Source organism: Mustela erminea, chromosome 18 (genome assembly GCF_009829155.1).
Source record: "Mustela erminea isolate mMusErm1 chromosome 18, mMusErm1.Pri, whole genome shotgun sequence".
NCBI classification, from domain to species: domain Eukaryota; kingdom Metazoa; phylum Chordata; class Mammalia; order Carnivora; family Mustelidae; genus Mustela; species Mustela erminea.
Genome location: NC_045631.1, coordinates 11,859,577 through 12,002,231, shown reverse-complemented (window position 1 = coordinate 12,002,231; position 142,655 = coordinate 11,859,577). Strand labels below are relative to the sequence as shown.

The window sequence follows — 142,655 nt, the reverse complement described above, 5'->3', positions numbered from 1 at the left end:
CAAAGCAATCCAATGAAGAATTTTCAACAGATAGATCTGGAATTACCATAAGTCCTTACGGAAAAAAACAAAACAAAAAACCTCAGTCCCTACCTCATACCATACAGAATTCAAGATTAATTCAAGATGAATCATAGATATAAAAGCTAAAGCCGTAAAGCTTTTAGAAGAAATCAAGAGAACATCTTCAGGATTGGGCGGGGGGGTGGGGCTGGTAAACAAAATTTCTTAGGTCACTGAAAATAACAATAAAACAAAAATTGATGAGACTGTATTGAATAAAAATTTCTGCATTTTGTCAGGCTCCATTAAGAAAATAAATAGGGCACCTGGGTGGCTCAGTGGGTTAGGTCTCTGCCTTCGGCTCAGGTCATGATCTCGGGGTCCTGGGATCAAGCCTCACATCGCATTGGGCTCTCTGCTCAGTGGGGAGACTGCTTCCCCCTCTTTCTCTCTGCCTGCCTATCTGCCTACTTGTGATCTCTCTCTGTCAAATTAATAAATAAAATCTTAAAAAAGAAAATAAATAGGCATGTCACACTAGGAGAAAATATTTGCAAAACATATATCTGAAAAAGGACTAGCACCTAGTTTGGATATATTATTACAAATCCTATAATCAATAATGCAAAGACCAACAACAAAATTTTAAAATAGGCAAAAGATTGGAACAGGTACACCACCAAAGGAGATGTACGAATAGCCAATAAGCAAGTGAAAAACACCGAACACTGTTAGTCATCAGGGAAATGTAAATTAAAACTATAGTATACAGCCATTACATACCATTATGCATTTGTCAGACTGGCTAAAGTTAAAGTGAGTAACATTAAATATTTGTGATGATGTGGGAACAGCTGGAACTCTCACATTATTGAAGGGAATTTGAAATGTGACAAGCATCTATGGCCATACTACCCTGAACTGTCTGATCTCATCTGAAATGTGATGACCACTTTGGAAAAAGGTCTGGAAGTTTCTTGTAAAATTAAACACATACCCACCCCATGATGCAGAGTTCCACTCTCTGATATGAACCAAGAGAAATAAATATATATATCCGTAATATATGAATAAATATATATATCCATATATGTATATATGGATATGTGTATTTATTTTAAGATTGATTTTATTTATTTATTTATTTATTTATTTTTGAGATTTTATTTATTTGACAGAGATCACAAGCAGGCAGAGAGAGAGGAAGGGAAGCAGGCTCCCTGCTGAGCAGAGAGCCCGACGTGGGGCTCGATCCCAGGACCCTGGGATCATGACCTGAGCCGAAGGCAGAGGCTTTAACCCACTGAGCCACCCAGGCGCCCCTAAGATTTTTTTTATTTATTTGACAGAGAGAGACATGGTGAGAGAGGGAACACAAGCAGGGGGAGTGGGAGAGGGAGAAGCAGGCTTCCTGCTGAGGAGGGAGCCTGATGTGGGGCTCAATCCTGGGACCCTGGGATCATGACCTGAGCTGAAGACAGACACTTAATGACTGAGCCACCCAGGCTCCCTGAAAATATATTTTCATGAAAAAACTTGCAAAACAATGTACCCACTTTCTTCATAATAGCCCCAGATTGAAAACAGCCCTAGTAGCCATCAATAGGAGAATGGTTAAATATGGTGAATTCATTCACTGGAATACTACTCACCAATAAAAAGGAATGAATCACATCTCCCCACAACAAAGATGAATCTCAAAAACAGTTTCCTGAGAGAAGGAAGCCTTACACAAAAGGAAGCATAGTATATGAATCCGTTTATATAAAGTTCTAGAATAAGCAAAATAAATCTTTGTTTAAAAAAACTCAGAATAGTGACTGCCTCTGGGTGATTGTAGATGGACATGAAATAGAAAAGGGCATGAGGACACTATGGGTTTATGATAAATTTCAATGTGTTTTGAGTTATTTATACATTTTTGTCAAACCACAGAAGACGTAACTTAATATTTGTGCATTTCATTTTTATAATTTTTCTTTTTTATTATAGTAATGTATATGTAACAAAATTTGCCATTTTAACCATTTTTGAGTGTATAATTCAATGTCATTAGTTGGACTCATAAGGAGCAGCCACACTGCTGTCTGTACCCCAAATGTTTCATCACCCCGCGTGGAAATTCTGTGGCCATTAACCTGAAACTCCCCAACTTCTTATCCCTCCCCACCCCCCGCACCTTTAGTCTACTCTATGTCTGTATGAATTTGCCTATTCTAGATGTTAGGAGCTCAGCCCAGCTGGGGGTAAGAGAGAGAGAAAGCACTCACTGAGTTGTCAGGTGTTGGAGGAGAGCAACAAGCCCAGAACGAAAGAGTTACGTTTTAATCACTTACCATGTGATACAAGAAGAATCTAAAACTGGAGCAGGCTCGGACTCCCCCTGTTCCATCTTCCTCCGTGAAACGATGCACCTGCTGAGGGTCAGGTGGATAGCACAGGTGTAAGGTCATCTTTCTGTGGAGGGAATCCCAACAGAAGGCAGGTTTATGAACCCTGGTCAGAGGATAGATGAGGTAGAGGGCTCAGAGTGGAAAAGGGCTGAGTACTGAATCCCACTGGAGAAAGAGCCCTGGGGTTCCCCCAATCCTCCCATAAAGAAGCCGCACAGCTGGAGATCTTTGCTCCAGGCAACAATGAAGGCACCTGGGCCAAGAAGACACCTGGGCAAGGAGAGCGACCAGCCAGGGGCTAGAGTCCCTGACGGCCACTCTCCTTGGGGACCGAGGTGCACCTGCCAAGCCTGAGCCTGAGCCCTGTGGAGGGGGAAAGCTTCCACCTACCACCCCACTCCCATGCATGCCCATGAGGCCTGATGGGGAAAGCCTTTGTGTTGCCCTGTGGCCAGGCTTGAAAAGTCACACAAAGTTTTCCAACCAGGAACGAGACTCCTCACTAGATATTTCAAATAAGTGCAATCTTACAACATTTGTCCTTTTGTGCCTGGCTTTTTTCACTCCGCCCAATATTTTCATGGTTCATTCACACAGTAGCATGGATCAAAACTTCATTCCTTTTTGCAGCTGAATATTATTCTGTAGTGTGTGGACACACAAGGTTACCCATGCTTCTGCTGATGGACACTTGATTGTTTCTGCTGATTGGTTATTGTGAATAATGCTACTGTGAATACTGGCGTGGAATTATCTGTTTAAATGGTTTTCAGTTCTTTGGGGTATATACTGAGGAGTGGAACTACCGGGTCATGTGCAAATTCTATGTTTAACTTTGCAAGGAACCAGTTAGCTTTTTCTCAGCAGCCGTGCGTGAGCATTACAGTTTCCCTACATCCTTACCAATGTGTAATTTTTCTTTTTAAAAAACTTACAGCCATCCGAATGGATGTAAGATGGTATCGTATTGTGGTTTTGACTACCAATGTTGCCCATTATCTTCTGTGCTGGTTGGTTATTTGCACGTGTACTCAAGTCCTTTGCCAAGGACAAGACAAATTGAGTTGTCTCTTTGATGTCAAGTTGTAGGAGGTCTTTATGTATTCTGGGCATTAAACTCTGATGATGCACATGATTTGCAAATATTTTCTCCCACTGCAAGTTGTCTTTTCATTTAATGGATAGTGTCCTTTGATGCACAAAAGCTTCACATTTTGAAGAGTCCAATTTATCTGTTTATTATTCTGTTGCCTCGGCTTTTGCTGTGATATTGAGGAACCCGCTGCCAAAGGAAGTTCATAAAGATTTCCCCTTATGTTTCCTTCAAGGCATTTTAGCCCTTAAATGTTAGTCTTTGATCCATTTTGAGTAAATTTTTGCACATGGAGTAAAGTAAAAGTCCAGTTTCATTTTGCACATTGAGTATCTAGCTTCCCCAGCACCATGTTAGAAAGAGTATTATTTCTCCATTGACTGGTCTTGGCACCCTCGTTGAAAACCTACTGACTACAGATATGAGATTTAATTCCTGTGCTATCTTATCCCATTGGTCTGTTTTTTTTATCCTTATGCCAGTGCCACACTGTTTGGTTATTCTAGCTTAGTAGTCAGTTTTTAAATGAAGAAATGTGATTCCTCTAATTGTTTTTTGTTTTTCAGGATTGTTTTGGGGGTGCCATGGTGACTCAGTCGGTTAAGCTTCTGACTTGATTTCGGCTCAGGTCATGATCTCAGGGTCATAGGATTGAGCGCCGTGTTGGGCTCCTTGCTCTGTCTGGAGTCTGCTTGTTCCTCTCCCTCTGTTTCTCCTCCCCCTTCCTCCCTCTTTCAAATAGGTAAGTAAGTAAGTAAATAAAATCTTTACAAAAAAAAAAAGAGATTGTTTTGGCTATTTGGACTCCCTTGAGATTCCAGATAAATTTTAGGTTGGGTTTTCTATTCTTGCAAGAAGGGCTGTTGAGATTTTAATAGGGATTTCATTGATTTTGTAGATTGCTTTCCGTAGAATTGACAATACTAAAATTACTGAGTCTTCTATTTCATGAACACAGGATGTCTTTCCATTTATTCTGTTTTCTTTAATTTCTTTCAGCAGTGTTTTGTGGTTTTCAGGAGAAGGATTTTCCTCTGGTAATTATCTACTTGTTTTCTGCATGTCGGAATGGCTAAAATTAACATGTCAGGAAACAACAGATGTTGGCGAGGATGCAGAGAAAGGGGAGCCCTCCTACACTGTTGGTGGGAATGCAAGCTGGTTATCCATCCTGGAAAACAGCATGGAGGTTCCTCAAAAAGTTGAAAATAGAGCTACCCTATAACCCAGCAATTTCATTACTGGGTATTTACCCAAAGATACAGATGTAGTGATCTGAAGGGGTACATGCACCCCAGTGTTTATAGCAGCAATGTCCACAATAGCCAAACTATGGAAAGAGCCCAGATGTCAAATGACAGATGAATAGATAAAGAAGGTTGATATGTATATTATATATGTAATACATGTGTGTGTGTATATACATATATACTTTACATATATACATATATACACCTACATACTCAGCCATCAAAAAAAATGAAATCTTGCCATTTACAATGACAGGGATGGAACTAGAGGGTATTATGCTAAGGGAAATAAATCAATCAGGGAAAGACAATTATCATATGATTTCACTCATATGTGGAATTTAGACACAAAACAAGGGAGCATAGGAGAAGAGAGGGAAAAATAAAACGAGATGAAATCAGGGAGGGAGATGAACCATAAGAGACTCTTAATCATAGGAAACAAACTGAGGGTTGCTGGAGGGGAAGGGGTTGAGGGGATGAGGTAACTGGTGAAGGGCATTAAGGAGGGTACATGATGTAATGAGCACTGGGCGTTATATAAGACTGATGAATCACTGAACTCTGCCTCTGAAACTGATAATGCATTATATGTTAATTAGTTGAATTTAAATAAAAATATAAATAATAAAAAATAAAATAAAAATCCTCTGAATGCAAAAAAAATAGATTCTAATTAATGATATACATGATAAAGTATTTAGAAGAAAGTATATGGTGGCTGAAATTTATTTTTATTTTTATTGATTTATTTTTTTAAAAGATTGTATTTATTTATTTGATAGAGAGAGAGAGATATCACAAGTAGGCAGAGAGGCAGGCGGGGGGGGGACTCCCCGCTGAGCAGAGAGCCCGATGTAGGGCTCAATCCCAGGACCCTGAGATCATGACCCGAGCCGAAGGCAGAGGCTTAACCCACTGAGCCACCCAGGTGCCCCTGAAATTTATTTTTAAAAGCATAACAAAATATATTGGTTTAATGAATGGATAGAGAGATGATGATATATGATAAAACAAGTATATCATTCAGGGTTCAACTAGAGAAGTATAACACATAAGTGATTATACTACGAGATTTATTGCAAATAATTGACTTATCCAATGGGGTAGGGGGAGACTGTCTGGGCAAGCCTGAAGTCCAGGAGGCAGGCCTTTGGGAAGAGCAAGCCAGAACTCATGTGTGTGGGCTAAAGCTTCTTCTCCCAGGGAACCCTCAGTCCTGGTTTTAAGGCCTTTCAATAAACTGAACCAGGTCCACCAAGATTATTCTAATTGATTACCAGATTATTTTGTGTTTAATTACACGTGCAAAATGCCTTCATGGCAACATCAAAACTAATGTTTGATTGAGTATCTAAGAATGGAGTCTAACCAAGAAGACTCAGGAAGAAGATCATTACAAGAACATACTTTCTAGGGGCGCCTGGGCGGCTCAGTCGTTAAGCGTCTGCCTTCTGCTCGGGTCATGATCCCACTGTCCAGAGACTGAGCCCTGCGTTTGGCTCCCTGCTCATCTGGCAGCCTGCGTCTACTTCTCCAGCTGCCCCCGCTTGTGTTCCCTCTATCGTTGTCTCTCTCTGTCAAAAAATAAAGAAGATGTTTTTTAAAAAAGAAAATATTTTTATTGAACTCATATTCCTGTTTTCTTTAGCTGCTATTGAATTTTTGAACATATTTTTAAAAATATTTTACAGAAAAAGACCATCACGTCCACCCCAATACCTCTAAAATACACGTAACTTGTATATATTGTAGATATTTCTAGAGCATAATATAAGTAACAGGTAACCATCATTTCCTCTGAGGAAGAAGAGGAATAGGACAGAGGCTTCTTAGGTGCCTATTTTACAGTGTTTGAATTTTTACCATGGGCCCACATTGCTCTCTTCAAAAATAATTTTTAAATATATAAACATAGCCAGCTATTGTCTGGGGGCACTTGGCCCCACACCTGCTGCGCTGTTTCTTTGTGCTTTCAGAAATGGAAGCCCCAAAACTACATTTCCCAGGCTCCTTTGCCAGATGCAGCCCAATTAGCTTCCACCACTAAAGAGCCAATGGGTGAGATTTGCAGATATGAGGGAAGTTGAAGCATTTTCTGCTGCCAGCAACTGCTTTATCAACAGCAGTGTTAAATGCAGCTTCGTGGGCTCTGTTACAGAGGCTAGAATAGCTTATCTATCAGTAACACCATCTTTCCACTTTTGTGCCTCCAGGCTTTTCAGCTACTTTAACTCATTCCCTGCAATGACTAGGAAGGAATTGGGGAGGACATTTGGGTGAATTTGGATATATCTTAGACCCTTGATCTCATATGTAACCCAAGCCTTCCTTGCTTGAAGACCATGTAATGACCTCATTGGAGGCAGTTGCCTTATAAGGAATTAGAATGGGACTCCCTCTGCCCATGTCTCCTCATTACCTTCAAACCCTAACTAGAGTCAGATCCCAGCGTGCCCCAAGAGGATAAGTACTGTGTTGCCTACACACCGAAAGAAATATAAGATTTTACTGACTTATCACCCCAAATCTGAGGAAATGAATGGAAATGGATTTTAAAGGCACTAGATCAAGGAGAAGAGAATATTTTGTTTGATTAGACAGAATTTAGGGATATGGATTTACTTGCCAGGACTTCAGGATTTGAGTAGCTTGAGTAGCGGAAGTGGCCTTAATGGATTGTTTGATAGGCTGAGTAAAACCTGAAATCATCTCAGCCTATATTCAATGAGGCTGAAAGGCAGAACATTCCCAGTTTAACACTAAACAGCTGCCCTTATACTTGCGTGTGCCTATTAGGACACAAGCTGGTGGGCTTCGCTCCGGAAAATTCTAACGCAGTAGGTTTGTGGCAGGAGCCAACAATTTCCATTTCTACCCAGTCTCTCCACGGTCTGGGCCTGTGCTTGGAGAATCACTGATATAAAGGACAGAATCCCTCCCGAGTGAGCTAGACATGGTGGAGGAAATTTCACCCATGCGACTCTTCCGAACTCCCTGAACCCTGAGAGTGTGCAGAGAATGTCCCTTGGGAACATTGGTGCGGGATCCTTAGCATCTTTGGAAAGCTATGGGGCTTTTAGAATGTGGGCGTGGCCTATAGAAAACTTAATTTGTGTGCCTCCTGTGAGATAATGCCTGCAAGTTTGGGAGACTGTCCTGAAAGACACAGCACATACTTTGAGCCAGCGATAAACATGTAGTGCTGTTTTTCTCCTGTAGCCAGAACCCTGGGGCTGGAAATCAGAGGTGGAATTGGAAGAGGCTCCTTTCATTCTCTCTTCCTCTATTATGGTAAAATACGCATAACAGAAATTTACCATCTGAACTATTTTTAAGTGTATAGTCCAGTGGCATGAAGTATATTGACATTGTTGTGCAACTCTCACCACCATCCACCTCCAGAATTCTTTTCATCTTGTAAAACTGAAACTCTGTCCCTATTAAACAATAACTTCCACCCCCCACCCCATCCCTGGAAGCCACCCTTTTACTAACCATCTTTGTGATTTTAACTATGATAGGTCCCTCCTATAAGCAGAACCATACAGTATTTGTCCTTTCGTGATTGGCTTATAAACTTAGCATATTGTCCTCGGTTCAACCGTGTTGTAGCAGGTGTCAGAATTTCCTCCTTTTAAAGGCTGAATAATACTTCACTGTATGGATACACCACCTTTTGTGTATTCATTCATTCAGTCGTTTATGGACATTTGGGTTATTTTTATGTTTTAGCTATTTTGAATGATGCTGCTGAGAACATGGGTCTACAAATACCTCTTTCAGACCTTGCTTTTGATTCTTCTGAGTATATGTCCGGAAGTGGAATTGCTGGATCATATGATAATTCTATTTTTTATTTTTTGAGGAACCATCACACAATTTTCCATAGTAGCTGTACCATTTCACATTTCCACCAACAGTACACAAGTGTTCCAATTTCTCCACATCTTTGCAAACATTATTATTATTATTATTATTTGGTAGCTACCCTAATGGATGTGAGGTGGCCTTTTATTCTTACACATAGATTCATGTGCAAAAATTTTTGCTTTTCATTGTCATTATATTGGTCTCAACCTGGATCAGGTTCTTAGTTTCTTTTTTTTTAATTTTTTTAAAAAAGATTTTATTTATTTATTTGACAGAGAGAAATCACAAGTAGATGGAGAAGCAGGCAGAGAGAGAGAGAGAGAGAGGGAAGCAGGCTCCCTGCTGAGCAGAGAGCCCGACGCGGGACTCGACCCCAGGACCCCAAGACCATGACCGGAGCCGAAGGCAGCGGCCCAACCCACTGAGCCACCCAGGCGCCCCTTTTTAAAAAAATTTTTTAAAAATATTTTATTTGACAGAGATCACAAGTAGGCGGAGAGGCAGGCAGAGAGAGAGAAAGAGAGAGGAGGAGGAAGCAGGCTCCCCGCTGAGCATAGAGCCCAATGTGGGGCTCGATCCCAGGACCCGGGGATCATGACCTGAGCCGAAGGCAGAGCCTTTATCCCACTGAGGCACCGGGGCACCCCCAGGTTCTTAGTTTCTAATAGAGGAATGTTTCCACAGGGGTCACAACAATTACTCCATTTAATTGGATGTTGAGATATCTCCTAGGTATTTTTAGCTCTTCTGTTGAACCAACAGGCAATTAAGAGAATTATTAGGCTGGCTTGGAAGATTGATCCTGAATACCAGATAGGATTGCAGATGCAAAATGTGGGCAGGGAAGGCCATATCTGAGTCCTAGGGGATTTCAGAGGGGACCTGGGGCTTCCAGATCCAGTAGCAAAAGTCAATGGAAGATTATAGCAACATACTCTAAATGACAACACTGGGGCTCAGATCCTTCTGGAGGTACAGAACCCTGACTAGCTGAGATGCCAGTGGAGGGTAGAGGTCACATGAAATATGTTGTGAAGGAAGGAGTTATAAACACCAGCATGGCATCTGCCCAGTTAGAGTAAACACTCTAGGAAATATGAATACTTCTGTTTTTGCTTGTATTTGTGTATATTAAGGACTTTCTATTTCTCTGTTGTGCTTTCCCCCAGCTATTTTAGATAAGGGAAGTGGCGGTGATTAACCTCATAGCGCTTAGGTACAGACTAGACAGTCCAGGATTGTGGCTGAAAGAGAAGAGAAATCAACATCATATGGAATGCTACACAACGATTGCTGGGGTTCTGTGTCTCCTCTCTCAGGGAAGAGGACGAGAACGTGAAGGAGACTCATATAGGTTAAGCAGAAGCATGATGCTGTTATTGATCTTTGGAAAGTGAAATAAAGACGCCCACTAAAAGCTGCTAAGCAATTTTCTTTCTATCTTTTTTTTTTTTTAACAATTTTCTTGATGACTCAGTGTTCATGATTCTCACTGAGACATCTCATACTTCTTATCTTCTTCCCCTCATACTTCTTCTTTCCTCTTTCCTCTCTCTCTCACTTTCTCTCTCTCTTGAAAAAGTCACAGAGGGATCCACCGAGTCCTTCCAATCGGGGAAAGTCCTGTTTAAATTTAGAAAATCCTGAAATGTGAAAATTTCACCAAATCCTGTTACGACTTTCCTACCAGAATTAAATGTTAACAAAGTAATCCCAGATATATTTTATATCATTTTGAAGTTAGTAATGCCCACCATATTCAGGGGTAAACATGTGACGTCTTCAAGAAGTTTTCTAGATCAAACAAGAGACTAGTTCAACCCAGAGCAGACTGAATGGTTACGATTTCTTAGTAGAATTCGAACTCTGAAACTCTCAGACTCATTGTTAAATAATAAATCCAAGAGTTGGACACTGTCTTTCCCGCATGTGGGAAAAGAGAAAGGGGCCAATGATCCCCTTCAGATTTAACAGGTAAAAGTGTCCATTAGGGGGGCGCCTGGGTGGCTCAGTGGTTAAAGCCTCTGCCTTTGGCTCGGGTCATGATCCTAGGGTCCTGAGATCGAGCCCCATATCGGGCTCTCTGCTCAGCGGGGAGCCTGCTTTCCTCCTCTCTCTCTGCCTGCCTCTCTGTCTACTTGTGATCTCTGTCTGTCAAATAAATAAATAAAATCTTTTAAAAAAAGTGTCTAGGGACGCCTGGGTGGCTCAGTTGGTTGAGCAGCTGCCTTTGGCTCAGGTCATGATCCCAGTGCCCTGGGATCCAGTCCCACATCAGGCTCCTTGCTCCGGAGGGAGCCTGCTTCTCCCTCTGACTGCCTGCCACCCTGTCTGCCTGTGCTCCCTCTCGCTCTCTCGCTCTCTCTCTCTCTGACAGATAAATAAATAAAATCCTAAAAAAAAAAAAAAATCTTAAAAAAAAATAAAAAAATAAAAAAAGTGTCTATTAGGAATCAGACACATCAATCATAATGCTATCCCCCTCAGCAACAAACTATCAACTAAAGTAACTATGTAGGAATGATATCTTTGTTGCAGGTTTCATTTGTTTGTTTTTGCAGAACATGGCAACAATTTCTAAAGCTTCTTTGTTCAAATAACACTTGTAACCAAAAAAAAAAAAAAATTATTCTAATGGCAAACACAAGCTGGTAGCTGTTCTCAGGGTTCACATTACTCTCGGTTTTGTAGCAGAGGGTGTACCTTGTGACCTCTCACAACTTACTCTCTTATCAAATCAGATTATTTTAAATTGTTTAGGATTATAATAGATGGTTTATGTAATAAAATTTTAATAGGTTATTTAGATAGATTATTTAAAATGGTTTAAGCTATTATTTTTAATAGTTTGAGATGCAGAATATTTTCTCTAACCATTACATCTTTGGTCCTTTCTGAGATTCGCTCTGTTAATTTGTAAGACCTGCAGTTTTTAAGGCCTGGCTCTGAAATGATGCAACTCATCATGATACACAAAGAACAGGCTGCAAAGAGCCTTTTTTTGCTGCCAGAAATGGGGAAAAGATTGATAACAGCTTTTACTTAATAACAGTGAAATGAAAATGAAGAGTGTATGGAATATTTCTTCTCTCAAACGAGTTAGCTTTCTATGAGAAAATACTCAAGATGTTAATAATCTACACTTCTTGAAAAAGCCACTTTCCGGGGCGCCTGGGTGGCTCAGTGGGTTAAGCCGCTGCCTTCGGCTCAGGTCATGATCTCAGGGTCCTGGGATCGAGCCCCGCATCGGGCTCTCTGCTCAGCAGGGAGTCTGCTTCCCTCTCTCTCTCTCTCTCTGCCTGCCTCTCCATCTACTTGTGATTTCTCTCTGTAAAATAAATAAATAAAATCTTTTAAAAAATCTTTTAAAAAAAAAAGCCACTTTCCTATACTTTTGTGTAATTGTCATCATAGCCCTGTGAAGTTGGCATTAATTTCCATTTTGCCCACGAGAAACCTGAGGCCCAGAGGTGCAAACTCACAGAGCTTTAGTGGCAAAGATGATTGGAAGCTTGGCTCTGCCAGGCTTTGATGATGGTGGTGACATCAGTGGTAACAACAACTGATATTTATCGAATACTTATTATGTATAAGCTCTGTTCTATGATATACTGTATAATTTAGTCCTCATAAAACTCCAGTTAAGGAGTTACTAAGACATTCTATCTCACCTAGATGCATCCAACTCTTCAACCCAGAAAATGTTTATCCTTCAAAAAGTGAAAAGGTTTACATTTCTAAAAACCTTGCATTCTGAGATAGGCCATGGATATAGAAGCTTCCAGAAAGCCTTGAAGTACAAATACCCATAGCTTGTCATCTTTAGATAAACCGTGTCTTACTTTTTGTTAATAAAAGACAGGAATTTCCAGTTTTTTGTCAACAAGAATACATTATCCAATCAGGACTGACAATTTGGATATAATAACCTTTACTATTAGCACTATTTCTTTTCATCTGCTAGCCATTTGTTCTGAAAGCTAGACTCCTTTGAATGTTTTACAAGAAAAGAAAAAACTTTTATTCAGTGCTCAATACTAAGCTGTGAGACTCTTCAGTATCTTCTTCACCATTATCATATTACAGAAACTGGGACACAGAGGTCCCTGGGTGGCTCAGTGGGTTGAGCCTCTGCCTTTGGCTCAAGTCACGATCTCAGTGTCCTGGGATCGAGCCCTGCATGAGGGCTCTCTGCTCGGCAGGGAGCCTGCTTCCCCCTGTCTCTCTCTGCCTACTTGTGATCTCTGTCTGTCAAATAAATAAATAATTTTTTTAAAATTAAAAAAAAAAAAAAAAGAAACTGGAACACAGAAACGTTTGGTAACTTGCCCATGGTTACCCAGCTAGGATAGGGAACCCGACAATCTGGTCCCTAAGCCCGCTTTGACTCTCCCTGACACATTCTGGCTATCCCTTGACTCCTAAGTCCCTGCTTTGCTGAAAAAGTTGTTGGGGTTCTCATGGTTTACTACCCCTACTTTTTTTTCTACCTCTGCCCTAGCCACTGGGAATACAGAGGGTGAAAAACACAGTCACTGCTCATGTGAGTTTAACATTTTAAATGGGGGCATCAGACAGCTGAACAATGATTATAGAGCTTGGGGTGGGGGATGCCCAGAGGTCTGCGGGGCTCCAGGGGCCGGGCACTTCACTCAGACTTAGAGGTCAGAGAACACTTCCCAGAGGGGGAATACTGGAGCCAAGTGTTGAAGAACAAGAAGGGTTATTCAGATGGGAATAGAGAGGGAGGGAAGGAGTGTTCCGTTAAAAATGCTCCAGTTATCTATTGCTATATAACAAATCACTTCAAAACCTCGTGGCTTAAAACAACAAGAATCATCCCATTCTCTCATGGTTATGGGAGTTGATTGGTATTGTTCTGTGTCAGGATCTCAGATAATTGCAGGGAGATGGCTGGCGCTAGGATCATCTCGAGGGCTTCCTCAATGAAAGGTCTAACAGTTGACACTGATTATTGGCTAGAGCTTCGGTTGTGGCTGTCGAAACCCTCTAAGTTGCCTTCATATGGCCTGGGCTTCCTCAGGAGGATTCCAAGAGCTTGCATCCCAAAATAGCCAGAAGGGACTGATTTCACCTTGACTTGGAAAGGGCATGGGCTCATTTCTCCATGGTTATAAACCCTCGCAGATTCAAGGAGACGGGTTTCACCTCTCCAAAGGAGGATCATCAAAGTCACCTCTCTTCCCACCACACAGATGCAATTCAAACGCAAACAACCCTAGACCATGAAAGGGTACAGTGCAGCTCAGTAAACTATTTTTACTTAGACTTTCCCATAATAACTCCTTCCATGCAATTTGGAATTTTTTTGGAGGGTTCTTTTTTAACTGTTTTGCTGGCGCTCTATGTTTGTGCTCAAACTATGTGTTAGGTGCACCATACTGGGGGAAGGGTGTTTCAGGCAGAAGGAGCAGCTTATGAAAAGAGAAGAAGTGAAAATGCATGGTTAAGTATATCTGAGTGAGTAGATACTGGAAAGTGAATGGGGAGACATCCACTGGAAGGTTGATAGGGGACAAAGGATGAATGGCTTTGAGCACCAGGAACAATAGCATGCATTCTTTCCTTCTTAGTATTCTAGGCACTTTTCATGTATTAACTCATTTAATTATTCAACAATCCTGTGAGGTAGGTAATATAACTACTTCACTTTACAAATGAGGAAAACTGACTACACACTTTCTTCAGGTTCACGTGGCTAGTGGGAGGCAGTGATATGATTTAAGGCCCAGAAAGTCTGGGCCCCAGAACCTATTCCTTTAACCACAATTATTATGTCATTAATCCAAGGAGTTTTTAGTTCAGCCGAAAGATGATAGGGAGTGATTTATTAGAAAATGAAATTTGGGGAGGAGGAAAAAAAAAAGAAAATCAAATTTGATTAAAATGAAAGTAGAGAATTCCTGTTAAAACCTTCTGAGCTAATTTTGGATCCTATGGGAATACTGACGCAAGAATGAAGTGGTGTATCTGTCAAGAAGAAAACCATTGACCCCAAATGGCCTTGCTGAGGTTAAAGGCCCGAGTCAGTAAACCAAGACTTAATACCTAACCCAAACGCAGTTGCAGTCCCCCAGGAGTGTAACCCGTAACCACTCAACATTGGAGTTTCCTGGTCAGCACTAGAAAGTTTGCTGATACACCCCTTCCATTCCCTTCAGGAGGGTGGCCTTGCCTAAAACAATGAATTCTCTGCTCATGATTTCCTGTTTTCTGTTCCTTGTTGACCTATAAAAACCCTTTCTACTCTGTAGTCCTTTGGCGTTTCCCTCTACTTGCTAGATGGGATGGTGCCTGAGTCATGAATCAATAATAAAGTCAATTAGATCTCTTAAGTTTACTCAGTTGAGGGGCACATGGGTGGCTCAATCATTAAGCGGCCGTCTTTGGCTCAGGTGATGATCCCAAGATCCTGGGATCAAGCCTTGCATCCGGCTCCCTGCTCAGCGAAAAGCCTGCTTCTCCTTCTCCCACTCGCCCTGCTTGTGTTTCTTCTCTCTCGCTATCATTCTTTCTGTTAAATAAATAAATAAAAATCTTTTTAAAAAGTTTTTACTCAGTTGGATTTTTGTTATTTAGGATATCCTTTACTTTTTTTGTGGTGGAATATACACACCGTTTTATATAGATAGTAAAACGCACTGATCTTGAATGTACAACCTGGAGAATTTTTACGTATGTAGACACCTATAGAATTATTCCCAGATCAGCATGTAGACTAATTCCTGTACCACAAGGCTTTCTTGTCCCTTTTTCCCCATCACAGTCCCCAGCCCCAGGAAGTCACTCTTTTGGCCTCTGCCACCACCATCCCCTGTTCCTAGACTTCATGAAATGGTACTCAACTTTGTGTCTTTGTGAAAGATCATCAATCACAATGTCTGTGATATTCATCTGCATTGCCCCTAGCGCAGTTAATTCTTTCCCACTGATTTGTTACAATACATTGTATGATTACATCACAATTTGTGTGTTGCTGAACGTTTGGGGTCGTTTCTGCATTCTGGTACATTCCTCTTGGCAATACACCTACCAGGGAATCACTGGGTGACAGTATGGGCTATCCCTTCACTTGCTCAATTCGGCTGCCTTTCCCGCAGGCCACCCCGGGCCCAACACCCCCACACACTGGGTTACTTTCTGAACGCGAGGACCCCTCAGCATTAACTCCTTGGAAAGCAGCGAGGTGGACACAGCGCTCAGCGCCCCCCTCCTAGGACGCTGGAGACTGGTGGACTCCCGGTTACTGACATCTCTTTGGCGCTCTAGTCTGCAATGCATGCTGGGAAATGTAGTCTTTTGTTGAAGACAGTGGGACCGGCTAAAAATCTGGGGACTTTTATGCCAATATCCATCAAGAGGATCAATATTTATTCCTGTTACAATGACAAAAAGGGATTTTATAGGGAAAGAGCAGGGATTCAGGGAACAGAAATTAACAGGCAGCTTCACAGGACAGGGTACCAGGAAGTATCAGCCAATCTCTGTCCACCCTTTTTTTTTTTTTTTTTTTTTTTTTTACTTTTCAGACTTGAGGTTGCTTCCCAGGGAAGCCCTAGAGACAGAGCCTGATTGGTCCAGATGTAACTCAAGCCCAATCCTTGATGAAGACATCTTAGCTGAAAGTCCTACCAATCTCTAGACTGATGGACAACTCACAGATGGGTGGACTGACTCATACATGAGCCCACGATCAGAAATGGGAAGGAAACAGCAATTCCTTGCAAGTGGATCCAGGAGGAAAACTCTACCCAAATTAAAGACTCCCCAAATCAAAACCACCCCTTTGTCTCCTGCAATGTGCTTCCTAAAGCTGCCGGAGGCAATTTTAGCATCACTGATAACTCGACCAGCTCCAAAGCTGGCTGGTAGGAGGAGCTGCCTTCCATGATGGGGTCAGAATTTGCATCTCTCCTCTTTTAATTTAAGGTGAAAAGGAGAAAAGCAAGTATCTTGTTAAAATCAAAATGCGAAATGTGATTCCCCAACAATTACCAGGAGGATGGTACCCATTTCACACAGAACCAGAAACTTAGAGAAGAGAAAGAATTTAATGAATTCCAGCAAGGATTTTCTTATCCCTCAGTTAAGAGGCTTGTTACCATCTATCTATCTGTCCATGTTCAATAATACACTAGGTGACATTTGGACCCCATAGCACTTTACAACCTCAAAATAACTAAGTATTATTCACATTCACTTTATAGATAAGTACCCCTATGACTTCAAACATCAGTACCTAAATTACAAGGGGGGGATTAAGTATCATAAGCACAAATTAAAGTAAGATGCTTTATACTTTCTTAAATTTAAATTCAATTAAAGATAAGATGCTTTAAAGTCTCATATCTTAAACTTCCCTCAACAAAAGATTGATAGGAGTGGCAGAAGAAGGGATAAATAAGCAGAACACAGAGAATTTTTAGGACAATGAAAGTACCTTGTATGATATTATAATGGTAGGTACATGTCATTAGAGTTTTGTCCAAAACCAGAGAATATACAACACCAAGAGTGAACCTTATTGTAAAATGTGGACTTGGGTGGTTATTTTGTGTTGATAGAGATTCATTCTTGGTTAAAAAAAAAAAAAAGTATTGTGCCTGTGACTCATATTGATAATAGGGGAGCATGTGTATGTGTGGGGACAGGTGGTGGTGGTAAATCTCTGTATCTTCCTCTCAATGTTTTTATAAACCTAAACTGATCTTTGAAAAGTGGTCTTTTAAGAAGGTTATTAATGCTTAATATATACCAAAAAGGGTGAGATAGAAAAATACAATTCCTTTCTTTGAGAATCCATCGGTGGAGGTGGAGACAAAGGGCAGTTTGGATAATTAATGCAACTATATGGGGAATTTGTTCCCCAAGCCTCCCTGTGAATGGAGCTATGAGAATATCAAAAGGTTCTGTGAATGGGAAAAAATTTTCAGCCTGGGGAAGGAGGCAGAGTTGGGGGAGGCTTCATGGGGGTAGTGGCAAATAAGAAAATATCATGACATCGTCAACATTTATATAACACAGTCATTCAATGTCTGAGAAGAACATGGTTATGTGGAAAGAAAGAAGATACAGATCTTGCCCTCTGGGAATTCACAATCAAGGTCTATGGCACAATGTAGATTTTTTTTTTTCTGAGTTACTTACATTTTATTCACATGGTTCAGAAACGTGACCTTAATACACAAATAGGGCTCAACAAATAGAATGTATAAAAAGTCATTCATCATGGTTCTGCCTGCCCCAGTGTCTGTGTTCCCCTCCTTGGGTTCCCTCAGAGCTTGTACACGTGTGCATCTGTGCTTTGATTGGGCTTTTGCTCAGTTAATAGTCACTCTTCTTACCTCCCTCCACTGTGGTAGAACTTATTTCCCTCTTGCTGCCGTGGGACTTGACGTTCCTCTAATTAACAGAAGGGGGGCAGAAGTAAAAGTGCACCATTCCCAAGCTGAGGCTTTAGGAGATGTGGCAAGTTATGTCCAGAACTCTTGCATTCCCACCATCTGCCAGGACAAGAGCTTGCATGTTCAGACTGGGCCCCGGAGTGAGAGACATGTGCAGCACACCTGAACCTGCCTGGCAGCCCACAGCAGTCAGACCCCCAGATCCATGAGCACAAAAATGTAGCTGTTGTAAACCAGTTAGAGTTTGGGAGGTGGGGGACATACTTATTAGTTTGTATTATTGCAGGAAAATCTAGTTTCATTTAGCCTTTTTAGCTTTATATATGTCACTAAGATATATAGTGACTTCCCCTATTGGAGCACAGATTTTCTTCTTTGAATTTCATGATATTCCAGCGGAGAATGTTTAAATATGTTTAACCAACTTTCACTAATGAGTGCTTGGCTTGGTCCACCTGAGATAGGGAAACTTAAAGCACTTTGTTTCACAAAGGCTCTCCTTGTGTCTGAATAAACGGAGGAAGCTATGTTCCCACTCTAAGGGGGGAATCAAGAAAGTTAACCATTCTCTGAGTTTCATCCTCAACCCCCATACACCCAGTGACATCTAAGAAAAACCAGATCCCAAAAATGTTCCAGTACAAACCCTTAGTTCTGAACAAACCCTGGCCAATACTGGCATCAATACCCCAGCCTTCAGTGATTTCTGAACTAACTCCTTTGTTCACCTGTCACTCACCTGTGATTGGACCCTACCCAGAAATCCTGAAGGAACACGTACCTTGGACCCCTTTCTCATATAAACCCCTAACTCCGAGCAATGATGAGACTCACTTTCCTTTCTTTCCAAGTCTCCTAGACACTCAGTCTGCTATAATCTAATACTTAATTCTATTCAGTGAACTCTGCTTTCACTTTCTCCTGGCTTGTTATCCTGGGCAAAGCCAAGGACCCTCCTGGCTGGTCCTGTGTGGCCCCATCTGGGTCCTCAGACCCAGTAAGCCTACATTGCAACCTTTTGTTATCACAAATAAAGATGCACTGAATAGTCTTGTGCATACATCATTTTACACATGTGCAACAGTGTCTTTAGAATCTTGGAATTTCTTGGACACCTGGATGGTTCAGTAGTTTGGCTCAGATCATAATCACAGGACCCTGGGATTGAGCCCCGCATTGGGCTCCTTGCTCAGCAGGGAGTCTGCTTCTCCCTTTGCCTGATGCTTCCCCTGCTTGTGCGTGCTCGAGTCTGTCTCTCTGACAAATAAATAAAAATCTTAAAAAGAAAAGAAAAAACACAGGTTCATTTTTAAAAGATGTGGAAAATATGCAGTACCTGGAGCCACCAGCAAGGTCGAAGCAGGGGGGCCTGGGGAGGGTAGAGACAGAAGGGCAAGCATGGGCCATGAGTTCTACTTCTTGGGGGGGTCAAGGGGGTCGGGGCCTAGGGTTTCACAGGCTCACTCATTATTGGTGAGTTGAAAACACAAGAGGTGGGATTTAAAGTGCAGGGAAGAGAAAAGGGCAAGTGGCTCAAATAGTTATTGAAATCAGCCAAGACTTCTAAATCAAAGGATCCCGAATGGGAAGGAAGTAATCAGGCTCTGTGTGTAGTCTGTGACTGGCAGTGTGTTTCTTCAACTTTGAGGTGGATACCTTGCTGATCAAAACTTAAGTCAGGCACTTGTATTGAGAGAGAGAGAGAGAGAGAGAAGACCAGCCATTGTCAAGGCTTATACTCTACAATCTGAGGTCCCACCTCTCATTTTGTTCATTCTAGGACCCAGACTATTGGAGAAGCCTCTGTATGGGACATTGCTGATCTTAAGGCAGAAACAGACATGATAAACTGCACACTGATTTCTACAGTTTTTGCTCAGAATTGACACATGTCACTGCCGCCCACATTTCACTGGTTATGGAAATCTAATGGCCGTGCCTGAGTTCTACGGAGCAGAAATGTTTAATCCTTCTGCAGGAGTGAGGGATAATTCAATCTACCTCAGCCCTATTCTCTTTTAACCTCACAGTGTGGGCCTGTGGCTCAGGCCCTTTTCCTTTTCCTAAGGGGATCCCCTGGACTCCCATGGTCTCGGCTTTGTCTCCAGGCCCGACAAACTGACAAGCCCAATGCTTGCTGGGCTGCTCTGGAGGGCTCCCTTGCCAGAACCTCAACCCCAACACACCTGAAGTTGAACTCATTTCATCCCCCACCCCCAGCCAAACCTGTTTCTTTTATACCTACATCACCCCGGATCCTGCTTGAGTTATGTTTGCCTCTCCTGCTCCCTCCACGTCCATCCAGTGCATTGGCAAGTCACACTGAATCTACACTTGCCTCGTCTCTGGATTCCAGCCTTTTTCCACTGCATTTCTGGCCTCAGGACCCTAGTTTTGAAATCCGTTCCCTTCATTTTTCCTAAAGCATCTGGCTCATGGTAGGTATGCAAGAAATATTTATTAAATGATGAATTAACTTTCCAATTTCCTTAATGTGTTTTCTGTGAACTTGCATTAAGTTATGTGCTTACCTGGGAACAGTGTTACTCCTGTTTCCTAACTGGGCTATTTGCCTCAACTCTCAACCCTCTTCTGTCATTTTTCAGAGAGAAGCTGTGGGGATCTTCCTGGTGAACTATACAAAACCGGTCCTCACTCCCAGCAGAACACAAGCCAGTCTGACCCTGTCTGCTGTCCAAAATCCCTTCACCTGTCCTGCGCAGTAGCCAGATCAAACAGCTAACCATCCTCTGTGCCCTTGCTAATGTCACTAAGGGTGAAATGGACATCTCCAGATTCTCTGTATCCTGCAAAGACCACACAAACATCTACTCTTCCAGGAAGCCCTCCCGGATGCCCATCCCTACTCATCTCCTTCTAAATTTCCACAGCAGTGTAACTGTAACTCTACCCCATGCCATTTTCTCGTTATGGCTAAGTGTGTTCATGTCTTCTCTCTCCGTCAGATCGTGAATTTCTTGGGGGCTGGAGCTGTGCCTGCTGTCTCCTTGTACCCAACAGTACCCTACATGTAGTAAGCACTGTATAGGGTTTGTTGAACACATAGGAAATAGGAAGTAAGAAAATGAGGTGTGTTTCTCCACAAAAGATATCTTCATCCAGGAGGATGCCCTGTCAGTCCTCTTCTGAGCACTTAGAGTATACTAAGCCCAGGCGTGAAGTCCTGGGCTCCAGTAGCCAAACCCACAGACTCGGAGGCTCTCATTGCATGATTTTTCAACCTGCCTCTGGGTAGGCCATGGCAGGAGCTCTCACTTCCCATTTCACCTTCCAGATCAGACGGTTTAAGCTAACCCAGAAATGTCACAGACCGCGTGTCGCCATGGCTGATGGGGTTGCATGTGGGAAGTAAGATACAAATAGCGTCTCAGAGGTCCTCAGACAGAATTTTTGATGATCACATGTGCTTTTTTTTTTTTTTTTTTAAATACCTTCACGATGGCAGAAAGTCTGTAAGTTGCTAAACGGCAGGTGCCGCAGCTTTGAGTCCCAAGGATTCAGTCCCTTCCTGGGAGAAACCTTGAGATCAAAGCTTCCTTGTCTGCCTCAAAGAGGGATGTGACCACCTCAAACGTACAGACACGCTCAGAAATCCATGGCCTCTGTTTCGGCTAAATCCCAGTGCTCGAGGAATAGAAGAATATCGAACCTGGCAGCTAAGCTACCTCGTTCTTCGCTCCCGTGCATGTCCCTGGTGAACGGTGAAGCGGGAAAGGAACTGCTTTGGCAAGTCCTGTCCTCCCTACACCAGAGTCCTTTATCTACAAAGAGAAGCTCAAAAGGTAGGAGAGCTGGCAAGAAGGCAAGCAAGGCACAGACAAGTCCCTCTTGTGGAGATTATCCACCCAGACACCTCCTGGAAAGGGGAGAAAATGGAAGCTGCAAGAGCCACCCTCGCGAGATGGCTCCTCGGACGCCCTCGCGCCGGTCGCGGGCGCCACCTGCTGGAAGAGCTCGGAACACACCCTTCCGCGAGCACGACTTTCCCCGCCCCCACGTGCGAGCCTGGGAACGCGTGGGCTGCGGACCGGCCGCCAGGCAGTTGTCCCCGGCTTCGCAGTCATCCCGGTCCTCGGTTTTAGACTTCTGACTTTATTGTCCTGTGAGGCCGCGGAGTCACGGAGAGACGCTGACGGGAGAGAGAAAAATGTCGCTCGTCACACGATCTACACTCTTGTCCCCGCGCCACCCCTGAGCCAGCTGTCTGCAGATCTCCCCAGGAATTCTGGAATTGTAAACACAAATACATCACACTGTATTTGCGTGCTGAAATCATTGATTTGTGAGATGGGAACCTCAGAGGTATTCCATAAATGTTGTCATCGCATTTTGGGATCGTGTGTGCGTGTGTGTGTGTGTGTGTGTGTGTGTGTTAAACACACCAGGAGACCTTAGACGGTGGGAGCCCTGGATTTGAATATAAAAGAGAAAAGCAAGTAAGACGGACCAACCATTAAATTGACATGTTTTGATTCAAATCAAACCCCAAGCGTTTCGGGGCGTGTGTGTGTGTGTGTGTGTGTGTGTGTGTGCGCGCGCGCGCTTGTGTGTGCACGCGTGTGTGGCAGGGTGGGATGGGGGCAGAGTCCAGAGAACTTTTTCCCTGGACTACAAAAGAAGACGTCCACAACCAGCTGTCCAGCTGTGGTCTCTCCTGGGAAAAACTGGGCTGTTTAGCTATGTCCAGGGGTGTGCTCTGGAGTCAGACTCCTCAGGTTCAAATCCCAGTGTCTGCAGGTTAATTTTTTTCCATTTGACATTAGCGCATTGTTCCACACGCAGATGTCTTTGACAGGAGTAGAAGAATCTAGTAGGAACAATGGTGCAGAAGGAATGTTTTTCAAAGTTAATGTACCTTTGCTGTGACTCCTCTAGCGCTGTTCCATAGAACTTTCTGAGATGGCAGACATGTTTTTTATCCGTTAATGAACACTTGCAATAGAGCTGGTATGACTGAAGAACTGAATGTTTTATTTTATTTTAATTAATTCACATTGAAATAGCCACGTTGGCTAGTGGTCACTGTATTGAATAGCACAATTTTAGCCCCGAATGTCACCAGCTTCCTGTGGAAAAATCAATTTTGTGAAAATGTCTTTTCCCTCTGACACTCCTAGCCTTTTATGGGTGTTCCTCTTGAATATTACATCTGATTAAAACTATGAAGAAATACAGTGTACACATTATTAGTTGCATTAGGCAATAGGATCCTATAGGACATTTTTACTTAAAAATTTTTAGAAATCTGGGTGCCTGTGTGGCTCAGTGGGTTAAAGCCTCTGCCTTCGGCTCAGGTCATGATCCCAGGGTGCTGGGATCAAGTCCCACATCCGGCTCTCTACTCAGAGGGGAGCCTGCTTCCTCCTCTCTCTGCCTGCCTCTCTTCCTACTTGCGGTCGCTGTCAGATAAATAAAATCTTTTTAAAATTAATAATTTAAAAAATCAAAAATTAAAAAAACTTTTTTTAGAAATCTTTCTTCTCAGGGAAGAATACAGGCTACCTGAGAGAGACAATCTCTGTGCAGCAGTCACCAGCATTTGCTTTTCTCACAAGTTTCAGTGAATAGCCATAAAACTCCCCTTCCCGCCAGGAAGCTGAACATTTCCCAGGAACCACAAATAATAGAACATGTGAGACACACGAAGCTGTGTGTCTCAGCTTTGTGCTTTTTTAAAAAAATGGTTTATTTTTAAGTAATCTCTACACACCTACCCCCACTGTGGGGCTCAAACTCATAACCCTGAGATCAAGAGTCACAAGCTCCACCAACTGGGCCAGCCAAGCATCCCTCAGCTTTGCGCTTTCTGCTCTCAGATGGGCAATGTTCTAAAAATTGCATTGCCTTTCTTTTGTTATCACTTCCCAGGTGTCCTTCTGACCATCTACTATCTTTGGCATAACCTTTATACTCGCAAATACATCCCTGAGATGAAGAGGCGATAATGACAAGTGCCAAGACAAGTACTACAAACTACTGATGCAATTCCAAGGGCTTCGGGAAGGTGGTCGTCTTTCCTGGTAGCTCAGTGTGGTGGAGAAGGCAAGGAGGGGTCCTCTGAATCATCACACAGCCTCCAAGTAGCATCATACGAAGCACATGTCAAAGGGAAACCGATTTTATTAAAAAGATCCATGGGGTGGGAGGAAGGGGTCATGTTAGAGTTCATTTGCTGAGAGAAAATTTGTCCTTAGAACTCTACAAAATCTGGGGCGCCTGGGTGGCTCAGTGGGTTAAAGCCTCTGCTTTTGGCTCAGGTCATGATCTCACGGTCCTGGGATCGAGCCCCACATCGGGCTCTCTGCTCGGCGGGTAGCCTGCTTCCCTCTCTCTCTCTGCCTCCCTCTCTGCCTACTTGTGATCTCTGTCTGTCAAATAAATAAATAAAATCTTAAAAAAAAAAAAGAACTCTACAAAATCTGTGTTGTTACCAATGAAACTTTTTTTTCATTTTTCAGCTCTCATCGGAGGCAACTATGGTTATGGATCCTTGTCTTCTTGTGACAATGATTCCACCACCACCAGCAATCAGAACGACAGCTACGATTTATTGAGCACTGACTTATGTGGCCCTTTACAGGTGTTACTGCCTTTGGTCTCACACCTTATTATCTTCATTTTAAGAATGAGAAGGCTGGGGCACCTGGTGGCTCAGTGGGTTGACCCTCTGCCTTCGGCTTGGGTCATGATCTTGGGGTCCTAGGATCGAGACTCGCATTGGGCTCTCTGCTCAGTGGGGAGCCTGCTTCCCCCTCTCTCTCTGCCTGCCTCTCTGCCTACTTGTGATCTCTCTCTCTGTCAAATAAATAAAACCTTAAAAAAAAAAAAGAACGAGAAGGCTGATGTGTTAAGCAATTCAACCCTTGTCGTGTGTGTGTTTTTAATTTTAAACTTTATTTTGAATGAATTATAGATAGAGCATGATTGTAGTTCAGCATCAAAGCCAGGGATCTGACAATGTACGTGTGTTTGTGTGCGAGTGTGCAATTCCATGTCGTATGTGTAGATCTGTGTAACTACCAGTACACCCAAGACACAGAATTCCTCTATCGCCACAAAGATCTTCCTCCTACTAACCACTTTATAGTCAAAATCATTCCCCTTTCTCCCATGGCAACCCATGGCAACCCCTAATCTGTCATTTTAAGATCTTACATAATTGGAATCCTAAGTAGATAACCTTTTGAGGTTGGCTTTTTTCACTCAGGATAATGCTCCTAAGATTCATTCAAATTATTGCAAGAATCAACAAGTCATTCCTTTTCCTTGTTCAGTAGTATCCTGTGGTATGGTTGTGCCATGATTTGTTTAACCACGAGAGATATTTTGGTCGGTTCCTGTTTTGTCCACCACAAGTAAAGTGTCTATGAACAACTGTGTTTGGGTTTTCATCTTTTTGTAAGTTTCTGTTTCTTTGGGATAAATGCAATTACTAGGTTTTATGTTTAGTTTTATGTTTTGTTTTGAGAAACTCTCACCCTGTTTTCAGGAGTGGCTGTACCGTTTTACATTCCCACCAGTAACGTATGAGAAATCCACTTGAATTTATTATTTTCCAATCTGTATGCCCTTTATTTCCTTGCCTTGCTTTTTGCACTGGCTAGAACTTTTAGTACTAGGTTGAATAGCATCACTGAAAGTGAATACCCTTGCCTTGTCCAGTTTTAGAGGGAAAGTGTTTGGTCTTTCACTATTAGCTATATCGACAGCTGTGGGTTTTTCATAGTTGCTGTTTTTCAGGTTGAGAAAGTTCCTTTTTATTCCTAGTCTGTTGAATGTTTTTTTTTCATTAATGGGTGTTTGATTTTGTCAAAAGCTTTTTCTGTACCGAGTGATATGATCATATGTTTTATTTTCTTCGTTAAACTCTTAATATCATGGATTGCTTTGATTCATTTTTCAAATACTGAAACAGCCTTGCATTCCTGGAAAAAACTTCACTTTGTTATGGTGCATAATTCTTTTCCCATACTGCTGAGCTCTGATTGCTAGTATTTTACCAAGAAGTTTGCCTCTATATTAATGAGGAATGCTGATCTATAGGAGTCTTTATTTCTTTCCTCTCTTTCCTTTTTTCTTTTGGTATTGGCTCTGTCTGGTTTTGGTATCAGGGTAATACAGACTGACCTCATAGAATGAGTTAGGAAGTGTTCCCTCCTCTTCTAATTTCTGGAAGAGATTTGTAGAACTGGTATTACTTCTTCTTTAAATGTTTGGTATGATTCTCCAACTATCAGGGCCTGGATATTTCATCTTTGGCAGGTTTTCAATGATTTCTTTAGTAGTTCAAATTCTATTGTACTTTTCCCTTTCCTACAGGCAAGTTGTGATAGTTTGTACTTTTAAGGGAATTGGCCCATTTTATCTAAGTTGTCAAATTTATGTGTTTAAGTTGTTTTAGTACTCCCTTATTATCTTTCTGATGTCTGTGGGTCTGTAGTGATAACAGCATTTCATTACTCATATTAGTCATTTGTGTCTTCCCTCTTTTTTGTCAGTCTTCCTAGAGGTTTATCAATTTTATCTTTTGAAAGACCCAGCTTTTTGTTTCATTAATTTTGTTTTATTCCATTGATTTCTGCTGCCCTTATTATTTTCTTCAGTTTGTTTTGGTCTTTTTTCCCTAATTTATTTTTAGCTTGTTTGAGACTGTTCTCTTTTCTATGTAACCAAATTTCCCTCTCAGAACCACCTTAGCTGTGTCCCGCAGGTTTTGATATATTGTATTCTCATTTTCATTTGGTTAAACGTATTTTTTTTCAAAGATTTTATTTATTTGTCAGAGAGAGAGAGAGAGAGAGAGGGAGACCGTACAAGCAGGGCGAACAGCAGGCAGAACAGGCAGAGGGAGAAGCAGGCTCCCCGCTGAGTAAGGAGCCCCATGCTGAACTTGATCCCAGGACCTCAGGATCATGACCTGAGCTGAGTTGAAGGCAGACACTTAACTGAGTCACCCAGGCATCCCAGGTTCAATGTATTTTAAAAAAATTTCTCGAGGGGTCCCTGAGTGGCTCAGCGGGTTGGCCCTCTGCCTTTGGCTCCGGTCGTGATGCCGGGGTCCTGGGATCGAGCCCCACATCAGGCTCTCTACTCAGCGGGGAGCCTGCTTCCCTCTCTCTCCTCCTGCCTCTCTCTGCCTACTTGTGATCTCTTTCTGTCAAATGGGTAAATAAAATCTTTAAAAATAAAAATAAAAAAAAATAAAAAATTTCTCGAGATTACCTTTTTGACCTATGGTTTATTTAAAAGTGTTAAGCTTCCAAGTTTTGGGAGGTTTTCCTGTCACTATTCTCTTGATATTTAGCTTCATCCCATTGTAATTCGTACACACTCTATATAAATTCCACTTCTTTTAAACTTGTTGAGGTTAGTTCTTTATGGCCCAGAATATGGTCTATTTTGACATATGTTCTGTGAGTGCTTAAAAATAATGTGTTTTCTGTTGTTGCTGGGGGTCCCACAAATGTTAATTTCTGTTGGTTGATGGAATTGTTGAGCTATTCCATGAATGTGGGGTGGAAGGTGGCCCTACTGCTGCTGAGTGGTGGTAAAGGTCCTGACTCTTCATTTAGTTCCTCTAACACCACCTTTTTACCATTAAGTATGGGTGGAAATCCAGGTTCCCCACACAGTTTCCACTAACACCATATTGGGTGAGAGCCTTCTGTCCAATGGGAATGAAAGTCCATGCTCTCTACTTGGCCTTCTCTGACATTATATCAGGAGAGGGAAGAAGATGGTAGCTGGGTCCCTCTATAGCTTGGCTTGAGGGGAAGTCTAAGCTTTCTGCTTAGCTTTTGCTGGCGGGGGTTGGGGGTTATAGGGCTAGAGTATGTTTTGGGAGTTTGGGCTGGAGTAAAGCCAGCCATTGTTTAAGTTTTCTGTCTTCCAAGGCTGCCCTTTTCCTTGTCTTTCTAGTTAGAGAGAGCAGCCAGCTTTTTGGGGGAGTTTTGTGCATGTGGGCATTTCTAGGTTGCCTGCCCCTCTAGTATCCAGTTTGGAATAATGAGGCAAAGAACCAAAACCAAAACCAAAACCACCACCATGTTGTTCCTTCAGTTCCAAGGTCCCTAGCCAGTGTGCCCTCCCTCTACCTTTCAGGTACTTCTTATGCTTTTTAAATATATATTGTCCAGGATTTTTAGTTGTACTTAGCAAGAGGAATAGCATGTCTATTTTTTTTTAAAGATTTTATCTATTTATTTGACAGAGAAAGAGATCACAAGTAAGCAGAGAAAGAGGGGGAAGTAGGCTCCCAGGGAGCTCTCCCAGGGAGCCTACTTCCCCCTCTTTCTCTGCTTGATCCCAGGACCCTGGGATCAGGACCTGAGTCCAAGGCAGAGGCTTAACCCACTGAGCCACCCAGGCGCCCCTATTCTGTCTTCTTAGGAATTCCCCTGTCACTTTTTCATTGAAAGTCATGGTGTCTATTTGTATAATATCTTGGCTGGGAAGTTAGAGTTCTTGTACTTGCATTTGACAGAAGATCCAATTCAAATTGCTTATAAAAACATTGGAATTTATTCTTGCTTACAGAATGACTCCAAGTAGGACTGAAGCTTATGTTGGCTAAAGTGATGATAGGCTTAGAAAATTAACCCTAGGAAACTGGCTCAGTCTTGCAGTAAGGACTCAGGATCATATTGGGTTTGCTAGTGGGATAGTGCCACTTTGGGAACTAGCAAGCAGGAGTCTAGAGTTTCAGGATGCCTGGGTGGCTCAGTTGGTTACATGTCTGTCTTCAGCTTGGGTCATGATGTCAGGGTCCTGGGATTGAGTCCCGCATCAGGCTTCTGGCTCAGTGGGGAGTCAGCTTGTCCCATTCTCTCTGCCCCGCTGCTGCTCTCTCTCAAAATAAATGAAATCTTTAAAAAAAAAAAAAAAAAAAGTCTGTAGTTTCCAGAACAGTGGAAGGAGGGTATACAAACTCCTGTGAAAATGTCTAAGGAAAACATGTTAAACATATTATTTGAAAAGATAACTAACATTTAGTTAGAAATACAATTTCCTGTTTCTAGATTTTGTGAGTACTTGTGAGGATTTCCATGAACTATTAAATGACTAAAGTGAATAAAAGCTACGTACAGAGCAGTGTTACAGTTTCCTGTTGGTAAAACAAGGGACAATGGGGAGAAAGCTGAATGTACACAGAATTGCTGGATTATGCATAAGATGGCTCTGGAAAGACAAGCATAGCTAGTAGCATTGTTATCTACCGGGAAGAGAACTGGGTACCTGGAGAACAGAAAGGGAGATTTTTCAACTTACTCCCTTTTGGCATCTCTTGAATTTTGAACTAAGAGAATTCTCCTCAGTTACTCTTTCAATATCTTCTTGCCGTGGTTCCCCTTCAACCACTTCAGATCTTTTTAAAAAATTTACTTGCAAGAGATCTTATATATCCTGAATAAAAATCATTTCCAGATGTATGTATTGCATATATCTATTCGGCTCTATTCCTTGCCTGGTACTCTCTTCTGTCTTTCCATGTCTTAAATTTAAGGACGCCCAATTTATCAACATTTGTCTTTAGGGCTGCTACTTTCCGTGTCCTGGTCACAATACTGTGGTGTTATTTTCTAGAGCTGTACGTTTCACATTTAGTTCTACTTTTGAATTGATTTTTTGTATGAGGTAGGAGTCGAGGCTCATTACCCACCCCCACCCCATATCGGCATTCAATTGATTTAGCTCTATTTACTGAAAATAACTTTCCTATTGCTTTATGGTGGCTCCTTTGTGGGGGAAAACATGACTACATGCCTGTGGGTTGTTTCTAGCCTCTTCTTTTCCACTGATCTTATATATTCCTGTCGATTTATAGTAAGTCCAAACATTCTCCAGTGTACCGACCACTCCCCCTCACCCCAACAAGCCACCTAGAGAGTGCACGAAACCCAAACGGGCCTCCTTCTGAATTTCCCTCCTAAAGATGGAAGAAAGGCACTTAGGTAGGAGTTCGCCTTTCAGACGTCGGGGTGCAGCGCCTCCTTCCGGCACCTCGAGGAACGCACGCCCGACACGCACGCGCAGTCTAAAGGCCGGGATTGGAGGGAGCCTCGCGGGCGGGGCGAGCGAAGTCTCGCGTCACTTCCGAGGCGGGAGGATAAAGTTGATTGACCATGGTCGCGGAGGCCACCAGGTAGGGGTTGGGGAGGAAGCGACCTCGGTGGCGAGGGGCGGAGGGACCGTCCCGGAACTGAGGCGCGCGGGTGTATCCCGACTCGAGTGCCTTCCCGGCCCCGGCAAAGGGAGGCAAGAGGGTGTCGAGGCCGAGCAGAGACCGCGGACCCCGAGCCGGCCTCTGCCGACCGCCGCTCCCCGCAGCTCTGAGGAAAGACTCCACTCTCGCGCTTACACTCGAGCCTTGCCTCTGGCGCTTTCTCTTGGGGCGGCCGACGCGTTCGCTGAGGTCCCGGTGATGGTGTGTGCGGCGGGGAGGGCCTGAAATGAGACGGCGGACCCGCACAGGCTAGGGCCTGTCCCTTTCCCCGATTCCGCACCCATCGACGTGAAGCCCCGCGGGGGCGGGCGTGACCCACGCTCGAGCGCTAGAGGCTGGTGGCGCGGGAGCCTGGCGTTAGAGACCTAGGATTAGCAAAGGAGATCCCGTTTGTCACACGGCAGCGGAGAGGGTTGACTGTGGAGCCCCCGCGGGAAGGGCTTGTTTCAGATCTCTTACTCCCCTAGTCCTTGCTCCGCCGCTTTCTGCCTGTGCGGCTTTGGGCAAATGTCTTAAATTCTTGGCGCCTGGGTACTCGGCAGTAATTTGGGGAATAAGGCGCCCATATTCGTGAGGTGGTTGTGAAACGTCAATGAGATTGCCAGTAGAATGCACCCCGCCTAGTGTTTTGCCACACAGTAGTTAGGAAATAAGTGGTACCCATAGAACTCTCTTTTAATTTCCCTTGGTATAGTGATCTGCGAGTTAGGAAGTTACTTCTGGGCGCCATAGACACCTATGTTTAGTGAGCTAATACTTGATTCTTGTAGTGGAATTGCCAGGAAGTGCTTTTCGCGTCTTCCTACCGGTATGGAGGTGGGGCTTTCTAGGGGAGAGGCAGGTGGAACAAGGGATCCTTAGCGTGGTGATCCAGAGATACAAGTAGTAAAAATGATCTAATTCTTCAGAAGGGTAGGGAGGGGAACTAACTTATGACTCTTGTCTCTTGTAGAAACTTTTCTTACTCTTCACCACCAAAGAGTAAAGTGAGTGGTATTACATACTTTCAGCGGAGTTACAAAAGCTGAGATTACACACAACAAATATGTGGGGGAGGCGGGCTTTTAGAACACACAGAAGTCTCTCAACTTTTTCCTAAGGTAATGATGCTTTTTATTTCTCCTGAGGCTTAGGATGGGAAGGAGCCGAGATGGGAGGAAGAAGTAGGGTCATGACTGGGCCTTGGTCAGGAGTGACCAGTAAGGCTGAGTGCTTCTTCTCGCTGGGATTTTCTAGGCTGACCTTCTGTTATCCCCAAAGACAGTGTGGTGAAGATTCCAGATTAACAGCTGATGGTGGTTTATGTAGTCCCAATAGGGCTCGCTTTAAAAGGAGGCATAAAGATGTGTATGCATAAATTATGTTTTGCTGAATTGATCTTTTTCAGGAGACAGAGAAGACCACCTAATTTGTTCTATTATTTTTCTTTACGACATTTGAAGCTTCTTTAGGATCATTCCTTTTATCCCTGCATGGAGGGTTTCTTTTATTGTAGAAAACACAGACTTTGGAGAAGACAAAACAAAACATAAATTTATATCATTGGAAAGGATCTTTGTTGTAAATTTTTTCCTGGATTGTAGATTGATTAGGGATCTGGTACAAACACTAAAATAGTAGTTACCATGTTTTAATTTTATGGCATATACTGAGCCATTTGCCCAAGACGGAAGTACTATCTTATCCTAATTATTTTTTAAGGATTTACTTATTTGTTTCAGACACCCCTGGGGAGGGGTGGAACAGAGGGAAAGTGAGAAGGAGAATATTCAGCAGACTCCTGCCTGAGTGTGACACAGGGCTCTCTATTCCTCAACCCTGAGATCATGATCTGAGCCAAAATCAAGAGTCAGATGCTTAACTGACTGAGCCACCCATGTGCCCGGAGAAGTACTTTTTTAGTTCCATTTTTTACAGATGAAGAAATTGAGGCTCAGAGAGGTTGAATGATGTGTCTAAATTTGGAGAATCTAAGAGAGAACAGAAACAATTTTAAAGGGGATTATCTTGGGGAATGTAGAATATACCAGAAGGGAGAGAAAGGTTATCCTTAGATGCTGGAGAACTCTGAAATGAAGGGAAATTTTCTCATTAAGTCTTGGAGTCTCCTGCTGGGAGGGAAGGGCACTTAAAGGCAAAAGCCTGTTGTTTTATCTGCATATCCTGGGCCAAGGTCAGCACAGCTGGACTGAGGTTCTCTAGGTTTTGAAGTGCAGGTTTGGAACCCTGCTGCCCTGCCCTAATGGGTTGATGATGTACTTTGCTTTTTAAGAACCCGACACTGTATACAAGAGTGTGCAAGCCACATAAATGCATGATCAGTTCACATCCAGAAAGAGTCTTGGCTTTATAAACATCTTTTTGAAGGTTGTTTTAATTTTTATTTAAATTTTTTTTATTTTTTAATATTTTAATTCCAGTGTAGTTAACACAGTGTTATATTAGCTTCATGTGTACAATATAGTGATTTAGAAATTCCGTATATTACTCAGTGCTCATCAAGATTAAGTGTTCTTGGGGTATCTGGGTGGCTCAGTGGGTTAAAGCCTCTGCCTTAGCTCAAGTCATGATCCCAGGGTCCTGGGATTGATCCCCGAATTGGGCTCTCTGCTTAGCAGGGAGCCTGCTTCCCTTCCTCTCTCAACCTGCCTCTCTGCCTACTTGTGATCTCTGTCTGTCAAATAAATAAATAAAATCTTTAAAATAAAAAAAAGATGAAGTGTTCTCTTCCTAGATGTCCATCAACAGATGAGTGGATAAAGATGATGTGGTATGTATGTATGTGTGTGTGTGTGTATATATATATATACACACACAATGGAATACTATGGAATACCATATATATTTAGTATTATATATGTACATATATGTATTTTTATATATGTATACGCACAATGGAATACTGTGCAGCCATCAAAAGAAATGAAATCTTGCCATTTGCAATGATGTGGATGGAACTAGAGGGTATTATGCTGAGTGAAGTAAGTCAATCAGAGAAGTACAATTATCATATGATCTCCTTGATAATGAGGAATTTGAGAGGCAAAGTTGGGGGTTTGGGAGTAGGGAAGGGAAAAAATGAAACAAGATGGCATTGGGAGGGAGACAAACTATAAAAGACTCTTAATCTCACAAAACAAACAGGGTTGCCGGGGGGAGTGGGGTAGGGAGAGGGTGGTTGGGTTATGGACATTGGGGAGGGCATGTGCTATGGTGAGTACTGGGAAGTGTGTAAGCCTGATGATTCACAGACCCCTGGGGCTAATAATACATTATATGTTAATTAAAAAAAAAAGATTAAGTGTTTTCTTAATCCCCTTCACCTATTTCACCCATCCCCCCACCCACCTCCCTCTGGTAACCATCAGTTTGTTCTCTATAGTTACGACTGTTTTTTGGTTTGTCTTTTTTTTTCCTTTGTTCATTTGTTTTGTTTCTTAAATTAGGCATGAGTGAACACATGGTATTTGTCTTTCTCTGACTTAATTTGTTTGGCGTTATATTCTTTAGCTCCATCCATGTTGTTGCAAATGGCAAGATTTCATTCTTATTTATGGCTGAATTACAAGTATGTACATAGATGTATATATACACACATATACACAATATATATAATAAGCATACTATACAATATACATTTACTTATCATACAATATATGTATGCAATATACACATTATACAATAAACATGTATCATATATATATATACACAGGGAATATATCATATGTGTAGGTATATACACACACACAGTGCATTGTATATATATACCACATCTTTATCCATTCATCTTTTGATGGACACTTGGGCTGCTTCCATAATTTGGCTATTGTAAATAATGCTGCAGTAAACATTGGGGTACATATATCCTTTTGAATTCATGTTTTCTCTTTTTTTTAAGATTTTATTTATTTATTTGATATAGAAGGAGAGTGAGAGAGAGAGAACGTACAAGCACGGGGAGTAGCAGGCAGAGGGAGAGGCAGACTCCCTGCCCAGCAGGGAGCCCCATATAGGACTCGATCCGAGATCTCTGGGATCGTGACCTGAGCGTAAGGCAGACGCTTAACTGACTGAGCCACTCAGGCACCCCTCAAATTAATATTTTCATATTCTTTGGGTAAATACCCAGTATTGTGATTCCTGGGTCATAGGGTAGTTCTGTTTTTAATATTTGAGGAAACTCCATACTGTTTTCCACAGTGACTGCACCAGTTTCATTTCCACCAACAGTGCCAGAGGATTCTTTGCTCTTCACATCCTCGCCAACAGTTGTTTCTTGTGTTTTTGGTTTTAGCTGTTATGAAAGTTGTGAAGTGATTAGCTCATTGAAGTTTTGATATGCATTTCCCTGATGAGAGTGATGTTGAGCATCTTTTCATGTGTCTGTTGGCCATCTGGATGTCTTTGGAAAATGTCTGTTCATGTCTTCTGCCCATTTTTTAATTGGGTTATTTTTTGGGGGGGGTGAGTTTTATAAGTTCTTCATATATTTTGGATACTAGCCTTTTATTGGCTACGTCATTTGCAAATATCTTCTCCCATTCAGTAGGTTGTCTTTTTAGTTTTTTTAAAATATTTTATTTATTTATTTGACACAGAGAGATCACAAGTAGGCAGAAAGGCAGGCAGAGAGAGAGAGAAGAGGAAGCAGGCTCCCTGCCGAGCAGAGAGCCGGATGCAGGACTCGATCTCAGAATCCTGAGATCATGATCTGAGCCGAAGGCAGAGCTTTAACCCACTGAGCCACCCAGGCACCCAGTTTTGATTGTTTCTTTCACTCTGCGGAAGCTTTTCATTTTGATGTAGTCCCAATAGTTTATTTTTGCTTTTGTTTCCCTTGATTTAGGATACATATCTTTTTTTTCTTTTTAAGATTTTATTTATTTGTGAGAGAGAAAGAGAGCATGAGCAGGGGTGAGGGGTAGAGGAAGAGGGGGAAATAGTTTCCCTGCTCATCAGGGAGCCTGATGCGTGGGACTCAGTCCCAGAACCCTTGGATCATGATCTGAGTCAAAGGCGAATGCTTAACTGACTGAGCCACCCAGGTGCCCCATAGCACACATATCTTGAAAGAGTGATGTAATAGCTGATGTGAAAGAAATTACTGCTTGTGACCTCTTCTTCAGGGTTCAAAATTTTAGATAATACTTTCCTATGGTGTACTTAAAATATTTTATTCAGATTTGCAATTGTATGTTTGTATAAAGGGAGCTGTGTTTGTATTCTAGTCAAGAGCGTGGAATGTGTCTTCCCTAACATACTTTCCTCTTTTTCTCCATAATTATAACAGCGAACATTCATTGAATGTTGTATGCCCAACTTTATGCTAAATATTTTAGTGGATTATTCAGTTCTCACAATAACTCCGTAAAGTAGCAATAGTTATTTTTAGAGGAAGAAATGGGCTCAGAGATGGGAAGAAATTTATCCAAAGGCAAAGAGCTAGTAAGGGCAGAACCAGTTCTACGTACTCCAAAAGCTGGTGCTTATCTGTGTACTTCAGTCATTCCTTCATTTAGCAGAACACACCTACTCTCTACCAGCAATGTGCTAGGTGTCGGGGATACAGTGATGGCCAAAACAGACACAATCCCTGTTGTCAGGTTGCTTCTCAGTCTAAAAATGGTGATAGGCAGGTAAAGAATTACAAACTAATTATTAATTATGGTTGTGGTGCATGCTATGGAGGACGGTAGAGGGTGCTATGAGAATGTATAATGCAGCCATTTGGCCCCGGGAGGGAGTGAGGAGAGACAGGGAGGCTCTGTTGAGGAAATATTTAGCTGAGACTTTTAAGTATTGAGTTGGAGTTAAATTGGGCAAGGAGAAGGGTGAACCAGGGGGAGGGAAGGGCATGTGTGAAGCCTTGAGAATAGGAGGAGCTTGTCTTATAGTTACTGTGTGGCAAATGTTGCCCAAGTCTAACACAAAATGTAGGTGGGGGTCAGTATCACTCCCCAGTCTTGGTTTGTTTGCTTCTCAGAATTTAGAATGAATTCCACAAACCATATCTATTTTCCAGCTCTGATTGGAGTCCAGCCTCCTTCTTCAAATATGTGATTAGACCTCTGGTTGCCCACAGAATGGGGATTGGGGATGAGAGGAGGGATAAATACCTAAATGGGAGACTTAATTGGCATTGGTAATTTCTACTACAAAGCTAAATAGACACTGAGTGTCAATATTTTGTTTCATCATATTGTCTCTCTTTTGCTAAATGATTTAACAAATATTTTATAGCTGCACTGTGGTCCACACCCTATGTTAGCCACCTAGGATACAAACGTATAAGGACATTCTTTTCCTTTGCCATGCATAATTTAATGTTTTCTTTGCCTTCCATTTAAGATGCTGCAGGTTTTTAAAGAAAGATTTTATTTATTTGAGAGAGAGAGAACGAGAGCAGGGGGAGGAGCAGAGAGAGAGACAAGCAGACTCTGCTGAACGTGAAGCCCAGCATGGGGTTAGATCCCATGACCCTGAGACCGTGACCAGAGCCAGAATCAAGAGTCGGACGCCCAACTGACTATGCCACCCCGGTGCCCCTAAGGTGCTGCATTTTTATCAGCATTATTCTTCAACAAATATTTATTTAGCGTTTGTTATGTGCTAGGCACCCGGCTAGGGATACAGCATGAACAAATAGTCGTGGTCTCAGTCCTCATGGAGCGTAAGCTCTCATCTGGGGCTGGAAGGCAGAGAGGGAGGGAGAGAGTCAGGGAGATGAGGTTGAAGAGATAGGCTGGGGTCAGACCACACAGGCCTCATAGGTCGTGCCAAGGATTTAAGGCTTATCCTAAGAATGGTGGGAAGCTGTTGAAGAATTTCAGTCACGAGAGTATCATCAGTGGGACTGTGTTAGTAAAAGGTCACTTTGGCTCCTCAGAGGAGGCAAAAGCCAATGGATTTGAGGACTGGTTAGGAGGTAGGATCAATAGGGCTTGTTCATATTTTCACTCTGGGATGAGAAGGGAAAGGGGGGTGTCAGAGCTGATTCTTCATTTTCCAGCTTGTGCTTCTGTGATAGGAACCCCTGGAGGAAGAAAAAGATGTCTTTGAAATAATCCAAGTGGATTTTGAAAAAGACATCTTTTGAAAAAGATGTCTTTGAAATAATCCAAGTGGAGATGTCACAAAGGCAATGATACGGGAGGATCTGGCTCTCAGATGACAGTAATGGGCTAGTCCCTGGGGGCGGGGGGAACTCTTGTTGGGGAGGGTTTTTTTTTTCTTTTCCTTGTATTGAGGGAGCCATCAGAGTTGGGAAAGCAGGGAATAAAATTTCTCCACATTTATGTTGGGGAAAAGTTAAGATCTGCCCACCTAAGAAATGGTCTCCACAAATGTGGAATGAAAGAAGCTAGTTCTGTTATTGAATTAGCATTAACTGGGACTGGGGTACATCGCAAGTACTCTGCTAATGAGATGACAAAAACAAAAAAGAAACTCTACCATTTATAATTCATTACAAACACAGTCTCAAGATTAATGGTAATTTTGTAAGAAGACTTGACAGCACCATTTGATATATATGTTTTGGTAGTTCCTCCTAAATTCACCTGGTAATTGGGGTGGCCATCTGTACCAATTAATTGCCTTTATCTAAAGGAAAAGTAAAACCTCTCTAATCTCCGTGTGCAGGGAATAGAGATGTGTAGGCTAAACTCCTCCGGTGACTGAGAGAGGGGGCGCTTTCTTCCTGGGTATTAACATTTAAAAGAGACGGCTTTTAGGACCTTCGGAAAAAACATTCCTGAGTTCTGCAGCTAGCTTATTTAACCTTTAAAAAGATTTGCATACATATCAAAGGACAGAGGAAAGTTTTATATAAATACTAGGTTATTCAAAGAAATGCTCTAAGAAAAAGGAGGGAGGAAAAGAGATCTCTTTCCCTTTGGAAACAGAGAAAGTCAATTTTAAAAATTTACTTAAACTTACAGTGCAATAAGATGTTGGACTAGAGCACACACAGAATGGGGATTATTCCGAAGAGGACTTTTAAGTGAGTTCCATGTAGTTTTGCATAGTTAGGATACCCTCAGATGGTCAAATGTAGCCCATAATTTCTTGTACCTTGATTCAAAGAAAAATGTATATTGGACTCCTGGTAGTTTCCAGCCAAAACTCTTGTCTCTCGTAGTTAACTCTTCCAGGGCTTGTCTAGTCCTCCTTAATGTCAATAATGTCATTTCTTAGTTCGACCCAGTGTTAAAAAACAAAATTCAAATAAGTGAAATTCAGATATTTTATTAGCTTTATTCAGTGATTCATGAATCAGGCAGCATCCCATTTAGCAGACAGAAAGGCGCTCCAAGGAGCTATACAAAATGAAGGACTTTTATAAGCAGAAGAGAGTGGGAACAAGGAAGCCTTACTAGCAAAATGTGGCTTGGTTTTGGCAACGTCACTTTCCTTTAGGAGATGGCGGGGGTCTATAAGACAGATTACCTCACTAATGCTGACCGGGTGATTCCTGATTGGCTGGTTTAAGATTCCACTTCTGGAAGAGTCTGAGACTGTAACTAAGTTAAGACTTGGTTTGGTGATGTGGGGCTTACCAAACATGACTGTTTTGGGTCTTTTGTCTTGTTTCTAACCCCATTTATAGACATATGAGACCTTTCTTTGGTAGGTAAAGTTAAGGTTTTAAACCAGAAACGAACTCTCCATTAATCTGTTCTGGAAAGCTATAAACCAGACGCTGGAAATTGAGGTTGAATGGTAAATAAATTTAGCTTGGAAGCTACTTGCCACCCACTAAGGTAGGAAATTGAATAAATGCTTTTAGATTCTGCCTGGGCTCTCCCTCCCATGCCCTACGGTAACCTGACACTTGTCTACTCATCTACTTTGGGGAGGGAGTGGTCTGCTGATAGCTGCTGATTTAATGGAACGTTGCTTACCAGTAGTTTGAACTTGTTTGCTGTAGCTAGAGCTTTATTTTATCACGTAAGGTCATGTTTGCACTAGGAGCACTATGTTTTGAAGGGAGATGTAAGATTTTCTAGGTTTATATGAGTAGTACTTAGCAGTTTTAAATTGGAAAGTATATTAGGAAACTACTGTTATTTCAAAATTCTCTGTGAGTATGTATGGTATTACAGTCCAGATTGGCTTAAAACATTAGCTAAACTGGGGGCACCTGGGTGGCCCAGTGGGTTAAAGCCTCTGCCTTCGGCTCAGGTTATGATCCCGGGGTCCTGGGATTGAGTCCCCCATTGGGCTCTCTGCTCAGTGAGGAGTCTGCTTCCCTTCCCCTCTCTCTACCTGCCTCTCTGCCTACTTATGATCTCTGTCTGTTAAATAAAGAAATAAAATCTAAAAAAAAAAAAAAACAGTAGCTAAACTGAATCAAGGAAATTGTACTGAGTTTCTGTTAAGCAGTTAGCTTGTTTATATTCAATTCTAGCATAAAAGACTTTGTATTTTGTTTGGGTGATTGCAGCTGAATATGGGAATCTGTTCATCTAGATAGTATTAAAATTCTTCCTTTTTAAGGCTCCAACTAAAGGATTACTAATATTATTATTTACCCCCTATTTATTGCACTTAATGTGGACTTTAGAGTCTGAAAACCTGGTTCAGATCTCTATTCTGCCACTTGCTAGCTATGTGACTTCAGTCACATAGCTTTTCTCATTTAGCAGATGGAAATCACTATCATACCTACCTCATAGGATTGCTATGAGGAGGAAATGAGATCACGGGTATGGAATATGTAGCCCAGTAAGTTGCAAACGCTAAAAAAAGTAATTGTTATTGGTATTTGTCTTTACACAGTAGCCATATATGGTAACAAGCTAAAAGTTACTCTTTTAAAGTACAGTTTGGACTTTTGTTTACTGTTATTGTTTCACTCCAGTAAAGTCCTCGTGTGTGTTAAAAACTATCACAGAATAGGTAAAAGATGAATTATATTAGAGATAGAAATGCAGTTCTGGTTTCAGGAGTTGGGATATCTAGTAATTTCTGCTACATTTTCAAGAGATTGAAGGATTGTGACATTATATCTTGTAGGATTCTGTAATTTATAAAAAGCATCAGAAAGCATCATTGTCCTTCTTTTCCTATCAGTTGACAGGTCTTTACAAAGGGCAAGCTTTTTCCTCTCTTCTTAACCTGGAGATTTACAAATTGTGACAAGTGGTGGTTCTTACATATTGTGCATGTACCTCCCAAGGGTCCAATCCAGTAGGTTGTACAAAAGTGTTAGAGCTTTTGCTCTCCACTCTTTGGGATAGCTATTGGGGCCTGAAGTTCCAGCTCCTGAAAACTAGGAGATAGGAGTACCTCGAGGGAGCCCAAGGTGCTACAGTGTTCACTTTGCTCATTTCACATATGCTGCCCATTTGTTTGTCATTGATTCAACAATATTTGTGAACATACACCTTGTGTCTGGCACAGGAAACAGGATAGGGGCTTAAACCTCCAGAGAGAGTCCACATGCGGACAGATCAAGTACAGCCAGGTGTTCCAGGAGCTCTGGCATTGAGGCATCAGACAGTCTGGGCTTTCTTCTTGATCTGATTTTCAGGTTGAGAAACACTCACATGAGACATGGCAAGGAAGATAAATTTATTCATTTTCTTTGTTCCTTTTTTTTTTTTTAAGACTTTATTTATTTATTTGTCAGAGAAAAGGAGGGCATAAGCAGGGGGAATGGCAGGCAGAGGGAGAAGCAGCAAGGAGCCTGATGTGGGACTCGATCGCAAGACCCGGGGATCATGACCTGAGCCAAAGGCAGACGCTTAACTGAGCCACCCAGGCATCCCTTCTTTGTTCTTTCTTTTCACCCTTTCTGATATTACCTACCGAATTTCTAAGTAGATAACCCAGTAATCGTAGAGATAATTGGTATCATTTTATCCTTCCTGCAACTCTGTGAGGCAGGTATTAGATATATTTTGCAGATAAGGAAACTGGCTGAAATATTAAGTAGCTTGTCTAGAGATACTTACCTGGTTAGTCCGATTATTGGCATTTGAACCTAGGTCTGGCTGGATCCAAAGACAGTTTGCTGTATCATATCAGTAATTTGAAATGATCATACCTGTCATTTAAATCTCAATAGAAAAATGGTAGCTGGAAAGTTGATCTTAGGTAAAGATCAAGAGAAATTTAAAAGAAATTATTTATTGGGAAAAAAACTACTGAATTGTAAGAAACAAAGTTTGGTTCTGCATTTTATCAGAAGAAAGTTATGGTTAGACACCTGTAGCAACTGACACCAGGCCAGGGATACTGGATAAAGTGAGAAAGTGTAAATTCTTACAACAAGAAGCAAATTTCACAGCGATCTAGTATCTTGTTGTTTTTTTTTTCTTCTCATAAACTTGAAAATAAAATTAACTGCTTCCCCCACCCCCAACATTTTAAAATTTAACTTGGCCACACATCATATCTGAGAAGCCATCTCTTTTGAAAGTTTCTAGTTGACATGCAGTATTTGATTATGAAGACATTCAGATTGGATGAATTGGGAGACAGAATTTCCATTTGATTAGGTTTGCGTTATGATCATCAGTTTCATTTCTAGTAGTAGGAAAAAGTCCATTAAGTCCTTGGGATGAGGTGAGAAGACTTCTGGTATGATAAAGAGGTTGCAAATTTCCCCCCAAAACCAACTATAAAACAGGACATATGTCAGAAACAACCATTTCAGAGGTCCAGAAATCAACCAAAGACACACAACAAATTTGAGAAGCATTTCTTCATGAAAACGCATCAAACACTAGGTGAGACCAGTGGGAATCTGTGGTGTTCCTGCCAGAGCTCCTCCCATCCCATCCCATCCCCCCAGCTCAGTTAGTGTAGTAGTTCAACCAGGTGAATAGCTATTTCACTGTTGGGGCTACCTTATTTAGAACAGAGAGAAAACAAAAAAACATGCCCAGAAGCTTTCTTATTCTTATGTTGTGGCCCTGGTTAGGCAAGCAGTGAATCAGTAGACGAGCTGGAAATTTGACAGGACCACGTACTCCGGAGGACTGGAAAGCTACATGTATGAGCATAGTTTGCTAAAAAAGGCCCCAGGCTATCCACACATCCCTGGATAGTGTGTGACTACAGAGGAGTTAGTCACGAGAAAGCTTGATGAAAAGTAAAAGCTGATGAAGACTTGAAAATTGCTTGAATTTTGAAATTACTTTCCATACCACACATAGATCCATCTGCAAAGGGTAGAAGCTGTGCTTGTCTGAGGTGTTTGGCATAGATACTGACATACAATGGTTGACCATTAAGATATTCAGATAACCACCAGTAGGAATCCAAGCATAAAAATAAGAAGAAAAGAAAAACTGAGCAGAGACATCACTGGCCACAGACTGTGGGTAAAACAAAATCCTTAAGTTTAGTACAGGCAAGTTATTAAATTTTAAAAGTCAGCTACTCTGCAGTCTCCAGAGGACAAAATGAGAATCTGAAGTTGCTATAAGGTAATATCTAAAATAACCAGTTTTCAACAAAAAATTTTGTAAGACATGTTGAAAAAACAGGAAACTGTGACTCATACCTAGGGGAAAATAGCAAAAAGAACAAAGGTTGAAGACAGAGCTTCAGATATCCTTGGGACAATATCAAGTATACTATCATTTGGGAGTCCTAGAAGAAGAGAGTATGGGGCAGTAAAGTATTTAAAGAAGTAATGTCCCAGGGCTCCTGGGTGGCTCAGTTGTTAAATGACTGCCTTTGGTTTAGGTCATGATCCTAGGGTCCTGGAATGGAGCCCTGCATTGGGCTCTCTGCTCAGCAGGTAACCTGCTTCTTCCTTTCCCTTTGCCTCTCCACTCCCTACTCCCCCCAACCTCTGCTCATGCCCTCTCTCTCTCTCTCTGAAATGAATAAATGAATAACAATAAAAAAAATGTCCCCAAATTTGGTGAAGAACATTGTATTTATTTCCTATTGTTGCTATAATAAGTTACCACAGATGTAATAGCTTAAAACTCCATAAATTTATTACCTTGTAGTTCTTGAGGTCAGAAGTCCTATAATCAAGGTGTCAGCAAGGTTGTGTTCCTGCTGGAGGCTCTAGAGGGAATCTATTTACTTGCCTTTTCCAGCTTCTGTAGGCCGTCAGCATTTATTAGCTCAGGGCCCCTTCCTTATATTACTCTAATTTCTACTCCTGTTTTCACATCTACTCTGTGGTTCATCCCTCTTGCCTCCCTCTTATGAGGACTCTTATGATTGTATTGGGCCTGCCCAGATAATGCAGGATAATCTCCCCATCTTGAAGTCCTTAATTAATCATATCTGTAAAGTTCCTTTAACCATATAAATAAAGTAATATACTCTTACGTTCCAGGGAATAGGATGTGAACATCTTTGGGGGATTTTATTCAGGCTACTGTAAACATCGGTATATATATCCAGGAAACTCCGTGAACCCCAGGTTGGGTAAACCCAAAGATTCTCACCTAGATACATCATAGTAAAACTGTTGAAAGCCAATGATCAGAGTTAAAAGCAATAAGTGAAAAATTACTCCTCATATACAGGGAACAACCATATATGATTAATGGCTTAACTTCTCGTCTTAAAGAATGGTGTTGGACCTTCTGGTTTCTTATTCAACATGTAAGGTGCTTAGAAGTTGCCCTTCCACCCTAACAAGTAAAAAGCAAAACAAGTGGAAAAATCAGCCAACTCTTAGGTCCATGAGAGTCGTGAGATCACAAAGCAAACTGCTGCCACCAAAATTGGCAAGACGGGTGGATACAGACAATCGTACTTATTCGTGCAGTACTGCTGTAGGAAAACTTGAACTGTAATTGAAAATTGCTGGAGGCTTAATGTGGAAAAGTCCGAGAGTTAAAAACTCTGGAACTCTGGAGGGACTCAGTCTAAAGGGGGCCTCATAGTTTTGTGAGTTTTGACTCCAGGACTTCCACCAGGTCCTCACAGTGAATATTGGGAGAAAATTCCCTTGTGCTTCTGTTATGGGGAGGGAAAAGTAACTTTTTTGAAATATGGCAGAGTGTTTTGTTCTTAACAAAACCTGCCCTCAGGAGAAACTCTTTTATTTAGGGAACTTACTTAGGGAAAGGGAAAATAAGTTCCCTTATTTAGGGAACTTACTTAGGGAAATACTCAATTCCAGGTCCGTCTGGTCATTCTGTCCTATCTAAGGAGGGGGATAAAACCCCAAGAACCACTGATAAAGTTCTCAGTTCAGAGGAAAGGCTCACCACAAGACTAGATCTAATCATTGAACCATAGCATGCTTCCACTGCCTCTACATTTCTCAAGGCCTATTACTTCAGTTCCTTTAAACCAGCACATCATTTCTGCCTTTATTTTTTTTAGTTTTATTTATTTATTTATTTGTCAGAGAGAGAGAGAGAACACAAGCAGGGGGAGCAGGAGGCAGAGGGAGAAATAGGCTCCCCACTGAGCAAGGAGCTGATCTGGAACTTGATTCCAGTACCCTGGGGTCATGGCCTGAGATGAAAGCAAATGCTTAACCAACTGAGCCTTCTGATTTCTGCCTTTTAAGAAAACAGTACCAGGCATACTGAAAGATGAAAAACACAGTTTGGAGAGACTGAACAGCATTAGAACCAGAGACAGATATAGCAAGAAAGTTGGAGTTTTCAGACTGATAATTTGAAAACTATGATTAATATGCTAAGGAGTTTAAAAGGAAAAAAAAAAAGACAACATGCAAGAACAGATGGATAATATAAGCAGAGAGATAGAAAATCTAGGGAAGAATATAAAAAGAAATGCTAGAGTTAGAAAACACCAGGAGAAATTAAGAATGTCTCTGATGGGCATGGCTGAGGAAAGAATCCCTGAGCTTGAGCATATGACAGTAGGAACTTTCTCTTCTATTCCTTTCTGTTCCTTGCTATTCCTTTATGGTCCTTTCTTCCCAAAACTGAAAAGCAAAAAGACAGATATATATAAGAACTATGAAACAACTACAAAAGATGTAATATATGCATAATGGGAATATCAGAAGGAAAAGAAAAAGAATCAGAAACATTATTTGAAGCAATAATGATAGAGAATGTTCCCAAATTAATTGGAGACACCAAACCACAGATCCAGGAAGCTCAGGGAATACCAAGGAAGATAATTTCAAGAAAATCTCAGAACAACTAGGCATACTATTGTTAAACTTCAGAAAATCAAAGATTTAAAAAAAAAATCTTGAAAGAAATAAAAACTACACCCCCTACAAAACAAACAAACAAACAAACAAACAAACAAAAACCTTACCCATAGAGGAGCAAAGATAAATACATCTGATTTCTCCTCAGAAACCATAAGCAAAAACAGAATGGCATGAAACTTCCAAAATGTTAAGAGAAAAAAGCCTAGAAATTGTAAACAAAATTTCTAAATATTTATGTTTTAGGTAATGTCTACAGCCAACATGGGTCTCAAACTCACAACCTGGAGATCAAGAGTTACATGCTCCACTGACTGAGCCAGCTAGGTGCCCCAAAAGGCCTAGAATTCTATACCCTGGAAAGTTAATCTTTCAAAAGTGAAGGAGAAATAGTCTTCTCAGACAAACAAAAATTGAGGGAGTTTTAACTTGCCTTGCAATAACTGTTAAAAGTTCTTCAGAGAAGGAAAATGGTATAGATCAGAAAGTCAGATACAAAAAAGAAAAAAAAAAAAAAAGAAAGTCAGATACATGTCCGAGAAGAAAGCATTGGTAAAATAAAAACTGTTATTTTTTGTCTTCTTGATTGGCCTAACAGTTTGTTTAGAATAATAATAGGAAAAATGTATCAGTTTGTATATGCTTATATATAAGTGAAATGAATGACAGCACTGATTTAAGAGTTGGAAGAAAGGAATTAGTATTTTGTCACTTGCATTATCTGTGAAGTGGTATAGTGTTAATTAAAAGTGGGCTTGGGTTAGTTATAAATATATGCTGCATTCTGTAAGGCAAGCACTAAAAAAAGTTTAAAAGATGTATAACTGATATTCTAAAAAAGAGAAAATGGAATCATATAAATGCTACCAAAAAGTAGAAAAAGTGTGGAAGACAAAAATAGAAGCAGAGAATGATGACAACAAAGAGAAAACAGTAACAAGTATGGTACATATTAATCTAACTATATAAATAGTCACTCTAAAGTTCAGTGGTCTATATATACCAATCAAAAGGAAGAAATTTTGAGAGTGGATCAAAAAGAAGACCTAAAAATATGTTGTCTACAAGAAACCTGTTTTAAGCATTAAAGACATATAGATTAAAGTATAGGGATGGAGAAAGATATATTATGCTAAAACTAATGAAAAGAAAGCAGGACTAGCTATATTAATTTTAGAGCAGACTTCAGGGTAAGGAAAGTGATCCGGAATAAAGAGGGGCATTACATAATGATAAAGGGAGTAAAAAATATTCCCAAAAGACATAACATTCCTTAACTGTGTATGCACCCAGCTATAGTGTGTCAAGGTACGTGTGGTTAAAAACTGATAGAATTACAAAGACAGACAAATCCACTGTTGTAATTGGAGACTTAATACCTGTCTATAAGAAATGAACATAATTCACCAGGCAGAAAATCAGTAAGAACATATTTGAAGTTTACAGCACCATCAGTCAACTGGATATAAAGAACATCTATAGAATATTTCATCCAACAACAACAGATTACAAATTATTCTCAAGTTCACATGGAACATTTGCCAAGATAGATCACATTCTGGGCCATAAAACACAACAAATTTAAAAGAACAGAAATCATATATTGTCTGCTTTCGGGTCACATTGGAATTAAAGTAGAAGTCAATAACAGAAAGGTAGATGGAAAATGCCCCAAAGTATGTGGAAAACTGAACAACACACTTCTAAATAACATGTGGGTCAAAGAAGGAATCTGAAATTTAAAAATATTTTGAACTAAATGGAAATGAAACTCCAATTTATCAAAATTATGGAATGTAGTGGAAACTATGCTTAGGAATTTATAGCATTGAATGCATATATTAGAAAAAAAAAGAAAAATCCAAAATTAGTAGTTAATCTTCTACCTTAGGAAAAAGAACAAATTAAATCAAAAGTAAGCAGAATAATAATGATAATGGGAGTAGAAATCAGTGAAATTGAAAAATAGGAAATCGGTAAAGAAAATCAAAACCGAAAGCTGATTTTTAAAAAAGATTTTATTTATCTTTTATTTATCTTTTATTATCTCTGTCAAAACAGACAGAGATCACAAGTAGGCAGAGAAACAGGCAGAGAGAGAGAGGGGGAAGCAGGCTCCCCGCTGAGCAGAGAGCCCAACGCGGGGCTCGATGTCAGGACCCTGGGATCGTGACCCTGGGATCGTGACCCTGGGATCGTGACCTGAGCCAAAGGCAGAGGCTTTAACCCACTGAGCCACCCAGGCATCCCAACTGAAAGCCGATTTTTTGAAGAGACCAGTAAAACTGATAAGCCTCTAGCCAGGCTGATAAGGAAGGGGGGGGGGAGGACATTGCTAATATCAGAAAAGAAAGAGGAAACATCACTACAGATCCCATGGACATGATACTAAGGGAATATGAACAATTCTGTGCCCACAAATTTGATAACGGAGATGAAATTGACCAATTCTTTGGAAGACACAATGTGTGACACCCATGCGAGAGGAAATAGACAATCTGAATAGGCCTATATCTGTGAAAGAAATGGGATTAATAATAAATATTCCAAAGTAGAAAGCCAGCACCAGACCTGAATGAGTTCACTGGTGAATTCTGCTAAACGTTTAAGTAAGAAATTATGACAATTCTCTACAGTCTCTTCCAGAAGACAGAAGTAGAGGGAATACTTCCTAACTCTGTGAGGCCAGTATTACCCTGGTACCAAAACTGGACAAAGAGATTACAAGAAAATAAAAGTACAGACCAATATCTCTTACAAACATAGTGGCAAAAATCCTCAACAAAATATTACCAAATCGAATCAAGCATTGTATAAAAGGAATTATACGCCATGACTAAGGGGGATGCATCTCAGCATGTAAGACTGATTGAACATTCAGAAATCAATTAATATAACCCATCATATTAACATACTGAAGAAGAAAAATTATTTTATATATCAATGGATGCTGAAAAAGCATTTGACAAAATCCAATACCCATTCATGATTTAAAAAAAAAAATATGTCTCAACTGTCAGCAAACTGGTAATAGAAGAGAACTTCCTCAAATGGCAAAGAACACTTACAGTCAACATCAACCTACTTAATAGTGAGAGGCTCAAAGCTTCCCTACTGGGATTAGGAACGAGACAATGCTCTTCACACCACTGCTTTTCAACATAGTACTGGAAGTCCTAACGCAATAAGATGAGGAAGGGAAGTAAAAAGTATACTGTTTGGGAAGGAAGATAAAACTGTCCTTTTTTTTTTTTTTTTTTTTTTTTGCAGATGACATGATTGTCTCTATAGAAAACCCAAAGAATCAGCAAAAACAAAACAACAACAACAAAAAACAACTCCTGGAATTAATAAGCAATTATAGCTAGAGTATAGGATACAAAGTTAATCTATAAAAGTTGATCACTTTCCTATATGCCAGCAATGAACAAATGGAATTTGAAGTTAAAGATAATATCATTTCTGTTAACTTCCCCCCTCCACAAAAAATGAAGTACTTAAGTCTAATAAAATATGTGCAAGATGTATGAGGAAAGCTTCAAAACTCTGATATATGAAATAAAAGATCTAAATAGTGAGATTTTCCATGTTCACAGGTAGAATGACCCCATATTGTCAAGATGTCATTTCTCAGCTTGTCTATAATTTCAACATAATCTCAATAAAAATCCCAGCAAGTTATTTTGTGGATATTGACAAACCGATTCTAAAATCTATATGGAGAGGCAAAAGACCCAGAATGGCTGACTTGGAAGTTGGAGGATGACATCAGGCAACTTCAAGACTGTAGAGCTATACTAATCAAAACAGTACAGAATTGTTGAAAGAACAAACAGATCAATGGAACCGAACAGAGAACCCAGAAATAGACCCGCAAAGCTATACCCAGTGGAGCATTGACAAAGGAGTGAAGGCAATACAATGGAGCAAAGAGAGTTTTTTCAACAATGATGCTGGAACAACTGCGTACCTACACCCACAAAAATGAAGCTAGACACAGATCTTCTACCCTTTACAGAAATTAACTCAGACTGGATCACAGACCTAAATGTAAAACACAACTCTATAAAACTAGAATATAATGTAGGAGAAAACCTTGATAATCTGGGGTATACTGATGCCTTTTTAAATGTAACACCAAAGACATGAGCCATGAAAGAAATACTTGATAACCTAGACTTCATTAGAATTAAAAACTTCTGCTCTGGAAAAAACAGTGTCAAGAAAATGAGAAGACAAGCCAGATTGGGAGAAAATATTTGTAAAAGACATATCTGATCAAGCACTGCTATCTAAAGTATACAAAGAACTCTTAATTTAAGACTCAATAGGGCACCTGGGTGGCTCACTGGGATAAAGCCTCTGCCTTCCGCTCAGGTCATGATCCCAGCATAACCCCATATTGGGCTCTCTGCTCGTTAGCGAGCCTGCTTCTCCCTCTCTCTCTGCCTACTTGTGATCTCTGTCAAATAAATTTAAAAAAATTTTTTTTTAACTCAATAGTAAGAAAATGAAGAGCTGAAAATTGGAGCAAAAGACTGACAGACGCCTTAGCAAAGAAGATATGCAGATGGCAAGTAAACATGAAAAAGATGTGCAACATTGTATGTCGCTGGAGAACTGCAAATTAAAACAGCAGTGAGATATCAATACACACATATTAGAATGGCTAACATCCAAAACACTGACACCACCAAATGCTGGCAAGGATGTGTAGCAACAGGAACTCTCATTTATTGCTGGTAGGAATGCAAAATGTCACAGCCACTTTGGAAGACAGTTTGGCAGTTTCTTACAGAATTAAACATACTCTTACCGTATGACCCAGGAGTTGTACTTCTTGTATTTACCCAAATAAATTGAAAACTTACGTCTACACAAAAACCTGCAAACAGATGTTTTTAGCATATTTATTCATAATTACCGCAACCTACAAGCAACCAAGATGCCCTTCAGTAGTGGGATAAACTGGTACATCCAGAAATATTACATGTATTTTTTGTGATACAAGAAAATGTTAGTGTGAAAAGGAAATGAGCTATCAAACCATGAGGAGACATGGAGGAACCTTAAATGCATACTACTAAGTGAAAGAAGCCACTCTGAAAAGGTTGCATACTGTATGATTCCAATTATCTAACATTCTGGAAAAGGCAAAACTATGGAGACAGTAGAAATATCTGTGATTGCCAGGAGTTGGGGTGCGGGAAGAAGGGATGAATCAGTGGGCACAGAGAATATTTAAGGCAGCGATACTATTCTATATAATACAGTGGTGGGCACATGTCATTATATAGTTTTCAAAACCCATAGAATATGCACCAACAGTAAACCTAATATAAACTATGGACTTTGGTTGGTAATGATGTGTCACTGTGGGTTCATTAGTTGTAACATTTACCATCGCGATGGGGGATGGTGGTAGTGTGGGAGGTTGTGCACCAGTGAGAAGAAGGGGTATAAGGGAACCGTACTTTATGCTCAATTTTGCTGTGAACCTAAAATAGCTCTAAAAAAATAAAGTGTAACAATAATTGGAAAAAGAATGCTTGTCACAGAACAGTGGAGTTCCAACATTCAACAAAAAAACTGTCAACACCAAATCCTATATTAAATTTTATATCTAAAACTATCCTTCAAAAGTGAAAGTAAAATATAGTCTCCTGTGAACAAAGATGAGGTAATCTATTGATTACAGACTTATCTTTCAAGAACTACTGAGGGATCCTCTAGGCCAAAAGGAAATGACTCCAGACTGTAAGTTGTTTCTGCAGGTAGAAGTAAAGAGCCCTGCAAATGATTAACTTGTGGGTAGCTATAATAGACTGTAAATATGTTTTCTCTTAATTTTTGTAAAAGTTATAAGATTGTATTAAAGCAGTAATCATTATTAACACTGTTGGGTCGATAAGATGTTTAGATGTAATCTGTGTGATAATAAATTCAGGAAGGCAATAGCCAGAATGGGGTGTAGGATGTGAAGATTGTATAGGGCTGCTGTTTGACTATGGGAGTGGCCGAAGTAGTGTGGAGGAGTGGTCACAGAACTAAGGCACAGGAAGGGGCACCCATTTGTAGGTAAAATCTCCAAGAATTCTGGTGACAGGAAATGTGCTGGAGAGAGTTAACAGCGACTAGCTAAAAATCTTTTGTAAGTAATGCTGGGGTGTGGGGGATGGTGGTGGCCAAGAGAAAGGCAGGTGATTATAAGGAGGGGCAGTGTCTGACATAGTCTGACAAGGAAGAGGCACAGTTTCAGGGAGAGAGGGTGTTGTAGGGAGAAAGTTTTAGGGCAGTTTTACGGAGAAAGGGAGGAATAGTGAGGAGCAAAGATGGCCCCACTGTACCTTCGAGCGAGTTTGTGAGGGGTATGGGGGAGAAGACAGCCACCACTGCAGAGGTCTGCAGGGGAGTCTGTCCTCAGGAGGAGCCAGACATTGTTGGAACAGGATGGTGAAGGGGCTGTCCAGAGTAGAAGATGTGAGTTAGGATGCAAGTGATTTCAATGATGACTGACCAAGAGGACCATGGGTTAATATGGGGAAGGGTGGGAGGTGGGGTCGGAAAAGGGAATGCACAGAAGGGTTTGGAAGCCTGGGGATGTCTCAAGAGACCTAGACTTCCTCTGGTGACTGATGTAAACATCTATAAAAATTATGATGAGATTGGTTCCAGTGGTTCCAGGCATATGGGGGAGGCAGGGTTGGTTATTGCGGTGGGGGTGGGGGTGGAGGGCCTTGCTGGGAGCCTCTTCTGGGCTTCTGTTGATGGAATCTAGAAAAAAGGCAGTTACCCCAACCCTGTGAATGGAGGTTGGCAGATAGCCCTTGTTACCCTCACAGTGGCACATCTCTCTGTTGGTAGACAATTAAGGAGATCGTCAGGGGCTTCTAACGTTAATATCTATTAAAATCATCGGAGGAGGGCATCAAGAGTCCAGATTCCCACCCAAGTCCACCTTTTCTGGTATTACTGATGTCAAAGGTCTTTACTGGGTGGGGCCCTGGAGCTGGATTTCAACAGGTGCTTCCAATGTAGATAGGGATTAGGAGAGGATGAGTAATGTAGCTTGGAGCAAGCTGCTTTGGAAAATACAGCAGGAGGGGGAAGTCTGGAAAAGTCTGGTGATTTACTCTGTAGTCACCTGGTCTCCAGTCCCAGGAAAGGTCCAAATCAAGACCCCACCTGCCATGCTGCCCCAGATAGATGGCACTGTAACTTAACATTGGTTAGTTTGTCCCCTATTGTGTGCTACTTGGGGTATTTCTTAGCTAATTTTATTTTGCAAAGTTGGTACTTCCAGTGTAGCTAATTGTTCACTTTAGCAAAGTTGAGAGTGAAGTAGAAGTTATGGAAATGCTCAAAGATACACAAAACTAGAAGAGTACAGTGAACTCCCATATACCCTGTACCCAACCTCAACAACCATCAACATTTTGCCGTGGAAGGAAAGAGACAAATCTTTCATTTCTTGGCTCCTAAAATTGGCTTTAATATTTATTTCCTTTTACTTCATTCTGTGGCTAAGCTTGTTAACTTTAATATCACCAGGGGAAAAAAAAGAAAGCTTCATTATGTAACAGTGTATATTTTAATGCAGTTTAAAAGGTAGCCCTTATACTGTTACACGCTCAGAGCAAATACAGTGAATGTATAAAAGATGTTTTCAACTGCAGGTGTTTTTTTCTTTTAATATATATTCTGGAATTTGCCAAATATATATATTTAAAGCCTGAAGAGGCTCAGAGAGAAGAGGAAAAATATGTGTGGGGAAGAGTGGGAAATCAAGGAGTGGTTGAAATAAAGTTTATTGACTCACTACCATGGGCCTGTCCTGAGGAGACATAGCTATGTCTCAGGGAGCAGTTTGCTAGGATGCTGAAAATAAAGTGATCAGGCACTCACTAGGCTATTTTTAAATGAAAGCTTAGAAGTTGGCTATGGAAAACCCCTCTCAGGTTATTATGCTGTTTTTCTCCTTTTGCCCTTTCAGTTTGTGAAATTCCTTTCTTTATGTTTTCTAGCATAAAAGTCAGTGCACTACAAGTTTTAAGTAGAAGCATTGTAAAAACTGCTTCAGAGTAAAGGGCATTTCCTAGTCAAATTTCACAATAATGCTTTTCAGTTCTAAAAATAACTTGGAATTCAGGATGAAGCATCATCCAGAATGAATTACAGTAAGGGAGATTGTCTAAGATAGAAGTGGACAGGGATAGATGATTTATCTAAATCCATGAGGAAACTAAGACAGTCATTTCTTAGAATTAAAGATAATCTGATTTCAACCACGAGCCTACTTGAAATTGGGCAGCATTTAGTGTTTAATCCTTTGTGGATGACATCCTTATTTTTTTCTTTTTTATTGTGATAAAATACAATAAAGTTTACCATCTTTATTTAAAGATTTTATTTATTTATTTATTTTTAAGATTTTATTTATTTCTCTGACAGAGTGCGAAAGAGAGGGAGTGAGAGAGGGAGAAGCAGGCTTCCCATGGAGCAGGGAGCCCAATGAGGGGCTTGATCCTAGGAACCCAGGATCCTGATCTGAGCTGAAGGCAGACGCTTAACGACTGAGCCACACAGGCACCCCAATTACTGTAGCTTTTTAGTTAAGTTTCAAAATCGGGAAATAGGAGTCTTCCAGTTTTGTTCTTTTCAAGATTGTTTTGACTCTTTGGAGACATTTGACATTTGACATTCTCTATGAATTTTAGGATGAGTTTTTCTGTTTTTACAGAATGTCTCTGGGATTTTGATAGGGATTGCATTCCTCTGTAGAGCACTTTGGGTATTATTGACATTTTGTAATATTTAGTGTTCCACTCCATGAATTTGGGATGTGTTTCCATTTACTTCTATCTTATTTCATTTCCTTCAGGACTATTTCGTAGTTGTCATTTTACAAGTCTTTACCTCCTTGGTTAAGTTAATAAGTATTTAATTTTTTCAGCTATATTGTAAGGGGAGTTGTTTTTGTAATTTCCTTCTCAGATTAGTCATTGTACATAGAAATACCAACTGATTTTGTATGTGAACTTTGTATTTTACTACTTTGCTGTATTTATTTATTCTCACACCTTTTTGTATAGTCTTTAGGGTTTCCTATGTATAAGATCATATCATCTACAAGTGGAGATAATTTTACTTCCTCCTTTCCAATTTAGATGCCTTTTATTTCTTGCCTCATTCCAGTACTTTGTGGTGAAGTGGGTATCCATCCATGCTTTGTTCTTGATCCTAGAGGAAAAGCTTTCATAGTCTTTTACCATTGCATATGATGTTCACTGTGGGGTTTTCATATATAGTGTTTATTAATATGAGGTAGTTTTCTTCTGTTCCTGTTTTGTTGAGTGTATTTATCATGAAAGTGTGTTAGATTTTGTCAGGTGCTTTTTGTTGTGTCAGTTGAAATGGTCATGTGGCATATTACATTGATCAATTTTCATATGTTGAATCATTCTTACATCTCAGGGATATATCCCATTTGATCATGATGTGTAAATTTTTTTAATATGCTGCTGAGTTCAGTTTGTTAATATTTTGTTGAGGATTTTTGCATCAGTTTTCAAAGGGGATGCTGGGCTGTAGTTTTCTTTTTTTCTTTGTAGTGTTTTTTTTCTAGGTATCAGGGTAGTATTGATCTCATTGAATGAGTTAGGAAGTATTCTCTTTAATTTTTTAGGAAAGTTTAAGAAGGAGTGATAATAGTTCTCCTTTAAATGTTTGGTTGGATTCACCAGTAAAGCTATTTGATTTGAGACTTTTTTCGTTTTCTTTTTCTTTTCTTGGAGAGTGAGGGCATATGCAAGCAGCAGGGAAGAGTGAAGGGAGAGAGAGAGAATCTTGAGCAGGCCCCACACTGAACGTGTAACCTGACATGGGGCTCAATTTCATGACCCTGAGATCATGAGCCAAAATCAAAAGTTGTATGCTTAACTGACTGAGCCACCCAAGCGCCCCCAGGATTTTTCTTTGTTGACTTTTTTTTTTAATTATTATAGATTCAGTCTCTTTAATAGTTATTGGCCTATTCAGATGTTTTGTTTCTTAGTGATTAAGTTTTGGTAGGTTTTGGATTTTAAGAATGTGTCCATGTCATCTAGGTTATCTAGTTTGTTGGTGTATAATGTTCATAAGTACTCTCGTTGTCCTTTTTATTTCTGTAAAATCAGTAGTAATGTCCTCACTCTCTTTTCTGATCTTAGTAATTTGAGTCTTTTCTTTTTCTTTCTTTTTTAGTCCATTTACCTAAAGGTTTATCAATTTTGTTGACCTTTTGAAAGCATAACTTTTGGTTTCATTGATTTCTTTTTTTTTTTTTTAAGATTTTATTTATTTATTTGACAGACAGAGATCACAAGTAGGCAGAGAGGCAGGCAGAGAGAGAGGAGGAAGCAGGCTCCCCGCTGAGCAGAGAGCCCGATGTGGGACTCGATCCCAGGACCCTGGAATCATGACCTGAGCCGAAGGCAGAGGCTTTAACCCACTGAGCCACCCAGGCGCCCCGGTTTCATTGATTTCTATTTTCTATTCTGTTTCTTTTATCTCTGCTCTAATCCTTTATTTTTATTTATGGTTTTTTTTTTTATTTATTTGACAGGCAGAGATCACAAGTAGGCAGAGAGCCAGGCAGAGAGAGAGGAGGAAGCAGGATTCCTGCTGAGCAGAGAGCCCGATGCGGGGCTCGATCCCAGGACCCTGGGATCGTGACCTGAGCTGAAGGCAGAGGCTTTAACCCACTGAGCCACCTAGGCGCCCCATATATTTTATTTATTTGCCAGAGAGAGAGAGAGCATGCACAAGTGGAGGGAGCAGCAGGTAGAGGGAGAAGCAGGCTCCCTGTCAATCAAGGAGCCTGATGTGGGACTTGATCCCAGTACCCTGGGATCATGATCTGAGCTAAAGGCAGGTGTTTAACCATCTGAGCCACCCAGACATCCTTGTGTTCTAATCTTTGTTATTTCCTTTCTTCTACTAGCTTTGTCTTTAGTTCTTTTCCTAGTTTTGTTTTGTTTTAAATTGTGGAGTTAGGTCATTGAGATCTTTCTTGTTTTATAATGTACATATTTATAGCTATGAATTTCCTCCTTAGCACTCTTTTTGTTGTATACCGTAAGTTTGGTATATTTTTGTTTTTGTTTATCTCTTAAGTATTTTCTGTTATCTCTTGTTACTGATTTTCAGCTTTACCCTGTTGTGGTCACAGAAGATAGTTTAGGGGTCCCTGTGTGGCTCAGTGGGTTAGGCCTCTGTCTTCAGCTCAGGTCATGATCTCGGGGTCCTGGGATCGAGCCCTGCATCAGGCTTTTGCTCAGCAGGGAGCCTGCTTCCCCCAGTCCCTCTGTCTGCTTCTCCTCCTATTTATGGTCTCTCTCTGTCAAATAAATAAAATCTTTTTTTAAAAAGATACTTTTTATGATATCTTTTTTTAAAAGATTTTATTTATTTATTTGCTAGAGAGAGAGAGATTTCACAAGTGGGGAGTGGGAGAGGGAGAAGGACTTGATCCCAGGACGCTGGGATAATGACCTGAGCTGAAGGCAGACACTTAATCAACTAAGCCATCCAGGTGCCCTGATATCTGTCTTTTAAATATTGAGACTAATTTGAGAATTTGTGGCCTAACATATGTATGTCCTGGAAATTGTCCCATGTGTACTTGAGAACAATGTATATGCTGTAATTGTTGGATAGTGTTTTATATGCCTGTTAGACCTAGTTGGTTTATTGTGTTAAGGCCTTTATTTCCTTATTTTGATTGTTCTTTCCATCATTATGAGTGGGATATTGAAGTCCCCAACTACTCTTTTATTTATTTTTTAGATTTTATTTATTTATTTGACACAGAGAGAGAACACAATCAGGCAGAGTGGCAGACAGAGGGAGAGGGAGGAGGGCCTCGATCCCAGGACCCCTGGATCATGACCTGAGCTGAAGGCAAATGCGCAACTGACTGAGCCACCCAGGAGCTTTCCAAGTACTCTTATAGGACTGTTTTACCTTCATATACCTTCAAAGGTTTTACTTCATATATTTAAAGTCCATTTTTATATGACACTAGTGTAGCTACCCCTACTCTCTTAATGTTTGCATGGAGTATCTTTTTCTGTCCTTTCACTTTCAACCTCTTTGTGTCTGTAGATCTCAAGTTAGTCTCTTGTAGGTAGCATATAGTTGAATCATGTGATTTTATCTGTTCTGCCTAATTTGTCCTTTGCAGAGTCTAATCCATCTACATGTAAAGTAATTACAGGTAAGGAAGGACTTACTTCTACAGTTGCACTGTTTGTTCTCTGCTTTTCCCCCCTCATTTCCTTTATTATTGTCTTCTTTTATATTTAGTGGGTTTTTTTTTTTTTTTGCAGTGAAATGTTTTGATTCTTTTTTCATCTCATTTTGTGTTTGTTCTATAGTTATTTTCTTTGTGGCTGCCATCAGGATTATGTGTAACACCCTAATGTTGTAACATTGGAATTTGACTTTATACCAGCTCAACTTCAATAACAAGCAAAAATTCTCCTTTTACAGCTCTCTCTCCATCCCTTTTGTTGTTGATGTCACAAAATTATATCTTTATATATTGTGTGCCCCAAAGACTAAAGTAGTAATAATTTTAAATGCATTAGCCTCCTAAATTATATAGGAAATGGGGCGCCTGGGTGGCTTAGTTGGTTAAGCATCTGCCTCCGGATCAGATTGAGCCCCATGTTGGGCTCCCTGCTCAGTGGGGAGCCTGCTGCTCCCCCTGCCCCTCCCACCTCACTTGTGTGCTCATGTTTCAAATAAATAAATAAAATTTAAAAAATTTTTGTTGGAAACAAGATTTGGAGTTACAGACCAAAGTTTTAATAATATTAGCTTTTAAACTAAAAATTGTTTTTAAAAAATGTATGAGTCGGGGCACCTGGGTGGCTCAGTGGGTTGGGCCTCTGCCTTTGGCTTGGGTCATGATCTCAGGATCCTGGGATTGAGCCCCGTGTTGGGTTCTGTGCTCAGCAGAGAGCCTGCTCCCCCCTGCCTCTCTGCCTGCTTGTGATCTCTCTCTCTCTGTCAATAAATAAATAAATAAATAAATAAATAAATAAATAAAATAATGTATTACTCTTTTAAATCATGTCGAAAACAGAAAGTGGAGTTATGAACTATCATAATTATTCTAATATTTATATTTTTGCATGTATTTACCTTTACTGAAATCTTTATTTCTCCACATGGTTTTGAAGTGCTGTCTAGTGTCTTTTCATTTCACCTTGTAGGACTCCTGTGACAATTCTTGTAGAGCAGATGTAGTGATAAACTATCTCAGCTTTTGTTTATCTGGGAATGGCTTAATTTTTCCCTCACTTTTGAAGGACGACTTTGCCAGATGCAGGATTTTTGGTTGACAGTTTTTTCTTTTAGCACTTTGAATATATTGCCCACTGCCTTCTGTGTGATGAGAAATGTGTTGATCATCTTATTGAGGATCTCTTGTTTGTGACAAATTACTGTTCTAGCTTTCAAGGTTCTCTGTCTTTGCCTTTAGAAAGTTTGATTATACTATGTCTTGGTATGGTCTCTTTGAGTTCATGTTACCTGGAGTTCTTTGAGTTTTTGGGGTGTTTATAGTCATGTCTTTCAGCAAAGGTGGGAAGAGTTCAGCCACTAATTCTTCAATATTCTCTCTGCCCCTCTCTCTCCTGTTTTTGAAGCTTCTACAATATATATGCTGGTCAGTTTGATGTGTCTTGTTGGTCCCTTAATATTCTGCTCACTTTCATACAGTCTTTCCCCCTCATTTCTTAGATTTAATACTTTCCATTGCCCTGTCTTCAAGTTTGCTGATTCTATCAGCTTTGTACTCACATCTGCCTTTGAATTGCCCTAATGAATTTGTTATTTCTGTCATTCTTTTCAAGTCCAGTGTTTTCTTTTGCTCTCTTTTTAGGTTTTCTGCCTCATTATTGATATTTCCATTCTTTTTACACATTATTTGCTCGATTTTCTCTAGGTCTTTCTTTAGTTCTTTGAGCAGCTTGAGATAGTTTTAATATCTTCACCAGGTTAATCTATAGTCTTTCACTGGGACAGTTTCTTTGAATGGGCCATAGTTCCCTATTTCTTTGTATGCCTTTTGAATTTTTTGTTGAAAACTGGACATTTTAATCTAATAATTTGGTAACTCTGGACTCAGATTTTCTCCAGTCCCTACTGTTTGCTCTTTTTTTTATAAATAATTAATTGGCACATTTATTTTTGTGGGCTGTCTTTGTGCCTAGGATCAGTCTGATCTATGAACCTAAGGTCTTCCAGGTCTTTTCAGAGCATGTGCCTTTTCCTGGACATTCATGGTCATTTTCTAATTTTCCTCATGTATTCAATTGCTTTTGAATGTCCTACTCTTCAATTACTGACTCCTAAAAAGAGGAAAGGAGGAAAATGAAGGGAGGATAAATTGCTGCTGGCCCTGTAAATTCCCTGGCAGCCCCCTCATCCCGAGGTGGAGAGGCTTGTTACTATGGAGGGAGGTGCAGCCACACTGGCTGTCCACCTCTGTCTGCACCTCTCTGATTGGAAGCAGCAACCCACATTCAGGCACAAATCCCTGATATTTAGAGGACAGGGTCTTTTTTGCCTATCCTCATTCAAGTTGCTCCAGAACCTGGTGCACAGCTGCCAGCCCTGCTCCTGGGGTGGAGGTTGTGTAGGTGCTACTGTGTTTGCAGCTGAAATTGACTGAAATTAACCACAGCTTGCCAGCTAGGCCTTAGCAGGGAACTTGCAAGCCTTCAGTAGACTCCAGAGTTCTAAAATACATGGTTCCACTTGACAGATTCTGCTGGTACAGTCATTGAATAGGTGGGGAGATGGATTCCTAGTGCTTCCCATTCCACCATTGTCTTAGAATGCTTTTAGTGTACATTTTATTTGCTTATGTTTTTACTGTTTGTCTTTCCCATTGATATGTCATCTCCAAGAGGATAACAATTTACTTTCCGTTTGCTCATTGTACCACAGAGCCTGGAAAAATGGACATACAGTAGGTGCTCAGTAAATGTTTGTGGAATGAATTTATACTATAGCAGATATAGTGATAATTGTGCCCAAGTTTTAGTACAGTATTGTTGACTGTATTTTCTTCTTCTTTCTGAAGCTGATACCCATGCACAGTTCCTAGTAGATACTCAGGCGTGGGCCTTACCAGGTCCTTTTAAACACACTGAATTCTTGGAGTACGTAGGTGGCGCAGTTGGTTAAGTGTCTGACTCTTGGTATCAACTCGGATTGTGATCTCAGGGTGGTGAGATCGAGCCCCACTTTAGGCTCTGTGCTCAGTGTGGAGTCTGCTTGGGATTCTCTCCCTCTTTCTCTGTCCCTCCTGCTCATGCTTTCTGTCTCTCTCTCTATATAGAATAAATAAATCTTAAAAAAATTATAAACACACCAGATTCCTGACTTTATATTTACATGGGCACCTTGTCTGTTATATTCACTATTATTTGTAATTTCGTAAGGTGATAATCTAAAACTCGGGAGTCAGAAACAAGCAGCTTCTCTGGGCCAGGTTGTGTGTTGTGTGACCAGCATAGTGGTTTGAATTGTTTTGACTTTGAATTAAAGCTTCAGGCGAGGCTTGTCCTTTAGACAGGCCACCACTATGTGGTTTTACAATGATTGTTTCTTTTATTATCACAACTCTAATAATTTAATTTTTGTGTTTCTTTGTTTATTGTCAGTCTTCTCATCTAGGCTATGAAGTCCATGAGGTCAGAAACCATGTCTACTTCATTCATCGCCCTACATCCCAGGCTTAGCTGAATCTGGTACTAGATGGTACTTGCTATATGAGGTTTGGGTATAAAGTCATACATTTGCTCTTTCTACCAAATGTACTTAAACATGACTACCCTTAATGCCACCTGCCTGGCTGCCATGTTGAGTTCCTGCCCCAGCTCCTCTGTGGGGGACTGCCTTTCCTCCATGAGTTTAGGAGGCAGGAGCATGTTTGTGTAGGATGTTAACATGTACAAGGTGTTTCCTATGTGTCTTCTTATTGGAATAATCATCCGCATTTTGAAATTAGGATACGTACTTACAGATGACGAATACGTTTGCCCATGTTGTACAGCAAGTACATGACATGGTGGACTTGAATCCAGCCCCCTGAGTGCCACCTTGGTGTTTTTCTGTTTGACTCCTACAGTGGGTGTACTGTCTGGTTTCTGTCAGGACCTCTTGTGTGTTTTCTAGGAAGGAGGGTGAGATCACCCCTGCATCCTCCAGTGATACTTAATTCATTTTATAAAGCACGTTAGACACCAAAATTGGTTTTCTGTGGCAGGGTGCTAGGTAGACATCATGAGCGCTGTCTTTAGAAGCAGATCTAAGGCTCTGGCTGTGGGGCCCCGCTCCTGTGTAGAGAGCCTGCACGGCAGGGTCTGGAGCTGTGCTGGCACCTCTCTTTGCACCCTCCCTGGCTGGTGCTCTGGCAGTGTGTGCTCAGCGTCTCACTGGAGAGCGGGGCTTGCTTCCGCGTGGTTCCTCTTCCCAGGAATGGACACTCAGGAGCCAGGTCTGAAATCGTCTCGGGCCTTCCTTTTGGTGTATCTTTACTGCTGCCAGCCTGCATTCCTTTAAACTGGGGGCCCTGAGGTTGGCATCCCAAAATACACCCTCCAGGCCACTTGTCGCTGGCTTGTTCCGGCGCTCCAGGGAGGGCTTGCTGACCTGAAGGTGTCTTCTGGCCTTTAGTCTTAGTCACTCTGCCCCAGGTCAAGGGACCAGAGAAGACGCTGGCACTGGGACCCGCCACTGGCAAAGTAGCTGGCATCTGAGGTAGGACATTGTTCTTTCTTTCCAGTCAGAGACGGCCTTAGCTGCTGCTTCTCATACGCTTGAGACCAAAGAAGAGCAGCTTCATTCTGCTTTTACTTTCTGAAAATAGATGAGTATATTTTCAGATATGGGTCATAGCATGACCCATAGCTTATGTCACCTTTAACAGACTAGCTGTTTAATGCTGGTCGTCAGTTAGGAAATTCAAGAGTGGTGTAGGTTTGTGAGAATGGAATCCTAACTGCTTTGGGTGATACTAAGCCACTCTGTGCTGCATGATTTCAGCGACCTACCTCCCAGTTGGAACTCCTCTCTGCCCTTTAGCCTGATTTTCTTGTGCATAACATGACAGATTATTTCATGACTCATCCTTCTTTCGGACCTGAAATCATTTTTATTCTTTAAATGTGGAGGGCTTTCAGATACCCTCTGTTGATTTTTGGGTGTGGCTATTAATAGTTTAATTACTGTGTGTGGTTCTGAGTAGCTTCCCAATAACCTGGTTTTTTTTTTTTCTTTTTAAAGATTTATTTATTTGACCGAGAGAGCTCACAAGTAGGCAGAGAGGCAGGCAGAGACAGGAAGGGAAGCAGGCTCCCTGCTGAGCAGAGAGCCCAGTGCGGGACTCGATCCCAGGACCCTGGGATTGTGACCTGAGCTGAAGGCAGAGGCTTTAACCCACTGAGCCACCAAGGCACCCCCCAACAACCTGTTTTTATGGATGGTTCCGTTTACTTTATTTTTTATAACTGGTTGAGAGAAGAAAGGAATCTTAGGAACAGATTCCATCTGTGAAATGCAGTATAAAATTTTGGCTAAAGGATGAGGAATGAAATAACATTAAAGTGACATTTCTGCTCAGAGTTGAGTTCTTGGAGAGAGTCTTGTTTCCAGTTTGAGGTTCCAGAAGCCCCTTTGAAGAGCTTCTCAGCGGAATAAGGGAACAGCTGAATTTCAAAGTCACAGTGACAACCGTGAACTTTCTGGCTGTCCAGGCCTAAGTAACACTCACCCATGAAAGGACTTTTCTACCATTTACTGTCTTTTAACTTAGGTCTAGAGCTCTGTAGTCTGTGGGATATGAAAATACAAGCAGATGAGCTTAGTGTGTGAATGCCCGAACTGTCTAACTTCTTCCCGCCAGCTGATGTGCCTTATTAGCGTAAGGTCTGCTTCAGGTCACTTCCCTGTCAATTAAGAGAGTAGACAGGATTGTGAGCGCCTCCTTTTCTGTTAGGCCGTGCACTCGCACTTCTGGACCTCGTGTGATCTGTGGTTTCTGTTTGAGGGGGGCTATCTCACCTTCTTCCTTTTCTGACCTCACTCTCTCTCTGAGACTTGTCCTACTTTCTGCTGTAGCTTACAGTGATGCTGGGCTGTCCCTTTTATGTATGAGCTGATCTCCAAGTGCTGGAAATCGTGGGATAGATTCTTTTTCCCACTCCCTTTTTATATCATCAGTCTTGCCTTCCCAGTTCTATCTGAAACTAGCAGTTAAGCATTTTGGTATAAAATGCAAAATATGTAAACATATTAAAGTTCTTCTATGCCAGCTTCAAAGAAAACTGACCCCCTCTAACCTTGTTTTACATAGGAGTTGTATTTCCTACTCTGGAAATGGGTCCAGTCAGGACACAGTTCCTTCCTTCCACTTAGAAGCTGTGCCTCTGCTTGGAGAATGCCCCCGGACACCACAGCAAGGCGGGAGGGCCGAGTTACCTCCGTGTCTTGCTCTCTTGGCCATCCTCACTGCCAATGGTGAAACACGGAGGAGCTGGCCCAGCCAGCATTCAGAGACCAGAGAGTCCTGGCGGTCCGGGGCCCTGGCAGTATGGCCCTGTGCACTGCAGAGTGGAGTGAGGGGGAAGGTCTTTAAGAATTTTGAGAAACTCCCAGAAAGTTGGGATTTGTCTGTATGACCAGCTTCACCTGGTCAGGAAAGTGACCTGAATACGTACCTGCCCTGATACTGAGTGTAATGCTCTCAAATAAATGGCTTGCTCTGGAATGTCTTTTCCCACCATCATCCTCCTGAGTTAGCTGGGCACAATTGGTGCTGATTTCTAATTTATTTTGCATTCTGATTCTGTTAAATGACTTGTCAGACTGAATGCAGATGTGCACTCTCCCCACAGAAGCCGGCCCGTGGGCCGAGGATGGATCCCATTAACCTGTTGCCATATTTGCCTCAGGCAAAGTGGTCCCCAGGGCCAGGAGACCAAGGCTGGCATGCGATGTTGTGTCAGGTGCTCAAGGAATCCCAGAAGTATACAAGACGGTGTGTAGTTCTCTCTCTTTTCTTCGTGTCCTGGATTGCTGGCTTGGGTTGTAAAAAGGTGCATGGAAATGCAGCTTGTTGGCAGCTATTGTTGTCTTCACAGGGTGGGGGCAACCTCCGGTTTGTTTTCATCCTGCTTCTCCCTGGGTGTGAAAAAAAGGGGAGCAAGGGACACTTGGGCACTTGTCTGCTCTCACTTGGCTGTACTGGCCTCAGTGCCTGTTAGGGTGGCCACATTTTTGATATGCACCTCGGCATATGGGATCCTGACTTCTTCTGATAAAGTCGGGGTTTCTTTTTTCCTATATGTTAATGTCATTAAACCAAAGGGTTTATGAAGATATAAAATTTAAACTCCAGCAAGCTCTATGTTTAATGACTTTCCTTCATTTTGAAGAAACCAGTTTTCATAAACTGGGGACTCTTCCAGACAGCCTTGGAAATCTGACTGCCGTGAAACTAAGTCCTGGCCTAGGAGCTTTCAGTTAGTTCTGGGTCATGATGATGCCAATGGCAACTGCATTTACTGAGCACTTACACTTCTCTAGGGACTTGCACACATTTCCACGTATTAATTCAGCTGACCTCATAACAGACCTGTGAGGTGGACACTCAGATACCCTCATTTTACAGATGGGGAGATTGACGCCTGGAGTGGGGAGGTCCTTTATCCAGGCTGGTAAGTAAGTGGCTGAGCCAGGATGTGAATCCAGCCAGGCTGGCTCGAGGGGTCATCCTTGTAACCCCTGCACTGCTGTCACTTTGCCGCAATTATTGTTTTCCACGTGGCCTCTGCAACCTCTGAATTTTGAGGAGCAACAGGCTGCATATTGGTACATGACACCCTTGTAGCCTTCGGCTGGAGTTCATCAGTGGAGACCTTCCAGATTGAAGGTCTGAACCAGGCAGGCTCCACAAGGCTCTGGTCTCCAGGAACCTATGGAGGAATGTGCAGAGCTATTTCCACCCAGCTGACTTAATGGAGCTCCGTGCCTCCACCAAGGGGCTGAGGCCTGTTGTCTCTTCATGAGTCCCTTCTTCAACTCCCTGGTCACCTTGGGCACTGGCCAGGCCCCATGTAATTCTCGGTGAAGTAGGGTGGTCCGCCTTGGGACCTGACTGGTAAGGATCCAGGATGGCGGTGGGATAGAGCTCTTCCCAGACAGCCATCCCGCTGGGTCGAAAGCTCCCTACCCCCAAGTTCATTACATGAAAGTTCTGAGCTATGATTACCTTGGAGCCTACCTGTTTTTTCTGTCAATTGCTGTAATTTTCCGGTAAAGCTGCACTAACAAACTGGTAATCATTCCTGCCCCCCAGAATTCACCCCTCCCCCCCGGGAAGTACTCCTGCACCCTGTGGTCTTCAGGGGCTGCCCTGTGAAGGCCCCCAGGCGGTCCCTGCAGACCCACAGAACTTGCAGAGGTGCCGGTCCGTGCTCTACACCATTCTCAGTCCCTCCAGGTGCCAGACAAAGGGTCCCTGGGCTCCAGCATTTCCCCTGGGACTTGGCCTCAGCTTCCTGCTGTGGGCAGGGGGTGGCGCCAGTGGTACCCAGTAAAGAGCTTGGCACTTGATAGGCCACTTTAATTGCTGGTTCATCCGATGGAGGCTTGGCACAATGGAGGGTGAGAAGGAAATGTAACCACTTAGCAGATAGTCGCTGGGGACTTTTCAGAAGTGGATTAAGTGGAGCTTGATGGGAAGCAGTCATTTTTACAGATGTTTGTGTAAGAACGTTAATTATTTATGGTGATCAAGAAATTGGATATATTTAGAAAGGCAGATGAAAAACCAAACTGAATACTGAACTTGTTGAGTTGGCAGTTCAAATGCGAGCAGAACCCTTTTGCAGTCAAGCAGTTTAAACTAGATCAGGACAGCTCACCCGATGCTGAGGTTCATGATCAAAGCAGCTCAGCATGTAAACGGATCTGTGTTGGGCTTCAGTGGGTTCCTGGCTCCATGGCACCTACAGAGTTGATGTTGTCTTGGGAATGGAAGCAGAAATTTTTTTTTGAATATATGGAGTTGAGGACATGGGACATTCAGCAGGTGACTGAGGGTTTTACGCCGTTACTCCCAATTTGATGAGGAATTGAAAACTTTAGGCTGGTTTGCAGCTCTACCCTTGGTTTCCAGCCTCTTCCTTCCTGAACAGGATTACTGTGCTTCTAATATCCTAGTCCTGGAGGAGGACTGTGGGTGGTGGGCCTTTTGTGTAATAGACTCAGCTCACTTGTCAAATAGCCTTACAGGGCATTTCTTCCAAAGTGGCAGACATGGTGTTCATCACTGGCTCATCCTTGACCTTCCTTTCATCCTGGGTCTCCCTCCTCTCCTAGCTTGCTTCGGGCATGGGGGCATGGGTGAGTGACAAGGAATCAGGGAAGCTTGGAAGAATCAGGAGATTTGGGCAGCCGTGGAAGGGACGGATCCTAGGAATTGACTGCCGCTGTTGCACAGATGTTCCTGTGCCCTGACTTCACCTGGCTGACTGTGGCTCCCCAGTGAATGCTAAGTGAGAACACGCCACAGCGCATGGCAGGGGACCCCACCTCCCAGCCTGAATCTGGGGCAGAGGGCAGCTCCCCGCTGCACAGAATTCCCTCTGGGTGTCTGTGAGGCCTGTGGCCAGGAGGATATTTATGGGCCATCGCAGACATAGTCCAGGGCACACCCCACCCAGAAACATCCATTTGCTTAGGGAGGAGTAGAAGGATTGGTATGGTGTTCTTTTTCCTTTTTTTTTTTTTTTTTTTTAAGATTTTATTTATTTGTCAGAGAGAGAGAGGGAGAGAGCGAGCACAGGCAGACGGAATGGCAGGCAGAGGCAGAGGGAGAAGCAGGCTCCCTGCTGAGCAAGGAGCCCGATGCGGGACTCGATCCCAGAACGCTGGGATCATGACCTGAGCCGAAGGCAGCTGCTCAACCAACTGAGCCACCCAGGCGTCCCTCTTTTTCCTTTTTTTAAAAAATGTTTTTTAATTCCACATATATGGGTTGAGAATGATAATGGGCATACTTCAGTCCCCCTCAGTAGGTTCCTGAAGGAGAATCAGGAGAGTGTGGATATGCCAGAGCCTCCTGTCACACTCATGGGTAACTGGGTCCTGCGCTGAATGACTCTTTCAGCTTGTTCTGGGGTCGCTGTGTGCCTCTGAGCGGCTTCACGAGGTCAGTGGCTTTGCTGTCTGCTCATGTCAGTCAGAGGGAGAGAATGCATATTCCACCAAGCCGAGGGCCTCAGCAAGATAGTTGCTGGGCTCAGAGCTAAAGTCACCATGAGAGAGATCTGGGCTCTTTATCAGTCTAGTGGGGCAGGAGCTGGCAAGTCCCTTGAGTTTACTTGTTGTGTCACAAATGCATTTGGTTTGGGTTCCTTTAGGAAGAGTCTGCTCAAGGTGAAGATCATGGACTTCATTACATCTACGGCCATCCTGCCCCTGCTGTTTGGCTGTGTGGGAGTCTTCGGCCTCTTTAAGGTGCTGCAGCGGGTGCGCATGAAGGCCTACCTCCGGAACGCTGTGGTGGTCATTACTGGCGCTACCTCGGGCCTGGGGCGAGGTGGGTCCTGGGGGCAGTGCTGTCGGGGGAACGGGGGTGGGGGAGGCAGGGAACTTGATGCACACAAGAGGAGCAGCTCCTCCACTACACACATGTAAATAAAGGAAGCGGGCTAGGTGACTTGGGAACAAGAGCATGTCACCGTCCCTGGTCCGCTTGGAAAAAGCGAGAGCCTAATTGTGATGAGAAATGGCCCCTGGCTTTCATCCGCATCAGTGTTGGGAGGCGAAAGCCACGAGGGAGACTGGCAAACTGGAGACACTGTTTCTCCTCTAAGGGGGCCCCCTCACTCCACTCCAGCTAGTTGTGGAAATTGGGGGTTTTATGTGAAGACGCCCAATTGTCAAATACAGCAACTAACTTAGAAAACATTTTTACCTCTGTGAGAGCCAAACAAAGCATGCGGTTTCCTGGATTCAGCAAGCATCCCCAATTCATGGCCTTGGTGTCCCCTTCCCCTGGGGCTGTGCCTGCAGCTGCACCCTGAGTGTGGCCTTGGTGGGGTTGGGAACAGAATAAGTGATACTTCAGATACTCGGTTTTTCATGTGAGTTCCATCTGATTTGGTGAACACATTGAGGCTCTGGGTCCCAGGGGTTTTATGCTGGGACACAGGCCCAGCGTCACTCACCACCCGTGGCCTCATACAGATGAGTCTGTAGAGCTGCCGTCATTTCCCTTCCACACACGTGCACTGCCTCTGGCCGAGTGCAAGCAGCAAATGCAGGCATGTCGTGTGTTGCTTCCTCCTCCTCAGCATCTGCACACATACCACCCACACCAGCACATCGTCCACGCCGGCGCTCGGTGCCCCAGGAGAAGGCTGCGAGGCACCCAGAACTGCGGCAAACCTGTCCCTGCTGCATCCTTTGGTTGGGGGCAGCACAACACAGATCAAGCATCTCCCATTTGGGAGGCTTAGACCAGGTGCTGGGACAAACCAAGGAAAGACAGGATCCCTTTCCTCAGGGAGTTCACAGTCTGGTGGAGAGTGGCCAGGGCTTACCTCAGGGCATTGACATTTCAGTAATGGGTGTTCCCACCCAGGCCCGGTAGGTGGATTAGAGGGATGTGCCGGCTTGCACTTTAGCTCACCAAATGCTCACAGAGGATGCAGAGACTTGCCCTAGGAATTCTAGATTCAAACCCCAGTCTGACGTCAGGACTCAGTCTTGTCTCTCCTGCAGGGGAGATGGCCAGGGAAAGGAAAGCATGGGCCAGCAAGGAGGGCATTGCGCACAAGCCCAGGGCAGGGAGCAGCATGGTCATGCCGGGCTGGGAAGCGCTTGGGTGTTGCAGAAACATAATGGAGAAGACGGGGCCTTGTCTGCAGAGGAAGTGGCTAGCGGTCACAGGGGAGCCTGGGAAAGCATGGATTCATTTGAACACCACTCTGATGTTTTTGGTGAGGTCTCTGCGGGTGACCCCTGGGCCTGTCATTAGATACCCAGACCCGCATAGGGACAGCTGCCTCCAGGCCTTTTGCCACGGTCAGTCCTCTGACCTTACTCAGCTACTATATATAGGGTAGTCAGCAGCCACTTCTCTTGATCTCAGAGAAGCTTTTTTTTTTTTTTTTTTTTTTTTTTTTAAGTCCTTGAAGAGTATTTGAGAGCTGGCTGGGATGGTGACTTACAGGTGCTCCTGTATGTGAATGCTGGAGAAAGACAGTGTCCTCTTGGTCATTCCACACTTCCTCTTCTGGAAACCAAGACTGAAAGGAATAGACAATATAATTGAAAGAAAAACAAAACCTGTGTGTGTGTGTGTGTGTGTGTGTGTGTATTTCTATCATATATTAGGTCAGCCATTTCCTGTGTGTGTATTTCTATCATATATTAGGTCAGCCATTTCCCAGATTCCAAATCAGTCTGTTTATATGCTGCCCCATTTCACATCTGAAGGACAAGAGCCCATGGACCGCTTTCCCCTCCGGCCAGATAAAATAGGAACAGATTCCTCACCAGCCGTGTCAAGGACAAATGCCGCTGTGGGGGACCACCAAGGAGGCGCTACTGCACCTCAGCTTTCGGAGGAGGAAGACAGAGTTGCCCTCAGTGGCTCGGCTCTGCCTGCCCTGTCAGCCGCTCTGAAAGCCTGGATTCTCTGATAAGTCTTCAGACAGCTTTCTGTGTTTCTCCTGTTTTGTCTTCTATTTTGTATATTTAAGCTACATGAGCTTATTCTTATAAAACAGTAAGACCATTGACTAGAGGAACAGAATGTTCTGGATACCCACTGTAGCCAGCTTAAACCCTGAGGTCGTGAATAACTCTCTTGATTGAACAGGCCAGGAGTGCCGGCAGTGCCGGACAACCCTCTGGCAGCCCTCGCTAGATAAATGGTACTTTGGGACTGTTTTCCTTTTTCCCTTGACCCTCCTGCCTCCCTGTGTCAGCTTTTTCAAGAAAGGAAAATGGAATCCCTGCAATCTGTTGTTTTCATTTCTGTCACTCCCTACACGGACTTTAATTTCCTCCGTGTTTGGTTGTGCTAGGAAGCAGAGCTTAAGTAGCATGTACGTGACCGTTTTCCAGAAGCCATTTAGATGTGAGAGTGTCTCCCCCCACCTTTGGTTGTGCGTGTCTGCACTCTGGTGACACCTCACAAAACGTCCGTTGTGTCAGCCAAGTCAGGATGAAAGGGGGTGAGGAAGCTAACCATGCTTGAGATTCCTCTTCTTTGGGAATGATTTAGTAAACCCCATGAGCAGCTCTGGCCTCAGGAATGCTGGTGTCTGGCTTTGAGCGCAGCCACTGCCCCCATCCCTGCGAGGGATGCCCTGCTGAGGAAGCACAGCCAGACGGGCCGTGCAGAGGCTGAGACTTCAACAACCGGACCATCCAGGGACAGGTTGAGTGGGGGCTGCGGCTCTGTCTGTGTTTGTGCCCTTTGTCAGGATGAGCCGGAGAACAAATCAGCCACATCTTCAAGGAAGGTGATTCACCACACTTGAAAAGGTCTTGATTTAGTCTGCTTAGCACTTCCGTCCAGAAAACTCCATCTAGAGACCAGCCCGGAGGTGCTGGTCTGGGGATGGTACGTGAAAGCTTAAGAGGAGCTAAAGGAGGAGCCGTAGAGTGAAGAGAGAGGGCTTTGCACCATGAGACAATCCAGACGTCAGAGAACTTTCTCTCTGTTTTCTGGAAGAATGCTGGAGTTTGCTCTCCCCTCCTGTTTTGAACCCTTCAAGCTTTTGGCTCTTTTGTGGGGAAAGGGCTGTCAGAGCAGTACACCCTGCCTGGATCGTACAACAAGGTCCTCTGCTCCTAGCCAGGAGGTGACAGGCTTGATCCCTCAACCGCTTGCCACACAGCTCCCAGAGCAGGCCTGTCCTTTCTCTGAGTCGGGGTACCAGACACCACAAGACTGCCTGAGCCTCTCAGATTCGACCCAGGACACGGTGGGTGGTGCACTGGCTCCTTGGTCAGCTGCCTGGGAGGGGTCCGAGCAGACCTGTCTGTGGGTGTTTGCGGGAGACCAGCCCGCAGGCATGGACAGGCAGTGCTTCTTTATTTTTTTTTTATTTTTTATTTTTAAAGATTTTATTTATTTATTTGACAGAGAGAGTTGACAAGCAGGCAGAGAGGCAGGCAGAGAGAGAGGAGGAAGCAGGCTCCCTGCTGAGCATGGAGCCCGATGTGGGGCTCGATCCCTGGACTCTGAGATCATGACCTGAGCCGAAGGCAGCGGCCTAACCCACTGAGCCACCCAGGCGCCCCGGCAGTGCTTCTTTAAACCCTTGGGTTTCAGTTTTCACTGATAGTCAGTTTTTAGAATGTTTTAAAAAGGCAGCTTAGAAATGTGAAAACAATGAACACTTCTGTGCTGCTTTTTTCTATAGTGCTTTTCCTCTACTGTATTATAGAGAAAAATATGTATGTCCATTTCCTCTCATGCAGTCCCAGTGCTGTTTTTACCTGTACTTTGTAGAAGAGGAAAGTGAGAAACACAGAGGTTATAACTTACCAAGATCATAGAACCAGGAAGTGACCAAGATCGGCGTTGGACGTGGGCAGTCGAGGTCCAGTCCAGTCCCTTGACCATTGGGCTGCACTGCTTTTCACGAGCTGTATGTTTTCAGGGCTCCAAACATTCAGTCAGGCCATGTCTGGGCTCAGAGCAAGCAAGAAGCAAGAGGTCTTCACCCTCCCTCTCCCCTACAGGTTAACCCAGATTCTGGAGGTTTCCTCTCCCTGCCCTTCCCCCTGGGCCTTGGGATCTGCCTGTGAGCCTTGCTGGCCTTGTCCTCGAAATGCTGCCCCACGCTTCGTGGGATTTCAGCAGCAGAGCTTGCCTAAGTCAGAGACCCCTGTGCTGTCTGGCGGGGGTGCTGTGTTGGTGTGACTCAGAGTGGCCTGCAGCCCCGTTCTCATCTTGCAGGGAAGCCAGGCCAGGGAGGCAAAGTGGAGAAAAGGCCCTGCCAGCACTGAGAGAGTGTGGTTCCTGCCACCAGTGGCCCTGGGCGGCCGCTACTCCTGTCCCTCCCAAGCCTTGGCCACTCAGCTCTTTTCTCTTAATTCTGGAGCTATCCCAGCATCCTCCTAATCAATCTCTTTTTGCTTTGCCCCGGTGGGATTTGGGTCTCTTTTCTTGCCACCAAGAGAACACTGGCTAATAGAGGTACCCCGGTCTCAGCTGATGTCACCTGGAAGGTTGCAGTGGGTTCGGCAGAGCCTGATCTCCACCAGTCCTCTCACCCGGTGGGAGGGAGCCTTTCACACTGCAGCCTCCCTTACTGGGCCTTTGCTGTTGTAGGCGCTCCATGTGCTGCAGTTGTTCACCTTTGTCATTTCCCAGCCTGGCAAGACTGTCAGACGCTCCATTTTCTGTCCCAGTTGTATCTGCGTGTGGCCCCTTGGGTGCTTTGCAAACGCTTCTTCTTTAGCCTTGAGCACTTTCCAGAGAAACAGCCCCTCACACGCCCCATCCCTTCGCAACAGAGTCCCGTGCCCCTGTGCTTGTACAAACCATGGAAGCACGCTCCGTAGATCTGTACCTGGTGCACTGAAGTGACTTGGGAAACAGCCTAGGCTGTGCCAGAACGCAGGCCTCGGCACACCACGGCCTCACAATGGCTGGCATTGCCCCATCACTGAGCACATTGCATGACCTGAGCGTTCTCAGTTGTGAGAAAGGGGGTAATGCCAGCAGGGTTGTTCGGAGCTAAAGATCATTGTGGAAAGTTCTGAGCATGGTACCTAACAGATCTGTCCACCAGTTCTGGCCTTCCTCCTACCTTGGTGTCTGCCATATGCCTGATGTGAGCTCTCCTAGGGCAGCAGCGGGCCTCATTTGTCACTGGGGTCTTAACTCCCAGCTCTACGCCTGGTCCACAGCAGGGGCCAATAAACGTGTGTAGTGCGTGAAGAAACAAATTCATACTTTGAGACTTGGAGTGAGTTTGGATTGACCTGCACTGGGGAAGAAAGGCATTGAATTTCTTCAGCTGTCAAGGTTCTTTCTCCTTTCCTTAGAATGTGCCAGAGTCTTCTATGCTGCGGGTGCTAAGCTGGTGCTCTGCGGCCGAAACCAGGAGGCCCTGGAGGAGCTCACCAAAGAACTTTCTGCTTCTCTGGCCACCAAGGTGAGCCCAAGGGTGTGTTTTCCGTGGGCCAGGGGTGCGGTGCATTGTCTGCAGGTGTCTAAGGAGATGGCGGCCATTCCTGGGCCACCGCACATTCCATGTGCTTGCTCTGGACCAGCGAAGGCAGCAGGTCTCCATTGCTGGAGGAGGCAGGACTGTTGCAGGCTTCAGATCCCAGCTCTGCCACTTACTGGCACTGATTTAGGCAGTTCTCTCCGTGAATGCTTCTGCTCCCCCCTTTCCTGGCTAATATCTAGTCATCTCTGTATGGTGGGGAAGTGGGGGGGAGGTTGGCCATGACTTCTAAAATTTTAATTGTGAAAAAATAATGTGACATAGTACTTACATACATATAAAGATATACATATAAATAAAATGTACATGCCAAAGTGCTAATCATTTTATCCATTTATAGGTATACAACTCCGTGGCATTAAACACATTCAGGGTGTGTATAACTCTCACCACTTTCTGTGTTTATCATCCCCAACAAAAATTCTATACCTGTTAACAATAACTCAGTCTTTCTCCTGTCTCTCTAGTGCTTAGAAACCTCTGTTCTACTTTCTTTCTATGTATTTGCCTATTCTAGATTCCTTGTATAAATGGAAAATGCAATATTTGTCCTATGTCTGGCTATTTCACTGAACGTTGTATCTTCAGGTTCATCCGTATTGTAGCATGAATCAAACTTTTATGCCATTTGATGGCGGAGTATTATTCCAGTGTACGTATATACCATATTTTGTTTATCTGTGACTTTGTTGATGTACACTGGAGTTTTCACCTTTTGGCTATCGTGAATAATGCTGCAGTGAACATAGTTGTACATATGATGTTTGAGTCCCCGGTTTCAGTTTTTGTGAACATACACCTAGAACTGGAATGGGTGTGTCATAGGGTAGTTTTATGTTTAACCTGTTGAAGAACTGTCATCTGTTTTCCACAGCAGCTGCACCGTCTTACAGTCCCACCAGCAACGCACAAGGGTCGTGCTTTCTCCACATTCTTGCCAACGCTTGGTTCTTTTCTGTGTGTTTTTTAATTGTACCTATCCTAGGAGATATGAAATGGTTTTGTGTTTCCCTAGTTACAGATGAGGTTGAGCATCTCTTCCTGTGCTCACTGACCATTTATATGTCTTCTTGGGAGAAATGTCTTTTCAAGTCCTTCTCCTGTCTTATGTTTGTTTTTGTTGTTGAGTTTAGTTCTCTATATATTCTGGATATAGAATATATATCCTTATCAGATCTGTGATTTGCAAATATTTTTTCTCATTCAGCAGATTTTTTTTTTCACTTCCTTGACAGTGAATCTATATCCTTTGATGCAGAGAAGTTTTTTTTTTTTTTAAAGACTTTGAGAGACAGAGAGAGCATGCACACACGAGCGGGTAGAGCGGCAGAGGGAGAGGGAGAGAAAGAATCTCTAGCAGACTCGGTGCTGAGTGCAGAGCCTGATGCGGGGACTCAACATCACAACCCAGAGATCATGACTGGAGCCAAAATCAAGAGTCAGTTGCTCAACCAGCTGAGCCACCAAAAAGTTTTTAATTTTGATGAAGCCCAGTTTATTTTTTCTTTTGTTGACTGTACTTGTGGTGCCACATCCTTGAGGTCATTGCCACACCTAACATTATGAAGATTTTCCCCCGTGTTGTTTTTTTTTTAAAGATTTTATTAATTTATTTGACCGAGAGAGATCACAAGTAGGCAGAGAGGCAGGCAGAGGACGGCAGGGAAGCAGGCTCCGGGCCGAGCAGGGCTCGATCTCAGGACCCTGAGATCATGACCTGAGCCAAAGGCAGAGGCTTAACCCACTGAGCCACCCAGGCACCCCTTCCCCCGTGGTTTATTCTGTAATTTTAACTCCCAACATTTAGGTCTCTGATCCATTTGATTTAATTTTTGTATACGGTGTTAGGTGAGGTTTCACTTGCATGCTTTTGCATGTATATATCCAGGTTTCCTAGTCCCAGTTGTTGAAAAGATTGTTCTTTCCTCCTTGAATGGTCTTGGCACCCCTGTCACAGTCATTTGGCCACATACATGAGGGTTTATTTGGGAGCTGCCCTTCCTGTTTCATTGGTCTGTGTCTGTCTTTATGCCAGTCCCGCACTGTTTGCTGTAGCTTTGCAGTAAGATTTGAAATCAGAAAGTGTGGCTCTTCCAGCTGTGTTCCTTTTTTTTTCAATGTTGTTTTGGTTGTAAACAGACCTTTGAGATTCCATGTGGATTTTAGGATTTCTTTCTTTCCTATTTCCTCCAAAAATGCACTTATTTTGATAGGGATAGCATTGACTCTTGGATCACTTTGGGTAGTATTGACTACTTAACAGTGTCAAGTTTTCCAGTCCATGAACATGAGACGTCTTCCCATGTATTTAGGTTTTCTTTCACTTGTATCAGCAGTGTTTTGTAGTGTTTAGCATACAAATCGTTGACCTCTTCAGTTTGATTTATTCCTATATATTTAATTCTTTTAGTTCCTATTATAAATGGATTGCTTTCATAATTTCCTTTTCAGATTACTCATTGCTGGTGTATGGACATATGGCTGGTGTGTGTATGTTGATCTGGTACCTTGCAACTCTGCTGAGCTTACGTTAGCTCTAATAGCATTCTCTGGATTCTTCGGGACCTCCTATGTATAGGATCGTGTCATCTGTGAGCAGTTGTACATTTTCCTGTCCAATGTGGGTGCCTTTTATTTCTTGTTCTTGTATAAGTGCTCTGCTTAGAACCTAGTACTGTGTTGAATAGCTACAGTGAGAGCAGGCATCCTTGTCTGGTTCTTGGTCATAGGGGAACACTTCCTGTCTCATACCATTGAACATACATTAGGTGTAGGTTTTTCATAAATTTCCTTTACCATGTTGAGGACTTTCCCCTCCATTCCTGGTTTGCTGGGGTTTTATCATTAAGGGGTGTTGGAATTTCTCAAATCTCTTTTTCGCATCAGTTGAGATGATGATGATGTAGTTTTTTCCTTTGTTCTGTCAACGTGATATATTGGCTGATTTTGTTATATTGGACGAGCCGGCATTCTTAGGATAAATCTCACTTGTTCATGGTGAGCATCTTTCCAGTACACTGTTGGATTTGAGTTGCTGGTATTGTGTGGAGGATTTTAGCATCTGTATTCATGAAGGATACTGGTCTGTAATTTTCTTGTGCTGTCTTTATCTGGACTTGGTATCAGAGTAATGCTGGCCTCACAGAATGAATTAAGAAGTGTTCTGTCATTCTTCAGTTTTTTGCAAGAGGATGACAAGTGTTGATGTTAATTCCTTTTCAAAGTTTGGTGAAATTCACCAGTGAAGCCATCTGGTTCCTGACATTTCTCTGTCGGGAGGTTTTAGGATATCGCTTCAGTCTTTCTACCTCCTCTGTGTCTGCTGAGATTTTTCAATTTCTTCTTGAGTCAGGGAATTTGTGTATTTCGAGGAATCTGTTCAGTTCTTCTAGGTTATCTCATTTATGGGCATACAGTTGTCGATTGTATTATAACCTTTTTAAACTATTTTTAAAAATATTTTATTTTTATTTATTTATTTATTTATTTTTTTGACAGAGAGAGACACAGCAAGAGAGGGAACACAAGCAGGGGGAGTGGGAGAGAGAGAAGCAGGCTTCCCACTGAGCAGGGAGCCCATTGCGATGGGGGCGTGGTGGGGTGGTGGTGACCCCAGGCGCCTGAGATCATGACCTGAGCCTATGGCAGACCCTTAATTACTGAGCCACCCAGGCACCCCTATAACCTTTTACCTAGGTAGGGACCTATTCCATCCTTTCTTTCTTTGTCTAGCTCATGGTTTCTCAATTTTGTTGATCTTTTCAATGAACCAACTTCTGATTTCATGATTTTCTTTATTTCTACTCTCTATTTTATCTCCTCTCTAATCTTTATTTCCTTCCTCTGCTAGCTTTTGGGTTAGTTTACTCTGTTCTAGTTCCCTAAGGTGTAAAGTTGTATTACTGATTTGAGAACTTTTTTTTTTTTTTTTTTAATATAGGCACTTATAGGTACAAATTTCCCTCTTACCACTGCTTTCACTGCATCCCGTAAGTTTGGGTGTTTTATGTATTCGTTTTCATTTGTGTCTAAATAGTTTCTAATTTCCCTTGTTATTTCTTTTATGAGTCAGTGATTCTTTAAGAGTGTGTTGTTTAATTTCCACTGGTTTTTCAGTTTACCTTCTGTTACTGATTTCTAGCTTTATCACACTGTGGTTGAAGAAGGCACTTTAAATGTTATCTTTTTCAATTTGTTAACATTTGTTTTGTGGCCTAACATGTGGTCTGTCCTGGAGAATGTTCCGTATGTGGTTGAGAAGAATGGGTGTGGTGCTGTTGTTGGGTGGGATGTTCTATATATCTGTTCAGTCCTATTGGTTTATAGTATTCGGGTCATCTATTTCGTAATTGATCTTCTGATTGCTTGTTCTGTTTCTTTAAAATGGAGTATTGAAATACCACAATATTATTATAGAACTGTTTGTTTCTCCCTTCAGTTCTGTTGATTTTTGCTTCATATATTTGAGGGTCTATTATTAGGTAATAAATATTTATAACTATTATCTTTTTTTTTTCTCTAATGAATGCCTTTCTATTATCACGGGCTTACCTTATTTTATTGTGCTTCCCTTTATTGTGCTTTGCCGACGGGGTGTATTTTACATATTGAAGATTTTGTGACAAGCGTGTATTGATCTAGTCTATCAGTGCCATTTTTCTAACAGCATTTGCCCACTTCACATCTCTATGTCCTGTCTCTGTGTCACATTTTGGTCATTCTCACAATATTTCAGACTTTTCCATTATCAACTTGTTATGGTAATCTGTGATCAGTGACTACAACTCACTGAAAGTTCAGAGGATGGTTCACACTTTTTTAGCAATATTTTTATTTTTATTTTTTTAATATTTTTAAATTAAGATATGTATGTTGTTTTGTTAACCATAATGCTATTACATGCTAATAGACTACAATGTAGTATAAACAGAACTTCTTTATCTACTGGGAAACCAAAAATTAGTTTGGCTGGCTTAAATGAGATATTTGCTATACTGTGGTGTTGTGAAACCAATCCTGCAGTGTCTCTGAGGTATGCCTGCATGTAATGTCCTTTTTTGTCTCTTATAACCTTTTCTGATTTAAAGCCTATTTTGTATGATACTAATACAGCCACTCCAGCTCTCTTTTGGTTATTATTTACATGGAATAACCTTTTGTCATCCTTTCACTTTCAACCCAATTGTATCTTTGGATCTAAAGTGAGTCTCTTAAAGACAGCATATAGTTGGATTTTTTTTTTTTTAATTCTAGCTATTGGGGTGCCTGGGTGGCTCAGTGGGCTAAAGCCTCTGCCTTCGGCTCAGGTCATGATCTTAGGGTCATGGGATCGAGTCCCGCATCGGGCTCTCTGCTCAGGGGGGAGCCTGCTTCCTCCTCTCTCTCTGCCTGCCTCTCTGCCTACTTGTGTTCTCTCTCTGTCAAATAAATAAATAAAATATTTAAAAAAAATTCTAGCTATCAAGTGGTGTTCTGATGAGAACGTTTAAATTGTTTATATTTAAAATAATTACTAGTAAGGAGGAACTTCTTCCATTTTGCTATTTGTTTTCTATATGCTTTATAGCTTTTTTGGACCCTCAATTCCTGCATTACTGTCTTGTGTGCTTAGTTGATTTTTTAAAAAATGATTTTATTTATTTATTTGACAGAGATCACAAGTAGGCAGAGAGAGAGAGAGAGGAAGGGAAGCAGGCTCCTGCTGAGCAGAGAGCCCAGTGGGAAGCTCGATCCCAGGACCCCGGGATCATGACCTGAGCCGAAGGCAGAGGCTTTAACCCACTGAGCCACCCAGGTGCCCCACTGTGTTAGAGTAGTTCTCTCTTGATGTTTTCAGGATTCTCTCTCTCTCTCTCTCTCTCTCTCTCTCTTATCTTTTGAGAGTTTTATTACAACATGTCTTCATGTGGGCATCTAAATTTATCCAACTTGGTGTTAAGCTTCTTAGATGTGTAGATTCATGTATTTCATAAAGTTGAGACGTTTTCAGCAATTATTTCTTCAGATATTCTTTCCACCCCTCTCTCTGTCTCTTCTCATTCTCAGATTCCCACAGTGTGTTTATTGATCCGCTCGATGGGGGGTCCCCACAGGTGCCCCTAGGCTCTGTTTGCTTTTCCTCATTCTTTTTTCTTGTTCTCAGACTCAGTAACTTCAGGCATCCACTCTTCTGTTCCACTGATTTGCTCTTCTGCTTGCTCAAATGTGGTTTGGGGAACCAAATGCTTGGGGCTGAGGCGGGATCCACGGCGGGCTGAGCTGAGGACGGGTGTCAGTCGGCACTTTGGACTCCAGAAAAAAACAAAATACAAAGAGGTTTAAAAGATGGTGGATGGTCAGAAAGGTGAACACTTCTAAGAAGTAAAGCTAAATGAAGAATGAGAACTTTGCTGGGCGCAGAGCAGCATTTTCCATTTCAGAAGTTGTACTTTGAGCTCCAGAATTTTTTTTTTTTAAAGATTTATTTATTTATTTATTTGACAGAGAAGGGGAGGGAGAGAAAGAGATCATAAGTAGGCAGAGAGGCAGGCAGACAGAGAGGGAGAAACAGGCTCCCTGCTGAGCAGAGAGCCTGATGTGGGGCTTGATCCGAGGACCCTGGGATCATGACCTGAGCTAAAGGCAGAGGCTTAACCCACTGAGCCACCCAGGTGCCCCTCCAGAATTTTTTTTATAATTTCAATTTATTTGATGGCATTTCTTTAATGATACTCATTTTGTTTATACATGAATTTTCTGCCTTTCTCCGTGTCTTCCTTTAGCACTTTGAGGATCTTTTAAGACAATTTGTTTTAAAAATCTTTGTCTTATAAGTCCATTGTCTAGGCTTCCTCAGGTATGTTTTCTGGGGATTTATTTATATTTTTGAATATCAAAACAACATGTGTTAACTCTTATAAATCTACTGGAAACCATTTTAGCCAGTGGTGATTAAAATAATGCACCTTGCCTCCATGCCGCACCTCAGTGATCCACCACCAGAACACAAACCTGGTTTTTAGAAGACAAGGTCTTTATTGCCTACTTTTGCTCCCTCCTGCTGCCCCAAGAAGTGTGTCTTGTCTTTCCTACAGCTGCCTACCACAGGGATGTAGGGATGGAGGATGGAAACCTACCACCAAGGCGATGGCTAGAATTGACCAAAATTATTTATAATTTGCCAACCAGGCACTGCTTTAGAAGCTGCAAGGATTCAGATAGACTCCAGAGTTCCAGAATTTTCCTTCAGAGAGTTTCTGCCAGTACAACGTCCAGGTGGAAAGAGATTCTTGGCACTTCCTACTCTGCCGTCTTCTCTGATTTCACATCCCCACCCCTCCTTTTAATCTCTTATTAAACTCACATCCACTGGGAAGCCCTCTAAGTTAGATGGCTCAGTTATTCATTTCTCTGGCATCTTATACTTCTTCATGATATTCTTCACAGCTACAGAATTTGTCTTCCTCACTAGACAGGATGCTTCTGGAAGACAGGAACGGTGTTTGTCTTGCTTTCTGCCCTGTCCCCAGTCCCTGGCACATAGGAGATATATAACAAAATGTTTCATGAACAAATGAACAAAAAGGACAGTCTGAGAAGGACGGCTCCCATCAGGAAGGGCACTGTTTAATGTCGTGATGATATACAGCACGGTGCTGGCACAAGGCATTGAGGGGAGCCTGGCTCTAGTAGTCATTTTCAGTTCGGGGGAGAAGTTGCCCGGGTGAGATGTGAGTACCAGAGGCAAGAACCTCCAGGCCACATTTCTTTGGAGGAAGAGGTACTAGAGCCCGTGCCGTGCCATGCCCAGGCCACTTCCAGTGCTGTGAGAAGCAGGGACATGTGGCTCACATACCTGTCACTCTGAAGGTGCATTAGGTTTCTGTCATATTTGACCAGGTGCAGACACACAAGCCTTACACGGTGACCTTTGACCTCACGGACCCTGGGGCCATCGTCGCCGCGACAGCCGAGATCCTGCAGTGCTTCGGCCACGTGGACGTGCTCATCAACAATGCGGGCATCAGCTACCGAGGCACCATCGTGGACACCACCACGGACGTGGATAAGAAAGTCATGGAGACAAACTACTTTGGCCCAATTGCTCTAACGAAGGGTAACAGTCCTGGCACTCTTTTTACTTTACTTGATTTCTTTTTAGCTAAATGTTGCCTAACTCCCATCTATTTTACCCCGGAATGGGTGTTGTCATTACAGCTTGGGTGTTTGTTTTCTCCAGGCTTTCGTTTGCATTTGCTTGATCTGCTTTTCAGCCTTAAATCAAGATGTTCTCCTCAGGGACAGCTTATTTGTACAGCATCACATCCATTTCCTTTTCATGGTGTTTGGAAGCCCAGGCAGAGCGGGGACTTTTTTGTGCCCGGTCACAGATACCACTCACGGGGAGAGGCTCTCCCTAGAGAGGGGCACCGAGCAGACCATTCCTAGTGACCAGGTGTCTGCCCGCCTGCCTCCTTGCCCCCTTCCTGCTCCTTCCCCCTGGCGATCTGCTGGGTGCCAGAAGCCTGAGAGTTCCCACCGGTGTGCCGCTCCCCGTGAGAAGCTTTTCCTGTTCACCTCCCTGGCTCTGACTGCATATGATAAGTGAGGTCGCCTCTTGTCCCCGTTAGCTGCAGTGACCAGAAGGGTCCTCCGCTAAAACCTCTGCTGTCTTTCTTTAGCACTCCTGCCCTCCATGATCAAAAGGCGACAAGGCCATGTTGTGGCGATCAGCAGCATCCAGGGCAAAATCAGCATTCCTTTCCGATCAGCATGTGAGTACTCTCTTCTCCTTCCCCCAACTGTTTTTCCTTATTGTCTTCTCATGATTATAAAGATAGCACATTTAGTATGCAGAATTCAGACATGTAAGAAATACTCAACGCAGAGTGTGAGGGGGCTTGATCACAATGTGTTCTGCTGAGCGGAATGTCTGGGTTCCAGCTCTGCTCCTTACCCGCTCTATGTGACCTTGTGCAAAGGTGCCCACTTCTCTGTACCCCAGTCTTTATCTGTAAAAGGAGGCCGGAGCAGTCCCAGCCTCGGAGGGCCACTGGGAGACTGTGGCAGTCTGCGAGGGTCGTGCGAGCAGGGCTGGAGTGCACCCACATGTACGTGCCATGCATGTGTCGGCCACTAGCCCATTACTGGGTTTTGCCGTGGACACATAGCATGTCCACGTGATCACTCTGCAGCAGATGCCTCCCAGCTGCTCTCCTGTGATCAAATACTCAGACGCGGAATTACAGTATACATACTTTTCATGCCTTGCTTATTCCACTCGCTGATACAACTTTCCACATCAACATATGCAATTCACTTGATCCTTTCAAGTGGGTCTGTAGTAGTGCATTGAATAGATGTGACGTGAGTCATTTAGACATTTTCCTGGACACAGGAAGATTGCTTTTCCTTCAGTTCTTGACCAGTAGCAATGATGTGCTACCTAGGATATCCTTAAATATTTCCACCTCTGGCCACTCGTGTAAGGGTCTCCAAAAAGTGGAAATAGTAAGTAGGACCAAAAAAATGAAACTGCCGCATTGATTTCCAGTTCCCACTCTCACCTCCGTGTGCGAGTGACTGCGCCAGAAGTTTGAGATCTCATTTCTCCCATCTGCCTGCCTTCATATTGTGCCAGCAAGCAGACGGAGCCTGGGCTTGTGTTGACAGATTTTAAAGGCGATTTCCCAGACTGCCCCAGTAGCTCTGTTCTTTGCTCCGCCCTCTGCTAGACGGACCTGTGTGTGGCAGCCTCCTCTGCTTTCACTGCCTCCAAGCGCCGGCCTCACCCAAAGGCAGCTGCAGAATTGGCAGCGAGGGAAGAGAGAGCAGAGCTGGGTCAGCACTTTGGAAGGACGGTAGCAGACATCCAGCTGGATGACACGGCGTGGCTGATCTGGAACTGTCACAAAGACCTCCTCTTCCTCTCCAGATAGGACCCCCCCTGCTCTGCCTCGTGGTTCTAGTTGCATGTCCTTGGGCGAGTAGCTTAACTCCTCTGACCCCCGTTTCCTTGCTTGCGAAGAGACTGATGGCTCCCACACACGTTCCACAGAGCAGCGTTAAAGGTGAAATGAGACATCTGGAGACGGAAAGTCCTTTATGAATCGGGAAGCACTCTGGCCATATTTGTTCCTGTGGTGGTGATTTCCCTGTTTGCCGGCATTCTGTTTCTGCTCTGACCGCACAGGACAGCTATTGAAGGCAGTTCAACGGTTCAGGAATAAACAGAATCACCAGTGATAAAGCAAGTGAGGTGAAATGTTAGTAATAGATAAATCAGGGTGAAGGCTATACAAGTGTTCTTTGTACGAAATTACTTCCACCTTAACTTTGATTTATCTCTGATCCGGGCACTTGGTAACAAGCAGACTTGAGTATGGCAGTGCACCTGGGCATGTTGGTTAATCCTGGTGAGCAACAGTCTTCTCATCTGTGAAATGGGAGAGCAGCTCACCCCGCCTCCCACTGCTGTCGTGAGGACCAAAGAAGATGACCCAGGTGGCACTTTGAGCCCCGTGCCCTGCAGTTCGGCAGGGCTCCCTATTGCCAGCCATCGTGACAGTGTAGGTTGCTCAGCCTGCCTGAGGACCTACAGCCTGAGACTCCATGAGGCCTGGCATCAGGGTGCAGCCTTCTATTTTGGGGGGCCCCCAGGATGACTCTTGTCTGTCCTCAGGCCCTGGCCTGCACCCCTGGGATCACAGCTGATAGGCGCTCTCTCTACCTGCCTACCCACAAACTACACTTCCAGCCCCCGGAAGCCTGGCCCAGAGCGAAGCTGCTGGCCCCCAGAAGGTGCTGCAGTGAGTTCCAACTCTGGAATTTCTCATGCGACTCGCTGGGACACTTCCTTGCTTCTTCCCTGTTTTCTCGGCTGATGGATTGCCCCTTTCCTAACACTAGAATGTTTAGAAGTCTGAATTGCAGGAAACTGATTTTCAGTGGAGATGCTGTGTGTTTTCCAAGAATGTCATTGTCGGGTCACTGTGTCCCCACGCAGAGTGCTGTCAGCATGTTTGGAGCCGTGGCTCCCAGCAAGCTCAGTAGCTCTTCCTGACAGAGAGCCACTCCACGGAAGCTCATCAAACAAAATACATAAGAAAGTGGGGCATGGATTTCAGACACACACTCCTTTGCCTACAGGGATGCTCCCTGGTAGCGCTGCTTCAGTGACAAAACCTGGAAACCACCCACGCAGTCCCGTGGCCGGGGCGGCTTCTGTGGTCCTGGACCAGTGGAAGGGTGGCGGGCCTGCGTGGAGGGCGCAGAGACCCATCGCTCTGCACCACTGCATGAAGAGAGCTACTTGCAGGAATAATGTAGACAATGTGAGCTCAAAAAAATTCTTTAAGTGTCAAATCATATATATGTATATATAGGATATGTAGAAGATAAGTCCTGCGACACCAATAGCACAGGTGACCTCTGGAGAATGGAACTGGAGGATGGAAGCAAGACCTTCACTTTTTACTTCGTGTCCTCTGTCCTGTGTGAATGTTTTACCTATTAGGCATTAAGGTTGTTTTTTTTTTTATTCTTTTAACTCTTAACATTAGAATAATTGCAGATTTCAGGGCGCCTAGGTGACTCAGTCGGTTGAATGTCTGACTTTGTGTTTTCTGCTCAGGTTGTGACCTCAGTCCGTGCTCAGCGGGGAGTCTGCTTGAAATTCTCTCCCTCGCCTTCTGCCCTGCCCTCCCACTCACACTCTCGCACTCTCTCTAAAATAAATAAATACATCTTAAAAAAAAAAAAGGATTTCAGATTTAAGAAAAGTGTCAGGAGGGACGCCTGGGTGGCTCAGTTGGTTAAGCAGCTGCCTTCGGCTCAGGTCATGATCCCAGCGTCCTGGGATTGAGTCCCACATCAGGCTCCTTGCTCAGCAGGGAGCCTGCTTCTCCCTCTGCCTCTGGCTGCCTCTCTGTCTGCCTGTGCTCGCTCGCTCTCTCTCCCTCTATCCCTGACAAATAAATAAATAAAATCTTTAAAAAAAAAAAAGAAAAGAGAAGTGTCAGGAACAGTACAAAGAACTCCTGTGTTCCCTTCACACGGATTCCCTAGTTGTTAACATTTGACCATATTTGCTTTGTCCTAGTTTGCGTGTGTTGTGTGTGTATGCACATACATGTGTATATAAAATTTCCAGTTTTTTTCCCTAGACCTCTTGAAAGAAGGCTGGAGACATGACATTCCTTTACTCCGACACAGTTCAGGGTATTTCCTGAGAACAAGAATACAATGTGCTTCCCTAACTCAGGAAATGTACACTGCTATAATACTATAATCTAAAATTGTAATATCAGTTTTTAAGGAAAAGAGAATGAATGGGAATGAGTCTGTGGGCCTGTTCCAGGCCCTCTCCCTCACCTGCGGGTTTGGCCATGAACCTTTGCAGATGCGGCTTCCAAACACGCAACCCAGGCCTTCTTTGACTGTCTTCGTGCCGAGATGGAGCAGTATGAGATCGAGGTGACAGTCATCAGCCCTGGCTACATCCACACCAACCTGTCTCTCAATGCTGTCACTGCTGATGGGTCCACATATGGAGGTGAGGCCCTACTTTCATTTTCTTCCATGAAAAGCTGTTGGTTGGCCACAGTGAGATGTGCTGCTTTTTTTCCATTTGGGATGTAATTTTTAAAACCCCAGACCTTGCTGTGTGGGTATTGGTTATGCATACCGCTGCTCAGTGGTCACTAGCATGGGCCGTCTGCAGCCTGAGCTCACCGTTGCAGCTGTCGGAACAGGGTGCCTGGTGGCCAGGACTTTGAGTCCTTTGAAGGTCTTAGAAGCCCAAGCTTCCAAATTAAAGTCAACGAAAGTAAAACTAAAGTGGATTAACTTGATGGAAAGTATGGCTTGCTCGACCCAAAAGATTCCCTGCCCAGTGTGCTTGAGAAATGACTGATCTCAGGGTGCTCAAAGGAAAGAGTGCAGCTTTCTGGGGTGAGGCTGGGTGCGCCGGTTTCAGTCCCTGTCTTGCTTCAGCCGGAGACACGGTGAGCTGACACGCAGTCAGCACCGGTGGGCTGGACAGCCTGGCCCCAGCACGCGGGCTCCGGAGGCCTCCCCAGCCCACCAACCCACCCGTGCTGTTGATGCGGGGGTCAGCTCTGCTCCCTCTTGCTTGCATGGCCCCACCTCTTGAGAAGTGACCTGCTGTGTCCTGCCTCTGTGGAGGTGCCCTCTTGGGCCTGTGCTCTGGTGTTCAGCAGCGGCCTGCAGGTTGTGTACCACCCCCGGCCAGACTGGAACCAGACTGGATAGTGGCTCTCTCAGCAAGTCAGCAGGAGCCAAACAGAAGCACCAAGCCAGAGAGGTTCATACTTACTTATACTTGGGAGAATCTTTTTTTAACAATTCCCTCTGTGGCATTTAAAAGTAAATAACAATCAGAAACCTGTTCTGTGTTAACGGAAACACAGGGAGAGCAGATACTGGGGAGGAAGCTCATGCAGTTTACACGGCTCATTGATGGTTGCAAATGGCCTGTGCTGGTGGCCTTTCCTCCCACCTGCCAGCTGGTTCTATTTTGTGGGCAAAATTGTCAGATTATAAGGAAAGGAGGAACACTAGTTGGTGTTAACCAGCCTCACACCTCACAAACCCTGCACCTCTCTGTTACCACCTCAAACAAACCAAGGCTTTCTTCCTGGTCCTTGTCCAGGTAACATAGGACGTGGGGAACTGTGACATCTGTTCCTGAGTCACTTCATTCTCACTGTGGGGGGAGGGGTAGTATAGTCTTCTCCCATCCCCCACCTGGCAGACCTCAAGGCCACTCAAGACCTACTCAGGGCCACACTAGCCCTCGTTGTCGGTTCCAATAGACAATTCCCAAGGTGGAATCAGTGTGTGTGAAGGCTCACGCTTTGGGACCCCATCCCGGCTGGCCTTTGGTCTTTGACACGGACCACCGGTTCCTAAGCACTGAGGAGGCCCGTTTACCTCATTCCACGTCTCACCCACACTCTGCCTCTCCCCGCTCACACACATGGAACTGCAGACGGCTTCGTCACTTCTGTGAGTACAGGACAGTCGTGGATGGAGGCGCCCCACCTGCCTCCCGGCAGATGGCGGGGGGAGCTTCGTGGTGGGAAATTCAGCAAACCTAGCTGACACTGGTCATTGTCCACTCCAGTCCTTGGGAGAGAACTTCTGCTTTGTAGTTCATGTCTTTGTTTTGTTTTGTTTATTTTAGTCATGGACAAGAGCACGGCCCAGGGCCGAAGCCCTGCAGAGGTGGCCCGAGATGTCCTGGCTGCTGTGGGGAAGAAGAAGAAAGATGTGATCCTGGGCGACCTATTGCCGTCCTTGGCCATTTATCTGCGAACTCTGGCTCCTGGGCTCTTCTTCAGCCTCATGGCCTCCAGGGCCAGAAAGGAGCGCAAGTCCAAGACCTCCTAGTCGTGCATCTGAGCTGGGGAGGGAGAGGTGGGGAGCAGCACCTACCCGGGGCGGCGGCCTGCCTGGGCACAGCTGCATTTGTAGACACCTTCCTGGGTACTCGTCGTACGGGTGGGAAAGAGGGAGCACACACTTCTCCCGAAGCTCCCTGGCTAGCCCCTGCCAATAGAATGAGAACCCAGGACAGCCACCTACTCAGGGCTGAGGGGTGCATCTGAAGGAACAAGTGTGGAGCCGGCTTTGGGCTAAGACTCTGAAATAAATGAATGGTTAAGGGCTGTAGTCCTCAAGGGCCAAAAGCACTGTACGTCCTTTGAATTCCAGCCTGAGCCAGCTCCTCAAGAGTGTTTCAGCCTTGAAGACAGAAAACATCTTGACATCACCTGACCCGCTTCTCTCATTTGACTGATCTGGATCACAAACTGATGGGTTTGGCAGAGTCCCCCGCAGTACTCAAGGGAGCAGGCTGTGGTTTGAAGACGCCGTTGTCTGTATCCATTTCCAGGGTCCTACAGGACATCGTCCAGCGGAACAAACGGGCTTCTGTTTGTTCTGTCTTTCCATGTAGCCCAAGTGATGCTGACTTTAGTACCTAAAAGCCATTCCCCAGTTTCCCTGTGAACTCTCCCCGGAAGCCGTGTAGACCAGGCCCCACTCCCATCAGATGAGTTTACTAAGGACACAGCAGCCAAAAGGGAGAGGAAACCCCCGCATGGTCCCACAGATGCTCTAGGGAGTCAGACTCCGAAGTCCGGCTGGCTGGGGGTTTCTAAGGCTGCAGCCGGCCCCGGCAAGAGCGGCGCTTTGTTAGCTGTGCCTGAGGGGTGCCTACTTCCACCTGATTTATTAAAAATACATGGTTAAGGTTGAGTAAATCCACTTCATAGCTGATGTTTAGGATGAAACTGTACCTATTATTGAGGCTGAAAATGGAAATGGTGGCTGTTCTGTATGGTTTCCCCAACTTGGAATAAAAATGTCCTAGCATGTCCTAGTGGCATCTTACGCCATCTCCTAACTCTGACCCTGTTGCGCTTGTGTTTTAAACAGCGGTCCCTGAAATTAACCATAGGCCAAAGCCAGCCTATGGTTAGTGTTTGAGGCTCTTCAGATTCCTGGGAGCAGGAGGACAAGGAGTGCAGCGTTAGATCTGGTGGTCGTCCCCAGTTCCCAGCACAGCCTGAACATTCCAGGGACCCATGGTTGGAATGTGGATAAGGACATACGGGTTGGCTCTTCATTTACTACATACACCATCTACCTCCCGCGTAACATAGAGGAGAAGGACCTCACTGTTCACATCATGGGAGTGAGCGCCAGGGAAGAGCTGGCCCATGGCAGCCATAGTGGCTACTCTGAAGCCTACTCTGAAACTGACTAAAACTGTCAAGTGCATAGCGGGTCCTCAGGAAGGGGCAGCGACAAGAGGCAACTGGGCCTCTAAATGGGGACGAGAGAACATCTGTCCTTGGACACAGTTGATGGGCACTTTCACTGGGGCCCGGATCCAGGTGCTGTCCTTTCTTGTTAAACAAAATGGGCAGCAACTGGAGACCGATGTGACCTGCTGTCCTCTAAAGGACACATGCTGAGCAGCCACATGGTGCGTCATTAGAACATGGCACCAAGTCCGCTGCTGGGTGGCTGCCTTGGGGGCTACTGGGACAGCGGTGGAGTCCGCCAAGCCCCAGGCCAGGCGCGGGTCAGTACGCAGAACCTGGAGCAGACACGAGGGGTCTCTCAACCTACACACGACACCTGAGCCAGATCCCAAACCACTGAAGTTTATTTACCTTGCATTTTTTACAGACTCACACTCACTTTCTTAAACTTACTTTAGAAACTTTATTTTCTCCCGTACAAGTAGTAAATGCAGCACAACCAACCGTTAAAATCTGGCAACCTCCAGCTGGCTGGCAGAGGCTGGGTGTGAGGTCCAGCTGGTCCTGAGGAGGTTGGCACTATCAGAGAGGTATGAAAGATGCGCTTGCACCGCACAGATGCTTTTTGGCCTCACAAATCAGGGAGACGGCTAATTAGGGCCGGTGACCTCAGTGCTCCTTAAAGTCCACGTGACCATCTTGGGCCTCCTGTCGCGCCGGGCAGGCAAAGGTGGGGCTTACTGGGCCTGCTGGAGTGGGAGCTCTCTGGACTGGGAGGGCAGCCGCAGCCCTTCCCTAAGGGCGAGCGTTCCCCCTCTCCAACACTGTGCGCTGGCCAGGACCCACTCTTGCTTTCGAAGCAGTGTTTGGATACATCTGCCACCAGGGGCAGTGGTGGTTCTGCTGTTCCAGATTCTCTGTCCTGTCCTCAAGGGTTTCTTTTCCCCATTTCTCTCCTCCATGGAGTGGGGGTAGGTCAGAAAGCTGCACTCTGGATGGGTTCTGCCTGCAGATATAGTTCAAAGGCACCTTGTGCTTTGCTCCTTAGGCCTCCTTGGAGCTTTCCCCAGTCCCAGCACAGAAGCAGGCGCACTTGTGCTGTGAGCCCACACCCGAGTTGGGAAAGCATAGCCGAGTGAGTTTCCAGACAGCAGCGCTGCACATCTGGCCACTGTGGAGTGGCTCGCGAGTAAATAGATGGACCAGTGAGCGCACAGCTGCCTGGGCACACTGCCCGGCACCCAGCAGGCTCCAAGGACACAGTTTCCCTTCCCTTCTTCACAGGGGACGACAGCTGCAGAACCAGATGTGAACACTTTGGAGGGAGCTCATAGGCCAAGGGGAGAGACAGTCCGTGTTTGCAGGGGTCTGCTCCTCTCCATTTCTCAATGAGCTGACCCTTCCGAAGGCTCTTTGCTCTTCTCTGAAATTGGGGCGAGAGTGGGCAGTTCAAACAAGATTGCTGTAATTGGGCTGGCATGATGCACTGACGGACGTGGGCACACACAGGACTCATGTGTGGACTTTGCAGGCAAGGGCCCAGCTGACTTGGCCTTTGTTTCCCACCTGACGGTTCTTTGAGGCTCTTGCTTCGGGAGCACTGTGGCCCATCACAGAGGAGCATAACCCACTTGTCAGTGACGTCTAAGTAGGAAGGCGGCAGAAACAGAGCAGCCAGGGCCAAGAGAGGGGAAGGCCTTCCGGGCGCAGGAGTTGCGGTCCTCCCGTTCCCCTTCCTGGCCAATTTGGGCGCGGGTCACGCAGAGAGGCCTACAACACCCAAGTCCTGCCCTGCACTCCACGGCAGGCCTGAGTCCTCACCTTGGCCAGGGCCATGTAACTAAGGCGGCACCGCAGAATCTGGGCTAGTCCACCTGACAAGAATCACTTTGTTTAGCGCAGCCGGAGCCAGCCTTTTTGCACTTGGCTTCTATTTCTGGTGAGGACTTCAGCTCAGCTGACCCGAGGGAGACGGCTACTGCTTGTCAGCTTCCAGCCACCTCCCCTGTGAAATCTGATTTGCAGGCAGAGAGCATGGGGCTCCCTTTCCAAATCTGCACCGTTTATTACGGAGACACCTACCATTCATGGCAGCCAGCCTGGGAGCTGGCAGTCAAGACACCCACGGGCTTGTGGGCCCTGCACGTCGAGACCCGCTCTGTGTCTGGGATCACTACCAATCGACCACGGTTGCAGATGGCCAGGCTGCCGCGTCAACTGTAGTGTGCCCCCACCATCTTGCCACCCAGCCTTTAACTGAGTCATGAGTATTTCTAGGCCCCTGGAATTAAAGTTATTCCAACTCTTTGTGGACCAGTCCATTTTGAAGTCTTTTAAAAACTCTGGGTCTCCCCTTATAATAAATGGACCAGTCGCCACTTGAGCGCCTCGACACTTTCCCACATACCCTTTCATTATTCTCTGTTATCAGATCTTTGTGATGTGGCCTTTAAAACCAGTTTGCTTCTTAAAGACGGACCCTTCAGGAGGAAGTGCCATGTAGCTCTTCAGGGAGGACTGAGGGCAGGTCTCAGGAAGGTTGCAGACAAGGCAGGGGACCTGACAGCTGTGTAGAAGAGAAGATCTTTCATTTATCCAACACCTCAGAGGGATGTGGACGATGGTGTGCGACAGGCCTTCTGCTGGGAGGAAGGGGCGTGGGACAGGCTCGTGTGGAAGGGGAGTGGTGGGAGGGGCACTGGGCTTGAACTCAGGGTCCACATCAGGAACAGCTTTGATGCTTTGAAAAAAATGCAGCTGTTCCCCTGTGGGGCCTTCTAAATCCAAATCTGCACAGAAGGTTCCAGGCCCAAGTCTTCCACGTGGCCCCACACAGAAACCCAGTGACCTCTAGGCCTCGTCACAGGATCCTACCATGGCCCCAAAAGGCATTTAGCAGCGCTGGCCTTGAAAACGAGGCCAGCGTGAGGTGAGACGTGAGACCGCTCAGGGTGGGGGTGGGGGGTGTCCGTGCCGACCTCGCTCAAAGTCCTGCTCCTGCTGCGGGCAGTCACGGAAAGAGAAGACACCTGAAGTTGAAATTCTCATAATTTTAATGGTCAATAGCTTGTGGTTGGCTCTGGATGGTACAGTTAAACAACAGACTTAAAGACCTCCCCCCCCAACCCCGCAAGCGCATTCATACCCCCTCCGTAGCGTTGCTGCCGTCAACATTCCGCCGCCCGCTCAGACTCCCACAGCTCAGACCCCCACAGCTCAGACCCTCCGCGGGTTACGGGAATCCACATCTTAGTGTAATGAGCTGAAAACCCTTGGTACGCCTGTGATCTGTGTTATTTTTTTTTTTTTTTAAATAACAACTATTAAACCAAACCCCTTCCCAGGCTCCGCTGCCTCACAGAGCAAAAACTGTTGCTGTGGCCATCTGACTCCTCGGGTCGTCTCTCGTGGGCTGGGTCGTTTGCTTCTCTCCCCGTCCTACTGCAATCATACGGCATAGAGTTCGTAAATCTTCTTTACACAGTACACCAGGGCGGCCAGTGCTATCGTGTTGTGCAGTCTCTTTCTGTGCAAGTCGTCCTTCCGGACCAGCACCACCGGGGTGGAGGAAGTGAGTGTGTGCAAGGGCAGACGGGACAGTTTGTAGGCGTCGTACTCCACCTGGTACTTGCAGCAGGGGTCAAACTGCCAGGAGATGCCGTAGAGGGTGCAGCAGGCCAGGCTGAGCACGCCGGCGGGCAGCGAGATGTAGTGGGAGTAATCCAAGGGCAGGGCCAGCGGGGTGAAGAGACAGGCGGTGCCCGCCAGCACGGTGGTCTTGTGCAGGCAGTTGCCCACGGTGATCCAGCGGGCTGTCTCGTCGCCGATGCGCGTGGGCTCGATCACGATGTACTTGTACTGCGCTTCCAGTGCCTGCTCCAGCTCGTACTCGAACTGGTCTTGGGCGTTCTCCCCGTTGTAGATCTCGTGCACGATGTAACAGTCCGTGGCCGACAAGCTCACCCTTGGGGAAGCGGGGGAAAGAGGAGACAGTGAGACCGCTGAGAAGCACGCGCCCCACTTCCGTGCCGAGACACTGGGGACAAGTCCGTGGCCGCAGCCTGGGCACCTGGCTCAGCAGTCAGCCCGAGCTCTCGAGGCCACCACGTCTCGCTTATGGTCTTATTGTCCCTGGAACCCAATATACAAGGTAGTCACTGAAGAATTTTTTTTCTCCTGAGAGAAAATGGCAAAATGCAGAGACACAGGAGGAGGAGTACCCAGATCTCTAAGGGGATGACCGACGGCGATGTGCACCAGGCCTGGCAGGCAGACCAACGCAGTGGACTGAGTGGACAGAGCTAAGTCTGCAAAGGAGCCACAGGGAAGAAAGAGTGTTTCGGCCCAGAATCACATCCACGCAGAGGCCCAAGGTCGGCAGGATGAAATGTGCTCTTGGTTAACCAGAGCAGTGGAGGGAGGAGGCTTCTTCGACGGAAACCAACAGACCTGAGGCCAATAGGGCCAAACACCCTGCCCTCTGCAAGGGTCAAAAGCAGTCATCCCTGCCCCACAGAACAAAAGACCGACAGGGTCGTCCTCGCCTCAGATGACTGAGAACAAAACTCTGGCTGTCACAGGAGGACAAGCTGCACAAAGCACCCCCAGCCAGCAGCCCCGAGAACACCAGCACACAGCTTAGAAAAAGCAGCCCTCTGATCTCATTAGGAAAAGACAAGGCCTCAAGAAGAGTGACAATGAAATTCAGTGTAAGGGGGACACACGAAGGACCCCCAGAGGTTCCTGGCCATTCTGACCCTGTGCGTTCAGGACTCTATTTATCGCCAGGAAACGCTCCTCCCACTCACATAAGAAATACTGTTCACGGGTCGCCTAGGTGGCTCAGTGGGTTAAGCCTCTGCCTTCAGCTCAGGTCATGACCTCAGGGTCCTGGGATCAAGCCCCACATCGGGCTCTCTGCTCAGTAGGGAGCCTGCTTCCCCTTGTCCTCTGCCTATTGGTGATCTGTCAAATAAATAAAATCTTAAAGAAAGAAAGAAAGACAGATAGACTGTTCACAAAGACCCACTTCAAGTGGCTGAGCTGATCCAACATCCCCCCCTGGGACTAGGGATGGGTGACCTGACCCTCACTGGCAAAAGACAAATCTGGAGGCTCAGGGATGGACGACTCAGCTGTGAATCAAGGCCACAGAGATGGCCCATGGGCCACGGGGGGCATTTGAGGCGGTTTCGGGATTCTGTTTGACGTCTCTCCAGTGCAAACTTTGCATCCAAAGCAGAATCTTTCCACACCCCTGATGGGCTAACCTAAATATAGACCCGTACACGCCTTGTCATTTCCATTTGGCTTGTTTCAGCCTGTCCAGATCTTTCTGAATTTCCATACTGCCTTCCAGTGTATACCGTTTCTCTTAGTTTTGTGTTCTCAGCTCATCCAGTAAAAAGCCTTTTATACCAGCCTCTGGGGGGACACTGGTAGATGCAGCTCTAGAAGCTGGATCAAGTCACTTAACCCTGTTACTAGGCAGCACAGAACACCTTTCACGTGCCTCAGTGAAAAGCAGCCCCTTGTCCCTGGACTGGTCAGACCATCATGAACAAGAGAAGGTCCAGGGACCCCCATCTGGCTCCTGGTGCCCCCACCTGAGCCCATGCCCTTCTAACTGGGGCTCTGGACCAGTGTACTGAGCCCATCCTCCTGAGCTCTGCTTGTCCAATGAGTCGCACAGCCCTACATGATCAAGGACACAAGGTCCACCGGCCCCCCCCACATCCCGGAGCACACACGCAGCGGCCACTCTGAGGAAAGCAACAGGGGAGCCGGGCTCAGAGCGTCCTCGTCACGGACCGGACACATTAAGAACAACTGAAAGCTTTTAAAACAAGGTCACTCCCAGAATCTCTAGGTCCCAGCCCTCCTTCAAGGGTGACCTGCTAAGTGTGGTGAAAACTGGATTGTCGGGGGTACGCGTCGAGAAAAAAAGACAGGCGATGAGAGAGTGGGACCACTGAGCACTCCCTCCAGTTACTCCCAGGCAGGATTCAGCATAATAAAAACTATTTTTAGCCAACAAATAAGCAAACCTAAGAGGCAAAGAGTTTCACCCTGTTTGAAAAACAAGTGCTCAGTACTCTCCTTTGGTCACATCAGAAATGAAAAGTCACTGGTAATGGCATGACCGCCCCCGAGTGCAGGGGGAGGGGCATCCTCCAGGAGGGGCCTCCATTCCTAGGTGGGAACCACTCTAGCAAAAAGCACTGGCTGGGACTTGGGCAGAGGGAACTCTTTATTCTGAAAAAGTAACTGTAATTAAGTTGGGCTCAGGGGAGCCTCCTAATTAAATTACAGGCCCTAATTAAACGGTGTGCACTGGGGAGAAGTTGTGCACTGGGGGGGTCAGACGAGCAGCCTCCTAAACACGGGCCATCGCCGGAGCAGCTCACTGCGGTGAGCCAGTACTTGGGGCTGCCTCTCCGGGAGGAGTTAATGAGCTGTTTCCGGAAGAATCCACCGGAAGTAGATGAGACGGGAAAAGGAGGGTTTCCCCGTTCAAGGCCTCCATTTGGTTTGAATTCAGGGAGGGGAGTCGGAGTTCGTTTCAGTTCTTACTCCCGGGCAGGACTCCGCACTTTAGAAGTCACCTGGAGCAAACAAGCACACCTAAGAGGCAGAATCTCACGCTGGCTGGAGACGTCCCAGCAGAAATGGAAGTCACTGGTCACAGGGTGACTGGCCCCGTGTGCACAGGACCCGGGAGAGGACTGGCTCCCAGGCAGCCCCGGCTTCCCTTGTGTTCTCAAGCTGTTTAGAGGAGGCGGTTCAACTCACTGTGCATCCCACTATCAAAGCGAGGCCAGGGATGCCTTTCTGGCCACAAAGTCCCTCCAGAACATTTAAGGCAAAACCTGGGTGTCAAGGTTGGGACTACAGAATGTTCCTGCCCAAACCGCAAATCTACCTTAGCATATAGTGCCCTCTCTGCCCAGCAGACTGTAGTCATCCTGAACAAGCCAAGCACAGAACAGTGATATAGTATGTGATCTTTAGTGTACTTTAAAAAAGGTATACGTTTGTTTTTAGGGTCTTTTAGGTGGCTCAGCTGGTTAAGCATCTACCTTTGGCTCAGGTCATGATCCCAGGATCCTGGGATCCAGTCCTGCATTGGACCCCTGCTCAGCGGGGAGCCTGCTTCTCCCTGTGCCTCTCACCCCATTTGTGTTCTCTCTCTAAAATAAATAAAACCTTAAAAAAAAAAAAAAAGGTGTATATTTGCTTTTAAACATGCAGAACCTTTCTGGATACACAAAGACCTGGGATGTACAACCATCATTGGGGAGAGGAATGGAGTGGCTCCAGAGAGAAAAGAGGAGCCCTTTTACCAAATACAATCCATGGTACTTAGGGTACAAGGTCGTGCTCCTAAACCCCCTATGCCAGTGCTGACATCAATTTGCTTGGTGATCTCTAAACTGGCCAGCAGAGCAGAGCATGAACCCATCCAAGCTGGAGGGGCTGCTGTGGGTGCTGCCCCAGGGTCATGGGCCCTTGTGCCTGGGGCTCTCCTATCGGCCCCCCTCACGCTCCCTTCACCCAGAGTGGGCCTGAGACCCTTCCCTTTCCTCCTCTGAATCTGCCCTGGCAGTAGTGAAGACAGGGTCTTCAGCGGAGTTCCCAGAGAACACTGGCTTTCCAGTGAGAAGGGGGCCATAACGAAGAACCAGGCCACCGAACTCGACTCCCTGGATGTGGGCACCCTCTTTGCACCTGGCAGCCTGCCCAGCATGTGGCCCTGCGGTGCCCTCCACCGTCGGGAAGCCGGTCTCGGAGGACTCCGTAATTACCAGAGTAGTCTCAAACCCAGATCCCCAAAGTCTGGAGATACCTCCCCCAAAATCAGAGCTGTGCAAAAATGTTCCAAGCAGCACCATGTGGGGAGAGCAGCACTGCTACGAAGAGACCGCTAATTGGGCTGTTCCTCCACCGGGCAGGGAACGTACAGCCGAATCCCTCACTGGGGAGAAAGCAGGGACACGTGCGGACGTTCGGAATGCACACAGTGCTGCCGGAGAAGCTGCCACTGAGGAGGGTCCTCATGTGTGCTAATTGCGAAGAAAAGCAAGGAAAGGACGTCATGAGCGAGGAGGGGGCCTCTGCCTGTGGCAAGGGACACATGGGCCAGGGTGATGCTAGTTTTCTACTTAAGCTGAGCAGTGAGCACATGGGTTTACTGTCTCCAAATCATGGTGACACACACATAAAACGTACCGTCCTGACCATTTGTAAGTGCACAGATCAGTAGCGTTCAGTACCTTCCCGCTGTGGCGCAAACAAGCTCCAGGACGGTTTCCGCCTGCACAACTCTGCCCCCGCGAAACAACAGCTCCCACCCCTACCCCCACCCTTCGACTTTGTGTCCCTCAGAGCCGGACAACGTTGGGTACCACACGTAAGTCAAATCATACAGTATCTGTCCTCCTACAATCGGCTTACTCAACCTGACACCACGTTTTCAAGGGTTACCCATGTTATACGCCATGAGTCAGGAGTTCCTTTCCCTTTAAGGATGAATAAAAGAATATTCCATCTAGTGTCTATACACCTGTTCATCCCCCAATCACGCCTGGGCTACCTCCTCCACCTCCCCGCTATTGGGAAAAATGCTTCTGTGAACACGGTATAAAACTATGTGCTCAAGTCTCTGTTTTTCATTCTTTAGGATCTATGCCTGGAGGCTGAATTGTTGGATCGTGTGGGAATTCTACTTTTCACTTCTTGAGGAACCGCTGCACTGTCCCCCACCATGGCTGCATCCCTTTGCGTTGCACCCAAAACGGCATGAGGGGTCCAACTGCTCCACATCCTCACCAACGCTTACACCTGTCTGTTTTGTTTTTAACAGCAGGCATCCTGATCTGTGGTTCTGATTTATACTTTTTAAATAACAGCTTTATTGAGACAGAAGTCACCCATTTGGCGTGTACAATCCGGTGGCTTACTGCCTTCCCTGCGTTGTGCAACAGACACCATGATCAATTCTGGAGTATTTCCATCACCCCAAAAAGAAACTCCATCGCTCCCCGTTTCCTCCAACCCTCCCCAGCCCCTGGCAAGCACCAATCCACACACTGACTGGATGGACTCCCTTGTTCTGGACGTTCTGTATAAACGCCATCATGCCTGTGGCCGCCTGGGCCTGCCTGCTTTTGTTTAGAACAGTATTTTCAAGGGTCAGACATATGATAGCAAGTTTATGACTTTCACATGTTAGAAACATACTTTTGATGTGTTTAATGTACAGTTTTTAAAAATCCAAGACAAAAGATCTGGAGGGAAGTATGGAAGTTCAAAGATGCTGGACACGAAGAAAAGTCAACAGGGGTTTTCTTTGGATGGTGGCCTACCAGGTGACTGACATTTTATTTTCCTGCATAGGTTTCTGTACTTTTCAAAAACAGAAAACAAACACACGTGCTTCTTTTATAATGCGGAAATGAATCGCCAGCTTTCTGTCAAAAAGAAAACTCCTGTTTGATAGCCCTGTATCTCTCGGGGTGACGAGACTGCACAGCCGAGATGAGCAAGAGGGAGCCCAGTCCCAGTCCCAGCAGTGACTCTCTGCCTCTGTGTGGACGAAGGAGCGTGTGCTGCCGGAGAACGAGCCCACCACCGCGGGTCTGGGCACAGGCAGCATCTCATGGCTGGGGTATCCTGCTGATCTCAGCCCTCTACAGTCCTGCCAGTGAGCAGGAGGAAAATTTCATTTCCATCACCTCAAGCAAGCACCAGCCAAGGCACCGTGCAGGCCACCATCACTTTTTTTTTTTTTTTTTTAAAGATTTTATTTTATTTATTTGACAGAGAGAGATCACAAGTAGGCAGAGAGGCGCAGAGAGAGAGAGAGAGGAGGAAGCAGGCTCCCTGCTGAGCAGAGAGCCCAATGCGGGACTCGATCCCAGGACCCTGAGATCATGACCTGAGGCGAAGGCAGCGGCTTAACCCACTTAGCCACCCAGGCGCCCCCCACCATCACTTTTTGGTCCTGGCAGAACAGGAAGAGGCTAATCTAACAGCAGCGGAAGCGCTTGCTTTGGGCTTACTTCCTGGGGTGGGCCCTGGGCTCCCAGGCAGGCCTGGGCTGGGAGCTCCGGTCTGAACGACAAAGGATGTCAACTCGGAGCTCTGGGAGGCAGACTGTGTTTTCACCCGGCCTGAATGTGACAGATCACCAACACACAGTGGTGGAAGTGCATTTGAAATGAGTGACAGGAGAAGAACAATTACAGTAATTAAGACAACGCCTGGGTGAAAAATTAAACTAGGTCCATATGTCAGGTTGCTTTCCACCCAGTAAGCATGTGGCCACTTCATTACCTGTGCTCTGGGAGGTGCTGGACTATACCTCGACCTCCAGAACTAAAACGTACTTCTGGCTAACCAAAAAGTGCCTCCTGGGGAGCCAAAGAAAGCGGCAGGATTCTGAGTTGTGGCTTTAAAAGCCAATCCGGACAGCAAGGCACAGGCATGTAGCCCCGAATGTTGAGGATGATTCCAAACAGGCCGAGGAACTTGCACAGGTACCCGACATGTTCATGTGTTTCAGAGAGAGCCCCGCACACCGAGGGGGGGGTGTCCGGAGACCTGGATTCTAGTTCCCACTCGGTAACTCGCTGGCTTTGTCGCCAAGGGCAAAAGCCCTTGCTGCTCTAAGCCACGTTGCCTGGGGTCAAACAGGGCAAAGGCTCTAGCTCTTCCCAAGTGAGTGCCACAGCGAGGGCGGAACGGGGTGGGCTCTGCCAACCCAGGTGACAGCTGCAAAACACACCCCAGTTAAGTGTGTTTTGGCCCATGCAGCTGTTTGTAAATTTAAATTAACTAAAACTGTCAAGTACAAAATCCACTTCCTTAGACGCAGCGGCCATACCTCGAACCGTCTGTGGCCACCTGCGGCTAATGGCTACCCTAATGGACAGCACAGAGACAGGACATTTCTGTTATAGCAGAAAACCCTATGGATCAGCCCTGAGCTGAAGCACTCCTGTGACTCTATTAAGCTTACTGGCTCTCCCTAGAACTCCGTGGCCCATAACGCCGCTGCTGGCAGCAGGGACAGAACACAGAGGCAGCTGGGAGGTGCCCGAGGGTTCGCTCTGTGGAGGACCTCCCACCTCCTCCCACTGCCTCCACTCACTGAGGCCCTGTACACAGAAGCCCAGCTCCAGCTTGGCCTCGGCCTCCCCGCCCATACAAAAGCATCCTGCCCTTCGCAAAGCTGGGCCTGAGCTGGAATGGGCCCTAAAGCACGGAATCCCCGAGGCGCAAAGTATCGCCGCTGGAACCAGACCGCTCCCGTCAATCCAGGAAGACGGAACGTCGTGCCTGAGGAGGATGAACCCCAGCAGATGACTTTAACTTGCAATATCCAATTTCTGGGATCAGAACCTGTGGCCGAGTGCGCCGACTCCACCTTCCGGTAGGCAGTTGGGGAGCACCCCCACACCCAGACTTGGGCATGGATGGCTACCTGTGCACCTCGGCCACAGCCAGGAGGAACAAACATTTTCACCACACACCGGAGCCACAGAGGCCGTTTTCCAAGACAAAAAAAAGTACCCCAGGCCACTAAGGGTCCTCAGCTCTAGAAGGAAAAGCTCAGATCAGAATGAGGAGAATGTCACTCCCAGAAAGTGAGCCACCTGCCTTCATGGCTTGTGGCGCATCTGTTCAACTGGGACCGGGACTAAACCCTCCACCAGCCATCCAGGACCACACTCTCCGACTCACATATTAAAGCCATGCTGTCAGAACAGCACGACCAAGTCCTGGAAAAGAAGGTATCTGGTACAGAAAGAGGAAGACACAATCCCACAGACCTGACTGCCTAAAAACATGGGCAGGCGGCCGCACAGGCCAGGGGTTCTCCCGAACACCTGAGCATCTAGTCCAGTATGCCCGGCCCTCTGGACACCCCAGGTCTTTGAGCAGCGCTGCTGCCTTGCATCACGAGGAGTATCAGATCAAGCGCATGTTCACATGATGGGAAGAGCGGGAGCTGAGAGTACGTGGCTATACTCACATTCCAACCATCACGGAGAGCTCAGGGACGCTCAGAGGCCCTGAGGGAGTGAAGACAAGCGGCCCAAGTAGGACGGGCGGGCCCGTCTAGGAGCTGGTCCGGGGCGGCACCCAAGTGGCAGAACACACAGATACCTGCACTGTGCCTTCCTAGATGGGCAAGTGTGTCTCAAAGACGCCGACAGGCCAAGTGGCAATCTGTTTCGTGTGCTCGCTGCCAGTGTGCTGAATTCTGGACAAGAATTCAGGTTACAGCTCAGAGTCTGATGTTCTTCATTACAAACACTGTTGAGTCCCTGGATTTAACGGAGTGGAGAGAAAAATCAACATGCGAGCAGCTAGCATTTTGCTATTTCCACCCCTCTCCTCCTTTAGTCTAGACCAGCGCTGTTGCATCACTAGAACTTTCTGCAGTGACGGAAGTGTTCTAAATCTGCCCTACCCAACGTGGTAGCCCCCCAAGCCCCATGTGGCTACTGAGCACTTGAAATGGGACTGACTCGTATGACTGAGAAGCTGAATTTTTTCATCTTATTTTTATTTAATTAATTTTTTAAGATTTTTTTAAGTAATCTCTGCACCCAAGGTGGGGCTCAAACTCCCAACCCCAAGATCAAGAGTCACACGCTCTACTGACTGAGCCAGCCAGGCGCCCCTATTTTTAATTTAAATTTAAATTTAACTGCCACATGTGACTAGTGGCTACTGAATGAACGCAGCTCTTGACTCAAGAACCCGGTAAAGAATTCACACATCGTGTATTCTGAAGCGGACTACCATTAATACACAGCTGATGTCTGAAATTGTGGTGGACGGTACAGTCCTGGGCAGGGCCTTTAAGTACAAGTCATGCTTGGGAGTTTGCAGCCACTTGGCAAATCCGGAAAGTTTGCCCAAAGTGTTGCTCTGCTCCAGCTCCTGCCCCAAACCAGGCAAAGTGTCCTTTGCTTTCAGTATAAAGCAGACTCCAACTGGGTGTGTCAAGTAATTCTGGAAAGTGGTCTTCCAATATGAAGCTGATATTTGGGTCAGCACAGATGTGACATGGAACAAACTCATTTAAGAGAGCCATAAACACCCTATTTCAGTCCTAAGAGCCAATAATATGCTTGGGCCTCTTAATCTACGGTGCTGGGCAATCAATTAATCCAGCCTGCCCCTCCCAAACAGTCTTTCCACCCACTGAGCAGGAATGGAGGTGTGCCCAGAAGTTAGCTAGCTGGCCCGGCCGCGGGTTATGTTTCCATCCCCTGCTCAGCGTGGGAGGATCTTAGGGAAACTGGGCTCTGACGAATGACTCCTCCAACAGAGCCGGGTTAGGGTCTCCCCACAAAGGCAACTAGAAATGTTCCACACACCATGATATTTGAAGGAAGAGAGATGGGGCCACCCGAACCATAAAATCTGCTGCCCCATTCCCGGGGCATCTGCATGTGCGAGCAGAGCCTTGGGCTCCAGGCCAAAGGTTGCAACCTGCACTCCTAGGGAGACTAGGTAGGTAACTGCAGTGAGTCAAGCTGTCAGGTGAGTAATGAACTAGAGAGCACTTGCCCTGACCAAAAGCAGTCCGCCACCACTCAGCTTTTCAAGTAGAGTTTTACCTGAAATCTTCCAACTTTTAAGTACTGGCAACTGATTTAAATTCTCTTTAAAACCTGAGGATCGAAAAAAAAAAAAAAAACACACACCTGAGGATCGACAGTCAAGGGCTGGATTCAGCCTATGGGCTGCTAGTCTGCAAACTCAGTTTTGAATTAATGCCTGTCTCCAACCAAGGAGATAATATCCCCAGTATCTGATTTCTTAGATCAATAAAAGCTTAACTTGTGCTAGCACAGCCCTTGTGTGATGTCTGGGGCATTCCCATTTGGCCCTTCCAGCTGTTTTTATCCAGTAAGGAGAAATGCCTTTCTCTCAGCTACTCTGGCTTTTCTAAGCAGGATTAATGGTTGCATTTAAGATCCTGAAAACGTTTGCCAGGTTTAAAGGCCATCGAGGTCACTTCTTGAACTTCTTCCTATGGTCTGATCTAAGAAATACCACATTGGAGTTGGAAAAACAAAAATATCTGCTTGCCATTCACTGCTTTTCCACGGAAGAGGAAATGCAGAGCAGACAACGCTGGATAACTCTGAGCTTAAGATAGCTGGCCTACCACAACTACCAAACAGGAAGACTCTACCCACCGAGAAAACCATCTGCAGGCAACAGCAACGCATACGTGATGGAATCAAAGAGAAGGAATAATGAGGATAGTTGGGTGGGAGGGGAGGGGAAGGCGGGGGGTGGGGGAGACACTGTTCTGTTTAATAAGCCTCTCCAAAGAGACAAAACACACAAACACAAAACTTTCTTGCTGACCTCGGCTATACCACGCAAGCCATAACAAAATGGACAGAGCAGCTGAATTCAGGCGACTCCACCAATACACATCCTTCCCCAAATTTCTAGTAGCTGAACAGCTTCTAGTGGCTTCTAGCTGAAACTGCTTTCTCGAAGAACTGTAACTTCAACCCGAAACACAAAAACTCTAACAATCTCATCTTCTAGAAATCAGTTCTCCAAATCGAGATCCACCTCGGAAGAAAAAAAGCCCCTAGCTCCCTACCCACTCATCATTCATTAAGAAAGGTCACTTTAAAGGACTTCCACAGCAGGGGGCTTGCAGAGAACCCTCGAAAAGTCGCAAGAATCGGAGGGTTCGAGGAAGCGGCCGGCTCTCGGTCCGGGAGACACACTGGGGAAGGTTAAAGCTACCCTGATAAACGTGCAGACCGCACTACCCTCCCGCAGCTGGCCCACTCCGTGCAGGCTTCCCTTCCTTTTCCCTCCCCGGAGCCATCCCTCATCACGTCAGGAGTCGCGGCCGAAATGGCCACGCTGGTGGCCAGGCAGGACGGGAGCTTCGGACGCTGCCCGACCGCGGGATGCTAGGCGGGTCCCTTGGGCCTGCACGGGGCTCCCGGTACTTCCCGCGTGGCCCGACCCCGGCCCCTGTACGGCCGCGGCCCACCTCTCCCGGCCCCGCATCGTCCCCTCCCCGGAGCCCTCCGCGGAGGCCGCTTCAGCCGGGCTAGAGCGGGCGCCGGATCCCACCCAGATCCTGGATCGGCCAGAGCAGGAACCCCGCGTGCCTCGCAGGAGTACGAGGAGGGCGGGTGGGCGAGAAAGGGGAGCCCGGGGACGAAGGCAGGGACAGCGGTGCAGCCCCAGGAGGCCTCACTGGCTTCCAGGATCCCGACCCACTCGCCCTGGAAAAGCAACAGGCCCCCGGATCTCACCTCTCTCGGGCGCTGCCGCCACTGCTGCCCGGGCCAAGACGCCTCCTTCCCCAAGCGGCCATCTTGGAGACACTCAGCTCGCAAATGTCTCGCGCCAAGGCGGCCTCGGGATAGTGGGCGGACTGAAGGGAAATGTAGTCCGGGCCGCAGCCCCGGCCTGCGCAGAAGGCGGAAATCGAGACCTTCGGGACTACAATGTCCAGAATACGCCGCGCGCGCCGGAAGCCCCGCCTCTTTGAGGTTGCCTGGAAAGTGTAGTCCTCAAACCAGGCGGAGTGGAAGGAAGCACCCTGGGAAGAGTCCTACTCAGGGCACCTTTTTAGAATTTAAATTCCCAGAGTTCACAGATTAGGAGTCACGGGCGCCCGCCCGCTTGTATGGCCTTGGGCTCCAGGAGCAAAGAGCTGAAGGAGAATGGAAAGAAAGTGCCTACAACTCCCAGACCACCGCGCGGGAGGCGTCCGGCCGCTGCCCGCTGCAGTCGCCGAGGGGCGCCGCGCTTTCTGCGGGGCCTGCCCTCAGCGTCCCTGTCCTACCCGTGCTCGCCGCCCTCGTGCTCGCCCGGCTGCCGGCGTATCCAGCCGGCACCTTCGTCTCGCCCTCCGCGAAGGCGGCCCGCTGTGCCCTTCACAGCGGCCTCTGCCCCCTAAGGTCACCGAGGGGCCGGAGGCGCCACGGGCCTTTCTCAGAGGCCCTCGCTACTCCCGCTCCATTCCCCCAATTCCCTGGACTCGGCGGATGCTTTGGGGACCAGACAGAGGCGGTCCCTTCTGTCATGAAAGTTCCCGCTTACACCCTGTTGGAATCGAGATCTCAACGGAAAGAAGAGAAGAACTCCAACATGTGATCATTGCTATGAAAGAAACGGTCTTGTGCAGAGAAAAGCCTATTTTAGATGGGGCCCGTGAGACCCTTTAGTCTCCACCGCACAGCCCACTCCTATCTTGGTGCGGGGACGTGAACATAATCTAACTCGATGTCTTTGAGAGTATATGGTGGGCAAATCGCCCCGCCTGAGCTGGGCTCAGGACCTGGCATTTCCCTGCCTGGACCCTGCCCGAAAGAGTCAGGAAACGGGACCCAGTGATTCCTAGTTGCTGCTCCCATGGACCTTTGGGCTATTTGGAGGAGGAGCGTTTCGCAGTGTTGGAACTTGTAGTCCCTCTCCTGCTTTAGGCAGACAACGATACAACACGTTAGTTGGTTCCATAAATATTTGAGCAACTCTTGTATGGCAAAATCGGCTCCAGATTCCCAGATAGGAAAAAGCACAGTGCCTGCTGTCAGGATCCAAGCCTGGAGGAACTCAGCACTCCCGGGCACAGGGCTGTCAGGTGTTGATGGCACTCTTAGCATCGAGGAGAGGATTCATCTGTATCTCCTTCCAGCTCACGGTCCACAATAGATTTAAATGCTTGACCTCCTCTCACAGTCCCTCATTACCTATATGATGAAATTCAAGCTCCTTAGCACAATCTAGAGGCCCCTCCGTGGTTTGGAGGTTGCCCAGCTTGCCAGCTTCAACTGCCTCTCCTTCCTGCCTGGAAACTGCCAGGCTAGCAAATCCGGAGCAAATCCAGGCTTCCCCTAAAATATCTTTCTCTGCCAGCCAACTAGCCTTTAGACTTTGGGCCTGATTGGTACCTCGGAAGTGCCCGCTCAGGTCACACAACCCTGCCTCGTGGTGCCAGTGTGTATGCAACCTGTCAGTAGAGACTGCTGGACAAGTACCATGCTGCTTCTTCATCACCTACAGGCCTGTTTTCTCTGGACCAGTGTGGGGATGCAGAGGGTCTCTCGGGATTTTAGAACAGCTGAGTGTGAAGCCTGGCGCCACACTCTGCTTCCAGGGCTACTTCTACAACTACTTGCTCAGTTTCCTTGTTTGTCAAGTGGGGGTGATATTAGTGCCCTGCCTCACGGGACTGCTCTGAGCATTACATATGATACATGCATGGAACTTGTACATACATGTTACACCGGTACCAGTAACAACGGGTGGTGATGTTCCGCCAAGCCCTGCTGTAAACATGTTAAGTGATTTAACTATTAATCTTTACAACAACCCCGTGAAAGTGATGCTCTTATTATCAATGTTCTCATTGTGTAAATGAGGAAACTGAGTCGCAGAGAACCTGAGTGACTTTCCAAGATCACCCTGTCGGTCAGGAATGGTGCCAGGAATTGAACCCGAGCTGTCTGGTTGCGGAGATTACACTGTGCTGTGGTGCCCCTCAGGAGGAGCTCTGGAAATGTCATTGTCTTTGTCAACAAGGACAGGTCGCACACCCATGTCAACCGCACAGAGGAGATGTAAGGCCTCCAATGGCTGTTGCAGGCCGTTTGCTTCCAGTCTGCTGACTTGAGCTGAGACACAGCCCCCTCACCCGCCAGGGTTGCCTCTTGATCACTCTTAGTGCTCACACACATTCTGGAAGCTTCACAGTTCATAGGCAGGTTAGTTCCCTCGGCATGTAACTGAGCATGCGCTGAGGGCACAGACCGAATGGTGGAAATCAGAATCCCTGTGGCCGTAGGCACCCCTGGGCAGTGGGACCCCCGAAAGACTCCTGAGCGGCTAGCAGCCAGCCAGCCAGCAGGATGGCCCGGTCCTAGCTGGGCTCACAAGTAATCAAGCACCCTTTCTGTTCATTCATTCTTAGAGCAAATAAGTATAGCATGCACTCTGTGTCCCACTCTTGGCCCCAGAGACACAGCATTTAGTAAGACGAACACTGTGCCTGGCCTCATGGGCTTTTCAGTCCTAGTGAGATAACAACAAAGTAAATGCTTGCAGAGATTTTCTAAGAAGAAATGAAGCAGGATGATGTAGTAGAGTGACTTGGAGACTATGGGGAGCTAGAGGAGATGTCTTTCCAGAGGGAGCGTTTGCATGGGCACTGAGTGGAGAGTGTGCACAGGCAGAGCTGGAGACAGAATGTTCTGCACAGAGAGAATCCCTGTGAAGGCTCTGGAGTGTGCGTGAGCTCGAGTGTTCCAGAAATGGGACTGGGGTGAGACTAGCACATAGTGAGAGAGGAGAGATGCTGGGTTTGCCTTTGGTTAAGTTACTTCCTTGCTCTGAGTTTCAATTCTCTCTGTAAAAGGTGGTAAGTTTCTCTGTGTGCTAGTCAGTGTCAGTTGGGAGAGGAAGCCCCCGTGGGTATTTCAAGCAGAAGGAATTTACTACAGAGCATTGTTGACAGAGGTGTTGGGAGGACAGGAGAGGCAAGGGGACAATAAGGACACCCACCCGATTCCCACTTGCTGGAGCAAGAGCTGAGCACCACACCCCTGGGGGTGTCTGCTGTCACCACTGCGGCCTGAGGTGCCACAGTACCCTGGCCTGGGATGGCTCCTCCCTCCTTCCCGTCTCCAGGACACCTGCCACGCCTCCTGTAGGCCCTGTCACCCGCCGGGGTGTCTGGGAAGTGTGCTTTGCAGGCTTCCAGTCCTGGCTGCAGGGAAGAGTCTAAAAAGGCACGTGTGGGATGGAACGAGCAGACGGCACTGACATGGCTACGGCGCGCAGCTCCTGCGAGGAGGAGCGATGAGTGTGCATCCAGCGTATTCGGCCAGCTCAGACCCCTCCCCACACATCGTAGGCATCCGGGATGCAAACAAAAACATCTTTGCATGTTTTCACAGGAAGGTTTGGACTTACGACTAAAAGCATCAAAAGTGAGCATCTTAAGGATAGAACTTTGATTCTGAATGGATAATATATTTACATGGCATCATGTTCAAGTTATAAAACAATGTGCAGAGACGGTGAGTTTCTCACATCCTGGTCTTCCCATTACTTCCTCCTTAACACCTTCTAGAACAATCTCTTGTGCCTTTCTGCTGTGTCTTTTGTGGCAGACCCAGATAGGCAAATGTCTCTATCTGCTAACCACTGTGTCCTTTACCCCCACGGTGCATACTGGACACGGGCTGTGTGGCTTGTTAGTATCACTTCAGCATATCCTGGGGTTCACTCTGGGCACGCTCGAGATTCCACAGGACGCCACACGCCATGGTTACCTCTGCCCTGCTTTTCTTAGGCAGCCTCCCAGAAGTCTTTTTACGGTTTCGAAGAGGGCTGCAATCCGTGTGCTTGCATGACTTCCTGGTGTTGCACACCTTCCTGTGGGATAATTTCCCGAAGACAACTTGCGGGCTCAGAGGGCGTGGGCGCTTGCTGCATTGACAACTGTCACCCAAGCGTCCTCCACTCCCACCACCACCAGGGGCTGTTTCCCCACAGCTTCACCAGCACAGTCTCTTGACATCCCCACTGAGGCCCCACACATCGAGAGTGAGAGATAAGCCCTCCCTGCTGTGCCCCGTCTAGAATCCTGACCCACGGTCTCCGTGAACAGCCAGAAATGGGCCTTGTTTTCCTCGACCGTTTTTGGCGGTGGCTTGTTCGACAGGCGTAGACACCTGAAACAAGCCCCTCCTGAAATCCTGTATTGGCAAACGCTTTCCAGTCGGTGGGACAAGGCTGACCTCCCAGTGCTCCATGGCGCCCAAGCCCAGTCATGAGACCAGCCGCAAGCAGCCAGGTGTCCTTCCAGGCTGTTCCTAGGGAACCTCAATCCTCCCTCCTGGCAGCACCTCACCTTGGACACGGAAAAGGCCCCTGTGTGTGCACAAACCACGTTCCCGGGGAACCCCAAGCTCATGCCTGTGTGAAGATAAAGCAATTGGCCCAGTTTCACAGCGTGAGTGTGGGAAGGGCACAGATTGTCCTGACTGATCTCGGACTCCTTGCTAGAGACTGGCGGCCGTGGGCATGACAGAGAGGCCGCTCAGCGGTCCTGGAGCTTCGGAGGAGGGGTGTGATTCGGTCATGTGCCACCAAACCCTGCTCTGTGCCAGGGTGTGGGAAAGCCCAGTGACAGAGGAGGACATGGACGAGGCCGCTGCCTTCCATTAGCCCTCCTGGCCAGTTCCTAAGTCAGGGCTGGGCCACACAGAGCCAGGGGCCTGGAGGGTGACACTGAAGTTCCGGTTTTAATAGGAAGAGCTCCTGCCCAAACTGGGTCAGGACGGTTTGATGATAAAAGTGCCTTTTTATAGTTCGTGTTTGAGCAGGTGCCTCCCTCGGGAGCATCAAGTAGGTGAGACATCTACTCAGAGGCCGATTTCACAAACAGGAGCTGGGGGACCTTGGGGCCAGTGGGGCGCGCTTCTGCCATCACACACAAAGTGCTACAGACTGGGGGGCTGACACCACACACATTTTTTTTTTTAAGGTGCTGAGGTTTGTTTGTTTTTTTTTTAAAGATTTTATTTATTTATTTGACAGAGATCACAAGTAGGCAGAGAGGCAGGCGGAGAGAGAGGAAGGGAAGCAGGCTTCCTGCCGAGCAGAGAGCTGGATGCGGGGCTCAATCCCAGGACCCTGGGATCATGACCTGAGCCAAAGGCAGAGGCTTTAACCCACTGAGCCACCCAGGCACCCCACCATACACATTTTTATTTTCATGCCTCTGGGACCTAGAAGTTGGAGATGAAGAAACCAGGGCTGGTTTCTTCTGAGGCCTCTCTCCTCGGCTGGGAGCAGCCACATTCTCGGGGTGTCCTCACATATCTCCCCGTGCGCGCGCGCACACACACACACACACACACACACACACACGGTCTCCTTGTGTGTCCAGATTTCCTCTTCTTGTGAACTCACCAGCCAGACTCGATCGGCACCCTCCCATGTGACCTCATTTCACCCTACTCATTTTTTTTTTAAGGTTTTATTTATTTATCTGTCAGAGTGAGCAGAAGCAGAGGAGTGGCAGGCAGAGGGAGAAGCAGGCTCCCCGCCGAGCAGGGAGCCCGATGTGGGGCTCGAGCGCAGGACCTCTCTCTGCATCCAGGCCGGCAAACACAGGCTCCTTGTTCATAGGCCCACAACCTGCACACAGACGGGGCAGCTCCCCCGACTACCTGGATTCCTCACACACAGGGTCCCAGGGACTCTCTGAAATGTCCAGGCCCTTGAGGTGAGCAGTCTGATTTGGAGTCCCGACTCTGGCACCAAACTAGCTAGGGGACTCCAGTGTTCATTCATTCAACAAATATCCCTGTGTTTCTGGCACTGGGCCACAGCCGCGGACGAGCAAGGAACATGACGGGTGTAGTCCTGCTTTTTGGGCTTCTGTTTCAGGGGCAAGAGTGGATCAACCAGCAAGGAAACAAGTAAGAAAAGTCCAAGGAGTGATACAGGATCAGAATAAGATGGGGGAGGGAGGTAAAGAGCGCCTGGGGAGGCAACATTAGACGGGAAGGTCAGGAAAAGCAGCATCCACTTTTCCTCTTGCCTAGACTATGGCTGTGATACCTGGGGGTACAGGAGCCATTTTGTGACCAACAACAGCAACAGCAGGAGGGGGAAAGCCAACAGGAGTTGGAGAGGTGGATGAAAAGAGCCTGGGCCTTCAGTGACATCATAGCACCACAGCACCAGCCCTGGGCCTTCATCCTCCAGACGTCGTGATACGTAGAATATAGGAAATGCCGCTGTGAGTTGGATTTTCGTAGCAACTGAACACATGTCTAATTAAAACAGATCTAAATGACAAGGAAGGTGAAATTATGGTAATGTTTGGAGGAAGAAAACTTCAGGTAGAGTGAGCAGAAATGCAAAGGCCTTGAGGCAGGAACAAGCTTGAAGGATTGGGAGAACAGAAACAAGGTCAGTGCTAGTGAAGTGTGATGAAGTCGAGGGACACAGGTGCTGCTTCAGGTCCCTTGGATCATACCCTCAGTTCAGTGGGAGGGCACTGGACATAGTCTGACCAAGGTTTTAGGCAGATTTTTATGGCTACTGTGTGGAGAGCAGCCCACAGGGTGTAAGAGATTGGTTGGGAGACCAGAGGTCAGATGAGGGAGGGAAGTAGGGCCCTGGCCTGGGCTGGCTATAGTGGAGATGGTATCTGGGGGCCATGTGTACACACACACACACACGCATGCACATGCACATGCACACCCCTCAACTCACAGGGACATCTTCCACCAGACAGACTCCAGGTTGTGTCCTGACCCCTGCCACTTGTCAGCTGTGGACTTGGGGACCCCTCAAACCTAACCCATTTCTCTATCTTACTCCGCTATTGTGGTCCAGGACACTGGGGATCTGCCCTGACTTCCTAAGCTGCCTTCCTACCCCCAACCTTCACCTTGCAAGCCTCTCTCCACACTCTAGCAGCCATAATTCCTTTAAAACAAATATGAACTTGGCAGTTTCCTGCTTATAAGCCTTCAATGAGTCCCCAGAAGCCTCAGCAGCAATCAAGATGCCTGACCAATCCTGTGTGTTTGTTAAGTTATTGTTGGTCTAACAAATAGACTGAACAATGCTTCAGAGATCAGACGCAACGCTGGGCTCTCCCTCTCCAGGAGGCCACCACTTCCTGAAGAGGACAGAGATGGGAGGAGGGGAGGCACCACTTTCGGAAAACCTCTGTTCACTTCTGCTGCCAATTAACGACCAGGGAGGCCGGGAGATGCCATCTGTCTGTCCAGGAAGGGCAGGACATGGGGTTTTGGTGACTTACGGAGTCCCTGCAACAATCTGTCCTCTGGCCCCCCAATCATAGTGCTCCTTTTTCTTCACTGGCCCCCTCTGCCGGAGGGACCACCCACACCACACCCCATTTCGGTTTGAGGCCTCCTCTTTCTTAGAGAGGGAGAATGTTCTCCACCAGCCTGTGATCTAGTAGTAAAATCCAAGTTACTGCCCATTCGGAGCCAGGATGAGATGGTGGGATGGGGACAGGATCACCGCAGGTACAGCTCTCATCTGACACAGGGAGGGCAGGAGACAGCCCACCTCGTGGCAGCACCAGGCCAGCGACAACGGGATCCTGAGGGGCAGGTGTCACAGAGTCCCTCTCCCTGGCTCGGGCCCAACTCTGTTCTCTGGAAGGACCATCCCCATCCTGTTTACTCCGTGGCTTCCTCCGAGAAGGGGTCTGCAGGCTCTCTGCCACCTGCCCACATGGGTGTGGCCTCAGGGGCCAAGCTGCGGGCCCCTTCGTTGGCAGTACGGTTCCCTCCAAAACCGAGGGAGGCCTCCTTTCGGGAAGTTCTGGAGGACTGCGCCCGTCACTATGTTCTAATGGAGCTTTCAAGAAGATCCATTTCATTGCTTTTAATCACAACGTCTGTCTCTGCCTCAGTTTACCAAAGATGAACCTCTGGAGCAGCTCAGACCCTGAGCTGGCGGTCCCAAGGGACACTGCCCCCGATCTCGCAAGTGGTCGAAGCTTTGTCTACAGAAGCAGGGAAGCTGTGATGGGCCACTGTTGTCTCGGGCACGGTCAGGTCAAGTCCCTGCCGTTCGCAGCCAGTAGCAGTGGCCTTGTCCAATCCCACAGGCCTCTGGTGTTTCACCCACCTGCCTTCCGTGGGCAGATGGTCATCTCGCACACACCTGTTCCTCAGCCTTGTTGCAGACTGAAGGAGCCGCTGGCACACACTATTGGCTTCATTTGCCTCAGTGCCCCCAAAAGCCCCAGGCCGGGTAGTGGCGGGTTCTGGCCTCTGGGGCCTGGCAGGAGTGGGGGTACCGAACATTCAGCACCTGTACAATGTGAGTCTCCACCTTTCCGCTCTGCAGAGTCTGTGTCCGTGGCTCCACACCTGACCACTAAGCCCTCACTCGCCGTGTCCTGTGTTCAGTAACGGAAGCACCCGGCTCCAGGTAGAGTTAGCATCCTGTCTGGTGTAACTGACGCCCAGAGGCTGGATGCTGACAACCCTGCAGAGATGTATTTCTCAGTCATGGAGTAAGCCTAAAGGGGAGCTCACTCTTGGCAGGGGGCTTGTGCCCAGGCAGCAGCCCGGGGACCTGCGTTCTTTTCCAGGAGACTGACGAGCAGCATGGCCTTGCTGTCCCTAGCGGCAGTGGTGGAACGGGAAAGACAGAGCCTGGAAGGAGGCCCCTGCACTTCCACACACAGTCTGTTGGCTGGAACTCAGACCCGGGGCACGTCAGCTACAGGGAGGTTGGCAGGAGCAGCTGCATGTCCCCACATTGCGAGCAAACTCTACCACGCCTCCTGGCTGTCCTTCACCTGGCTCCAGGCTCCTCTCCAGGCTCATTTCCTGCCGCCCTCACTTCCAGACATGGGTAACCTCAAAAGATGCCTTCAGCTCCCTCACTGCTGGGCCTTTGCTTGTGCCGTTTAGTCTACCCAGAGCTTTTGTTTCCTTTATTGCTCCATCTGTTCATCTATCTGTCCGTTGGTCCATCGATCCATCCAAGAAACACTGCTGAGCATGAAATCTGTGTTAGGCACCGCTCTGGTCTGGGGTTATCAAAATGAGCACAATGGAACATAAACTACTGTCCTCATGGGGCTTGTATCCTAGGAGTGCGACACAGACAACAAGTAATAAGCTAAAATAAACCAGTTTTATATAATGTAAGAAGAAAGAAATGATTGAAAAAACTAGAGCAGAGTAAGGGAATCAGGAGGGGTAGGTCACAACTTAAAGGCAGGGCAGGCTCTGGGAAAGGAGACCTCCCTAAGAAGGTGACAGCTGGGCACAGACCTGAAGGAGGCCAGGTAGGGAAACACAAGGATGGCTGGGAAAAGAGCATTCTGTGCAGATGGAGCTGCATGTGCAAAGGCCCTGAGGTGGGACTGACCTTGCAGGTCTGAAGAACAGCAGGGAGGCCTATGTGGCCGCAGCGTGGTAGGAGATGAGGGGAGGCCTGTGGGGGCCACTTTCTATGGGGCCTGTAAGCTGACCCCTTCACAATGCCCACCTGTCTTTAGCTTTCCACCTAGATATTCCTTCCAGGGCCCTCTGCACTGGGGTAGGTGCCTTGTCTGTGAACGCCCGCAGCCCTGTCACAGTCTTCTTCCTGGGTGTGTGCTTTCCACTCCTGCCCTGCCCTGCCAGGTCCCCTGATGATGGACTCCCTCTGCCTTGCTCACCCTCACATCCTCACTGGACACATACTGGGTACTCCACATGGGAATGGGATTGGCCTCCTGAACGCAGGGTCTCCACATATAAAAGGAGGAAGGCTCTCCCTTCACAGGCAAATTCAGCTTGGGAGCTAGGAATGAAGGGACGTGCTTCTCTGACCTAGTTCATCCCTTTAGTTGGCCTTTTTGTCTTAACAGATAAAACACCCATAAATTCTTTTTTCCCTGACTCTCCTTATTCTAGATTCCAGAATGACCATGCAGAGGAGTATTCCTGTCCGGTCTCAGCGTCTTTCCTCATCTGACCTGTGACTTCATCATGAAGAGCCTTTAGAAAGAAGCCTCTTAAAAAAATTTTTTTTATTTATTTATTTGACAGAGAGAGAGAGAGACCACAAGTAGGCAGAGAGGCAGGCAGAGAGAGAGGAGGAAGCAGGCTCCCTGCTAAGCAGAGAGCCCAAGATGGGGCTCGATCCCAGGACCCTGAGACCATGACCTGAGCTGAAGGCAGAGGCTTAACCCACTGAGCTACCCAGATGCCCCAGAAAGAAGCCTCTTGAAGGACCCTCCCCTGACCTCATGTGTTCCACCCTCTCCCAAATTCAGAGGATTGCTGGATCTCACCCATAGATCTCCCACCGAAACCCCTGATCCACGGCCTACAAGGGCCCTGTCACCTATGAGAAGTTCGTGACACAGCAGCCCATGACGCGCCCGCACCGTGATGACTGAGCGCCTCCAAACGTCAGGGGCCATTCTGACAGCCATCTGGAGGCGGCCCGGCACTGGGAGCTGTCATTCTCCATCACGCCGTCTTCCGCCATTGGCATAGAGGGATCAGCATGGTATCAGATGCCCTGCCCCTCGCTGGCAAGAATATTCCATCCTGGCTACTTGTGAGGGCGTCCACATCCCTTCCTCCCCTGGATCGCACCTGCACCCACACGTCCCACAGCCCTTGGCAGCGGGCAGCCTGTTCACTTCTGCCCAAAGGAACACCGGCACGAGCCCAGAGGATGGTGAAAGCGAGTTTCTGGACCTGGAGTGTTTTGGCAGTGGTGGTGGCAGCAGGCACGGGTAGGCACCCACTGCGAGATTTGGTTCAGGTAGCGGAGTCCTGGCAGTGGGCCAGCGATCATGGCTTTCAGGGACAGCTTGTGCCCCAGCTTGTGGCCCCGCAGCCTCCCACAGGTACTCACATCTGGGTCATCTTCTCACACTTGCTCCTCTCATCCTTCCGGCAGTGTGGTGGCCAGTCCCCCGCACTAAATCCCCTTGGTTTGCCGTACCTGAGGCGGTCTCTGTTCTCCTGACTACACGGACTGCTGTCGTTCTTGGTCAGAACCTCGGCCTCTGAGGAACGGTCCCTTGAACACGGGAACCCAGGCCGGCTTGTATGACCAGATTGGGCTGGGGCACAGCCATGACCTCACTGCCCCTGGGGGGAAGGGGACCCCAGAAGGTGAAAACTGCCATTTGACATCTCTGCTAGTTTCAGGGAGGGGTGGAGGTGCCTCCTGAAGGCAGGGCCTGGAGACCTGCAGGCTGCTGTCCCCAGTCACAGTGACGGGTATGACTGCGACAAATGTTCCGGTGTGGGCTGGATGCTGGGGCTACAGCAGGGTCAGCAGAGACAAAGCTGTAGACCCAGCTCCAGGTGCGGGCACAAGGCTGCAGAGTGTCCTCAGCAGCTGGGAACATCCCGGCAGCTGCGGGATGAGACAAGGGACTGTGAGACAAGGGACCGGATGAGACAAGCCTGGAGCTCGATCTGCACGGGGCGGGGGTGGGTGGACAATGAGCCTCCACACCCTTGCCAGACTCCAATGGGGAGCTTAGGCCACTGGTTTGGAAGGAGCAGCACCCTGAGAATAGCTAAGGGGACATTTGTGTGGACTTGAGCAAATCCGAGAAGGCAGCCCCGAGGAAGGAGCGATGTGAGCGAATGAGTGGTTGCACTTTCCCTCCTAAGTCCTACCACGCCCCAGGTGCACATGCGCAGTCATCCTCTCCTGCCCAGTGGGCCCCCCTGCTCAGCTGTGTATCTTGTAGCTCAGGGCAGAACCCACTTAACCTTCCAAATGAGCAGAGAAGTTACCAGAAGAGTTATGTGTGTATTTTTCTCTGAGACCATCTATCACGTAGGGTAGATAGTACGACCTTGGACCCTCCAGCCCGGCATCATCTTATAGAAAGGGCAGGGACTGGGTGTGGATCCTGGTGCTCTTGCTGTCCAGCTCTGTGGGCTGTAGCCTAGTGACTCCCCCATTGTGGGCCTCAGTCTCCTCATCTGTAAAACAGGCCAAAGAACTGGGATCTCATGGCACGGCCATGACAATCAAGCTAGACAAGATTCTGAAGGGCCTTCCTCTTCTTCAGGGTAGCCCTGTAATCCCGAGTGGGAACTAGGAAAACTCCCAATCAGGGATCCCTCCCTCCCTGGACCATAGGGTGGGGGGCAGGGAGTGGGACAGACAGAAACGTGGCCACGTGGCCCTCGAGCGCAGCGCCTGGTTTCCCCCATGGGAGCCTGCCTCCCTCCCTGGAACTAGAAACCCCAGGGGAAGGCTCTTCAGTGGGGAGAGGGGCATGTCTAAGAGCAGTAGCTGAGGAGACGTGACAGGACATCATAGCCTCTTCCCGGTAAACCCTGTCCAGCTGCTCCGCTGGCGCCATGCTGAGCGCATGGCCGTGGCCTCAGGAGGCGGGAGCTGTGACGTGGGAAGGGATGGCAAAGTCCCCAGATCCTGACGCCACTGAGTTCTTGCTGAGAGACCTCAGCTAGGCCCCGAGTGCCTGTCAGAGCCTCGCCTTCCCCACCAGAAAGTGGGGGCTTTGCTGCCCATTTAAGTAAAAGGCTGAACACCAGGGAGCGGGACAGAAGAACGGAGCACGCCTGCCAAGCCTGCCTTCTCCTCTCCTTCTCACACCCATGGCTCCTTAACCTGAATTTCTTTCCTCGTCACTAAAAGGGGGGGCAAGGATCCGACTGGAGCAGGATGGTGGGGGGAGAAGAGTCGCCCCCCCGCCCCGCCCCAAGAGCCCGCTGCACAGCTTCTAGAAGCAGTCCTGGAGCCCGCACACTAGGTCACATCTTTTATTGAAATGTATGCCATGCAATCTGTTCAAGAGTTTGAAAAATAACAGAGGGAGCAGGTGTGGAGACCGGCCTCGGCCCAGACACCACCTGGAACAGGTCCTGAGTAGGAAAGGCACATGACTTACCACCTGGCTTGACTGGGCAAGAAAAAGAAAGCCCCCAAGCAAGACATGGCAGGAGAGCGCAGGGCCCGTGGGGCAATCTGCTTGCAGGGGGCCGGGTGGCATCCCCACGTGTCCCCCTGCCCCTGCGGGTGGAAGCGGCCTACGTGACCTGCCTGCCGAGGAAGGGCTCCTGGAGCACCCAGGTTGGGTGCGGGCGAGGTGGGAGCGCCACGGAGTAGCACCGGGGGTGGGGGTGGGAGTGGGAGGTGGTATAGGCCGGTGGAGAAGGGCTGGGAGCCCTAGGGTCTGTGTCTGCTGCAGACCAGGGTCCCAGCCTTGGAGAGCAGGCTCTGCTGAACACTGGGGCCAGGCAGGCCGGGGCAGTGGGGGTGGTGGGACTTAAGGCAGCCAGAGGTGAGGAGGCTCCAGGTGGCTCTTGCAGGAACTGGGGACAAGCTGTTCCTGGACCCAGGGCTGAGCCATGTCCACCAAGACCCTGCATGTCTCCTGGTTCAAGTACTGTTTTGTGTGCATGCTGGCCAGGTGTGGTATGTCACATGTGGTTAAGAACACAGGTGCCGGCTGGGACCCACGGAGGACTGAGACAGGGCTGCTCTCTTGAAGCCAGCTGGCTGTCTGCTCTGGTTGGCCCTGCTTGCCCTAGGGGCCTCCCTGGGGTCCCATGTGCTACTGCTGTGGGGCACCCTCCTGTGGCCTGACCGGGAGTGCCCTGGGGCCAAGTGCCCTCTCGGAGCTGGTTTGTGTCACCCTATAGGCCATGGAAGGAAAAAGCACCGGTTTTCTCAGCTACTGGGCAGTTTTCATGACTGAGTCTATGTTTAGCCTTGGGAAGGCTTGTGTGGCTGGGGAGTGGGAGGGGAAGGGGCCCCATAAGCTCCCTGACCCAGGAGTCAGGGGAAGAAGGCCCAGGGCCACTCTTGGACCTACAACCCACTCTTTCCTTGAGCTGTGCCAGAGATGGGACACCCTCAGCCTTTTGGAGGGGACTCAGCAACTGAGTCCCAGAGTTCTTCCTGGCTGCTGGCTACCCGCACAGCAGAGGCCCAGGGGCATTTGTAGCTCCTCACTGTAGCCCTGTGCAAACAGAACTAGGAGCATGGTGGGCAAGGCGGGGCATGCCTTCAGCCCTTGGGGATGGGAATTCTTAGAGGCCAGAGTGGGTCTGGGAGTGAGCACACAGAAGGCTGTGAGGGTGTGGAGGATACTGCCTCTCCAGGGCTCAGGGACCCCTCGCGGACAGGCTGCAGGTACAGCCTGATCCAGCTGTTCCTGCTACTGGGCGGGAAGGGCTCTGTGCAAATGTCTGCCGGGGGCCGCCGAGCTGCAGCGGTCACGGGGAGCTCGGTGCCGAGATTGGGAGCGAAGAGGTGAACGCAATCAGAAAGGGAGGGGTCACTGTGGCAACCAGTTCCCCCCAGCACACACACTTTCCCAAGCCTGCCCCCAGCCAGAGGCCTGGAGGGGACACGGTACCCCTGGGGATGCGCTGTGAACCAATGTCTCAGCCCCTAAGGGACTCTGACTCCAGGGTCGCCCTCCAGCCCCACAGAGAGGCAGGCATGGATTGGAAGGAGGGCATGGGAGGTCAGGACCCTGAGCCCTCCCCAGGTCACAAAGGAGGGGTGCTGGTGTGCACCTCCCAGGCCACGGCCAGGAGAGCTGTCTGGGAGGGACCCTGGGATCCCAGCCAGGCAACAGGACATGTCAGGCCAGAAGCTAGCCATGAGAGAGAAAGGTGCTCCGATGTCCGATGTCCAAAAAGGAAATCCCACCACATCATTGTTTCTTTCCCTTGGAGGTGAGGACGGTTTTGTTAGGACAGTGTGCCTCCCTCCCACCTGAGCTCCAAAGGGACCTCTGTGAGAAAGCCCACCCGCGGGGGACCAAGAGGCCGGTAAAAGAGGGGGGTCCCGGGGCTTGGTGCTCCAGTCATGCCTGGGGCTGGCTCCAGGCAGACGGGGCAAACAGGGATGGCGGCCACAGGGCATGGGGACCTCAGACTACCTGCACAGCTGACAGACAAGGGAGCAAGGAATTAAGGGAACAGGTACCAAGGAGAGAACACCCAGTGCTCCCTCCACCAGCCCCTCCACTGATGCAGAGACCTACACAGTGTCCCGTGCATGTGCATGTGTGCATGCACATGTGCTCGTGTGTGCACGGTTGGGCCGCGGGGGTACGCAGTCCACGCATTCCAGGCTTTGCCCCTGAAGGAGGGTTGCCCCGCACCTGGGCCCACCCCCCAGTGCTAGGGTGCAGGAGCTGGGGGAAGGGAAGGGGCTGGTGGCATCCCCTGGGAAGTTGGCACGCGAGGTTTCTTATTGCTCCTGTCCACTCAGGCAATCCCCTCCTTGCTGCACAAAGGACACAACCCTAGGTGGTGGCAGAGGGGGCCCCAAATCAGCCCCCCTGCCGATCACAGAGCAGGGAACAGCAGGTGGGACCCAGACCGGCCACAGGGACAGCCCTGGCCACCCTCTGGTCCTGGCTGCTGGCCCCCGCTGGCCTGCCCATGAAAGGTGGGGATGGCCTTGTGAGAAGACAGCCAGTGTGTGCAGAGAGTATTCCTCCGGGATCTCGGCTGCCTGGCTTCCCCTTCACCGCAGTAGCTGGACCACTGCCCGTCGTCGGGTGGCAGCTTCTGGGGGCCACCAAGAAGCGTCCTTACAAAAATAACTCTGAGTCCATCCCCGGTGGGGAGCAGGTTTCCTGAGAGCACACAGAGGGCCGGGGTGAAGGCCGCGAGGAGAGGTCCGGCTTGGAGGGTCCTGCCCCGCGGGGCCGGGGCTACGGCTGGAGGCGCTCCAGGTACTGCGGCAGGGGGTTCTCCTTGACGTACTTCTGGATGTACCAGCACGTGAGATGCGCCTTCAGGTCCTCCTCCACTACAAAGTCCAGAGCAGCCTGGGAGCCGGGGCAGAGAGAGCAGCGGTCAGTGCCTGCAGCCTGCAGCCGGGCCCCGCACAATTTCCCTGGTGCTCCCCTCCAAGGGCGGGAGCTGGCGCCTGCAGGCCGAGGGACATGCTGCTGCCACCTGTTCCCTTTTGCAGTGGGGGAAACCAAGGCACAAAGCTGGGATACATTGCCCGTGGCCACACGGCACCGAAGTGGACCAGGGGCCCGGGGAGGGTAGTCTGCTCACAGGCAGCCCAGTGAACCCAGCAGCAGTGTGGGCTCTGTGCGTCTTGAAAGGCATCAAGCAGGCACTAAACCAAAGAAGCCCCAGCCCTGCGCCACATCTGGTCTGCCCTGCACCCCACCCATGAGGCCTGGCAGCCAGCACTCCTGTCCCATCCGATCTCAGGGCCTCTGTGCTCACAAGGCCTACAATTCTGTTGCCCTCACTCTCCTGTAGCCACTCCTTCGATGCCTTGTCCTAGAACCTTACCCTCTGGCTGGGTCAGGGGTGCCCCAGGGCTCCCTGCACCTAGCAGAGGTCACACTTGGGTATGACAAGGTTCGCACAGCCGCTCAGGGGCGGAGGGCCGTGATGAGGATACCACCATGTGGCCTTCATCATACCTGTGGCTGTTCTCATCATAGACAGCGAGGGCAAGCTCGGGGTACCCCCTGCCCTGGTGTCTTGCAGGATGTCCTGCACACAGTTGGCGTTTAGTAAGTGCTTGCTGAAACAAAGTGGAGGACGGCCTGGGTGGGGTTGGCTGGTCTAATGAGAGGGGAGCAGCATTTACTGAGCACCTACTGGGGACCCTGTGCTTACATGCTGGCCAGTTTGAACCTCCAGCTCCACACGCCCGAGCAGGCCTTGTTGCGTCTCACCATCCACACCCCATCTCAGGGCTCACAACCTGAGACCCTCAAAAGACAAGATTCCAGGCTATTCTCCCATTTCACAGAAGAAGAAACGGAAGGCCCCAGGAGGCAGCAGAGGCCACACGGTAAATACCTTTGTGCCCTGGCAAGCAGGACTCAGGGGAGACATGGATAGGGGTGTCTGGTAGATCCCACAGCTGGCCAAGGCTCCCCAGAGTCAGGGAGAGGTGCACCCAGCTTCACGGCCCACCTCCCCTCTCCCCAGGTCAGTAACTCTCAGAGTTTCCTGAGTTACAATCCCCAGAGAGCAGCAGAGAGGCTGGGCCCTGTTTCAAGGAAGAGGACGGCTATGTCTGCCATACCCTGGCAGCCTGGGAGCGCAGCTACAGGAGGGCAGAGAGGAGAGGGTAGAGGAGGCATGAGGCCCGAGGTGGGGGTGGACGTGGGTAGAGCAGGCAGAGGGAAGAACAGGGGCCTGGAGCAGCCCTCAGTGCCATGCACAGAAGGCCATTCTCTGTCACCTTCCCCGCATTAAGCCCACACCCACTCTCCAGCCAGCCTGGGTTTTGGGGATGGAGGGCTCAGGGGCGAGAACCGGGACGCAAGCCACTGTACTTGGACATTCCTTTATGAGGTCGTTCTATTGGGGTTTAATGAGCACCTATTACTCACGTGCCAAGCCCTGGCCAGTGAGCTCCTGACATCCAGGAGGTGTCTGCAGCCCTGGAGGCTTAGCCCTACGGAACCCAAGGCCTGGGCCCACAATGGCTGCCCCCTGCTGCGGAGGAGCAGGGGCGGGGAGGGCAGAGTGTGCCACCAGCAGCTGCCCATTCGCAGCTGTAACATGTGGACAAGCTGGCGCTGTCGTCAGCATTCCAGCCATGACACAGACCCGGGTCAGCCCCCAGGGCCATGGTTTCGCCGCATGTGGGGGCAGCCCCCTCCCCCCAGCCTACCTTAGCCAGGTGCTTGGCGATGCCACGCCCGCGGTAGGCGTCAGGGACCTCAGTGTGCTGCAGGTCCACGATCCGCTTGCCCACATACTCGTAGAGCAGGACGGCCCGGTCATGACATCCTGCGGAGGGACCATGGTAAACAGGTGAGGCCCAGCACATGCTCGGGGCTTAAGGCAGGCAAATAGAGGGACCGGTGTTTGGGGCCAGGCTGCCAGTGTTGGACCTAGAATGACCTCTCTGTGCCTCAGTTTCCTCATCCATAAAGTGGGGGATATAATAACGCAACCCCCATTGTGTTTAGAACACTGAGGTCATCTCTGCACAATGTTAAGATTAGTGCCTAGAGCACGTTGGCCTTTGCTGTTGTAATTACCATCAGCACACATCCTCCTCCCACCCGCTGTCCTATCTGTCCATCTGTCCCTTCACCCCTGTATCCAACCATTCCTTTCAACAGCTGTTTACGGAGCCTCAGGCACTGTTTCAGATACTGGGACTCAGAGGCAAACAAGCCAGACAAAGAGCCTTGCCCTCATGGAACTGACTAGAAGGGGAGATAGAGAACAAACAAGAAAAGCAAGTTAATGCGCAGTGTGGCAGGGGGTGGGGCAGGGGTGGAGGGAGTGCTGGCTAGAAACAGGAAGGAGCAGAGGGAGTTAGCCACAGGATGTCTGGGGGAACCCTGTTTTGTCAGGGGGAATAGCCAGTGCAAAGGCCCTGAGGCAGGAGTGGGTCAGATGTGTTTGAGGGACAGGGAAGAGGCTGGGGTGGCTGGAGCAGTATGGGCAAAGGGGAAGGCAGGGGAGAGGAGGGCAGGGAGGTGACAGGAGCTGGTGCTGTAGAGATGGGAAGTCATTGTGAGCAGGGAGCCAGAAGAGGGCCCTGGACAGGGGAGGGACAGAAGGTGACTCAGGATTTCAAGGGATCCCTCTGGCCCCCCTGAGGGCAGACCCAGGGCAGGCACAGGAAGACCAATGAGACAGCTGATACTCTAGCCCAGGTGAGTGATGACGGGAACCCAGTCACAGGCAGAGGCACTGGGGTTCAGGCAGGCATCAGTCTCAGATGGTGCTGTGACGGTGTAGCCGGCAGGATCTGCCGGGGACCTGGACATGGCAAGTGAGAAAGAGCTCAGGACAACTCCCTGGTTTATGACTGCAGGCCACTGTAAGTGTATGAAGGAAAAAGTAAAGTGGGTTGGGGTGACACAGGGCCATTTAGCCAGAGGCAGTCCAGGGAGATCCCTCCATGAAAACCTCGGGAGTTGGGGGGTGCCTGAGAAAGGGGCAGGCTGAGGACAGGGTTAGTAGAAAGGCCCTGAGGTTAGAAAACACAATTCATTGGCTCTAAAAGAAAACATGGCAATGCCAAGTGTCTTTTTAAATGCAAATAGTCTTTCACATGTTTTGACTTTAAAGCTTCCTCGAGTTTGCTCCTGAGTGCTGCCTGAGCTCCCAGCCTATGGCGAGCGTGGAAGGCTGACAGGCCAAGAGAGATCAATGACTAGACCAGGGCCTTACAGCAAATCGGACAGGTCAACAGGCTCCCATCCCATGCGGGAGGCTTTCTGTCTCTCCCCAAAGCTCCAGGAGCAGGCTACAATTCATCTTCCCATTTCCAGATGGGAAACTGAGCTCCAGAGATCCAAGGGCAACCATGAGTCCCAGGTGAAGCCAGTACCCAGGCCTCCTGACCCTCAGCCTGGTTCTCTTTCTGCCCCACCTCAACAAGCCTCCTCTCCCCTGCCTCCAGGCCTTTGCCTCCACGCTTCCTTCTGCCTGGAACGCCCTTTCCCCTTCTTGGCCCCAGTCCCGCCTCCTCCCCAGTGTCTCCTCCTGAGGTCCCCACTATGGCTCTGCATTGGCCTCCGCTGCTACTACCTGCCCAGCTGTGTCGCATGGGACTTGGCTCCCGCATCTGTACCAGAGCACAGATTCAGCTCACCCAGCACAGGAGAGCAGAGATCAGGAGGCTATTTTCGGCCTGAGCAGGTCACCAGTCCCGGAAGGAGCTGCTGCCTGACTGGCGTGGCCATTTAAGGACCCCCAAATCCAGGGAGGGCCTAATGGGTGGCAGGCAAGGTTCAGAGTGCTGTGCCTGCAGTCCGTGAAGAAAACGGCCTCCCCTTTCTTAATGGAGAAAGCTGGACAAACAATACCCTCCTAATAACAGAACTTTGATGGTGTTAAGCTGGAATAGAGCAGAGAAGGCAAATCCCATCTTAAATGGAGTCTACAAGGAGGCCTCTTTTGAGCAAAGACCTGGAGGAGGTGAATGAGCCGATCTAAAAGGAGATGTGGGGGATGACCTGTCCAGGTGCCAAGGACAGCATGTGCGAAGGCCCTGAGGTAGAATGTTTGAGGATCAGTGAATGGGTGGGGCTGAACCCAAATGAGGGCGGGACAGCAGGAGGAATCCACGCTGGGATCCTGGCTTTCCCGGGCTGGCCTTCGGGGAGATGACAGGCAGCTCACACCTGTGGGGCCCTGCCACGCTGTCCTGTGCTCAGCTCTCCGAACACGCTATTTCCACACCACAATCTTACAAAGTGGGTAAGATTCTTACAGCCCTGTTTACAGATGGGGAAACTGAGGCCCTAAGAGGCAGTTGTACAGCCTGGCAGCATGTGCGGCTAAGCTCACTTAGAGTTTTCTGGCTGAAAGAAATACAAAAAGGCATCCGGGGTCACTGGGATAGACGTGGGCTACGTGTGAGGGGAAAAGCTCTCTAGTGAACCCTGCCGGCGGCCAGGTCACAGCACTCTACATGGGGAGGAACCAGACCCTTAGTGGACTATCTTGATGCACTGGACCTATGGCCCCACACCAGTTTCAGCCTTAGAAGGGTAGCAAAGGTCACCTTGCCCCAGTCACCGACACCTGACATGGCCCAATCCACCCCCAACCCAAGTGCAAGGGGCCCGAGCCAGCACGGCTGGGAGGCACCGAGGGCAGCGCCTGGGGGTTTACCCAGGCAAGTCCATCCCCACATGGAGAGAGGTCCCTCACCGCACCATGCATCCTCTCCCACCCTCCCTGCTCAGGAACACTGCTCTAGGCGGGCATCATGTGGCACTGTGTGGTGGCGACATGGAGTCATGTAGGGGCCTCGTATCCCGGACTGGGATCTGAAAGCCACGAGATTGGTGCTTTGCTTTCAGTCCTGCTGCCTTCGGGGATGCCGGAGAAGGTCAGAAGTACCTACTAACTCTCTGGGGCCTCAGTTTTCCCATCTGCAACATGGAAGCAGGGAAGATGCGGAAAGCACCAGGACCCTAAGACCCCCAGATGACCCTCCTCCCTGCAGCATGTGGGAGAGTCAGCCCTGGCTGGGAAGGGAGAGGAAAGGCCAAGGAAGGGCTCTCCCAGGGATGGGGGCTTAATTCTGGCTTAGATGCCTCCTGGCTGTGTGCCCTGCTTTCCCCACCTATGACATTGTAAGGCACAAGCTAGTGTTTTAGAATGTGGGTGTAGGCAACAGGCCTGGGCTCCAGCATCTCACACTCCACGTCAGTAAAAGCCATCCACACTTCCTTCTCCATCTATCCAGAACTGGGACATTTCTCCCCAGCCCTGCTCACGACGTCTGGACTAGTGCAATAGTCACCTCCCTGCTCTGTCTTGCCCCCACACAGTCTGCTCCCCTGGGAACAGTCAGAAGGACCCTGGGACATCCCTGTCCAGCCTCTGCTCAGGACGTTCCCAGGCACCCACCTCACTGGGAGTCAAAGCCAAGTCCTCACTACGGCTTTTGTGGCCCCTGTACCAGCGGCCCCCCGTGACCTCTTAACCTTATCTGCTGCGATCGTCCTATCCCTGCTTCTCCATTACTCCACTCTCTGTTGCTCTGGATACACACCAGGCAATGGAAGGCCTTTGGTCCCACTGCTTCTTCCTCGTGGCATGTGCTTCCCGCTGGAGCTCTCCCCTCCTTGCCTCTTTTAGGTCTTTACTTAACTGACACCTTCCCAGAGTGACCCTCCCCGAACCTAATTCTAAATAGCAACACTTTCCCGGCATGCCTTTCTGCTGCCCTGCTTTATTCTCACCAGGCCCTGGCTTTCTAGGACACTTTACACTTTATTTAGTGTCTGTCACCCCTCTGGACTGTCAATCCGAGTATTCAGCACCAAGGGCAATGCTTGGCATGTAGTAGGTGCTTAGTAAGGACAGGTGGCATAAACCCCAGTTCTTCCACCTCCAAGGTACAAGACCCTGAGCAACTGGGTCACTTTCCTGTGTCTCGGTACCCTCATCTGTAGAAGAGGAAGAGCAGTTTCCCCTCACCCCACCCCACCCACATGCCCACAGCTCGCCTGGAACAGAAGGACTTCAACCTAGCTGCTCCAACCCTGCCCTCGCCCACAACCAGAACTTGCCGGAAGCTTATCAGCACAGTCCTTGCCAGGGGGATGCCCCGGGGCCCACCCTGGGAGTCTTGGGGCTGCTCTGGCTCTTAGCCGAAGCTTACCTCTCTCCATAGGTACAATGAGCCTGTCTTTAGGGCCTGCCCTGCGGTTTGGGAGACACTATGACACACTGTTTTCCTCTCCAGCTGAGGCAGGATGGGGCCCAGACACCGATGAGCTCCCCCAACTCCCCAAATACACATCCAGACCCCACCTTCAGGCTGCAGAGAAGTTGGTGGCCTCCCACTCCTCCCTGGCTTTGGGCGGGGAATCCCCAGTCCATTTTGTAGGTAGCCATTTGGGGAAGGGAAGGAGACAAGTTTAGAAACATGGCGAGACAAGTCCAGCCTTGGCCACAGCCAATTCTAGAGGGGGGCTGTCCTTTGGCTATACTGATTCGCAAAAAAAAAGAAAAAAAAAAAAGGAAACCCCAAACGTTCCCATTATCTTCTGTTTCTGTGAATGTATGGAGGAGTCTCTTGAGCCGCGAAGGGAAACAGAGGCCTCTCTGGAGCCTCAGAAAGTAAGATGGGAAAAACCACAAGGACCCTCCACACAAGAATGGCCAGTCCTGAGTGTCAAGGTCAGGAGGGCCACGGTGAGCACCACGGTGGTGGAAGGACTTGCGCTCACATGGAAGAATGCTGTGTAGGATCTGCTGGGCCCAGGTTTGAGCTCTGGCACTTTGTGATACAGGGCAAGTCACTCCTTCCCTCTGGTTCAAAACTCAGTTTGCTCATCTGTAATGGGGGGTGAAAATGCCCTCATCACAGGGATCTTTTAACAGGGACGTGGTGGGGCCTGAGAAACATCCGTGCCCCAACCTCAGCCCCTCCTGACTACGTCCAAGGGCAGGCTGGACAAGCCCAGTTCCAGGGGTCAGACCAGGTGGGATCCTGCCCCACCTCTGCCCTAACTTACTGCCTGACCTCCCCCAAGCCTTTCCCTTTCCTGAGGCTCTGCCTTCCCTTCTCAGAAATGGGCACGATGGCCTCTAAGGGGCCCGTCTGGCTTGGACAATGCCACTGGGGGCCCAGCTGGGAGGGAAGAAAAAGTTATTAATGTGGAGGGGGATGCACAGGGAGTTCTTGATCCTGGACTTTATAATTCTGTTTTTTTATCCCCCGGACCTCTTGGGGGAGGGGGCATGCGTTAGGAAGTGCTGGAAACTTTCTTTACAGGAAATGAAGACTTGACTCTGCTTTCTGGTTTTAAAAACAACCACCGGTCAATGGTGAGTAGCACTTGTTGTGTGCCGCTGGCACTCTTCTAAGCCTTCTCTACTCTCACGACAGCATTTCATCGCTATAACTGGGACAGGTGTGCACTACTCTCCCACTGCCAAGATGGAGAAACTGGGGCACACACAGATGAGGCAACTTGTCCAACAGGGCTGATGGGGACACCTTCCCCTCCACAGTGCCCACCCACTGAGGCAGACACCCCTCTCTCCTTCTGCCCCGGGTCTGCCCAGAAGATTCCCCCAACCAGCCCGGTGCAAAAAAGCCAATGTTCCCAGAGACGGCAAAAAGCCATTTAGCACCCGGGGAAAGGGAGGAGGTCACCGTTGACCTACTCTCCAGGAGCTCCAAGAACAGCCCTCAGGGGGGTGTCCAACACCGGAAAACTGCCCCGCTTGCGCAGGTGCGGGTCCCCTGTGGCTTGAAGCCGGGAGCTGGAGGCAGAGGACCCGAGCTGGCCCCACTTCTTACTCCACCTTCCCCGGGGGTCCCCTGCCCGCCGGCCCGGGGTGCTCCGCGTGGGCGCGCCTCTCCCCGGCAGCCCGCTCCTCCCAGCCCCACCAGTCGGCCGCGCCCCCTCCTAGCCCGCGAGCGCAGCCCGGGGCCTGCTCCCGGAGCACGGGGCAGAACAGTAGCGGAACCGCGGCCGCCGGAGGCCACCCCGCGGCGCGCTCTCGCGACGCCCCTCCCGGGCTGCGGACCGGGGGCGCGCGCCCCAGCTAGGGGGCGGCCTCGGCGGGCCCCGCTCGCTCGCAGACAAAAGGCGGGGGCGGGCCGGACGCCGTGTTACCGTTGAGCCGGACGGTGAACTGGCGGCGCCGGCGGTCGTGCTCCACGCGGATGGGGCAGCCCTGCTCCAGCGCGCCCAGAGGCACGGCGGCCGCCGAGTGCGCCATCTGCGCGCCGGGCAGCGCCGGGCAGCGGCCGCTGAGACCCGCGGCCCGCGCCGGCTCGGCGGGGGCAGGGCGCGCGGAGAGGTGCGCGGGCCCGCGGCGGCGGCGGCGGTGGCGGTGGCGGCGGCGGCGGCGGGAACGGGGGCGCTGGGCGGCCGGCAGCTGACGGCCCGGAGACCGCAGGCGGCGGCGCAGAAACTGACACTCGGCGGCGGCCTCGGCGGCGGCAGCAACAAAAAAAAGGAGGGGGGCCAGGAAATCAGCTGTGAGGTCACGTGCGGCGCGCAGCCAGTGGGCGCGCGACCTTTTTGTTTTGATACATTCCATTCGACTCTTAAAGGGGCCGTGCGCCTCCCTGGCCGCGTTCCACTCGTCGCTCCAAACAAAACAACGCTAGCCGCTTCCGCGCCTGGGACAGTTTTCCCTCTCGTGTTTGACTCACAGGCAACTTTGGGCCCCCCCACCCCCCCGACACGGAGCCCTTCTCAAAAAGATGTAACGACCTATAGGGAATTCTAATCTTTCCCTCAAAGCCCCTATTTATTAAGCACTTGCTGTGTGCACAGCATGTGCAAAGCAAAGCCCTGGTAAACTACCGGGAGTGCTCAGTAACTCAGTGAAAATTCGTATCACGAGCTTGAGAAATAGGTATGCTTGACTCCATTATACAGATGAGGAATAGAGGCCCAAGGCACACTGCGGTCATTCGTAAGCAGCAATGGGAAGATTGGTGTCGAGGATCCCACCCGTATGCAGGTGTGAGTGGTGAAGAGGAAAAATCCTGAGAAGTCTTGTTTGGGAGAGGAATGAAATGCCAGCTCATCCCAAAAGAGGCGGAAGTGTAGGAAGAAGCCTTGGAGTCCCTGGATCCATCCCACAGATGGCGAAACTGAGTCCCAGAAAACAGGCAGGGACTTAGTCTAGGACTCCCAGGACTGTGGGGGCGGGGGGGTGGAGGTGGTGGTGCTGCCTGACTTCTTTTTCTTTGGAAAGGGGACTTCCCTTCCCCTCAACCTCATCTGGTTAACGTCTGAAGCAGCGCTCCCTCCCACCCATCTCTGCTTATGAAACACATGACTACAGGTTACCATTTACTAGTTTGTTTCTTAAGATGTTAAGTTTGGGGGCACCTGGGTGGCTCAGTGGGTTAAAGCCTCTGCCTTCGGCTCAGGTCATGATCCCAGGGTCCTGGGATCGAGCCCCGCATCAGGCTCTCTGCTCAGCAGGGAGCCTGTTTCCTCTTCTCTCTCTGCCTGCCTCTCTGCCTACTTGTGATCTGTGTCTGTCAAATAAATAAATAAAATCTTAAAAAAAAAAAAAAAGATGTTAAGTTTGAAGTTCATTCCCATGTTGACCACCACTCAAGTCACAGTAGAGAACACTGTGGTGATTTCCTCACTCCCTTCCAGTCAATGCCCCACCCTTTGAGAGAACCACTGTCTTTGACTAATTTGATTCTCCTAGAAGTTCTCATAAACAGAATCAAATAGTATGCACTTTTTAGTGTTCAGTTTCTTTTGTTCAACATTTTTATCTGTGAGATTCATCCATCTTGTATCTTTTTCATTGCTGAATGGCATTGCATTGTGTGCACATACCATAATTATTTTATTATTTTTATTTATTTAATTTATTTAAGTAGGCTACACACCTAACGTGGGGCTTGAACTCAAACCCTGAGCTCAAGAGTTACATGCTCTAGGGACTGGGTCAGCCACCTCAACTAACTTGGGGTCTTTTAATGAATGATTTGAAGGAGGTAAGAAAGTGAGTCAGGGCATGTTGTAGGGAAAAGCAGTCCAGGCAGAGACAACTACAGCCAGTGCAAAGGCCCTGTGGCCTCTGTGTTTAAAGAACACAGAGGCCAGTGGGACTGGCACATAGTAAGCTGGGGAGAATGGTGAGCTGAAGGTGAGATTGAGGGTAACCACTGGCCACAGTAGGGCTTTTGGCTTTTACTCTGAGCCAGGAGGGGGTTACCGAGAAGGTTTTGAGCAGATCAGGGATGCAATCTCAGGTTTTGTTTTTTTTTTTCTTTTTAATACTGGAAAATTTCAAACATATAGTATGTGTAAATACATTAAATAGTAAAATGAAGTCAACATCAGGGCTGAGGTTTTCATTTTTTTAAAATTTAAAACATTTCAGTTCATGTTTACGTACAGTAGAAATGACCTCTTTCAGCGTATAGCTTTGACAAATGAATACCTTCCTGTAGCTAGCACCACAACCAAGGTATGAAAGTTTTATCATTCCTCCAAGTCCCCTGAGCCCCTTTTAAGCTCTCCCCCACCCCACCTCTGATTTGTTTTCTGCTCCTATTGTTGACATGCTGCCTTTTCCAGCATGTCATAGAAATGGAGTCATGCAGCATGTGACTATCTGTGTCCGCCTCCTTCATCCAGCACTGTGTTGTCGTAACGCGCCCGTCAGCAGTCTGCTCCTTCCCTTGGTTCCATAGCATTCCATGGAACTATGTAATGACCTTGACTGTAGGCTCCCTCTGCCTCCTTCGCTGGGTGGGGGGTGGGACCATGGAAAGGAAAGCCCAGAAGCAGGAGACCCGTGCACTGCTCCAGACAAGCAGGGAAATTAGTGGCCAGTGCCCATTCTTCTGGGCTCTGTGGCTGCCACAGAAATGCGATGTGGAAGTTAGCTCATGGGCATGGCCTCCACACTGCCACCACCTGAGATAGGAGAGGGGAACTGAAGTTTCATGACGAGGATGCTCCCAGGGGAGGAAAGTGACAGATTTAGAATCTGAGCCAGTCTGTCTCCAGACCTGTGCTCCTTGCGCCTCAAGCTCTGTACCCCTGGGCCTCAGTTTCCTTATCTGTGAAATGGAGTTAAGGAGTATGCATGACCTCACCAAGCACCCCAAGTTCCTGCTGCTGGAGGCTGGGACCAAACAGGCCTGGCTCATTCGTCCTGCCTCTGCTGTGAGACCCCAAGTCACAGGCGTTCTCTGGGCCTCGCCTTCCCTCCTGCAGCCCTGGCTTACCGCCCAGGGTCTCAGTTCTGCCAGGCTGATGTGGGATGAATGTGGGCAGGATGGCTGCCCTGCTCACCAGCCCAACATTCTTCCAAGGGAGCTCCCACACCCTCACCTCATCTGGACCCCGGCCACCCCCACGCCCATGGACAGAGGCTTCACTTTTCCTTTTAATGCCTTTACTGTTCTTCTTTCCCAATCAGATGCACAAGGGATGCTCATTAAAAAGTTTCAGAATAAACAAGAAAATATCAACAGGACAAAAACCCTGCAGAGACCCACCTCCAAGGTCCAGCATTGCTCTCAGGTTGGCTGTGCATCCTTCTAGATGTCCGGCCCTCACTCATTCCTTCACTCGTTCATTCAGTGTTTGTTAAGCTGCCTCTGTGTGTTCTGGTCCTGAGAACACAGCTGAGAAGGAGGCAGACATAACTCCTGCTTGCCTGGAGCTCTGTACGCAGACTGTTTTTTCTAGCACGAATGTAATCAAATCATATTCACTGTTTCATAGTGGGTTTTTTTTTTTGAACAATATACTGTGAGCATTTTCCCTTGTTAATATATGGAAATCACAGCTCATTCTTGAAGAGCTTTTTTTTCCTCCAAAGATTTTATTTATTTATTTGAGAGAGAGAGTGTGGGAGAGAAAGCATGAGTGGTGGGGGAGGGGAAGAGGGAGAGGGAGAAGCAGGCTCCCCGCTGAGCAGGGAGCCCCAGGCTGGACTCCAGGCAGACCCTGAACCGACTGAGCCACCCATGCACCTTGAGAACATTTTTACATCTACTTTTTGACAAGGCAATATGTTCACATGTGTGAAAAACTAAAGCAAAATACATCCAGGCACCCAGGAACCATCAACCTGCTACCCGTGTCTTCCCGGCTCCCCGCCACACACACACAAGCAGTTTTACTTGTTTATTATGAATCCGTCCAGACTCCCATACATACACCTGGGTACATACAAGTAGATAATCCTTCCTCCCATTTTTAATCCAAATTAGCATAGAACCCCCAAGTGTGGCATAGCGCCCGCCGGGACGCCGCTGTGTTGAGCTGTGTCGGCCCCGCGTGGTGTCCCCACTCCACAGCTGTGCAGTCTTTCATTGATGGAATTGCATGACGTCACTAACAGATGACAAGACCCTAACCATTCTCTTAGACACAGCCCTTTGCTGATGGCTATTTGGGTCATTTCTAAATATAGCATCTTTGTCTCCACTGCAGATTCTTCCATCTTATGGATACAGTAATCAACCAGTTCTCTGTTGTTGGGCATTTAGGTCAACTACCAACGTTTCACTGCATCGAGGTGAATGTTCGCACAGATGTCTTTGCCTACCTTTCCAGCTGTCTTCACAAGAGCACACCAGCTATAAACCACAGCTCCCTAGTGCTCCTACGCCAGGCGCCAGCACCGCTGTGCTGGGTGCCTCATGTCTGTGAACCCATTAAATCCCATTAAATCCTCACACTCACCGGGGGCAGCAGAGGTCATACAGGTGAGGGGACCAGACTTTGGAGAGGCTGAGAACTGTCTGTAGTCTCCTCAGTGGTAGGTATAGAGCTGGGATCCGAACCCAGGTGAGACTGAGTCCAGAGTCTGACATCCCAAACAGAGGACAAGCCACCAGCTGGCCCAACAGATGGGACCTTCCCAAGGGCAAAGATGGCTCCCTCCCAACAAGATCCAGTCTCTCAGAAATCTTCTGGAGTACATCGGGGGTCCAACGTTCAGGGGCTGCGGGGTCCAGGCATTCTGTGATTCAGGGAGCCCAGGTGGGTGTCAGACAAAAGGGAGCACTGTGGAGTGCAGCCCAGTGCCGATCTCCTGCCCCGTGCAAAGGGGCAGGGACTGCTCACTCCAGCCCCACTGACTGTCCCATGTGGGAAACCTGTCCTGGTTTTTCAACAGAAGCTGGAAATCAAATAATATAGTGAGGTCTTCTTATGTACAAGTGATGGCAGCTGATTAGAAAACACAATTGCATGTGTCTGCTGCTAACTCTTAAATGGTTGGTGGGGAGAGAGAGAATGTGGAGAGCTTAGCTAGCGATGTATCTGGGTGAAGGTCATGTGCACATTCATCGTGCAGTTCCGGCCACCTTTTTTCTGGAGATATCAACTTTTAAAAAACAAACAAACAAACAAACAAAAAACAAACCAGAAAACGGGGAAAAGAAGAGACAAAACCAAATAGAATAAGTGATTCTGGGCTAGATCCTGGTCAAACAAAAAATCTGGCCATAAAAGATACTTTGGAGACAACAGGGTGACTGGAATATGGATCATGGATTAGATGGAGTTCTAGCTTTTTTCTCTGATGGGATAGCCATATTGCCGTTATGAGTGAGAATGTTCTTGTTCTTCATGCTGAAGGGCTAGGAGCCAAAGGTTTTGGTGGCAGTAACTTACCCTCAAATGATTCAGAAAATAATGTATACCTACATGTGGTACAGCGAGAGAGGTGGAGAGAGAGGAAAACATGTGGGCTCAGCATTAGCAATGGCCATCCCAGCCTTCAAAATCTTGTGTCCTTGAAATTTTTCATAATAAAAATTGTGTATGTGGGGGGCGCCTGGGTGGCTTAGTTGGTTAAACAACTGCCTTCAGCTCAGGTCATGATCCTGGAGTCCTTGGATCGAGTCCTGCGTTGGGCTCCCTCTCTGTGGGAAGTCTGCTTCTCCCTCTGACCCCTCCCCTGTCATTCTCTCTCTCTCTCGCTCAAAGAAATAAAATCTTTAAAAAAAAAAAAGTGTACGTGGGTCCTCGAAATGGCCCCTGTTTGCCACCTATATGTAGCTCAATTAATCCTGATACCAAACGGGGAAACTGAGTCCCAGGGAGAAGAAAGAAGCCTCTTTTTAAAATTTTTTTAAACGCTGTCTTACCTTCCTAATTCATTTTCCTCAGCCAGTGTGAGAGTGAGTATTTGGACTGGTGGCGAGAGGGCACTTCCTGTCCCTTGGTCTTTTCTTTCTCCCCAGAGCTCTATGAGAACGGTTCTGGTAGAGCCCCATTTTACAGAGGTGGAGACCTAGAGAAAGGAAGAGACTTGACTGAGTTGCACATCAAGTTGGGGAGGGAAGCAGGTCCTCAGGGATTCCTGTCTTCCTTTCTATACCTAGAGAAAGAACCTGGCTTTGGGGTCAATAAGCCAGGTCTGCCACCAGCTTTGTTGCATGACCTGGGAGGCTGACCTCACCTCTCTGAGCTATAATTTGTGGTGAGGAATTAATGAGGTGATATGTGAGAAAGCTCCTGAACCACTGCCTTGTGAACAGTTGGAGCCATCCCACGTCCCTCTGTCCCAGCAGTCCCCGAAATCTCAGAAATCTCCAGCTGTCACACACACCCAGCCTGCCCCAAAGAGCCATGGCTCCCGCTTCCAACCCTTCTCTTCTCTAACCCCAGACCCACCTGGCTGCTATTGGCCCCCAGGTTCGCCCTAGTCTCGGTGGGTCTCCTCCTACCAGGGTTGCCACAAGCCTTGGACCCATGACATCACCCTTCTGAGCATTGGGTCCCCTGTACCCTCCCTCCATACCCTCCCCCCTTGTGCTGCTCAGGGCTTTTTTTTCTCTTTATTGAACTGGCTTCCCTCCTCCTCCCCAAGCTTTTAAGATGTAGTTTATATACCATAAAATTCACAAGGTAAGTATGATTTTGATGACTTTGGACACAAGTCTACAGCCCCGTAACCACCATCACATGCATCCTATAGAATATTTTCTTCACTCCTAAATTTTCCTTGTGTCCTTTTGCAATTAATCCTCCTACCCCAAGTCCCAGGCAACCACTGATCTCTTTGTGCCGCTGTAGTTTTGGCTTTTCCAGATGGCATACAAAGGGAATCATATCTGATGTCACCTTTTTTAGTGTGGCTTCTATGACTCAGCAGAACGCATCTGAGAGTCATCCATGGTGTTGCCTGGATCTGCAGCTCAGCCCTTCTTCATTGCTGAGTAGTAGTCCATGGACAGATATACCAAACTTTTTTTTTCTATTCACAATTTCATGGACATTTGGGTTCTTTCCTGGTTTTAGGTCTATGAAAAAAGCTACTATTAATATTTGCATACAGGTTTTTTTCTTTCTTTTTTTAAAGTAGGCTCCATTCCCAGCATGGAGCCCAACATTGGGCTGAAACTCATGACCCCACAATCAAGACCTGAGCTGAGATCAACAGTTGGACACTTAACCAACTGAGCCATCCAGGTGCCCCTACATAGAGGTTGTGTGTGTGTGTGTGTGTGTGTGTGTGTGTGTAAACACAGGTTTTCACTTCTCTTGGGAGTGGAACGGATCGTAGACAGGTGTATAATTCTATAAGAAATGGCCAAGCTCTTTCCCAGACTGGTCATACCATTTTGCATTCCCACCAGCAAGATTTTCCACCTCCTGGCCAACACTTGGAATTGTCAGTCTTTGAAATTTTAGTCATCCTAATAGGTGTGTAGTAAGTCTCATTGTGGTTTTAATTTGCATTCCTCTAATGACTAATGATGCTGATCGTCTTTTCGTGCTTATTTGCCATATATCTTCTTGGTGAGGTGTCTGTTCAGATCTTTTGCACATTTTTTATTGGGTTGTTTGTTTTCTTATTTTTGCGTTGTAAGATTTCTGTGTATATTCTGGGTACAAGCTCTTTATCATAGATGTGTTTTGCAAATATTTTCCTTTGGGCTTGTTTTGAGGATTCGATAACATCATAAATGTTCGATAAGTGGGTGTTTTTATCATTTTTATTCTTATTACTGCTCTTGCATTATTACTCTGTTTTGTCTTTGTGAGTAGAACAATACTGCATGCCTCTGAGTCCAGAACTCCTAGTGGCACCTGCCAACGGAGGCTCCCCTGCGCCTCCAAGCCACATACCCAGGTTCCCCCAGGTTGGTCCTCCCTGAGGGAGGCACAACCTTCTCTGGAGTCCAGATATCTCTGTGTTGTTTGTCATTTCTAATACTCACTTATCAAAACCAACCAGCTGGCCCAGGCTGCTCGGCGGGGCTGCTGCTGGGAGGGGAGGCTGGCCCAGAGGAGACCTCAGATACAGCTCACCCTCCCTGCCCTGCCCCCCCCACCCACCCCGGCAAAGCCACATCCCTCCCATCGCCCGGCTCACAGCCCTGACTCTGGCGTGTTGGGCATGCATGGACGTGCTCTCTCCTTTGAGCCGCACCGCAGCACTCAGGATTTGATTTCCGTTTGCCCGAAGAGACGCCGGAGGCTTGGAGAGCCCATCTGGCCGCCCCAAGGCCCACGAACTGTGGCTCCGAAGGGGAATGGCTGGTTTCTCCTGCAAGCCCTGGGCGCATGCGCACACGCTCATGGAGCACCGCCCAGCTCGTACGTACCCTAGCCGGGCGGAACGCAGGACAACAGGAGGCAAACAGCGACTGTGTACAGAGTACCTCCTCCGTGCCAAGCACTGGGCCCGCAAGAGTTATGCCGCTCGGGGGAGTAGCTGTAAATTTGTCCCATTTTACAGATGAGAAAACTGAGGCTTGCAGAGACCCAGTGACTCACTCGATGCAGTAGTGGCAGATCAGGCTTTGCACGCCAGGCACGCCGTCTTCTCAGACCAGGTGCTTGACCGTCCTGCTACGCTGGGCCCACAGCCTTTGTCCCTTCCGCGAGGCCTGCCCAACCTGTGGGGCCAGCTGTTGCGTGCACAGTGTGTGCGTAGCCTCACCGACCGCCGCAGTGCCGCTGGGGAGTCCGTCATGCCCTCCCCACTTCACCTGTCTCAGGCCCCTTCCCCTCTCCCTTCAATCAAGCTCGCTGCCTCTCCATCTCTGCACCATTTTCCATTTGCAGCTGCTTCTCTGACTGCCCTCTCGTACCCAAGCATCTTCCTCGGTCATTGAAGCCTTCCTGGTGGGAACAGGCTGGCTCAGACAGCGTGAGGAGAACCCTGTGGTGGGACCTAGCTACGTTAGGATGCGGGGGACCCTTCCCCCCGGCCCGCTCCCTTCTGAGACTCCCTTCTTCAAATCCCCTGGCACGGTGGGGAAGGAGTTTGCCCCGGAATATTCACTGTAGACGCGAAATACACGCAACTGCATCGCAACAGGGGACCTGCTAAATCCTGATGGCAGAGTCGTTGGGATTGTTCGGAGGTGCAGAAAGGATGCAGATGCCCTCCGCGGGCTGAGATGAGAGGGCTTGCAGGGTCTTAATGCGATGTTAAGTCGTGAAGATATGTATAGGGCGGTGAGAAAAGAGCGGGTGTGGCCTTGTCCTTCCTAGGACACACGAAGGGCTGAGTCCTGGGTGGGCACCAAGGTGGCTGGTGGGGGGGGCGGCTGGCGGCATAGAGACATTTTCTCGTCTCATACCTTGTCACTTTTCACTGTGGAACTGAAATTTCCTCCTCTGTGAAGCTATCTCTGATTCTGCCACCCCAGGTGTTACTCTAAGGAGTAACTTAGAGGTCAGGGATAGGCCCCGCCCTTCTCTACATCTGGCTCCCCGCCAGCCCCTGGGAGGCACCTTCCACCTGCCATCGCTTGTCTGTCTGGGTCAGACTGGGCACCCCTGAAGGAAGGGCCTGGGTGGGGCATCTCCTTCAGGGGAGCCGCCACATCTAGCTCAAGACCCAGGAGGCCACTGAGTTGGCCCAGATCCTGAGGCCTCTTCCCTCCCCAAGGCCTCAGGAGGGGGCTGATTTCATGGCCAAGCCCTGGTTGAGCTCTGACTGTGTGCTAAGCACATCCTAGGCCTCCCTTTTGAAAGTGAGTATCCAGGAGTAAACGGAGGCTCTCGCAGCAGTTACGAAATCCCATAACTCGCCTGGTGTCATGCACTAGCAAACGGAGGAGCCAGAATTCCATCCCAGAGGCTCTTGGCAGCCCTTTGAGGGATACAGGCCATCTGTGGTTCCCTCTGCACACCCCCTGCTGGGAGGCCACTCCACCTGGAGGGGCCTTTCTCTTGCCCTTGGATGAGGCTGGGGACCCAGAGACATGTTAGGTCTGGGCTTATGGGTTCCCATCTAGCTTGACGACGGCCGCACAGGGTTTTTGGGAACCCAGAGTGGGGAGCAGTAACTCCTCCTGGAGCAGCAGGGAGAGCTTCTTGGGGGACGTGGTGTGACACTCCGCCTAGAAGGACGAGGGGGCTGTCCAATCCTTCCACTCCATGCGTTTCCCCCAGCAAGCTCGCTATCTTCTCTCCCCACACCTACTGCCTGCCCTGGTTTTATCTTCATGATTGGCACCCTTCTCCTGAACCCATGGGAGGCTTGAAGCCTCATCCCTCCGGCCTCCTCCCTTAGCCTCCACCCCCTTCCCTGTCCTAAGAGATGCCGACACCCTGGGAAGTAGGGGAGGTGGCTCTTCGAAGAGCCCCTGTCCACGAGGAATTGCTGAAGGACTGTGGAGTTTTTAAAGAAATGGTTGCAAGTTCTCCAGCGTTCTTCCCATTGTGAGGCAGAGTCTGTCTCCTGTCCTGAAAACTGGGTGGGTTTCTTTGACCAATCGAGTAAGGCAGAAGTGATACTGCGTGACTTCTGACATCGCATCAGAAAGGGCCAGGGAGCTTCCACCCCGTTCTCTGCTTGCCAGACCGAGGAAGCCCAGGCTGCAGGCGGAGGCTGTGTGCAGGTGCCCCAGTCCACAGACCCAGCTGCACCCAGCCCTGCGGTCCTCTGGTCTCCGGGACCCAACACTGAATGAAGGGGTCTCCAGGTGACTCCAGCTGAGGCCGCAGATGTCCTGGGTCAGAGCCAGGCCGCCCCTGCTGTGAGCATGATGAAATAGTTCTTTTACCCTCCTGAGTTTAGTGGGGTTCAAAACTCGGCAAGAAACAAGGTGGGGGGTGGATTTTGTGACTTTCCCTGTCTCTATCATTCTTTTCTCAACACGTATCTGCTGGGACCTAGGAGGGGCGGGGGGGGGGGGGGCTATGGAGGACCTCGGCCAAGGGTCAGACCCTAGAGATGCTGTTTACCCGTCCTCTGTGAAACAGTTGGACCAGGTTAGAACCAGGGAACTTGGGCTCCCTGCCTCCCCCAAACCACTGTACACACCCCAGCCCCTGACACCCCTGGAGCCTGGAGTTTTGAGTCACTGGATGGTGTCAAGTCCTGTGAGTCTCTCAGCTTGGATATTTGAGGAGGACTGCCCAGAGGAGGCAAGAGTGAGATGTAAAGAAGAGGCAGAGTTAAAAATAATGATGACAATTTGTTTACATTACAATGTCAAATAGGGGCGCCTGGGTGGCTCACTTAGTTAAGTGTTCGACGCTTGAGTTCGGCTCAGGTCACGATCTCGTGTTGTGAGATCAAGCCCTGCGTCAGCCTCTGCTTAAGACTCTCCCTTCCTTTCTGTCTGCACTACCAGCCTCCCTTCTGCTCTCACGTTCTCTCTCTAAAAATTTTTTTAAAAATAAAATAAACAGTAATTATATTACTGGGCTTTATTAACATACCAAACTACTACATATTTAATATATATTAAAAATAACACATGGTTCTTACAGAAAGAAACATTTGACAGAAAAGCATAAAGAAGACAAACACATTCCTTGTGGTTTCTGCCCAGAAATCACCCTGGCTGACCTGTTGGGAGTATTTCCTACATTCTCACCAAGCATCTTGGTCTAGGCAGCCACTTTGAGCAAAATTTCCCCATGGTTCAAGCAAGGCACAGACCAGCTGTAGTAGCAACTACAACAGAAGAGGCCATATTTGGAGCATGTGGCTCGGTGCCCTCCCTCCCTGCCCCTGCACAGCCCCTAAGGACAAGGTTATCACAGCAGCACCCCCTGCAGTGGCCCCAGATCTGAGTCATTCATGGAACAACACCATGTGTGTGTGTTGGGGGGGGGGGGCTCTGAGTGTGCAAGACGGAAGCTCCTTCCCACTACTTCTTGGCTTTCTGATCCCCAAGCACAAGCAATAACCTCCAGGGCCAGGGCAGTGGAAATCTATCCCTAGGAGGGGGGCAGAGCCAGCCACTTGTCTAAGCAAGCCGGGGGCATCATGGCTGCCTGCCCATCAGATGCCTGAATCAATCTCAGTTCTTCACTGGGGCCTCCCCCCAGGACGGATTCTCTCCACCCAAGAACGTTTGCAACCCTCCAAATGACAGTTTCACCAAGACGGATAACCTGAACGCCCTTTCTCCCGTTATAGCGGGAAAATCTGTGGTTGCTGGACAGGGTCTGCCCCCAGAGCATTTCGAAGGATGGGATGGCTGAGCCTTTGACTCTGAGCAGGAGCAGGCTGGGGGTGGCAGCCAAGGGCATTTCACGCAGGAAAGCTTCCCCAGCTCAGGGCTGTGGGCAGTGCCCTGGCTCTAGGCCTGGACAGGGCACACCTGGGCTGGAGGAGGCTTCCCCTGGGGCCTCTATGTGGCGTGCTGGCCAATGCTCAGTGCCATGGGGGTGCTGGCCGGGACAGATCTCGGGCCTGCCTTTGGGCAGGACGGCTGTACTGCTCCAGTTTCCTCCTGACAGGACGCCCGCACATTGGCCTCTCCCACCCAGGGGCCCCTGGGTAGGCACCTGTGTCCCTTTCTGGCCTGCCCTGCAGCTCACCCTGGCCTGAAATCTCTCCAATGCATCCCCTGCCTCAGGGGTAGAGCCACCTCCCCTGGAGACTTCAGACACCACCAGCCCCTGGTGCCCCAGCCTGCCCTGGACGGCGGACCAGGGCACAGCCCAGCAGACGGAGGGTGCGGACTCACTGAGCACAGGCAGCGGGAGAACAGCAGCGCTGGGCTCTTCAGCGGTGGGCGTGGCTGCGGCACAGACCCAACCCCCAAGGCCCCCCGGAGGCCCCTGAGGCCCCTGAGGCCCCCTGTGGGGTCTGCAAGGACAGGGATCTGCAGAGGGACCTGTGGCTTTTCTGGGGAGCATGTGGTGGGCCGGCCAGAGTGTCCTGGAATGACTAAGGGTTCTCGACACCGTTTCCATCATGGCCTTCCACAACCTGGGCCTGCTGACACTCTAACCTCATGTCCTTCCTCTCCTGTCCGCTCCTCCTGCTGGAACTACGCTCTAGATGACCGGCTTGTTTATTTTCCCCTCAAGTCGACTTTTAATTCTTCTTAGGGCCATGCACGTCCCCAGTGTGGAAAGGCACACAGCACGACGAGGCCTGCAAGCAGTACAAGGACACCCCAGCAGCCCCCTGTTCCCACCCCCCGGGACAAACAGGAATCGAGCGTCTGGTGTGCCGGGCTCTGTTCTGGGCACTGGGGATGCCACAATGTCCTCAAAAGAGCAAGTCCCCCCTCACCCCCACAGCTGAGATTCTAGTGGGACTGCCTGCAACCCTTTTAGCTCTTTCTTCCTTATTTCTCCATCACATGCTTTGATGGCCATTTCTGCCTTTCTTTTCGGTTTTAGACAGTATCTGATAGCTTCCCAGGCTGGAAGGTGAGGGTTCAGTTCTCTTAGACGCGGACCTCTGTGGTT

The 142,655-nt window shown here is 47.4% G+C and overlaps 3 protein-coding genes across 6 annotated transcripts; 1 reads left to right on the top strand and 2 right to left on the bottom strand.

The window, feature by feature from the left end:
- The first annotated feature begins 30,122 nt into the window (after positions 1 to 30,122).
- Positions 30,123 to 89,109, top strand: DHRS7B (dehydrogenase/reductase 7B). Of its 3 annotated transcripts, none has more exons than XM_032320659.1 (7): positions 30,123 to 30,200; positions 67,887 to 68,065; positions 73,543 to 73,652; positions 81,606 to 81,822; positions 82,388 to 82,480; positions 86,107 to 86,259; positions 87,913 to 89,109. In XM_032320659.1, exons 1-7 carry the CDS (start codon positions 30,181 to 30,183, stop codon positions 88,116 to 88,118), a joined length of 978 nt encoding a protein of 325 aa, XP_032176550.1. In that variant the 5' UTR covers positions 30,123 to 30,180; the 3' UTR covers positions 88,119 to 89,109. The 3 variants fall into 3 exon arrangements, with proteins under 3 accessions (XP_032176550.1, XP_032176552.1, XP_032176551.1); XM_032320661.1 differs by lacking the exon at positions 30,123 to 30,200 and adding an exon at positions 61,937 to 61,957; XM_032320660.1 differs by lacking the exon at positions 30,123 to 30,200 and adding an exon at positions 61,984 to 62,220.
- A 3,426-nt stretch (positions 89,110 to 92,535) lies between these two features.
- LOC116577458 (transmembrane protein 11, mitochondrial) lies at positions 92,536 to 104,922 on the bottom strand. Of its 2 annotated transcripts, none has more exons than XM_032320662.1 (2): positions 104,818 to 104,922; positions 92,536 to 93,464 (listed from the first exon to the last, which is right to left on the bottom strand). In XM_032320662.1, exons 1-2 carry the CDS (start codon positions 104,877 to 104,879, stop codon positions 92,948 to 92,950), a joined length of 579 nt encoding a protein of 192 aa, XP_032176553.1. In that variant the 5' UTR covers positions 104,880 to 104,922; the 3' UTR covers positions 92,536 to 92,947. The 2 variants fall into 2 exon arrangements, with proteins under 2 accessions (XP_032176553.1, XP_032176554.1); XM_032320663.1 differs by lacking the exon at positions 104,818 to 104,922 and adding an exon at positions 101,538 to 101,765.
- A 12,902-nt stretch (positions 104,923 to 117,824) lies between these two features.
- NATD1 (N-acetyltransferase domain containing 1) lies at positions 117,825 to 129,479 on the bottom strand. The gene is made up of 3 exons (XM_032321269.1): positions 129,138 to 129,479; positions 122,699 to 122,817; positions 117,825 to 120,872 (listed from the first exon to the last, which is right to left on the bottom strand). The coding sequence occupies exons 1-3, from the start codon at positions 129,241 to 129,243 to the stop codon at positions 120,756 to 120,758; spliced, it is 342 nt and encodes a 113-aa protein (XP_032177160.1). The 5' UTR covers positions 129,244 to 129,479; the 3' UTR covers positions 117,825 to 120,755.
- Positions 129,480 to 142,655: the final 13,176 nt, after the last annotated feature.

Bases quoted from the DNA above. Each gene is read 5' to 3' on its own strand.
- DHRS7B (XM_032320659.1), top strand. From the start codon at position 30,181: ATGGTCGCGGAGGCCACCAG. The intron at 81,823-82,387 runs GTAACAGTCCTG...GTCTTTCTTTAG, and splicing joins CCCAATTGCTCTAACGAAGG to CACTCCTGCCCTCCATGATC. The intron at 82,481-86,106 runs GTGAGTACTCTC...GAACCTTTGCAG, and splicing joins CATTCCTTTCCGATCAGCAT to ATGCGGCTTCCAAACACGCA.
- LOC116577458 (XM_032320662.1), bottom strand. From the start codon at position 104,879: ATGGCCGCTTGGGGAAGGAGGCGTCTTGGCCCGGGCAGCAGTGGCGGC. The intron at 93,465-104,817 runs GTGAGATCCGGG...CGCTTCCCCAAG, and splicing joins GGCGGCAGCGCCCGAGAGAG to GGTGAGCTTGTCGGCCACGG.
- NATD1 (XM_032321269.1), bottom strand. From the start codon at position 129,243: ATGGCGCACTCGGCGGCCGCCGTGCCTCTGGGCGCGCTGGAGCAGGGC. The intron at 122,818-129,137 runs GTAACACGGCGT...GTCCCTCCGCAG, and splicing joins GTTCACCGTCCGGCTCAACG to GATGTCATGACCGGGCCGTC. The intron at 120,873-122,698 runs GTAGGCTGGGGG...CCCGGCTCCCAG, and splicing joins TCGCCAAGCACCTGGCTAAG to GCTGCTCTGGACTTTGTAGT.